Source organism: Rhopalosiphum padi, chromosome 3, assembly GCF_020882245.1.
Source record: "Rhopalosiphum padi isolate XX-2018 chromosome 3, ASM2088224v1, whole genome shotgun sequence".
In the NCBI taxonomy this organism is placed as follows: domain Eukaryota; kingdom Metazoa; phylum Arthropoda; class Insecta; order Hemiptera; family Aphididae; genus Rhopalosiphum; species Rhopalosiphum padi.
In genome coordinates, this window is record NC_083599.1 from 2,138,129 (window position 1) to 2,282,235 (window position 144,107).

Here is a 144,107-nt window from a genome sequence, read left to right on the forward strand (position 1 = left end):
TTACAGTGTTGCAGAATACTGCGCCCCAGTATGGGCTAGGAGTACGCATACTAAAAATGTTGACACACAACTAAATCGTACAATGAGAATTATATCAGGATGTGTCAAATCAACTAAGTTAAAATGGCTACCAGTACTCTCACATATAGCCCCCCCTGAAGTGCGTAGGCACTCAGCAGAGCAAAAGATGATTGATAAAATACAAAACTCTCCAAGCCTTCCAATATATGATGACTTGTATAACGCACCAAACAAAAGACTGAAATCTAGAAACCCTATATGGACGTTAAAAAATAGTACAATCACAGAAGGGGACTTACGGAATTTACATTGGAAGGACGGAGTAGCACCAAATAACCACCTCATAAGTGATACATTTTTCTTTCAGTTCTTGTATTTATGTCATCGAACCTGAGTGCACGAAGCAACAGATAAAATCGTTTTAGGGGCATGACAGCACGAAAATATTCGGGAGATAAAGGATCGTCTGACCAAAGATCTTTCAAATTCAGATGGTTGCTACGTAAAACACTTGCCAAGTACAGAAGCCCAAACAACGATTTTATTTCCTCTCTAGTCGTAACTAGACAATCTCTTTACCGTTGAAAATTTGTACGAATCTTAGTCAAATAAATATTACTACATTTTACTATTTCATCAATGACCATATCCGGAATAAATAGCTTCCAACAATCAATAATAGATTTTGTCTCGTGCCACTTTTTACGCCGGGTAAATGTAACACTATATTACGTCGAAGTGTACGACTATTACTTGGAGTACAACTTTCTTTATACCATTTTGTCACTTTATCCTTACCTAAATAGTAACTGGAATTGTCTCGTATGAGTGGACTTCTAGATCACGATCTTTATGCAACTGAGGCATTATTTATTCTAGATGTAGACGGATTTATGTGTACATCAACATCTGTATCCGACTCAGAATCAATTTCATTGTGGGTATTTGTACATACAAAATCCGGATCAGCGTCAGTGTCATCAGAATCATATAATAAATTATCTTCTTCAGTTTCATCTAACCAATTACACACATTTTGTATATTATCAGACATTATAATGCGAAATTATAAAAAAAAACTATACGAGAAAAATGCATACTCAAGACACTGCGAACATTGTTAAAGATGCATTAATAAAGCTGTTTGAAATTGGTACATATATCTATTTTAAAAATAACTTTAATTATTATTAACTTACATAACATTTTATTATTATAGGAGTACAAATTAGAGCTCTTATAACCCGTGTACACGGATTACACGTGTACACGTGAAATTAAAAATTTCGTGATGAAAACCGTGTAATCCGTAGTTCACGTAATTCACGTGAATTTCGAGTATTTAAAAATCATACACGTGAATTTCGTGTATTTATAAATCCTACACGTGAAATACACGTTTATATAAAAGAAATTTATAATTGCAGAAATAATGAAGACTAAATAATATAATTAATAACGTAATTTATTAAACGTTTAATATAAATTATCAACCTTATTCACAGGTGGATATAACCAATAATAATAATACTTAAACTAAACATAACAAGAACTATAGTCTATAATTCTAATTTCTAGAAATATAATTTTCTGTTTTGGTATAAGAATACCAACATATCCACATTTTCAGGAAGAAGGCAACTTCTTTTTGGATTCACAATGTTACCTGCCGTTGAGAAGCACCTCTCTGAACTTGCCGATGTTGATGGGATTGCTAAATATTTTTTGGCAATAGTTGCTATTGCTGGATATTTTTCTTCTCGTGTTCTCCACCACTCTAAGGGATTTAAGTCAAATCGAAGTTGAGGTTCTGAAAGATATCCCGTAAACTGTGTAGATGCATCATTTGTACTATTAGTATGGTCTTTGTAAATAAATGCTAACACATTACTCATTTTCAAATCGCTTTCTTCTGTATCATTAAGATTTGTAGTAGTTGGGGCAACTGATTCAATGAGCTGCAAGACATGTGATCGGATTATCTCTCTAGCTCTTACGGGTTCATGACCCATATCTTTATATCTTGGATCTAGAAAAGAAGCGACGTGTCTTGCAGTAACAATTTCATTCCATGTCAATTCAAAACGCGTGGTCAGTTGATATGAAATTTTGTTTTTAAATCGTTCCGTTATATTGTCATCATCGATACTATGTTCATAATGGGAAGTTACAATTTTGTGAATTAAAGGTCGTACCATTGAAACAGAAGATTCTAATTCTCCACAAAATAAAGTAGTGAGAGCTTGCAATGGTTTCAGAAGTACCAATAATTTTTCAATAATTAACCATTCAGACTCTGTAATTTCTAATTTTTGGGCAATATTAGATGCTGTTATATTACGATCTGCGAGAACATTTGTGATAGGTGCTCTATTAATATACAGTCTTTCTAGCATTAAAAAACTAGAGTTCCATCTCGTTTTACAATATTGTAAAAGAGTTAATTTTGGTAAATTAAGTTGTTGCTGTGTTTTCTCCAAACTCTTCATTGATATTGATGAATGTTTAAAATGGCACACAATTTTGCTTGATTTTGTTAAAACACTTTGAATTTCATCGTCCAAAAGAGTTTTATTAACAGCCAACTGCAAAGAATGTGCTGCACACGTTAATCCAGATTTTTCCATGTTATCGTTTAATTCTAACTGTGATACAGCGTTGATGACATTTGCTGCATTATCTGTTACAATTGAACTAATTTTTTTTTCGATTTCCCACTCTATAAGTGATTTTTTTAAATGGTGTGCTAAATTTACGGCTGTATGTCGCTCACTAACTTCATGAGTTGTCAATGTATATGATTTTGGTTTCCAATGTTGATCGATAGTATGACAGATAATTGTCATATATGACTCTTGAGATATTGAAGTCCAGCAATCTGTTGTACATGACACACTTGTTACTTCATTTAATTCATTTTTGATTAATTGTTTTATGTCACTTGTTAATAATTTTAAACGATTTTTTACACTTTCTGCAGAGCAGGGTTTATAATTAGGATCAACAACGTTCATGAAGTATTTAAAACCCGGACTTGAACAAAATGAAAGAGGCATCTGGTTCATAGCTATCATTTTTGAAAGTGCTTTATGAATTTCTTCAGTTCTTTCAGGGCTAAGCAATTTATCTGAGGTGGTATTTTGTTTATTAAGTTTTTGGCGCTTTCGCCTAATTCGAGAATTTGAAATAAAATTGATATTTGACGTTGAATCAGAATTAATATTTGAAGAACTAGTACTTGGTTGGTCAAAATCATTTAATGAGGTTGTAGACTGGCTATTCAAATTTTCTGTTATAGGTTGTAAGTCATTTATAGTCTCAAGCATCTCATTTTCTGAGTCAGATATGTGTCTGTTAAATAGATACAAAGTTTAATACAAAGTTTCTAATAAGTTGTTCTTAAAGCCATCATATTAATTAGTATTTACACTATTATTTTAGTTTATACCTATTAGATATAGGTATTGAATATCTTACAATTATTAAATATTTGATTATAATTGTTATTTTAGATTCTGAGCGGAGCGATGAATGTATTGATTTTACAATGATGTGTTTTTTTAGTTTTTTAGTTTTTTTTTTTTTTATTTAACGACAACATTTGGAGCAGTAATAATGTTTCGATTTTCAAAAGTAGTACCGTTTCTGAAAGGAAAGTGAATCTAGTTGGTACTTTGGGTGGTCAAAAGTGAAAAATTTCCAATACTTTTCAAAAGCGGTGGGAAAAACCTTAAAAAAGTAACGGAAAAACGGGAATTTTTACGCAAAAGCGATTTTCGACAAAAACGAAAATTTAATTTTACTGTAACTCAAAAATTAATTACTATGTAAACACTTAAAATTTTCACCAAATGTTTATATTAACGTTGTCTATAGTCTATACAGGGTTACATTTTAAAAGTGTTTTGACTTTTTTTGAACTGATGCCGGACATTTTAAGTTTTTAAATTTTATAAGTTTTTTTTTTAAATATCAATAACATTTTATTTGTTGCGTAAAAAATCTTGAAAATGTAATAGAAGGCTCCTAATGTATTGTTTCAACTGCAGATGAAAAATATTAAAAATCCTTAGTCGCTATTTTTTTTTATAAGCATTTAAAGTTCAAATATTGACAAAATACGTAAAAATCGCGAAAATTTGCAAATTATTATTAGTTAGAAATTCATAAAAAATTTTCTTTTTAAATCTAAGATTTTAAAATGTAAAACAAGATTCTTCATCAGTTTTTCTACCTTCATCAAAAAAAAAAATGTCTACAAAAAAGTCAAGTTATACTTTAACGATCGTTTGAATTTCATAATTTTACAATATTGGATATTCACTCGATTTCTCATGTCCTTATTTTGTTGGAATTAAAAAACAAATCGTGAAAATGTTCAGTTTAGTTTGATTAGATTTTTTTCTACAATTATTGTAAGCAAAACTATGGACTACCTTGTATTACATTTTAAATTCTTAGCTACACAATTTTTTTTTACGACAATATCGATTATAAATCGGAAATCGAAAATCAGTGAATCACAGTACTAGATTTGGTTAGGTATAATAATAATGTAAATTTACCTCCTTTTTTCTTTTACTCCATTACTCATGGAATGAATCGCCACCAGATGTCGCCCAATGGATCCTGTCGTACCTCCATTGCAAACAAACTCATTATTTTCATTCTCATCACACAAAAGACAGTATGCAATATTTCCTTTCTTTTTTGCATATTGCCAAACCCAACTTGATTTTTTATTGCCCATTACAAGAAGTTATTTTTTTGTCTCAATTTTCAATCAAGTTAAAAAATATATGAGACTCCGATTACGGTTGAATAGGATATAATAGAATAATACTGAATAAGAAATAGAAATAGAAAATGTAGAGCACATGCGACATGCATAAACGTTATGCGGTACAATGAGAGATAACTTATAAAATGTAGGGTTTTGGTACGTTTATAAATAAATGAGTACCTACTAACAGTATTATGTACTGGCTATCGAAAAAGATGGGATTATACGTAATATCTATCTAATCTAACTATAGTCATTATTGTTAAAACCGATAAAAACTTTAAAAATCAGACGAATCACGGATCACGTGAATATAAATCACGGAATTCCCGTATTTTGTAAATTCACGTGAATGTCATGACGGAATTCACGTGTCACGTGAAATACGTGTTTATTCGAAATATATATCCGTGAATCCGTGTCACGGATACACGGGTGCAAAAAAACACGTGTTCCATTAAGACCTCTAGTACAAATTCCTTCTCTTACATTTGATGGACCAACGACACATATTAATATGGCCTCAATACTTGGAGCAAAATTATCAGTTAAGGATATGAAAATTGATTTTCCTCATCCATCAGATGTCACAAAAACAATAAAATGTATTTTGGATCCGTGTCATGATTTAAAACTAATTAGAAATACATGGAGTTCAATGCGTGTTATTTACAACCCAGACGGTAAAAAAATTGATTGGAGCTTTATTGAAAAATTAGTTACCTTACAGGAAACGGAAGGTCTACACGCTGGCAATAAACTCAGAAAATCGCATCTGGAATGGCGAGAAAGACCAATGAAAGTGAATATTGCGGCGCAGACACTTAGTGCTAGTGTAGCTGATGCCATTGATTTTTGTCGTGGTTTAAATTTAAAAGGATTCGAAGACAGTTAAGCTACTACAGAATTTATTCGAATTGTTGACACTTGGTTCGATATTTTAAATTCTAGGAATCCACATGGTCGTGGAAATAAGGCACCAATGAAGACATCCAACAGGCATATTTGGGAACCTGTATTACAAAATACAATACAGTATATAAACAATTTGACATGGGGCTGTGATAAAAATTTTATGGTAGAGCATAAAAACAAACACAGGGTTTTTAGGAGTAATTATTTCGTCAATAAGTGTAGTTAAAATTTTTGATGAAATTAGAACAAAAAATGATTATTTTAAATATCTCCTTACATATAAAGTATCACGGGACCATATTGAGTTGTTTTTTAATGCAGTAAGAGCTAGAGGCGGCTGGTGTGTGAATCCAACTCCACGTCACTTTAGTGCAGCATATGAAAAACTATTAGCACACCACCAAATTAAGACATCGGTTGGCAATATAGTAGCCATGGATAATACTGAAATATTATTTGTTACTCGAACTAAGACACAGCGGTATTCAGATACGCTTGCTGATCTAGGTGATACATTGAACATAACATATCAAAGAAAGTTTGATACAGATTTTGAAGGCAATGATAGTCTAGTTATTGAAGAAGATATATGTACTAATTTAGCAGACTTTGATGATATAGAAGCAAATGAATTTATATCTCTTGAAATGCCACCAAATTACTTTGTTTTTAGTGAATACACGGATAATGCCATTGGGTTAATAGCCGGATATGTAGTTCGTGTGGTAGGTATTTAATTTTATTTATAATATGGTAGTAGTACTTATGTAAATAATATATTTTAGGTCATAAAACGGATTAAATGTACAGATTGTAATGCAGCATTGTATGGTGACAATCTGCATGACAATAGAATCAAGTTAATTCTACAAAAGACTCGAGGTGGACTTATCATTCCTGCACCAGATGTCATTACAGTTTGTCGTACAACAGAACTACTTTATAAAAGAGCCATACATGATATTGCTGAAATGAACAAATTTGATTTTGCTCAAAACCTGGCTGCATCTGTCTTTGGACGACTTGTGACCCATCGATTATTTTCATCATTGGATAATCATAATTTTGATAAAGAATTTAACCACACAACACAATTAATAAAATCGATTTCACTATGCTATATAAGAACATTTCACGAAACTAAAAAAATAAACAAAGATATGATAGGTAAAAATAAAAGGAAAGTATTGTCGAGGTTAGCAATTTTTCAAAATGTGTAAATAAATAAGTATGTACAGTAAAATTATAAATTAGGATTAAAAATTAAAACATGTTTAATGTGAACATATATAATAATTATTATTTCTTATTATTATTTTATACTAATATGTTACCTAGGAAAAAATTTAAACTGTTTTTATCACTAATTGAAGTTAGTTACAATCAATGTGATAAGTGAAAAATCAAAACCGAATGCATATGGCGGCTCGCGTATAGGACCATTTTACATATACGAGAATTATACATAATACGCGTTCCATGTATTTAGTTCAGTGCTAGTAACCCTGTGGCCACTGCACGAGAGTGTTCATGGGCCCCGCGGAGCCACATAGTAAAAAATTATATTCTATTATTTTATGCCATACGGGCGACTTTACTGTTCATCCGTCAAAACTTATTTTATATTACATTACAAAATTCACTATTCGGTGACGTAAAAAAAAAATATTATCTTCTCCCAATTTCCCATGTACCAAAAAATCTACTATTATATGACGTGAAAAAATGTTGCGATTAAATATTTTATACTTGTGCACCTGCCATGTGCCAAAATCGAATCACATTCTGTTAAAATTATATATTCTCTTAAATTGTTATTATTTGCAAATCTGCATCATGTAAAATAAATCTTGTGATTACCTTCAAATTATTGTTCTTATATATTTCAAATATTTTATTTTCCCTTTTCTATTATTAAATCTTTGGTCTTCATTGACCACTGCGTGTGTAAAACCTATAAGTTCCACCGACTTGACCTTAGGGTCAACACGCGGTGCGGCTTATAGGTCAAGAACCCTTGATTTGTGGGTAGTTTTTGGGAAACCACGACTAACGAGTGGCTGCGAGTGAAAATAATACCTTTAAGAACCCGTTTTGAATCAAATATACACAACGAATGTAAGAGCTTCTTAAATAAATAAATTCAAATAGGACAATTTTTAAATAATATAGCGAAGTATATTAAATAATTATTATTAATCATAAATATTTTATATTATATATATTGTACCTATATTTTATATTTATTTTACCTGCCTGCTACTTTGTATGTACTTATTTGTGTTTTTGGTTAATTTTGATTGCTAACATTATTTTTTTGTTTTAAGTATTATTTAAATTTAACTTGTTGACGATGGTGATTTATCGAAATTATATTATATTGTAAATATTTTAGGACCCCTGAAAATTAAATTTTGAATAGTACCAGTTTTCCGCGTTTTTTATTTCTTTTGTTATAAATGTAATGACTGTACCAATATTCCGAGCATCGATGTAGACACCTCACTCTCCCAAAATCTCCCCTTTCTATAGCGGTATTAGAACAGCGAATGACGGATATGGCTAACAGTTTTAATGCCCATTTAGATAACATAACGCGGAAGTTTGTTGAGTTAGATGCTCGAATCGATGAGTTATGTCTCTGAATCGATGACAACGATACTGATACCCGTAGTAAATTGGCCCAAATCCAAACGTCTTTCAACCAAGATCTTGTCCATACTCAAAACGATATCTCTAACCAACAACACCGCCTACAAGAATCCCAAAAAAGCAATTCACATACCCACTGTACCGTCACTGAGTCGTTAAAAGCCCTCGCTGACCGGGTCAGTATGGTCGAGGGACATGCTGCTCGGATTACCGCCCTTGAAAACTAAACACAAGAAATCCAACCCACTTTCCCCCACACTACCCCGACCATTCGTTTATTCCTCTGATCACCATACTCTCTCACTTGCTCGACTTAAATAATGAAATAATACCCCCTCCAAACTATCGTCCTGAAATTTCAATAAAACTTTTTAATAACTCACACACCGCTCTGTTGGACTCCGGTGCGTCAGTATCCGCCATCTCCGAAGACCTTTTCCAAATTTTAATTAATGCTTCCCCTCAAACCTTTTTCCTTTCACCACCGCTCTTAGTAATAAATCAGTCAAAATAAAATCACAAATATATTTAAATTTCTCCATCAACAATTATAAAACATATGGTATATTCTTAATAGTTTCTCAACTTTCCACGTCATTAATATTAGGGACCGATTGGTTGCTTGATAATAGTGTGACCATGGACTATAGTACCAAAGAGACTTCCCTCCCCACTCTCCAAAATAAAATACCATTTAAATTAATTGCGGACAACGATCCAGATAGTCTCACCAACTCATTAAATAATCTTAGTATGATACCAGAAGATATTCCAATAATGTATGAACAACCTTTCCCGTTTGAACCCGGAAAAAATATTGCTCTCCACGACATTCCCCTAAATAATTCACTACAAAATTTGATGTCCTCTCTCCTCCAAAAATACTAGAACATTTTTAAAGATAAATCCGGCTTCCATAGTTTTTTCTCCTATAAATTTAACGTAAGAATACATGAATTTTATAAAATAAAACCATACCCTGTGCCCTTCTCTCGCCGCCCTGCAGTGCAGAAGGAAATTGATAAAATGATTGAAAGGGGGGTAATCGAAAGATCCGATTCTCCATATAACAATCCACTTGTCACTGTAATAAAAGTCGACGGCTCTATCCGCCTTTGTCTCGATGCCCGTAAATTAAATACCATAATACTTCCCACTCGAGATGCGTCCTATTGATGATATCTTAGCAAAATTTAATAATAAATCTTTTTTTTCTTCCCTTGATTTTTCATCTGGTTATTGGCAAATTCCCCTAGACCCCTCTGTCCGACAATATACAAGTTTTTCATATGACCATATTAGCAGTGCCGTGGTGCGATGCATGGGGAATTACCTGGTTAAAAATTTAAAATATTATTGTTAATTTCGCAGACCACTGTATTCGTTATAGTCGGTGTCGGCCGTTGCTTTTCTTACTACAAAATAATTTTTCAAGTTTGAAAAAATATGTCAAAACGAACGTTTTTATTTTATAATCTCGATAATACGAGAAAACAAAATATACATAGCTTAATCAATTAATACACAATATGCAGATGATGCACCAGTATATATACACATTTGGTCGTCCTAGTAAATCAATAAACAATTGTTACAAACCTAATTTTTATAATAAGTTTAATTTTGCTTAATCATTTGTGCTAGATTTTGTTTCGTCATTACACTGATAATGATCAAAAACGGTTTGCGATTGATCACCCCCGGAATAATGAGTCTGCAAGCTATACGACAGACATGTAATTTACCTACTGTCGCGATTAATGGATTCGGTCGCATAGGAAAATGTGTGCTCCGGTTGGCTATCCAGAATAACGTAAACGTAAGTCTTGACCACAATGGCTTATTGTTTCCATAAATGGACCATCGCGCACACATAATTTATCTATTTTTTCGTTGGTGGTTTTACCATAATTGCTTCCCTTCGTTAGGTGGTCGCTGTGAACGAACCGCAAGCCGACGCAGCGGCGATTGCGCACTCGTTCAAATACGACACTGTACACGGGACGTTTCCCGGAACAGTCAGTGTACACGAGAATTATCTCGATATCAACGGTAAAAATTATAACATTATTTTAATATTGTAAAGATAATAAAAATTTGTTACGGAACTCTCTTATTATTGTTGTGTACACTTGTCTCTACAGGCAATATTTTGAAAGTTTACGGAGAAGAAAACCCGGAAAAGATCAAGTGGAATGAATTGCCGGTAGATTACGTGATAGATTCGACGGGTAGGTTCACCGAAATCAATACAGCCAAGGTATGTGTAAATGTGTAATTTAAAATGTAATATGTTTAGTTTATTATTTTTTTTATATTTATTATATATTTTTATTAATTTTACCTATATTAAACGCTATGATCTATATGACTAGTTCTGTTTTATACTTATATAACATACTCAGTGACACGGTAATGATAATTTTAGAAACACATGGCGTCGGGAGTAAAGAAAGTAATTATTAGCGCTCCAAGCAAGGATGCGCCGATGTTTGTGAAGGGCGTCAACTTCAGCGAGTATAAAAAGTGTATGACGGTGGTGTCGAATGCATCGTGCACAACTAACTGTGCGGCGCCATTGTTGAGCATAATAAACAAAAAATACGGTGTGGAAAACTGTCTGTTGACCACAGTTCATGCTATGACATCTACCCAGGCTGTCCTTGATAGAACAAAACACGTGAGGAGCCATTTTATATAAAGCGATAAATTAATACGAATTAATGTACCAATTTTGCGAGTTGTTTTTAGAGAGCAGGTTTATATGTACCTAAAATATCAAGATTAGATGTTGAATAAAATTATAAGTTAATGCGAATGTTTTTTAGTTCATGCTTTATACTTTGGATTCCATGACTAAAATAATTATAATTTGACATTTTAAAATTCCCGCTATAATATTAATTCGCATTAAAGCGTTTATATGCATTTCTTAATCCCCGAGTAAGAGTTAATTCGATTTGACGTATCGAATTAAATAATTAATGCGCATTAAAAATGCGTTTATATGCACCTAACACTCGAACTAACTCAATGCGCATTAACTGCTGCATATCAACGTAATAATTAGGTACCAGAAAATCATTAAAAAAAAACTGTACAATTTATGGATATTTTAATAGATTTGAGTTAAAATGGCTTGTCCTATTTTTTATATTTAAATATGATCAGTGATCAATCTCACCTAAAATCATGGTATTTTTAGTAAGTTTACAATTTATCATTCCAGAGGTCAGCCCCTGGAAATATTGTCCACAGCTCGACAGGCGCTGCGAAAGCTGTGGGAATCGTGATTCCTGAATTAAAGGAAAAAGTAACCGGAGACTCAATAAGAGTGCCTACACTGGACGTGTCTCTGCTAAAACTTTACATAAAGTAACGCATTATATTTTATTATTATTATATCGTATAGGCTATGAAATAGTCAAAGTATCTTCGAGGTATAGAATGCGAGAGAATGTGTGAGTAATACAATATAAAATGAAAAAAAGAGTAAAGCATTTTATACATATTTATGTAGTCACCTAAGTGTGTAGAATATTATGAATATTTTTCGTCTTATAAAAACTTAGGTATTTAGGTACTTATACAACGAATATTGCCAGATTGTTGTTTTAGACTGAACGGAGTGATGAATGTATTGATTTTACAATGATGAATGTATTTATTTTTTTTTTGTGTCCGTCATCACGTTTTTGAGTAGTAATAGGGCTTTGATTTTTTACTTCAGCCTCTCTTTGAAAAGGAAATTGAATCTAGTTTGTACTTTGGGGGGTCAAAATTAAAAAATGTCCAGAAGTTTTCAAAAGCGTCAGGAAAAATCCTGAAAAAAATAACGGAAAAAACGGGAATTTTTACTCACAACCCGTTTTTAACAAAATCGTTTTTTTTATTTTTCCGTTACCGTTATCTTATCCGATCGTTATCTATTTACAATTAAATTTTCAAATATATTGACTTTTTTTAAGCTGTTTATAAACAATTAAAATTTTTGATTTTTCTAAGTTTTTTTTTGAAATGCCTATAAAAAATTTAGCAATACAAAAAATCTTTAAAATTTAATCCAAAGTTTATTATAAGTTGTTATTATCGTAGAAAAAAAAATCAAAAATCGTTAGTCACAATTTTTTTTATGAGCATTTAAAGTTCATATGTTTACAAAATATTTAAATGTCAAAATCGCGAAAATTTGCAAGCAATTTTGAAGTTGAAAATTCATAAAATTTATGTAATTTATATCTTAAGTTAAAAAACTCAATACAAGGTTCTCCATAACTTTTTCTTCATATAACTGTAAAAAAAAATTCAAGCATCAATATAGAAAAACATTTATGAGCGTATAAAATTAAAATTTTTACGAAATAGCGTGAAATAGCGATATATTTCTATTCAAATATAGGTAATAATAATATATCCTATTAATTATCCTAGGACCTAGACAGACAAATCTTCTCCGTTCAGAATCGTTTTTCGTATACAACGATACCTGTCATTTCATTCAAATTTAACACATTCATTATAGTGATCTACTCCCTTCACTACTATACAGTAGATCGATATCCACTTGCCCACCTTTTTTTTTTTTTTTTTTTTAATTAATATTTATTTTTTTATATATATATATATATATATATATAAACAGTATTAAAACTCCAGCGAAACTAGAGGAAATCAAATGCATGATCTGGGAAACTGCTACATTGTGTAACAATGATGTGTTTTCCTATATTGAAGAAACGACCAAACTTGTAAGCTCCGATTTTATTGGTCATCAGTATTCGGCCATAGTTGATTTCAACCAACTGTCGGTAATTAACAACAAATTCGTAACAATTGGTGCGTGGTATGACAACGAGATGGGCTATTCGAAAAGACTTTTAGATCTTCTCGATCATATGGTGAAGGTGGACAAAGATATAGCCGATAGAAAATAATAACTATTGAAGACTTCCTGTGGCTTGATGATAGGTTTTTTTATTCATATCGCAGCCATGTGTTTGTTTAAATAAATATTACAGTATATTTTGTTGTACATATTATTGATGATTTGACAACTGTATTAAGTTGATTGGTTAATAGTTAGTAATAAACAGATGTCTACGAATGCGCTATTAAGCGCAGCACATCATAGTAGTAGTTCCATATAATATGGTCCTTGTCATTAGGCAAATTTACTAATTTCTAATACTATTTACTAATTTAAACATTAAATTGCAAATTATGAGCAATACCACGTAGATAGTCAAGAGTTGGTGTCTCTTCAAATTTAGAACAAATAGACTTTATTCTTGCATTTAAGAGTTGATAATGTTTCTTCTGAGACGCATTTTCCTTCCCCTGAATAAAACCTTCTATCTTCACCTTTGTCAGATTTTCGTCTTGTTTGAATGCATTACTTACTTTCCAAATAGAAGGATGTGCAGCATGTAGGAGTGAGTATAAAGTATTGTGCCATCCTTCGACTCCATTATTGGTTCGAGGGAGATCTGCAGATACATTAGTGAAACAATTCCACATAGAAAGAGGAAAAAGAGGACTGCGCCGCCTTCCACGTCTATCTAGTCGCCCCAGCCAAGTATCTTCGAAGTAATTGAGAAGAGGAGCAAGTTCTGGCTCATTATTTTCGTAAAATTCACTCTCAATCAATGTTTTGAACGCTTTCTCCACGGCCTCCTCTGGAATAAACGCAAGAGCCGCTATTTGACGAATTTCTAGAGCAAATTCTGCATCGTTCATATATCGCTGTTGTAAAGATGAAGACTGAATATGGCGCCATATTGATTGGAAAAATGAAAGTAACAGCCTCTCACCAGACATTCAGGAAAAACTTCATTGACGGATTTTTAATAATAATTAATAATAAAGTAATAATTTATGCAAGCCCTCCCACTTCTAATAATAGCAACGAGTTAAAACTAAAATAGGCAGTTTAGGCGTCAAAAATCTATAGGTACACGATGTCACGATCATCATAATAATATTACACACGTTTACTACAGTGAATGTACCTATGGTAAATTCGTAATATAATTTATTTAAGTGTTATTTTTTTTCTAAAAGATTAAACCAAACTGTGATATAATTATACGAACGGAATGGTTATGAAGTGCTCTTGTATACATAATATTAGTACATTCGAAAAAAAAAGTTCATTAGCAGTATTTTAATTTAAGCCAACAATGGACAAATATTGCCGTGTATTTATTATGTTATATAGCCGCCGCCGTGGCGAACGAATCCGTGATGTCAAAAATCACCGAAACTAGCGAACGAATAGTCCCAAACGAATTTTAGTTGTATCAATATCGCAGTTAGATTCTATTCTATTTATTATTGTAATAAAATAAATATTGATTTTTTTGAGTTGGGTGGTCCTTTAAGTTAAAAGTGAGACGACCGGCGCGTGACGTGGTGGTGGTGGTGGTGGTGGTGGATGCGCAGACGCGAGGGTCATCACAAAATAATCAATAGGTACTCAAATGCCCTTTAAAGCTACAACACAAAATAAATAGCTACAAAGTAAAAATTGTTACCAGCTTACCGTACTCAGTTCTATAATTCAAGAAATATTTAAAACAATAGAAAAACACTATCGTTATGGAGAATAAATGCAGTGTGATTGATTGTAAAAACTTAATGGATGAAAATGATGTTGCAAAATTATACAGGTAATTTACTAGAAACATACTCGAGACTGCAATGTACAAAAACCATACATTTTAGATAAAACACAATACTGTACAAAAGGAAACCGCACATTTATTTAAGGTTGTACTTTCAAAATTTTAAATATTCTGTTTATGTAAATAATAATAAAAACATTTTAAAATAATAATTGATATGATGCAGTTGTTAATATATTTAATTAGGTACCTATTAAAATTATGTCTCTTTTGTAGAATACATTACAATATTATATATATATATATATATTTTAAAAGGAAAATTAACAAATTGAATAATAATATTTAGGTAGGTACATCATTTTTTTAATTATAAATATGTCTGATAGGTTGTAAATTAATGTAATATTCATCACAAATAAATGTATATGTATTTATATAGCTAATATAGATTGTGAAGATCGATTTTATGTTTTTATTTTTTATCAAATATCATTGTCATTAGTATTAAAAATATTAAGGAATTGTTCTAAGTGAGGATCAATGTGTATATACATGTGACACAAGACGTATACTATGAAGTATAGAATTTAAATATCTTATCAATAATTTTATGAACACATTATGGCTAACTTTATTATGAAGCCTTTCATATTGTACCTTATACAACTATACTTAGAATAAAGTATTATTAAATGACTTATTTTCTGACTATAAGGCAAGTGTTCCAAGTGTTAGGAAATATATTGATTAAGTATGCTGTGTCTACTGGCAACTCACATTGTGAGCAGCTCGCTTTATAACAAAAGTTGTTTCTCTCTTAAAGTTTAGTATTATTTTATTTTGTTTTAAATATTATTAATGAAAAATTGTCTGCTTTTCATCATTTTTTAAACAAGTGAGTGAATAATTTTTTAGAAGTTTCTGATGAATTTGAGTAAATTTATTTCTTAAACAGTACAATTTAAATTTGATTGTAATATATTTTAAATAATGAGTATATTAATACATATTATGTAACCTTCTATTATGGAAAATAACAAATAACAAATTTATTAAGTTGGACTCTTTTTCTTAATATTTTCTTATTATTTTTCTATTTCTATCATATTTATATCTGTATCTAAAAAAATAATGAGTTTAATAAACTAAAAGTTAAATAATTGATTGTCAATTGTTTTTACTTTTATAGGACTAGTTTAATTATTTTGGGTTCTTGAATTTTATTTATTTTGACCTTTAGCCTAAATTGATGGTAATATTGTTTCATACAATTATGTTACTTGTATTTGATGTTATATTAATATTGTGATTATTAATTATCTAAAAATCATTGTTGTGGTTATTACATACTCAAGATTATTTTATTGATAAAATATCTGTTTATATAAATTTTGGTGTTTTTCTATTATTCAAATTTACTGATGTATATGAGTTTATGATTCACTTAATACATACATTAAATAATTCTTTTAATTAAGTTTTTTTAAATGTTACAAAGTTTTAATGTGTTTATATCTCACACATATTATATGTTGTTTATTTCTACTTGTGTGTTTTATTATGTGGATTACATATTATTTTATCTATAAAATGTTATGTAATTATAATTATAAACTATGACTATAAAATTAGAACTTAAATTTTGGGGGTGCTAAAATTGTACAAAGCTTGGGATACAAATTACTTTATTTCCTTATTCTCAGTATTTTTAATAATAATTAATTATTACTTAAATTAAATCTTAATAAAAAGTAATTTTAAAGCAATATTCCTATATATTTATTTATAATATTCCTATATAGTTTCAAATTTATTAATTATATCTTGGTTTATTAATTTATTTTTATTTTTAGCATTATAGAAATTAATACATTATTTAGAATACTTAAGAAGATTACTAATAAAGTGGAGCTGACAAGTCATTTAAGGAAGCTAAATTCCTTGGCACATACAAACATTATGTACAAAATCTAACTATATTATCTATGATTGTGTTAATATTCACAGAATCCTTTTATATTAAGTTGTGAAATAAACGTTATATTCATTTATGAATTAAATAATAAATCAAAAGCGTTTAAATATTTTTTTAAACAAGAACTTAAAAGTATTTTAAAGTAACTTTGACTAAGTATTTTAAGTACTGTAAAGTGAACTGTTGTTACTTACATATAAGTCTATTTAGTGATCCAACCCGACTACTGTCTATGTAAATTATTTTATGCTCAATGGTTGGTTAATACACTGATTGCGACATAAACAACAAGTCAATAATCAGTTAAAATTTGTGATTTTCGTCCATACGTTGTCTTAAAGAGTTAAAATAAAAAATATGCAAATTTTTATACAAACATAAAGTGATTTAGAATACATTAATTTTATTCATATATTTTTTATAAAGATCTTCTCCAACGAATTCAGAAACACTGCCTTTGTGGAAAACAACTACTAGTCAAACAATAGAATGGAAACCTAGTCAACACAGTGGGTTATGTGTCAACTCTTTTGAAAAAGCTGAATACATAGTTGGCAACAGGAAAAGGGCTTTAAAATCAACAAAAAACCCAACGGATGAATATTGTACAGATTTAATGGTAAATTAAACACTAATTAATGTAAAACAAAAATGTTTATAAAAATAATATATTTTTTAGGAATATAACAAAACGAAGTCACTAAATACATGTAGTGATGCAGGGCAAAAGGAAAAACTTATAAAAAACCAACCAGTGGTAATATTAATTAATTAAGTCTTAGTTTTATGTATTATTATTATTTCTTTATATACCGTATATATAAATATAAATATTTATAAATTTTATAAATGATACATTTCAGAACATTGAATACCAGTTATTGGCGGATTCATATTTCAAAAAAATTAAAGCTTTAAAAATGAAAAAACGAAGATACACTAAAGAAATTAATTTATTATACTCAGAGTTATTGAAAAAAAAAAATCTTCTCATCGATCAAGAAATTCATATAAACTCTTTGGACAATGATCCAAAACTATTTTCCATTTTCGTAGATACTGAAATGAAAAAATTAAAGCAAAATAAAAAAGTTTATTTAACTACAAAATTGAAAATCAAAAAAATACTAACCAAAGGACTGCTTAAGGCCTTAAAAACCGAAATTTAGTTTTTAAACAAATTTAAACAGTTAAAAAGTATAAAAAGTAGCTAAAAATATAAAATATTTTCTCTAATAGTTTTTAGATATTTATCATTCTTATCAAACATCAATCATTGTATATATGTTATATGCATTCTATTTATGAATACGATTATATTTTTATCAAGTGATTATCGGATGTGGTTCTTTGCCAGGCTTTGATCATATTAAAATCTAAGTTGCCAAGATTTAAAAAATAAAATAAATACTAATTAGTTAGTAGAAGATACATTGCAATCGACTTTATTTCTAGTATATACGGTTTATTTATTGTGCACGTGCCTATAAGTTTGACAATTTGTATTTTTGTTAATTTAGTTACGATAAAGTGTTAAAAATGCTGTAATTTAAATCATCGTTTTCCTATCGCTTATACAGTTACCTGACTATTAAAAAAGTTTAATTATTTTTTAAGGGCATAATTACATTAAAAAATTCACTTTTTAGGCCATTTATAATTATATTATTTATACATTTATAAAATATGTTTATTAAAATTACATTTATTGGTATAAAAATTATAAATGTATAATGTATATATGTTACATTTAAAGTGTGAATTAAGTTCTTGTATGAATTAATGCATTATTTTAGTGAAACTATTAAATGCATAGGTAATTAAAAGTCATATACTAAATAATTTAGCATTTTATAAAATAATTAGTTATTGTACACAATATTTACTAACAGACCAATAAAGTATATAATATTCTACTAAATAATAAAATCAATTGTTAAATTGTATAATCATTATGATACGAAGTCCTTCACTTAATTTGTACGTTCAAAACTGACTTGCGACTATCTGAACTTAAGACTCCATGAAAAATTGAAAGACCCAGACACATATCCTTTAAATATATTAAAATATTGTTACAAAATTCTCTTCCATCATCAGACTGGAGAAAAAATACATCCAAAAGAACATAAGCGGTTTATTCAGCACATTTTAAAATACAGAACTTTGTTAAGTAGTACCTATTGATAAACACAAATAAATTTAAAGTTTCGGTCTGGTTGTAATTGAAAATCAATAAGATCCATTTTCTGTATCAACATATTGCCTATAAAATTATCAATACCAATAAGTAATAATTGTAAAAAATTAAAAATACTATCATTTTTATAGATGGTACCTAAAAATATTTTAAATACTTGAACTAAGAAATTAAACATATTTTATTAAATTCCTGAGTAAAGTGTTCATACTATAACTTACTTCATACTTTAACTAGTTGTATAAGTTATTTTATGAAATATCTTAATTTAACACTTTAACACTTAAATATATTTATACTATACTAATAATTAGTATGTTAGTTTTATACTTAGTTTTACTAGTTTATGAAAATATATTTATAGCTTTAGAATATAGATGTGTATTTAATATTTTAAAACATTGTTATTACATTTACTATTAAGTGCAGTTATAGTATATCTATTAATTTTTTTAAATACTGTGTTTAATCATGCAATTATGTGTAAATTATAAATTTAAAATGTTCCAATGTTGTACTAAGCAACTACCAAGTATTGGCACTTATAGTAAAATAAAATAAAATTAATAAAGCTACATTTGAAAATAAAATACCAAGTCATGTTCAAAAAATAAATATTTAACATGTTTGTATTAATTTTAAATATTGTTATTTAATAATTAATTATTTAAATAAATGTAAATTTGTATACAACCTTCTAAGAGTGGAAAAACTACGCTCTGCAGTAGCAACGCTGACAGGAAGTGTACTTAAGACTAATAATAGTTTTCTTATACAAGGGAAAAATTGGTCAGAACATTCATCAAAAGCAGAAAACACTTCATTTGGAATATTTAATCCTATACAAACAAAATTGAATAAAAATGTTAATTGCTTATAAAACACAATATCATTATATTTAAATAAGGTACCTTCATTCTTTTGTGTGGTCCATTTAGTCTTCCATAGTTCTAATTCACCTCTGAACATGAATGTATTAAAATTTAGAAATGTATATTGGTCACCAACTGTTTTCATTAATTCATCATTGGTTTTTGAAGACATCTTAATTGTGTTATATGGAATGAGTTGCATAAGAAAAAAAATTGTTTTGTTTTTGTCATTCAGGAAACTGTGTCTGATGTCTTCAAACACATTGTCAATGATAGGTATGTATAATATTCTACGATAATATTCTTCAATGGAATTGGCTGGAGTATTACACCTTTGATTTTGTTTTTGTACAATTATTGGTTGCTTCATTTCTACATCCAACTCAATCATTACATTTTTGATTTCTTCAAATAATTTATTAAAATTCACATCACAATTAGTGCGTTTATCGTTTAGGGTACTTATAATGTCATTTATACAATTGGTGGCAGAAGCAACATCTTGTGTGACACTTTGTAATAGTTTACTAGCTGCTGAAGTAATCCTTAATATACTTGAAACAGTAAATAATGTCATTATAAACTCACAATTACATAGAAAAAATCAAATTTTTGGCTTTTGTTGATGAAACATGGTCGTCCCATTCCGAAATACTTACAAGACTATCAACTATTTCTTTGAGGTTTGTTTGAAATTCAAATATACTGTCGTGCCGCTCAATCCGTCTACATAAAGAAGTAATTGATCGTTTTTGACCTTTGAGATTATTTTTCAAAATAAAATTGCGTTTTGCAGATAAATTAAAAAATGATAAAACTTCTTTAATGATGCCCATGGTATTTCTTACTAGTTGTACATTGGAGGATTTTGAGATTGACAAATTTAAAGCATGGACTATAAACAGCGTTGACACAGCTCTTTTGAATGTGTTGAACAGCACCTCTTATTACAGATGTCATTACAGCACATTCATCAGTCGCGATTCCAATACAATCATCCAAATTCAGTGACATTTCTTTTAAAACATTAACAACTGTATTGCCCAACATCTCACCGGTTAGTTCTGGTTCTAAATTTATATTTGTACAAGGTTCTATGTTATCTAATTTATTACGGTTTGTATAGACATAGTTATGACAGTCAATAAATCCAATAAATCGTTCATGAACTTTATTAACTTTATCAATATTTCTTATACTTAAGCTCATTTGAGAAATGTGAGAGATATCAGTGGTTTCGTCAAATATTATTGAAAAATATTGGGTTTCTCTTAAATTTTCCAAAATTTGAAATAAAATTTCTTCCTAAGGTGTGTGTGAAATATATGTGGCTCTTAAACTTGTTGTTTCCAAATGATTTTTTAAAATTATATCTCCTGATAGTATTTGAAACCTTAATAGCTCACGGAAACTGCCTTCATTTACTACTGAAGAATTATTTTTTTTTTATGCTCATTACCTATCAAACTGCCTTGGTCGCGATGGCCACGTAATGGTATGTTTTGACGTCCAAGAAAATCATTGACTCAATTATAGGTTTTAATCTGGCTCGATTTTCAATAACTTATTTTAATCTACTACTATTAATAACATTTATAATTCCTTTGGCCGGATTTTTATAGCAAGTTAAAAATGCATTGGTTGCTTGTTTTGCATTTATATGGTATACGTTTTTACTGTGTTTGCTAAAAATCACCAGTTTCGCCCAATATTTTAGCATATTTATTTAGAGGTATAGAAACCAGACTTTTTAAAGTTACATTTTTATCTTTTCCTCCTTTATCTGCAAAAAAAAAACACAATAATTACAAAAAACGCCACCTTTTTTGAGGAATATACAAGCCATTTAAACTGTATAAAATTATCTCTTTTGAGGTATCTTTTTTCTTGTTTACCTTGTTTATTATGTATACTAAATGGGTATAGAAAATTATTATTAGGAACATTAGGTGATTCTAAAAACCTTGCTTTTACATGGTCTGTTTGACTACTCTTTTCTAAATAATCACCAATGTCATTGCTAAATTCAATAGTCGTTCATGTGGTTGTTCATTTTTATTAAAAAGATCTGGAAAAGAATTTTTATCTGAATGTACCTGTGTTACTGAAGATACAGCAATTGGAATTGGATCATTTATATTTGGTTTTAGTCGTTTTTCTAACCATGCTGTAATCGAACTGTTTTTACGTTTGTTATCGTTTATTATAAGAAAATATTACAAACTACTGTCTTGCTACTTCAACCAAAAATCAAAATAATATATAAATCCACTATAAATAAAATGAAACACAAGTGTCAAGTCACAACGGCACGTGTCTAAATGTCTGAAATAATAATACACAATTCTTGATTACCAATAAATACTACTCAAATGAGAATCTTATAATTACGTGCATTAAATAACAATTTAACTCATGGTTATTTTCACTATTAGTTTAAATTAATTAAAACATAGTGTTAAAAAATATTTTTGAATGTTACATAAGAATTTTATTATGTTATTGTCTGTTTTATTTTATGTTAATTTAATATTAGGTTTAATTTGTATGTATTTTGTATCCTATTATGTAATGTAATTCTCAGTGGCGGCGCCAAGGGTGTGCACGGGAGGGCCTTGCCCTCCCTGAAAAGTCCCTGGCCCGTCCTGAAATTTTATGAAATTTTTAAATTTTAAATATTAAAATTACCATCAGAACCTATATATTTATAAAATATTTTTCATTGTCTTTTATTAATCCCACTTAATATACGTAATCAATGATTATGACTTATGAGTGTTATAACTTATTATAACACTGTTATCGGGTCATTACATCACAACAACGTCCGACGGGAATATTACTGATATAATCCATTTTTATAATATGCTATCCAAACATAATATTTTATAGAAAAATATTACATTATTGGTATGTCATCTTAATCAAAATCAAGTGATTTTTGTTTTTACAAAAGTGTTATACCAAAATATAATTTATAATTTCTATATAATATACTATTTCAATATAATTTTGTTTTATTATGTAAATAGTTAAAAGTATACTTGGCAGCCGGCAGGAGCCAGGAAATGTGGAAATGTGGAGCAAAGATTTTACATATTATTATAGGCAGTGGCGTCATTAGAATTTGGTTTGGGAGGGGGGATAATAGGTTTTTAGCAATAAACATGAATTGTCATTATTAATACTTTTTTCAAAATGTTAGCAGTTTTTGGGGGTATCTATCCCCCTCATCCGCCCCTGATTATAGGTATTATATATTGGCCCTTCAGTAAAATTACGTGCCTCAAATTGGCCCTAACAGGCATAAAATTCTGTCGCCGCCACTGGTAACTCTCTACCACCACCACAAGCATTGCGCTTAAGAGGGGTAGATACTTTATTGTAAACATTTTAATAATATGTAAATCATCTTATTTATATTTTACAATAAAAAAAAAAAAAATTCAATAAAGCAACATTTTAACATACTGCCTTATTTTAAACAATTTTCAATTCAAAATTGCAATATGTGGTCATATCTTATTAACATAATTCATGTATTTATATAATATTAGTAACAATGGAGACATTAATTAAAGTCCTATGTGTGACTTACCGAAAATTGTATTCCTAGCTAATTTATTTAATGTTTTATATTTGACCAAATATTCATTGATTTTTTAAATCGCTCTCCTGAAAAAAGTTGTTTTTTGAGTTGTTGCAGTCTTGAACTAGATAGTTATTATTATTAATATTATGATGCATCATCAATACTTTAATACTTATTATATTATTAGTTATTACCTACTTTAATAGTTATTATTACAGACTACACACTACAGTAAGTTACTATTATTTTTATTTTTAGAAACATTTAAGTTATTATTCATTACTATAGGTTATAAAATACCAACACGCGACAGGCATAGTTATTAGTTAGTGAAATTGTTAAGCTATTAGCTTAGAACGTAGACTCTTATTGAAGAGATACCTTAACCCGTCATTGGGCGCGTGGTGCGAAATTCTCTCACCACAGTATTATTTTTGTAACCACTGTCTTTTATTACGATTTTTTGCCTAGTATTTATGCTATACCTTATCAGATACATTTAATCCAAAAAGAATCTCTCATAATGCGACCAAAGGAGCAAAAAAAAACCACGATCAACGACGATTTAAAACATTATAAAATTTCATGACCTTGATGCATTTTTTTTTTTTTGTTATGGGTTATGTTAGGGAAAATCCTAACCCACATTTACATAGTTTTAGTACCAATTTAGCTATTTATTATATTAAAATTTCAGTATTCACCTTATTGTCTCATAAAGGACAACAGTATTATTTACTGAATAATATCATATAATTCTAAACATTATTAGGATTAGTCAAAGAAATGATTATGTAATTACCTACCTACTTTAATTATAAATATATTTTTTACATTAGAAGAGAAATTCACATCAATATTTAGATCATGTAAATCAGAATGTAGAAGGAGAATCTTTACCTCAGACATCAACCTACAACAGTAATTATAATAGTTTTACTTATAATTGTAATAATTATGTAATATGTAATGCATATATTTATTAGCTTGTTCATATATTTTATAAATACCTAACTATTATGTTTTAGACTGATTTACATGAATTTCAAAATGTTTCTGAAGCCCAAGGATTATGTACAGGGTATTTAGAATCTATAGCTAGAGTAAATGTCAATAACATACAGTATGGTAACTCATCGGAATTTAATTTTACTTATTATAGGACTACCATACACAATAATTATAATTTTTGTCCTTTAAGAAAACTTGATTTCTTAAAACATTCTGTGTTAAACAATGGTATCATAAAGCCATTAAAAAAATATCAAAAAATGGTATTCATCCATCCAAGAAAGAAAGCATCACCTTGCTTCCCATGATGCCAAAAAAAAGAAGGCAATTTTGGTTGGATTTTCCAATTTCTGAGGATGCTATGGATTTGTATGAATATTCTGAAAACTAACACGATAATTTAATGAACAATTTTAATTAACAAGAAGTTAATGAGTATCTATTTGGTAGACCTACATAATATTATTATTTTTTAATAGCATGTTAATAATATGTTATTCTGTTTTAAATCGCGCCTCTGGATCTACACATAAACGATCATGCATGTTTCGCAAATAGTTACTATAAAGAAGCTTGGATTCAAATTTACATTGGGCGCGCAGTCTAGAGAAGATTGAATAACGATTATGACCACCTAACATTTAATATTGTTTATTATGCGATTATTCTCGATATTATCTCTCCTATGACCGGCCACATCATGTGTGGTCGCGTCAAGTCAATGCCTAAAGGAAATTACGGAAATATTGAGTGTCACAAAAATATATTAGAAAATATTCTATCTAATAACATAAGAATAAAATATTATCTAGATAATTATCTAAATAAAATTTTATTCGAATGATGCCCAACTCTGAGTATACAGAATCATACTATACATATACATCTTATGGTGTATATTATAATTTATAGTCACACTCACACAAATGGCTACATTGTAATAAAGACATCTGTGATTGGTATCGAAATAAAACTGCCATTAGTGAATAGCAAACCATGGTTCAGTTATTAAGTCAATAATAACTTTTTTATCTACTGAGCCTAACATAGACTTTTAATTCCAAACTTTTCCAGTTGGCTGCTTTATGATTTATCATACGATACATGTCAAGAATTACATTACTTAATTTATTTGAGAACATAGATAATTTACAATAAAAATCCTAATGTAAATCAAATCAATAATTGAAAATTAAATATTATTTTATAGGGTATTAGCAAAGTAAAATACATTATTATAAAAATATTAAATGCAATTACATAGATAATAATTATATATCATTATATTTGTAAAGTGGTGACCAGTAAATTTTAAACAAATTATACAACTATTTAAAAACCAAAGTAATAACCTTAACCCTACACTGCATGATATATTTTTTTTGCCAATAAAATTATAAGTTATATTATAAGTACCTATCACGGTCTTCATGATTTGGAGGGAGATCTAAATTATTATTATTGAAATGAAGAAATCTTTTTATTCTTTCGAAGTTATTCACGGACATGCAGTTTTTTATAGGAATATTTCCTAAATTATCTGACCAATATGACCTAGAGTTTGGAACATGGTCAACGGACATCATAATTAAAATTCCGAGAAATCTTTGTAGTTCAGTTTTGGAAAGAGTAATTGGCTTTGAAGGATCCACATGCGTGCTATACAGTTCAGTTTCCTCAATTATTATTGATAAAATACAGTCATCGAAAAAATAATTAAAAAAATCTTTTGGTGTTTCTAATTTTTTTAGTTCATTTGGCATTGGTAATTCATTGTTAAATTTTACAACAAACTCATTTTGTGTAAAATTACCTTTTATCCATGTTGGCCGAACATCTAAAATCGGTGTTTTTACCTGTTTTTTAGCAGCATTTTTATTACAGCGAGTAATCCGTGTACTTTGAACGCGCATTGTATTTGTGGTTATTTGTTCAAAATTTACATTTTGCAACGACGCTGGTGATGTTGAAGATTGAACTTGTACAGGAGAACAAGAAGATGATTGTTCGCGAACATCTTCATTTTCTACTAAAAAATATTCCGGAAGTGTAAAAACATCGTTATCTTCTTCTCTAACACGCACAACTACATGGTCTTCACGAGGAGTTTCGGTTTCCTAATAAAAATAATGATTGAAAAAATAATGCAGTTCAATATAAAATGTATATTTATTATTTACCTCGTTTATATCTTCGTCGTCACTTAGTTCAAAACCATCTGCATACTCATCATCACTATCTATTGGGATATTTAAAAACGTCTCGATCGTTAAGAGCCATGTTTAAAAAAAATATTAAAAAACCGCACAACAATATGATAACAGACAACAGACTGTCAACAGTAATATAAAATATTATGGTCACAAGGAATAAAAGTTGCTATTACTACTTGCGAGTAGGAACTGTACTCGGAGTAGTACTGCATAGTAGTGTATATATGCACGTCAAATATAACCAATTATAATAAATTGATAACATGAAATACATAGATTTTTTATGAAATTCAGGTACCACATTTTTTGGTTCTTCAAATCAAAATATATTGAAATATATAATAATACAACTGTACCATCAAACGTTATAATATCAACATAAGAAATGTAAACATGTGTTATTAAAAATAGCTAACCGTACTTACATTTTAAGAATTCATTTATGAATTACTGGTAACTAAAATGATAAGTTTAAATTTTAAGAATTATCAATTATATTGAAGTTAATTCAACCTGTTTCTTTCCTCTTATTTTTCTTTCTATTCTTCATATTTTAAAAATACAATAAATAACTATGAAGATTATAATCTTTATAGGTATTATGACTATAGTATAGCCTTGGCTTGAAAAATATAAATTTTAATAGAGAACTAGTAATATTTAACTTATTTATATGTGGATTTTATGAACCTCTCCAAAAGGTAGACCATTAGTAATAATATACTGTGTCAAGTTAATGTATATTATGACTCAAATTAAGTGATACAACTAAATTCTGTAATACTGCATTTCAAAATTTAGGCACAAGTATTATTTTTGTTTACATTATTTACATATATGTAATTAATATAGGATTTATTAAAATTTTGTACGCGAGTTGATTCATTGATAGCACGATCAAATTTAAAGTCAGCAAATACATAAGAATATTTAGAACTATTATCATTAGTATTAAATATACCAAAATTAATATCACCACAAATAAAAAAAGTATTATTGTTTTTATTACTGAATAAATAGTTCTCTAGTGATATAATCAATAAAATAAGTTGTATTTGTAAAAGAAGGAGATCTACATAAACCTAATATATTAAATGATTTATTATTTTTGGACATTATTATTTCCATAGAATTACATTCTTCCAAGAGCATAATCTTGCAGCTAGGTAACTATTTTACAGGAATTACTTACTAATAAATAATAATGTTATCTATCAGCTTTATTAACATGAGTATTGAGTATATGAATAAAAAACTTTATATCAATTTATTATTATGTTAAAATTTTTCTCAAGCTTAGTCTCGTTGAGTATAATAACATCAAACCTATCATAAATGGTCTATGGAACTTGACAAAACTAAAAATAATTTATGTTTATTTTAATACTGTGAATATTCAATGAAAAAACCAACAGAAACATTATTGAAATCAACTGCACTAATATCTTCAATTTTGTAATTTTTATAGTTTTAATAACTTTATGAAAAAAATAAAAATTATGATAAACATTAAATTATTTATAACATTGATCTATTTTATAAAAAAAATTATTCATACTTCCATAATTAATTGTTTAGTCTGTTTAGAGACTAAAATGAGAAAAATGTAAAATAGAAATACGAATATTTTATTCCATATTAATTTAGAAAGTTATTAAATAGGTACCAATAGTTAATAATATGAATTTGCATTAATTGCTAGTCAAATTGATCTGTCTAGTCATATAGTTCACTGTTACTTTTGATTACGTAAGTATACCAATTCTACTAATTGTCCCTGAAATAAAATTAAAATGTTTTACCCGTGGTTATAATTTATCAATAATTATGTATTATTAAATAAAAAAATTGCAAATTTATTAATAATAAATTAAACTTAACAATAAATTATGAAAATAAAGTTGTTGGTAATGTATGAAATCTAATTCTCATACATAATAATGCTGATTGGATAGAAGTACATGTTGTGTAATATGTATACCTATTTTTAATTAAATTGTTAACTCAAATACAACATTATCAAAAAATATGCATTGAAATAATTATATACTTATAACTTTATATTTTAAATAATATATATAATTTAGAATTTACCTTAAATGTATTCTGTGGTTAAAGTTTAAATGCTTGTTTCAATAATATGTATGAGGCCAATAAATATAAGTAATGATTTCAAACACAAATTTGCTGTAAAACTTTTAAACGTATTAATTAATTGCTATATTAAAAATCAAAAAGATAATTTAGTATTTACTATGCTATCGCCTATCAAGTTAAAAAAAAAAAAAAAAAAACGGGAAAAAATTGTACATAGTTAAAATAATAAAATTAATAAATGATCATAATCTATCAAATTTCTGGTATTTATTATGATTTTTGTATTTATCTCAAAATAACAGTCTTCTTCGCGATGTTCATTGATCAAATGCTACATTTTAAAGGATTTTGTATAGGCAGCCAATATTATGAAATTGATCGTTATGTCGCCAACCATTAAGGGGCCTAGCTACTGCCGTCAATTTTAGCTAAAAAAACCTTAAGTTTTGACAAAATTAGGTTTAAGATGTCCGATTTTGATACTGATAAAAAATTTGGACTCGGCAGAAAATTGTCTGAGGATCGTGCAGAATACTTTGTAAAAATTTAATCTTATATTATAATAAAGTGTAAATCATAACTCGAAAATCTGATTTTTTTCAAATCACAATAAAAATTAAAAACGGAAAGTATTTCGTACGATTTACAGGCATTTTTCTGCTGAATTTAAATATTTTTTTCAGAATCAAGATCAGACAACGTTAACCTATTTTAATTATGTCAAATTAATAAGTAACTTGTCGTAAAATTCATATAGTGCATTTTTATTGCTATCGAGATATTGATATGTGCATGTGCGTACGAAAATGCCATTCGTCGGCTCTTAACATAAAGCTTCCTGTATTATCGTATAAAGTATTTGTAGACACTTAAAATGTGTTGAGTTAATCTTTAACATACCGGAATTCAACATATTCCCATTGAACTATATAATGATATTAATTTCTTTATTACCTAATATTTCAATTTTTAGTTTAACTATTAACTTCGACTTCGAGTTAACCAAGTCCAACTGTATTTTTAAATAGTGTACTGGAAAATTGTTAAAAGACATATTATAATTTATAGACTCAAATGTGTTTCACCGAGATTATAAGCATAAATGGCGTAATTTAATTTTTAACCCATACATTTTTAATTTAGTTGCAATTAATTAGTATTAGTAACAAACACGTTTAAAAAAGATACAGTAATTTAATTTAGGACGGACTGGGAATTATCATTAATTATTTATTTTTTTTTTTATTTTACACAATAATATATACAATCTGTACAATTTTGCACAATTAGCATATTTGATAAGGGTTTCAATAATACATGAGTACGTGAGTAAGAAGCCACCCATTAGTGGCACTTGACTGTAAGTTTATGAAAACTAGCTATATTTTATATACTGATTTTTTTTATTTTTTTTTTTTTTGATATTTGATATTATTTTATGTTATTATTTCTAATATCAATTATCATTAATAAAATAATAAGTAATGCCCTAAAATGTTAATTGATGTATACAATTTTTAGTCAATACAAAAATAATTTACAATATTTTAGGTAGTTAGGTTTATAAAGCTGGCTAAGTCACTAAGTTCACTTAAATAATTAATTAATTCGTCAGGTGTTTTTTTTTATCCTTATAATCTTATATTATAAAACCGCAAGCGTTTCGCCCGAAACCCACTTGAGTGCGCTTGCTGTACTCCCCGCAGTTCTTAAAACGGAAAAAAGAATGCGCTCCGGTCGCCGTTATCGCGTCCGGTCGGTTATCAAAAATTTGTTGGACAACTATACTATTACTATTATTATTATTATATATTTCGCTTTTATACGGATTTTATTATAGCGATATCGATTACATTCAAAAGAAAATTAACGAGAATGTGTGTGTGTGTGTGTGTATGTGTAATGAAATACGAATTCAACGAGTAAAACGACGTATAACGCGAATTCGGTGACGGTATATAGACAGATTCCCATGATGTATCAGTGTACAATGTATCGTCTGCATATGTAAATATTGAACCATCTGTCTGCGAATCACGAATGCTGTTAAATGTTAATGTACATTATAAATAAAATTGGGCCTAAACACGTCCTTGAGGAACACCACAGTTAAATACAAGTTTTTTCCCTAAAACGCCATTTAACACACCCATATTTTATTCCAAAACTCGGTTATGTTAACCATATACTGATCTTTTCTTGTAGAGATGGAACAATGAGAAAACGTACACCGGTTCTTCGATATGGTTCAGCATTAAGGGGATGAATAGGCGACCACTAGTGAAATTATTCGGCATGTGTCTCCGATAAATTTGATGTGTTTCCTGTATTTTCGTTTAGAGTATTTGGCGGGAGAACTAGGCTGGGTATGCAAGGTGATGCTCAAAACCAGATTCATTGTGTGATCGGTATGTTGCGCGTTCTCTCTCAAGACAGTATATACGCGATAACAACTTTGTTAAATTGGCAAAACTGATTATTTATCTAGATGTGTTACGACCATTACTGCGGTCCTGTTGAATCACTGCGTCAGTACCAGATCAAATCAACCTCCACAATAACCACTGTTGTAAAACAAACGGGACGTCGCCGAGCCGTTCACCGCCATTCTTGTGTTTGTTATATTCCGTCTACTGGTCGACGTGCATCACGTTACTTCACCATCAGATACTAATTTTTAAAGGTAATATAATAATATTATAATAACTTATTTTTATATTTTCTATAGTATGATATTTACATTTTCGTGAGTGTTTTCATTATTAACATGTATAATTATAATTGCTCGATAATGTCTAGGGCAGTGTTTCCTAACCTTTTTGTAATTCCGACCCTCAAATTTACCCTTTGTTAGTTACGCGACCCGCCCCCGTTAAAAAAAATGTGATTGTATAGTATGATTATATATTTATTTATGGGTTAGTTAAGCCAGTCGCGACTCACAGGTTGGGAAATACTGATTTAGGGTACTGCTGGCCTGTTGGAATCATAGATAATATCACAGATATATAAAAAAAATACTAGATAGCTGACTTGGAAATGATTTTAAAGCCGACAAAATGGCCAAAATTCACATATCCAAGAGGTGAATGTTTACATTTTCACAACACTGATACAGATATCATTGTTATCAATTTATCATATGAATTATTAGTTCTTACTTTCTAAGTTCATGGTTTGTATAACTACTATAACTTACTTCAGTCTGAAATTCATATTATTAACTTAAGACTTATTCAACAATTATGTAAATTATTAAGTACTTTGGTACTTACTTTAAAAAGTACCAATTTGTCATGTAAATATTACATTTATAAAAATTTGTTTAATTAAATCTATTGGCTAATACATTTAAAAAAAAAATAATTTAAAAACCAGTTATTATTAGTATAATTAGTCAACAATTTTATATACATATTTTATTATTTTTGAAATACTATATTCCTAATTTGTTTACATTATCTAAAGTAAGGTATAATGAATCAAATATTTTTTAATATTTAAATATAAATATAATATAAAATAATTTTTAACAAATAAGACTATATATTGGTTCATAAAAATGATTAGCTTACTTAATTTTGATTTTTTACTGACAACATTTAATATTTCTACCTCGTGTTAGTGTAGTCGATAATGCTTTAGAAGGGCTATTACTGTATGAATGTACATACATTATTTGACTTTTTACTCTTTTAGATGTTATTGGATACTGATGACTGATCATAAGAATTAATCCAATAATTAGAGCAGTCGTTAATTAATTTAACCAATTTTGATTATTTCATCGAGTATAAAAAATACATTAATAATATTTTCTCTTATATTAAAATTAATTATTTTTCTTTTTTTCTTTTACTTTATTATGTTGTAATATGACGTTACATAAACATTTATTTTTATATTTAGTTCATTTTTAAAATTTTAATATAAACTCAGATCAACCGAATTCAAAAATGTGTTTATTGGACAAGCTTAAAACTTGTTTATTGAACATGTTTATCTACATTGTATTTCTGTTGTAATAAATTATATTATTATTATTAAATTAACTAAAATAATAATATAATTTATGATTATAATTATACTTACATTACTTAACATTACACAGACTTCTATATAATACTAGATAAGGTACTCCGTATATTAACCATTGCAAACTATAAAGCCAACATTGCTGCAGCTGATTAAACAGCTTGTTTTCAGTTGGCAAAACATTACATTCATAATTTGATTTTCTAATTATAGAAAAATAATTTGTATTTTAAATAATATTAACAATACAAATTACATTTTTTTGTTGATTTATAAGTTTTAATTTATAAATTATTAATTTTAAAAAATATGTACTATTTAAAGTGCATCAAATAAGTACATTGATATATATGTATATATTTTGTGGCTTAAATTAAAATAAAGATAAAGTTATTGATTATTAAATAAAATTAACTAAATTTTTTTTTGTCTACTAACAACTGTGGAATTTTTGTCTTTGTAACAAAATGCAAACTAATTTTTAAATATTCTTTATATATAATTGTCACCAAATCTAATATATGGCTATCTAATAAACTTTTTTCAGAACATCTAATATTTTTAAAAATATTATAATTAAAAACATAATTTTTTGTAAATGGTAAGTGTATGTGCATATAAACAAGTAATCATTCAAATCAGTTGTAAACACCAATAAAAACAATAAATAATAATCAAATTAAAAAAAAAATTGTGATAAAATATTTTTAGGAATTTAGCCCTTAACTTAAAGGACTAATTACACATATGGATATTTTAATTTTAATTATAATTTATATGTATAATAATTAGAAAATTCAAAATTTCAAATTAAAATGTTTTTAAATTTTAAAAGTGCATGAGTAAAGTACTTAATAGTAAGTATAATATGTAGTTAAGATAAACACTGATAAAACATAAATTAAAACAAGCTGTTTTTTATTTAATAAATAATAATAGTTTAATATTTAATAATATAAAGTTATAAGTTTATAACCAAGAATGACTTATAAACTATAACTTAATGTTAATCATACATTACTAAACATAACAATTTTTTTTTTTTTAATTATAATAGAAATATAATTCTTGTATAAATTTTTTCGTGGTATAGTTAATTTTTGTTTCCATTTTTGATTTTGTTATAACATTATTTTCATTTTTTCGGATTTTTCATTATGGTTTTAAAGTTGTTGTTTGTTTTCGTTTTTGATTATTTTTTTTTTTATGTTTAATAACGTTTTTTATAAACGTTTTCCATCTTTTCGATAAACACACACTCTTAATAAGCACAAAATCTTGATATTTTAAAAAGTTAATAAAATACTGACTTGAAAAAAGGTATTGATTGTTTCTTTTTTAAATCTATTAGAACAACCATAGGCCGAATAAGAGACAATTATAATGATGGAAAAATGATAAATAAATTTAAAAAAAAGTATATATAAAGAAATAAAAATTTAAAAAAAAGTATATTTTAAAACTTAGCTCTTTCCTTGTCGTAATTGCCCAATGCGTATACTAATCTACCTGTTTTACACATATTTCCATATCCTTCTATAAAAATTGAAAAAATTCATTTGAATCCTGTGATAGAAGTCTGTGTAACATTATCACGGTTTATCATTTCATCATAATATATATTTTGTAAACATTCATCTCTTAGATGAGAGAATTTCGCCAATTTTATCGGCTTCAAAATCATTTCCAAGTCGGCTATCTAGTATTTTTTTTTGTATCTGTGGATAATATATACATATCATCAGTTTTCAAGACAGAAATATAAGTTTAATATTTCTATTAAAATTCTATTTTTGAAACTAAAAGCATAAGTTTAAATGATATTTATTGTTGAATAGTAAAATACAGTCATCAATATCGTCCTTAAATTAGTTTAGATAAAAATGTACAAGAGAATTATTGTAATAATTCACATAGTATGAGATTAATATTGATTATATGTATATATAAAAAAAATATGTTATTTTAAAATGTTTGAAACTTATCAATGAGAATTAGTCTTACAGTTACAAAATATAAATAAAAAAATGTATGATTGACATTAAAAATATGCAAAAGTTTAATTGATATTATATTTTTCATTTAATATATGTTCTTACTTATTAGGTTGATACATAATGGCACAAGTATCTTCTCAAGATAACACCATGGATTATCAAGATAGTATTAAAGGTAAGAAAATTATAAAATACATGTTTTTCAAATTTTCTTTGAAGACAGTTTTATTTTACAATCATATGCAATTTAGGTAGATTTGGTTGGATAGCTATCAAAGAACACCACATTCCATTCATCATACGTAAATGTAACAATCAAAACTTGAAGTTTGTATCTGTGCGGATGGCTGAAACTCATCTGCTCCAGTCCTATTTACACTACTTCAATCCAGAAGTTTATAAATGTTTTTCAGTGAAAGGTTACTATATTACTAATTCTGAAGCAAAATTATTTAACGAAATCAACAAAAAATATTGTAATTATGCATATGGACCCCATGATTTCATCTCCAGCAAAGATTACATTGTCCGTTTAGAAGACGCCCTGGAGTTTTATAAGTTTTTAAACGTGTGTTATAAAAAAGTTAAGTCAAATATTCATGACCACGTAACACAATTTGGTTATATTAATATAAACTCAGATTTTATTCCATACTTTACTAAATATAATCAACAATATATTCCACTTTTATATTTTGAAGGTCAAACTAATGACCTATTATTACGATCTGTGGAACTTAAAAACTGGAATTTGGCTTATCTTAAGTTCTGTTTCAAAATTATGGGCATCTTTGAGCATTTATACAATAGTGACTCTTGTACTGTGGTCAGTCTCAATGACCTAAAGCGCTATTTATCACCTGATACAGTTTATACAGATTTTTGGCCATTTGACAAGATAAATGAATATTCACCTCTAATCAATCGAACTAAACGTTACAACCAACCAGGTGCCTGGATTACATACCACTCTGAAATTATTTCAGTTCCAGAAAATACTACTCCACACACTTTGACAGCCCCAGATATACCACAGAGTGTGGCAGTGTCGATGAACGCTCATCACAATGGTTTGACAAACCAATCGGTATGTGTTAAATACTTAAAACTTAGTTTATTTAATTAATTTTTTATTGTTGGTTCTCGTAGTATATTATAATTTATATTCTAATATACAAATAAAGTACTAACACATCAAATTTAAATAACATATAACATATATTGATTACTAGTACAATATAAATTGTTGATAAAATTAAGTTTTTATTTTAAATTTTAAATTAACTATAAACATTAAACTAATTTCATTATTATTTATAATTCTTAGAAGTTCAACTTATCATTTTAGTCACTATTAATTTTTAAAGAATTCTTGAAATTTAGGTACCGTTAACTATTTCGAATAACATGTTATTAAATTCAAATTCATGTTGTAATATTTCCATGCTCATATTATAACTTAGATGGTACAGTTTTATTATTCAATATATTTTGATTTTGAGAACCAAAAAATATGGCATATCTAAGTCCTTGGATAATTAAATACAACTAAAAAACATAATTCAATTTATTTTTTTAATTATTTATAGATGATACCTAATAAGATTTCTAATAAATATTCAAGTATGTACTTAATATTTTAAATAGCTTTAAAACTTACTTTAAATTTACTGGAAACCACTTCACACATACAATGGAATGCAATTATTATCTATAGAATTACATTTACTAATTTGTATAATAATGCATATCACTTTGCTATTGTCAGAAAAAAATATAATATCCAATAAAATAATATTTAATTTTCAATTATTCATTTGATTTACATTATGATAATGTCATTTGAAATATTAAACCTTTTTTACTTGTATCTTGTTACTTACTATGTCGACTTGAACTAATATATGATACTAAATTATAACACTTAATATAAATTATAAATGATCATTATGATCTATTTTCATAAAATTATATAAACTATAACAATCATTTTTTTGATTATTAAGCATCAAACTGGTTTATTTCTCATCAATACTCATCATAGTCAATATTCAGAAATACTTTTTTCTATATAGAAGCCAACCACAATGCTTCATTACTTTTTAGAATAATCAAATTCATCTGATTTTATTTTTTAATACAAATTAAATAAATTTTAATGAATATGTGTTTTAATCAATATGTTTTTATTTTTTTTTTCCATAAAATAAATAGACGCTTATACTACACATGTATTACAAACGTTTTATTTAATTTTTTTTGAAAAAAATCAAAATAATCAATTTATAAACATATTAAAAAAATAATTTGTTTCGTTATGACTATTGGTTTTTATTTTTGGTTTTGATAAATTATCAGTAGCAGAGTTCAACAAATATTTAATTGTTCATAAGTCACGAGCGAATTATTCAAATTAAATACTGTAAACGTTTAAACTATTTTTTACAATATAAATTAGCTATTTTGAATTTTTTCAAAACAATTTAAATCAAATTTAACATTTTTATTTTCTGTACAAATAAAAAATTAAATTAAAAAAGTTTGTATACACGTATAATACAAACGTCTATTCATTTTATGTAAAAAAAATTTAAAAATATTGATTAGAACACAAGTTACTTCATTTGTCAGAACTTCGTGAACTTCAGAACTACATACACCTTATATAAATTTTAAAATATATATTTTTTATTTCATGTTTTAGTCTTCATCAATTATGCCACAAGAAAGCAGTCTAATTAATCCGACTCCAGTGTTGAAAGACATTAACAGACCAAATGATGAGTAATTACAATCAAATTAAATTAATATCTACAACAGAAAAAAATTATTTTTGTTAATAGTAATAATGCTTTATATCCCAACAGTTTAACTAATGCTCAATGTATGCCGACTATGAACAATAATATGACCAATAGCAAAAAGATTTTGCATTTAAAAATAAGACAAACATCTGTTGGTAATAATCAAGTCCGGCAAAATCCATTGCAGCGTCAACAAGGACAAGAAATAAGTCGACGACAAACTATTATAAACCCTCAGCAAAAACAGCATAATAGCCAGTCTGCAAATAACAATGTTGGAAAACCCAATATATCATATACTCGACTATGTTTTCCCAGATCATTCATTGAGGTATTACTGCTTTTTTCAGCTTCACTGACTTGACTATTACTAAATGTTTTTCCTTACTAATCTCGTAGGTATATTGTATTACTAGACCCTTAAACAGGTTTTTAGGGAAACATAATTATGTTTAAAAAAAAATTACAAAACAGAAAATTCATAACGATTTTGGATTTATATTGTATGCATATTATATAATGTATCCAATTATTTTCTAAGAACGTAAATATTCAACTATGGTGAATTTCCACAGAATAATATGTCCTTATGTTTTAGGACTATATTCAATATATTCTTATACACTGTATCACTGTAGGTATATAATATATTATTATCTAAACTTATGTCTAAGAAATAGGCAATTATTATTATTTATGTTTAGTTGTCTATTCAAAATATACAGAAAGTACCACCTTGCTTGGTAATTAAAAATATTTATTATTATCGATTATTTATTCTTTCTTTTTTTTGATAGATTATTAACAACAAGCCGTGTAGCATATCATTTGAAATATTAAACCTTTTTTACTTGTATCTTGTTACTTACTATGTTGACTTGAACTACTATATGATACTAAATTATAACACTTAATATAAATTATATATGATCATTATGATCTATTTTCATAAAATTATATAAACTATAACAATCATTTTTTTGATTATTAAGCATCAAACTGGTTTATTTCTCATCAATACTCATCATAGTCAATATTCAGAAATACTTTTTTCTATATAGAAGCCAACCACAATGCTTCATTACTTTTTAGAATAATCAAATTCATCTGATTTTATTTTTTAATACAAATTAAATAAATTTTAATGAATATGTGTTTTAATCAATATGTTTTTATTTTTTTTTTCCATAAAATTAATAGACGCTTATACTACACATGTATTACAAAAGTTTTATTTAATTTTTTTTGAAAAAAATCAAAATAATCAATTTATAAACATATTGAAAAAATAATTTTTTTCGTTATGACTATTGGTTTTTATTTTTGGTTTTGTTAAATTATCAGTAGCAGAGTTCAACGAATATTTAAATGTTCATAAGTCACGAGCGAATTATTCAAATTAAATACTGTAAACGTTTAAACTATTTTTTACAATATAAAATAGCTATTTTGAATTTTTTCAAAACAATTTAAATCAAATTTAACATTTTTTATTTTCTGTACAAAAAAAAATTAAATTAAAAAAGTTTGTATACACGTATAATACAAACGTCTATTCATTTTATGTAAAAAAAAATTTAAAAATATTGATTAGAACACAAGTTACTTCATTTGTCAGAACTTCGTGACCTTCAGAACTACATACACCTTATATAAATTTTAAAATATATTTTTTTTATTTCATGTTCTAGTCTTCATCAATTATGCCACAAGAAAGCAGTCTAATTAATCCGACTCCAGTGTTGAAAGACATTAACAGACCAAATGATGAGTAATTACAATCAAATTAAATTAATATCTACAACAGAAAAAAATTATTTTTGTTAATAGTAATAATGCTTTATATCCCAACAGTTTAACTAATGTTCAATGTATGCCAACTATGAACAATAATATGACCAATAGCAAAAAGAATTTGCATTTAAAAATAAGACAAACATCTGTTGGTAATAATCAAGTCCGGCAAAATCCATTGCAGCGTCAACAAGGACAAGAAATAAGTCGACAACAAACTATTATAAACCCTCAGCAAACACAGCATAATAGCCAGTCTGCAAATAACAATGTTGGAAAACCTAATATATCATATACTCGACTATGTATTCCCAGATCATTCATTGAGGTATTAATGCTTTTTTCAGCTTAACTGACTTGACTATTACTAAATGTTTTTCCTTACTAATCTCGTAGGTATATTGTATTACTAGACCCTTAAACAGGTTTTTAGGGAAACATAATTATGTTTAAAAAAAAATTACAAAACAGAAAATTCATAATGATTTTGGATTTATATTGTATGCATATTATATAATGTATCCAATTATTTTCTAAGAACGTAAATATTCAACTATGGTGAATTTCCACAGAATAATATGTCCTTATGTCTTAGGACTATATTCAATATATTCTTATACATTGTATCACTGTAGGTATATAATATATTATTATCTAGACTTATGTCTAAGAAATAGGCAATTATTATTATTTATGTTTAGTTGTCTATTCAAAATATACAGAAAGTACCACCTTGCTTGGTAATTAAAAATATTTATTATTATCGATTATTTATTCTATCTTTTTTTTGATAGATTATTAACAACAAGCCGTGTAGCATATCATTTGAAATATTAAACCTTTTTTACTTGTTTATAGTTACGTACTATGTTGACTTAAACTGATATGTCATACCCAATTTCAACACTTAGTATAAATGTATAATGATGTATGATCTATTTTTATTATTAGCTTCATTTCGGCTATTGTGTCAGCTACTGTTTTCTATAATTCTTCTAGTGCTTCAATAATATTTAATAATTTGAATCGTAGAGCTTGAACACTGTTCACTCGGCTTTCTCAGCGTGTTTTTGACCAATTTTGGACTGTAAAAATCCTACAATAGTAGCTAATGGAAACTGAAAAAATAGTGTACATATATTGTGGTGTCCTGAAAAATTAAATAAATTTATAGCTGCATCTGGAACAATACACATTTAATATTATAATTTATAAGTCTATTGATTGATGTCGGCTATTGATTTCACCCATTGAGCTTCCACGGTCGACAGCTGTGATGCACATGACCAGTGTATTCTACTTAAGATACAGTATAAAAATAGACTAATTTTACTTGGTATATTAATAAATAATAATTAAAAAAAAAATTTTTGTTAATTAAATTGTGTTTAAATGGCTTTTGTCAATAGTTACCTTATATTTTTGGTCATTGTATAATTTTTTATAGCTTGATGATTCTCAGTAATATGAATTAAAATTTAACAAATGCATTAATTACAAATTTTGCTCCATCTATGATGAAAAATTAAAGTGTTTAGATTCAAATATAAGATTTATTTTTTAAACTATTTATATTACTATTTTGTTTTATTTTTAGAGTTCTTCAATTATGTCACAAGAAAACAGTTTAACTGGCCAAAATCTAGTTGTTCTTAATCCCAAACCAATTTTTGCGTAAGTAGAATAAAAATGGTAATCAAGTTAAATAAATCTCTAAAACGGAAAAAATTATTTTTGTTTACAGTAATTCTGCATTACATTCCTACAATGCTAATAATCATCAATTTGTTCCATCCACCAGTAGACAAACCCAACAACAGCAAGAACAACAAGTTGTTTTTTTTATTCCTCAGCACTCACACAGCAGTCAAACTAGTAGAGTTGAGAATAAACAGCCTATGTTAGGTCCAGCAGACGAAGAAATTATTATTATTGACTAAAAGACTGATTTGCGATTCACTAATGGCAGTTTTATTTTGATGTACACTTATTAATAAAAAAATATCTATGATTACTAATCACAGATGTCTATATTATAATGTAGGCATTTGTGTATCAAATTATAACATAATAGATGTATCTGTATAGTATGGTTCTGAAATAATGTCTGATTGGGCAATGATCCATCTCAGTCCTAAATTCTTCATTCGCCACAGACGCACAAAATAATAGAAAACTACTAACAGAACTAAATAAAATAACAATAATGCATAATAAAGTATTTGTGAAAACCACCACTGCCCTTAAAAATAGCATGGGCAATGGGCATACATAGATGTGTATGTTTATATGTGTGAAAAGTTCCTTAGTCGTAATTCCCCACCAACCACAAACATGTTATATTCTCATTAACATTATTCTTATACAATTTTGACATGTTAATATCTAAGTTTCTATCCATTTGATATTTGGTTTTGACTTGATTCAGAATGAGTTAATAATTTTGAATCAAAGTATTTTATAAGCTTTGGCATTTTGTATATATATAATATATATATATAAACATACTATGATCGTGTATAATTTTATTTATTATTACAATATTATTATATGGTAGATAATAATATTTTTTATTTATACATATATGTTTAAATTTTACATTGATTTTAGACCTTTTTCATTTAATCATAAAATTTATTTAAATTTAAGTTGTACATAAATTGAACTGTAAATTATTAATTTATAATTTTTGTATTAACCAATAAATAAAAACTAAAACCTTATAAATAATATTGTTGTTGTAGTTTAGATATGTTTAAAAAGAAAAAGTAGAAATCTTACGGCATAATAAATACAGATTTTATAGTACCTATTATATTATATTTTATATAAAGTTAAATGTAAGTTGTCCACCATCTGGGCAACAATATTTGGGACAATGTAAAAAATTGAAAATTGACTTAATATGGAGGCAACCTTCATTTCCTTTTAAACTACACAAATATCCTGCATTAATATTTTTAAGAACGGTTGGTATCGAATGCCCAAATTGTTAACATTCCATAAAGGTTAAACTTTTATTGGTATACATAGAATATAATAATATTTAAGTACTCAAGGTTAGGTTATGTTAAATCATGGGAATGTATTATTAAAAACCGCTTGGCATATATTTGTTCTACTGAGCCTTATTGAAGTAGATGTTCAATTAAAATATATCCTAGGTATTTGAATTATTGTAATGGTAGGTATCCAGAATATTCAAGTAATATGTATTGGAATATTGATTGTAGACCGTTTTTAATGCTACTAGACAACTAAAAGATATAACATCTGAATTTGGATTTAAAATTATTATATTTGTAAATTTATTATTTATGATTGATTTCATGTAGCTAAAATATTGATAATAACACAATTAAAAGAAATATTTTAAAAAAATTCACTATAATAATATAATCTAATTGGCAGTAATATAATTTGATGCATTTATTTGTTTTGTAGTTGATTAAAAGTAATTTTTCAAGCTCCTTGAATAGACCTTTTTGAACGGACCAACTATAAGACCCTTTAAAATTATGAAATATTATAGGGTGCACTTATTAATTTATTAAGAGGACGCTTCACCCGCATGATTTTTCACCACTCACTGTCTTACATACGTACAACAAAGTAAAAACACTAAAAACAGTCATGCAGGCACGGACCACTGAGGTTGTAGTCAAAGTTAAGCAACCAGATTTTTATATTAGAATAGGAGATTTAAAAAAGTGAAATATTGTTTTTATTTTTTCGATATCAAAACAACAAAAAAATTATCCAAGTTTGAAAAACACAAAAAAAATGAGTTTTGAAACGATAAGTACTTTTTTTGTATTAGTGACATCAAAAAATTAAATATGGTGTTGCACAGGCTATTATACAAAAATAAAACAATACAAATAAACAAATAATAAGGTGGTTGCGCATGTGTGTGTCTAAGTATCTGTGTGTCGGTCGGCGACAAGGCATATAACATCGTACGTTCGCTTGAACATATATGATGGTTTAACAATATATTCAGTGCCGGCTCGAAGGCTGTTCGAGCTCTGCAGTTGCACAGAGCCCCACAGGCCGCAGCCTGTTGCAAAATTAAATTTTTGGACATTTTTAATATGTTGCACGCAACAAACGGAAAAAATTAAATTAACGTTTGTATGAAAACAATAAATGGTCAGTTACAAAATTGTATTATGTTTATATACCAATCACTAAATAAAATGTTAACTGCAGAGGCAATTGACACCCTAATCTTAGGGTTTTCGGCTTAAACAAGATGGGCTCAAAGAGCATGTATTCAACTTATGATTCAGATTCAAATCCGAGATTCAATGAAAAAAATAATGACTAACAACCACTAAATAGGGGTGTATGTAATTTGCGCCAAAAACAACCCAAAAAAAAAAATTATGTAATTTGTGCCACGTCCAAAAATTAATTTTGGTAATTTGCGCCACTTTTAAATAACTAAATACATTTTTTTTTACAGATTAATAATATATTATATTTTTAATCATTGATCAATCAAGTTAATTTAAATGGTTACATTTCTAGAAAATGATTACATTTTCAATATATAAATAGTTGAAATAACAGTAATACTAACAATTTTTAGACTCATAAACTTTTCGATCTGTAAAGTTTGAAAATAATAACAAATCGTTGTCTTTGGTACTTTTAATAATTTATTCATCATTATTTTTATTCATTATTTAAACTTTTATATAATTTTTAAACGTGATACATGAAATGTGAACGCAGGCGCGATTAATATCGGACAAACTGTAAACATCTCGATACTACTGTTAATATGTTCGATATTTTTTTTTATTATTATTAGACGAGACTAAATTATTTGGTATTATCGTATACTGTCTATAGCTGATGCGATATCAGTTAATTTATCAGTTGGTAAATTCCAACAATTGAAGTTAAAAGTGTGGCGCAGATTACCAAAATTAATTATCTGTATTCTCTCGTCGGCTTTTTACGATATTTCAATTTTTAGGTGTGTTATATGGGTATGAAATTATTAAATATTTGATAATGCTCATAATTTACTCAAAAATTAAAATATTATAAAAAGCCAACGAGAGAACACAGATATTATTCATTATTGTTTATATGTATAGATCGTCGGGTCTGTCTCTGTCGTGTGCCAAGTGGCAACTTGTTAATTTAAATTGTTTCTTTTAATTATACTGAATTATGCACACGTACATGGAAAAGTAATAATAAAATCATACACTTGGTTGATTTTTTAGACTGTCTGCTCCGTAAATTATTAAAAGAGCCTCAATAAAAAAAAAAAAATGAATAAGTTATAATTTTTTTTTTATTATATGTGAATATTTAACAATACTTTTAGCATAATAATCCAGGCCTTAAATATTATTAATTTTACCTACAGTCTTTTTTTTGTCCAAAACTTCCATAAGAACTCCTTTTTCTTATTGTTTCTCGTCGTTTCTGTAAGCTATATTTTCACATTTTTTTTGTGCTTTTCTACTTGTGTTGTCAATATAGTATAAGCAATCTTTCAAATATTTTCTCCGTAATATATTCTTCTTAAATTATATTACAGTATTACAGTACCTAGTGCCTACCTATACATTTTTTGACGTTTTAAAATCAAAACACATGATGTCACACTACGTATTTTTAACTAACAAAGTGCGCTGTCTGCATGCACGCTGAAATACAATTGTTACAATAATTTTAGTCCAAAGATGTGATCAGCATATTAGCTTTTCATACAATTCTTTAATCTTTATTTAAAAAAAATAAATGAAAAATAAATCACTGATTACCGATCGCCGCTGTGTAGAGACTAGAAAATAGTAGAAACCATTGAAATATATTAAATTACTAAATACATAGAAAAAAAATTCCACATGTAAAATAATATTAATAAACGCGTATATACTAATAAAAAAAAATGCAATTGAAATAAATTCACGGATTCGCTGATTGGGCGAATGTAAGTACTAAGTTCCTACACAATAAAAAAAGGTACGTAATACGTATGTAAGTTCCTACACTGCGTATATCATTATTCATTATAATATATAATTTATAAGTTATCAATCTAATATCAATTGACAGTTATATCATATGATACCTATACCGTCATACATTTAAATATAATTGTTATGGTCCTAATCCCAAAATATTATCCGTTTGTTTGTGTCGTATCATTCGTATTATATTATTTATATATTATTATTGTTGTACGCACAGCGATAAGTTTATCGGTGACTTTTGTATTTTCCCACCTCAGTCGCGAATATAGTTATATAATTATATAATAATTATTTAATATAAAACATTTATTACATAAAAGTGCATGCATTAATTTATTACCATTTTTTTAAATACAGTCCACATCAATTCGAAATAATAATAATAATAAAAAAAAACACACATCATTGTAAAATCAATACATTCATCAGAACCTAATAATTCATAATTGTAAAAAATATATAAGTAATCACTGCATTCTATATAATAATATAATTTATAAGTTTTCAATATTAGTTATATCATATGATATTGGCATACATTCTAATATAATAATAATAATTCATAATTGTAAAAAATATATATTAAGTAGGTACTGGCCGTACTGCATAGTGAATTTTGTATATAATAATATAATTTATAATATAATAAATAAAATATTTAATATGATAAAAAAAAATTATATTTTTTGAGGTTTATTTCTGAAACTTAAATGTTGAACATAGTCGTATTGATTAATTTTTTTTGGTTTATACAATTTTTTTTTTTTTTTTTATGTGTTTGATTTTACTATTATAGAAGTTCATATTTTTATATAATTTATTAACTTGGAATAATTTGAAAATTTCAATGATTTAAAAAATGTGTGGATGTTGGTGATACAAATTAGAATTAAAATCCGAATGAAAACTTTCACATGCGTTTGTTGTATGTATTCTGTATTTCTGTTTGATGATTGTTTCGCCCATATTTTCGGTGGAAAAACATTATTATTATTTATTTGATATATAATTTTCAATTAAATATTCACAAAATTCTGCGATTGCTGGATATTTACTTTTAAGGTTTGTCTGTCATAAAATAATCTGTAAAACAAATACAATCCTCTACTTCCTAAAGATTGAAAAAAGAAACTCCAAAATTATGCATCAACCATTTTCCTGTATCGTCATCTGCTGAATTAAATTGTGACGCTTAACCTATGTTTTGTATTTTACGAAACCAAGCTTGGCCCAAATGAAATCGACAACCAAACACCTCGGTTTCTGGAAAATTTCATAAACAGCTTGATGCATCGCTATTTCAAAATCTAAAATAATTTTTTTAGCTACTACTCCAGATATTTTGATTTTTTTGTCAATAATGTAATATAGTATGTCTTTTTTTATCACAATAGTTAAAAGTAGGGGAGACCGGGTCTAGTTGTAACACTTTTAATTTTTGTGGCTGTATCTTAGAAAATAATATTCACTATCAGTTTTTTCTTATACCAATAGATAGAGAATGTTGTCTTGTTTCATATTATGCTTTGTAGGCGCTTAGTTATAAACACCTAAATTAATATAAAGTTGAATATCATAATTTTTTTTTTGTTACATTTTACCCCAGTAGTGGGGTAAATTGTAACAGGGTGTGGGGTAAGTTGTAACACACACAAATATATTGTTTAATTTCTATATTTATCAAAAAACAAATAAAACAATTCTGTTAGAATAATAATAATAGTCATATAAATTAGGTATTTAAAATAAAATAGTTCTGTCATGTGTAATAGTTTTTACACATAAGTAAGTTGTATTAATAAAATAATAACATTAATAAAAGTAGGTATACATATTAAAAAATAACGAACAAAATAATTTAAAATAAAATAGCTCTTTGTGTCATGTGTAAGTTTTTACACATGAGTATAATATTAATAACAGCATTAAAAATAAAAATAATAATAATAATAATAAACATATTAAAAAAATTAATTATAATAAAATCACTTTTCAGTATTAAGTTAGAGGAACCTTCATTACTTAAGAATAATAAAAAAACATAGCTAATTAGGTATTTAAATTGTTCAGTCTTTTAGTAGCAGTTATCACACCTATAAAACGGACTCTTACATTCCCTTGCACAGTCTACATGAGTCCAGAACTTACACTTACTACACTCAATCCACTGTTCATTTGGTTTACTTGAACTGAAAGTTTCCATGCACACTAAACAAAATGTCTCATCTTCATCTGAAGTATAATTGTTTTCCTTAGTCATTTTAGCTTTTTTGCGTTTTGTAGTTTTGACTTTCTGTTTTTGTTTTGATTCAAAAATGTTTCTTTTAACAGCTTTTGCTTTAAATTTTTTTTCTATTTCGTTCTTTTCTGGGGTATCAGTCAACACAGCACTTTTGCCTTTTTGTCTACCTTTTTTATTTAATTTTTGTTCTCTTACTGCCTTAGGATATGGGCGAATACTTTCTGGTGATATCATATCGGAACTTGTTGAAGGTATTGGATTATCAGCCAGTATTTGGTTTAGAATATTAGAATTTGAACAATTATCATTTGACGCTTGAATAGCAGCATTTGAACTCACATTAATTTGATCAGGACTGATGTGTAATTCTGGTTCAAGACTGCTGTGTTCAGGACTGTTCAGGACTTGTTCAGGATTGTTGACTAATTCTTGTTCAGGATGAGTATCTTGATTTATTTGATGTGTTTCCAGTTCGTCAACATCAGTAACTAAGGATGGTGCAAATTCGTCTTCTCGAAAAATATTTCTATCAAATGGCCAAATACCAGAAACTTTAAAACCACTCATTATATTTCGAGGTGATACTGCATCGGGCAATGCCCCAGCCACAATTTGAGGAATATCATATATTGTCATTCTAGACCCTGGGTGCATGGTCATCCACTGATCCATTTCCCTATTAACAAATTTTTTAAAAGGACCATATACACTACGGTCTAGTGGTTGGAGCTTATGTGAGCAGTGTGGTGGAAATGATAATAAAACAATGCCATTATCTTTACAAAAATCAATCACAGGCAAATATAAGTGTGACTCATGGTTGTCTAAAAGCACCAACACTTTTTTTTCAAGACTTGGTCGAACATGATTTACAAAATGTTCCATGAATGTTAAGAATTCTGGACCTTGCATCCACCCAGATTTGTTGGCTGTACCAACACATCCAGCAGGTCCTCCCCTTAAAAAATGTTGATGAAATTTGACCCTAGGAAAAACAAACATTGGTGGTATAGCACAACCGATTCCATTTACTGCTATACACATAGTAACTAAAACACCCCGTTCAGCTGATGTTATAGCACCTATCTGCTTTTTCCCCTTTGTAGCAACTATTTTGGATGGTGTTTGAACTGTTGTTACACCTGTTTCATCAATATTGTATATGTGTTGAGCTTCAAATTTATATTTTAATAACACTTGTTGAAACTTATCCATAAATAAATTTACATTAGCTTTATTGAAATTCATGGCCCTGGATAAACTGGTTGCTTCTGGTTGCCTGAGAGAAAGACTAGAATTTCTTTTTAAAAATTTTGTAAACCAATCAGGCCCAGCCATAAGGTTTTTTCCCCATACCTCAGGATACTTCAGGCCTAGTTTGTGTGCAAATTGGTATGCTAGTTGTTTAATGTCACGGGGGGTGAGTCCAAAATACATATCTGCCGAATTTTTTATGTATTGAGATAGTATTTGTTCTTGGTCTACACTGAATACTTGTTTAGGCCCCTTATATCCTACATTTAGTGTACTAACATCACCATTGTTCATACTAGCTTTAAATTTTGCTACATACCGCGACAGACTGACATGACACAAATCATATTTTTTTGCAGTACTTCTTACTGATTTATTTTCAATGATAACTTCATCTGCAGCAGCTTTAATCAACTCTGCTGTGAATCCTCTATTTGTTTTTCTTATATAGTGTCTAGGCATATTGAAAGTTCTATAAAAGTATAAATGTGTAATAATAAATTAATATGTTATTTAAATACTATTCATGTGTGACATAATTAAATGGTGAATTTGTTTAAAATAAACACTATGATAAAAAATGTGTTACAACTAGCCCCAAACAGTTTGTTACATTGTATCCCAACATGACTTTTTTAATATTTATTGTAAATAAAAAGGTAATATAATACTTACGCTAATGAGTGTTGTTGCAATTAAATCTGCACAACATTTGGATCGAAGTGTGACTGAAACTTGTGATTAAGTTTTAAAACTGTGATAACAAACTGAATAGTAAGATAACAAAATATTTTCACTATTTACTGATAAAATTAGTTTTATGATTGTTATCGCTTTAATAATTACAACATGATTCTGATAACAACAAAACATATAATAATCCTTATTTATGAATCTAACGCTATCTATTAGAATTCTATAGAAGCAATTTACAAATACTTAACGCCTATGTTACATCTTACCCCATGTTACAACTAGACCCGGTCTCCCCTACCATCCATGAATACAAAATCTAATTGTTTTAAAAATGCTACGTTTGTGTCACATGAAAAAATAATTATTTCATTTAGGGCATCATTGTTATAAAAAAGTAAAATTATTGTATATTTGCTTGATTATAAAATATTCAATTGAAATCATTCCTGGTCAGACTTGGTCGCGTTGTACTCGTGTCACTAAAGCCAATAACTTATAATTAGGAGCTTAGTGTATCAACAATAACTGTTCGAACGCGGATCTATATTATCGCGCCACATCACGATTATAATCTCCCTAGACAGTGCAACGGGTGTCGAATCTTCTAGAATCGGTTTTACCCCCTTTCCTAAGTTCGCCGCCATCCCGTCTGCCGCGAGTGCTGACTATAAGCTGTGCCGCCAGCCTTTTAAACTTATCTTTTACTTTTTTCCAGGCGGTCGAGCTCGACGCATCGTTGCGTTCGCTCGCCGCCTCGCGCTGTGTTGTGCAATCAAACCGCGTGGACAACTCGTTTATTTTGCTCCAAGTCGTTGTGCCGTTTTTGCCGGCTTACGTACGCGTTATACCAAGCCGTTGTCGCTGGCGGTACGTCGTGTACACCGACTATCGTTTTGTTTATAAATTATTATTATTCGCGAGCCGCCCAAAACCGCGTGTTCGGACGACGCGTTGTATATTAAGTCGTCGTGCCGCTCCATCGCGTACCCGCGCATTTTTAAGTCGTTCGCTCTGCAGAGGTCACACAACGTGGCAGTGCGTCGCGCGTACTTTTTGCCATTTATTTTGTGTGCCTTCATTGTTTAAGGCGATAGAACCCGACGTAACTGTTTGCGTCTGTTCTCGTTGCGCTGCCCGACGGGCTATCGACATATATATAATATAATATCAATACGTGTATACAACGTCATTGCAGTAAGTCCGCAGCAGTCACAGTCGTCGCCGCCGCCGCCGATATCATATCCGCTTAGCCCTTAGCTATAAGCACTCGTCGGTCTTGTTTGCCGTCATACGGTATCTATTATCATGTATGTATTATACTATTACAAAGTATCTAACACTAACACTGTTGATATTTATTTATATTAAGCTCGTACGCCATACCGGCATGTGTTGTCTCTGTCTTACTAACGTACATCATAACAAATTTTCGTTCAGCAGAATACATTTTATGATGTTAGCTTTACTATTAGAGTAAATTAACCTATTATCAAATCTAAAGGTAAGAATATTATCTAGACAATGAATTATGATTTTATTGATATTATTATTTATATAGCTATGTAAAATATTACAACTTTAAAATGTTCATAACTCACTTTAAAATAATAATATCAATAAAATCATATGTCATTGTCTAGATAATATTCTTACCTTTAGATTTGATAATAGGTTAATTTACTCTAACAGTAAAGCTAACATCATAAAATGTATTCTGCTGAACGAAAATTTGTTATGATGTACGTTAGTAAGACAGAGACAACACATGCGGGTATGGCGTCCTCTTTATTATTTATATTATTGTGGACTGTGGTATTGTCTTTTATTACATTTTGGGCTGCATACGAATTGCGTCCCAAAATACAAAAATAGACATCGCGATATCCGAGTTGCGTCCTGGTTAATAAGTAATTAATTAATTAATAATATACAAATTTTTCTTCCCACTTTTACAGACTGAGGACTGTCATTTGTATAAATGGTGTGGTTAAAAATTGTAATTATATATTATAAATTATTTATTATTCTAAAATATATTAATCAAATTAAAATTTATAAAATACAAAAAAATACTGCTCACTTTTAAATTTGCAATTGCACATGGTGTGTGGCGTGCGCTACTGCACATAATTTTAAGACCTGGTTGGTGTATAAAATGTTGAGTAATAGAGTATACCATTTTCATTATTGGCCTACATTGCTGACCATAATGTCATATACATAAAAAAACAAATTGTTGTAAAATGTGTTGTGATTGTATGTATAGGCCATAGGGGCGGTGGGATGCCCCCTATTGGATATTTTAAGTTCATAGTTTTGTGAGGGGGATGTAGTCTCCTCTGAATTTTAATCATAGTTGCGCCTATGCCGGGGACGCAACTCGGATATATCGTGACAAAACCGCGGACGCAACTCGGATGTGCTGACATTTTGCCATTTAATTTATGAAGACACCCGTACGTGTTGTCTCCGTGCTCCGTCTTACACACGTACGGCATAGTATATGTTCATTCACCAGTTTCAATAGTGTGCTTTAAGTTTTGATATTAGAGTGAATTTACCTATTATTAAACTTTAAACTTTTAGGTAAGAACATTGTCTGTTCTATCGTTGGGTTTTTACGATATTTTAATTTTTAAGTGAATTATGAGCATTTTCAATTATTTATATTTTTTATACGCATAACTCACTTAAAAATTAAAATATCGTAAAAAACTAACGATAGAACACAGATAAAGTTCTTGCCAAAAAGGTTGATAATAGGTAAATTCACTCTAATATCAAAACTAAAAGCACACTATTGAAATTGGCGAACAACAATTTATTATATCGTACGTGTGTAAGACGGAGACAACACGTGCGGGTGCGACGTCCTCTTAAGTACGAGTTTGTAGCAGTAGCGGATCTGAAGCTCATTTAAGGAGGGGGCGAATTTGTATCATAGATTGATATAGATACTATACACTATATTCAGCGAGGGAACGCTACGCCACGGCTCGACGAAAATCGGTTCGTTCTGCGCATCCATGAGTTTATGACTTATGAATTTCATATTCTATGAATAATCAATATAATATATAATTCAAGTAAAAAAAAAATCCCAAGGGGGAGGGGGGTAATCGCCACGTCTCCCCCCCCCCTCAAATCCGCCACTGGTTTGTAGTGTTTTTATCATTAATTCCTATATACATACACAATATACATATTATGCCGGGTAACCTTCTCCCGTCATCAACATCTCGCGAGTCGTGTCTGATAACAGCGAATTCTAAAAGTAGGACTGGACGTGGCGCCAACAGTAACAATGTTTTATTAATATTTTAATAGGTATTAATAGTATTATTGGGTATTTAAATACTACTTCTATAGAACATCTACAACATCTCAACAACAAGGCACAAAATATGTTTGTAATTGTGCATTATTTATTTACCTTTTCAGATTTAAGACCATACTAATCAGTAATCACTAATCAGTACCTACTTGAGCTAATTTGGCGTTTATTTCAATAAAATAAAAATAAATACATTTGGACTCAGAACCGCCTCGAGTATTGGCTGTACGGTGTCTATACCGATACATTATTATTATTATTATTATTATTATTATAAAGGAATAATTGTTGTGTAGCAGAAAAGTAAAGACCGTCAATTTAAGCGCCACCGGCTACCAGGGTCCCATAAAGACAGTACGACAAGTCGACAACCAGCCGCATACGTAATCTGACAAGATATCTGATATAGGTAGGTACCAGCTGCTATATTATATTAGTGATCGTAAAATGTAAAAATACGTAGTTATTGAGATCCGTTTCGCCAGCACTGTCGCTTTCAAATTTTAATACCTAACTTGACAGTATTATGTACAATTTTGTATAAATAAAAAAAAAATGTATTACACCCACCCAAACACGATTAAAACTATTTTTGATATGAGCGTGGAACTGGAGAAACATGAATAAATACGATACTTAGCACGACTGTAAACTGTTCGTCATGTCAAGTACCTACCAATGGTTACAACGACGACGAATATAACGAATGATATCACCTGTAGGTTGTAAGGCTGTAAATAATACCTGGTGTTGTGGCTACTGGCTAGTGACCCTTTACGCGTTCACGACTATGTCTATTATACCTATTACCTATTAGTCTTATAAAAAAAAAATGCTTTTTACTTATAATATTATAAAAAAACTTAAAAAGCATATTTTTACGAAAAAACAACCAACTATGCGTTTGACCAGTGTCGAATTGTCTACTGTGACAAGACTCAATACCATATATCCGGTATAACCAAAATAAAGTGATAAAAGGTAAATAAAAACCTAACAATATCGCTATTCATTATCAGTAAACTAAATGTATTGCTTCTGGTGACGATTAACATTACGTTTCTCCGTGCTATGCCTTTCCATATTATATGGTGGATGAATGCAAATATCAATAGAAAAAAATAGCAAAATCCTAGAAGCTTGTCCGAGCATGTCGGTGATGGTTTTTAATACTAGATTTATATGGATGGTAATTTCCAAGAATAAAAATTAATATTTTTGTTAACAGTCGAATCAATTTATTTAAACGGTGGAGATTGTTTAATATTATTCTTCCTACTGTCTTGATACTAAAACAATAATAATTGTGTTGTTTAAAATATATTGGATAAATAATAAGTTAAGAATTATAAATATTTTTACATTTTTATTTAACTTTTAAAGATATAATCATATTATTTTGCTGTAAAATGTATTTTATTAGCTCAAAATAATAAGTTGTATAAAAAATGGTGGAAAAAGTTAGAGGAAGAAAACCTAAAGCTATTAATGATGTTCTAGAGTTCCAGTCGGTGAAAAAATTAAATTTAAAAAGGAGTTAGTACTAGACAAAAATGCCAAGTAATTCAATTTTTACTCGTATCATTATTCAATTTAAATACATTACTTACCATAGGCGGAGCGCCGGAGCCAGATAAATTGAATTGGGGGGGGGGGGGGGGGCTAGAAAATACTGGGTTGGTCATATTTGGTGGAAAGAGGTGTATAAAACATTTTATCACTTGTACAAAATAGTAAAAAAAAAAAGTATAATACTGTATCATTTAAAACTGTATTTGGCTCAATGCTCGAAAATGGCAGTATGGGCATAAAATTGATTCAACTAAACACAAATGTGATACCTATGTTTTACCTTTTACGTACGTAAGACAGACAACACATGTGGGTATGACATCCTTTTAATAGGACGCTAAAATAGTTTAAAAAAAAGAAGAAACTACTTAATACTACTTCTTCAATAACAAAATACAATTGATTTATAGTTTATTTATTTATACAAACCCTGATATTTTCAATTCTGCTATTGGTAAGTTTGTTGTTAAAGATGTTAATGATTTCCCTATTGGCCTATTGATCACTTAATGGCTTATGACTTATCCATCTAAAAAACAACAATATCTATGTCACAGCTAGTCCTACTCCAGTCTTAACATTAAATATTAATGACAAATAATTTTAAAGAAACTTATTTATTTGACAACCATTAAATTTAACAAAAATAAATAATATATTTTTTATTATTTTTCAAAATAGATAATAGGTATTTTCATGTTTTAATCAGGTTAAAGGACCTATTTATTTTAAGCCCATTCTATTAACAACTATAATTTTATCTATTTTATTGGAGACAAATATTAAATTTTAAATTAATTTTGAGGTATAAACTAAACAACTCAATAAATTAAAAATAATATAATAAGTATTATATACTAATTAGGTAAATTATTAATCATACATTAACATCTATGAATAATAGTAAAATAGAAAAAAGAAATTATTGTTTAAATAGGTACAGATTTTAAAATGTGATAGATTGGCCTTATTTCAGTATAGAAGTTTTTAGTAGGCATTTTAACAATATCCATACTAAATTATTATTACAAAAATATAATTTTTTAATTTATTTATGATAATATAATGTATATTATTTATCTATGTTATATTTTAGATTTTTAAAACCTTGTCTTAATCTTATTAAATAAAATAATGTATGAGATATAAAATTTGAGCTAAGTTAGCTAAGTAATAAACATTCAAGTACTATTAACACATTTGATACATTTTTAAAGAATATTGGATAAACAATTGCTTTGCAATTTCCAATCAAAATTCTTCAACATTAGATGACATGTTTCCAATAAAAATTGAATGGAAACTAGAAATATTTGAAGAAAAAAATAAGGGTGATAGAAATACTGCAGTGATTTTACATTGATTAGGTATTTTTACTTACTATTTAATGAAAAATAACTTAATACATAATAATAATACTTAATAATAATTTTACAGGAATAAGATGAAAAAAAAACCTTTTACATTAAACAATTTATACAATTATACAAATTTTCTTATTTCATATTTGGTTTGGTTTTGGAGATAAGTGGTTCATTGGTTAATCAATAATTAATTGTGAAGATATTGTTTTAACTCCATTAGCACTTGTTGTAGATTTAATCTAAGTACAAAAAGTATAAATTATTTTGGAATTATTTAAGTTACATATAAAACTTATACTTACAATCATCTTAATTCTTTGACGAGGTGGTTCATTAGTTGGTTCCAATTTTAAGACATTGTACCTATGTACCTCATGTTTGCGTTTTCGAGACTTAACTTGTTTTACTTTATTTTGACAATATCTATCACTATGTTGTTTATCATTATTTTGTTGTTATTCAGAATATAAATTACATCATTCACATTCACCGCATTACATGTAACATGTTTGATATTTAATTTTAATTATCATAATGTAAAATATTAAAATTTAAAATGCTTATAATTTATTTTATAGAATTACCTGCAATTCTAAATTAAAACAATAGTATACATTTATTAAATGACCTATATTATTTTACTTAACTTGAAATCTTATAATAGTTCACTCTAAAATAAATGTGTAAATATCAAAATATAGAATAATTCTTAGTAGTTAGTGGATTGAACTTAAAGAATATAGACATAGGGTCTGTATATTCTGATGTAAGATATAAGAATATAACTTTTATTTTTAAATTATTATCCTAGAGAGTTCATAGAATTGTTCAACTGTCAAAATGTCTTTTAAAAAAATGGATAAAAAGGCACAAGAAAATAAAAAATTGTTATAACAAGTTTTTTTAAAAATAAATTTAAAACACTGGTATAAGAACGAGCATAGTATATAGCTAATAATAATAACATAATAAATAATAATCTATGTATAAATATCTAATTTTAGCTAAGTATAATAATATTGATATTAAACTTTGAATGGTGTTCATTTAATATTTGTATACACTATACTGTGTGTTCAATGGTAAAGGTACCTAAAACAAACCATTTCAGACACAGGATCCAGAATTTATATTAATGCAGTTAATTTTATTACTGCATAAAGGATTTGATCACTTATTTTTGAAAAATTAAAATTTCTAAAATAAAACTGACAGTTATTTTTTATCTTAAAAATTTACTTCCTAAGAATTAATTTAAGTTTTAATTATGAATATTGTTTTTATCATATTTTTTAACAGCCTATCTACAATTCTACAGTTTTATGTGATTTAGTATTAAGTATTTACAGTAATAACTACTAACAAGTAAGTATCAATAGTATTACGCATTCACGCATATATTTTCAAAAATAATGTATGATATTCTAATTAAATTTACTAAGAAATCTGAAACTCATCAATATTAGTTAAATTATAATTTTTTTTTACACAATGAAATTTCAAAATGTTTAAACTAATTTTTAGCTATTTGTTGCAAATTAAAATTTTCAAAATATTTAGGCTTGATCAAAAAGATAGAAAATCTAATAAAAAATTGTCATGATTATTAAATTTAAATATTATCAAAATTTGTTAAAATCATAAACATTTAAAAATAATAAACTAATATTAGTTCATTATTTTTATACCTACTTAAATGGTACAATATGTTTTGATTTAAAACTAATTACTCTAAATGAAATTGAACATGTAATATATATTCGAACCCAACCTTGATTCTTATATAATTTCATAATTGTGTATCTTTCACTTATCATTTAATATATTTATAAGAATTCTAGGAAAGAAAATAATACATTTTAAATCAAAATTTGTCATTTAAACAGTTTTCAAACTTACATTGTATTTTCGTCTTCCTCTTTTTTTTCAAGTTGTTTGGTCTGAAAATTTAATTTGAAACATTTTTAATTAATTATATTGTAGTCATAGTATAGATTAAAATTTTTTTAAATTAGTTTAATAGAGTAGTCAAATGGTATAAATATTTATTAAACATAATACATAAATATCTTCAAATATTATTCATAATTTAATATATTACATTTTTACTTTTTTTTAAGAAGACTAAATTAAACGTATCTGTTTTCCGTATTACAAAAAAAAAACATTACGTTCAGCAAAAATATTACTGATCATCGCTATAAAATAACCAAATACGAGTATCAGAGTCATATATCCAAATTTCAAGAAATGATTTAGTTTTAGTACATCAACAGTGGCGTAGGTACTATAACGGTGAGAGGAGGATAATCCCCCCCCTAAAACTTTCAGGAAGAATTAGTATTTGATAAGATGTATATTTTTGGTCATCCAAATTGAGGGTTATACCTTTTAACAATAAATAAATTCACTTTAATATTAAAAACATCAAAACTAAATAGGTTATTTATATTAATTTCATAATTTGCTATGTTAGGCTTATTTTGTAAGATTTTCTCTATCTTACAAAATAAATGTGATCATTCTAATATTAATAACTACTGTAACTTTTAGGTTTAAAACATATTTAAAATTTTATTCTTACTTGCAGGTATTCTTCATCTTCTGTTTCGTGTTTTAACGAAGGTAGCTTTGCTAATAAGTTTTCATGTGGCGAAGACATATTTGATTAATAAATTAATACGATTGTTGTTCAATGATATAGGTATCGGATCGCTGTCGTATGTTGAAGTTTTTGTCTCTGTGATTAATTAATTGAGTTAGGATTAATAAAAAAAAATATGTTTCATTTGATTAGATTATTTTGTTTGTATAAAATACAGTCGTAATACAATAAACTAAAAAATATTAAATATTACTCATAATACACTTGTATATCTTTACGCTATTTTACACACAAATACACAATACAATGAATATTGGTAAAAACTAGAGATATTGAAGAAAGAGAATGTACCAATGTATCTGTCCAACTAATGCTCAACATAATATATTTTAGTATTTTACGTTTAGAATAATTCATTTTACTCTGTTATAGAGATTAGAGAGTTACTCTGGGTATTAGAGGAATTTGGCCTGTTTTAATTCTTGAATGAAAAATTATTATACTTATAATTATTATAGGGCTTCACATAAGATTTGTTTGATATTCTAATTTTAAAACAATTTATGATTATTTTAAAATTTTAATGTTTTTTTTTGGTTTCATAACTTGTTTTAAAATAGAAATATAAAAAAAAACCTTTTAATATTTTTTACTTTCAAATTTTATAATAAATTCGCTATTATATTAAAAATATAATTTTAAAATGAACGATTCGTTAAAATTTTGATATTATATTCTTTAGTAAAACAGATACAACAACAACACGTTAACACATGCGTATACATACTATGCGTATAGCCTGAGATTGTGAATTATAAACTAATTTTTTAATATTTACTGCACGCAATAATGCAATATACATATACAATAAACATTTAAAAAATTACTGTTTTGAGTTTGTGTCTCCATTTTTATTGCTTAAATAAGCAAACTTGAACTGACCGTCTATTATAAATGGTATTGTATTATATCGATCCTGTAAAATCCATTAAAATCGAACATTTTGTGCGTCATCGTTTAATTATTGTTTGTTTGATAAAGACATTCTTGAATTCCGAAAATGTAATTTGTACCGTATAGATTGACATACAATGTAGACAAATATAAAATATACGCACACAGATATCTATAAAGTTATGTGTCCTAATTATATATTATTGTACGAATTTAACAACATATTATTATCGGCGAACAGTAATTACCGTTTATTCAACTCACTAAACCACCGTATTTGAGTCAAAAGGTCCAAGAATAAAAATATTATATTTGTATATTAATAAAAAAAATTAAATAATTCATTTGGCTATGTACTAATTATTATTTTGTTAATTATATTTATTGATGTATTTTAAATGTATGATATCATTCATAAATTATAAAATATAAAAATGTTTTCTTAAATGTTATTTCGTATAATATTTTCGATTTGATGATTCGAGGAAATAGTAAATAGTATTAACCGTTAAAATATAAGTAATAAAATCAGAAATTTTCGGAAATATGCCTTTACTCTTTAGAATTTACCTCATTAACCCGGTTTGGTGAATCCAATAGTTGAAGTTGGTATTATTTGTAATCGACATCAACCTATTTGAGCATATAGGTGCAGTATATTTTTGTTTGAGAGTTTTAAATGTTTTAATACAAATATAAATAATACACATTGCATGCTGGGAGGCATATTAAAAAAAAGGATTGGGCTCAGTAGCAGTACAAACATTTTGATTGTGTCAAAGAAGCCAAAAAAATAAGAATGAGATATTTACACGTATGTACATGAGTTGACCGTACAATGTACATATATAAATATAACCGTAATATATATAAACAATAAAACTTACATATAACGAAGCTTTCATTTTACAACACTTTCTGTTTAACGAACATATTTTTGAGAACAACCAAATTAAACCCTATTTATTTATGTAAATCTACTCAACGAATTTCTCTATAATACTAATTTTGTCGTTGTTCGTAACAATTAATTAAATTATAAATAATACACACCACACGCCGGGAGGCATATTAAAAAAAGGATTGTGCTCAGTAGTGGTACAGACATTTCGTTTGTAACGGAGAAGCAAAATAAAATAAAATACGTGTCATTTATACACGATTTGACTGTACGTAATAAATAATATAAATATACAAACAATGAAACTCGCTTTTAACAACATTTTCTGTTTAATGGAAATATTTTTGAAAAACACAATCAAACTAAACCGTATTTACGTAATCCTATTTAACAAATTTCTCTATAATACTATATTTGTTCTTGTTCGTTTAGACTTTATAATATGGAAAGTTTATATATATATAATATTGTTTTAATCTGGATACTGGTAGCATTTAAATGGAAGATACTAACAAATCTTAAGTTTTATTGTACTTTATTTTCACTTAATTCAAAATAGAAGCATTCAACTAAAACGCATAAAACTACAAAGATACTACATAAAAACTATTATTAAATTGAAGTTAAGTAAAAGAAATATACGAGTGTGGTATATATTCAACAATAATTATCATTATAAATTAATATAACTAACTAGCTATTTGAACTTCAAATTATCATGAACTTAATTCGTGAAAACTTGAAATTTTTCACCATTTATATCGTTATAAATGTTAAAATTAATATTATATAATTTTCAAAATATTTAGACATTAGACATGCTTTCCATATATACGACGCGCTCATGTTAGGTCCCTTCTACGGTAGATTAATAATGATTTATATTAGTTATCAAGTCAATAACAATAATATAATATGATTTACTATTACACTATTACAGTAATTAATAAGTAATAACTAATAACATAATATACTTATGCAATAATTTTACCAAAAATGTTTTCAACCTCGGTAGGTTTCATTAGAAAATAAAAAATAAAAATAAATTTTTATAGTACCAAATTTATTATAAAGTATCTTTTGTTATATAGACTGACACGCCAGAATCATCCCACTTAGAATTGTGTTTTGTAGGGAGATGGAAACTACAACAAAATTACACTTTTTCTTAAATTCGATATGTAAACTTCGCCAAAAAAAAAATTAACATTATAATATAATCTGCAACAAAACCGATAAGATACATTAAACAAACTGCGACAATTTATTTTATATATATATATACCGATACGATAACACATATACGTTTATCATTTAATTAGATATAATATAATATGTTATGGTATAGCACTATAGCTAAATATAGCCAATATAGGTACCTACGCATTTGATCGGTGACTTACCTTTACGATCGATAACGTTTGCACATCGTTTGTTATCTTGTAACATACGCATATTGTTTTTAATAGATTCAAAAAAAATAAAAATTGAAATAATAAAATTATAATATTATAATATTAATTTATTTAACATTTTGTAATATGCATTATGCATCTATTGTTTTTAATAGATCGTAGTGATCGTATAAACAAAAAAAAATAAATATTGAAATAATAAATTAATTATAGTATAATATAGGTAATACTCTAGTTTATTTAACATTAAGCCGATATTTAGTATATTGCGTTAAAACTTAAAAATAAATTTGGATTTCCCTTACGAATTTGTCTCTGACATAACATATTAATTAAATGATATATGTACATAATAACACATAGGTTATCGTATCGATGTGTACCTATATACATATAATTTATATATATTATAATTATACATGTTTATTTATTGTATATTTATTTAAATTTATTAAAGCATACTGAATAATATTAATGTACCTAAATAAATGAAAAAAATAATCTAAATTTATAAATACCAAAAGTAGGTATGATAAATAAATAAATAAATTTTATTTACACACATATTATTTTCTAATATAGTAATATTATAATATAGCAAGTTCTATCATACTTACTGGGTTGTAGTAGCGAAGATTGAAAGTATATAGTTCTGCTCTATAGATCTGTCCAGATATCCCTCTACACTGATCGATATCTGAAACCTGAATGCCAATACGCAAGGCGCTAGCCACACAGCACAGTAGGTACACACCGCCGCCGAAACCCCGGAGAAGCGTGATTGGTTTCTAAATTTCTACAGCCTATACACATACGCATGCGCAAGCGTTCAGACCCGATAATGTAGGGACACCCGGTTTCGTGATTTCGATATAACAATATTATTGTAATATCGTGTCATCGATATCTGTTGAAAATAATCATTTCCGAGTTCGTATTTCGGACGGCTAATAACTGTACAACTATCTCCAACAGAAACGTATTCAAAACGAATTTTGTACCTAGTATGTATAATAGCCTAAAGTTCCTACTGTAATGTGGTCGGGAAACCTCAATACGATTACTTCAATAAAAAGACACGTTTAGTTCATAAATCTAGAACATTAACATATTTTAATTCATACTAATTACTATAATATAGTATATCAAAAGATGGCTGTTAATAATTGTATATTAGAGATCACTCATATTTATGGTGAATTGGACGAATAGCTGTTTGGACGTTGAGACAATTAGACTTAAAAAAAAATATCTATATACGTATATAATAAATAAATAAAATGTATGATTAATAGGTAAATATTAAATATCAAATAAAGTTATTTATATTATATATTTATGTTATTATATTAAAAAATATGAAAACGATTTTAATAGATATATGCGTTTTAATACACTATAATAATGAAGTGATATATTTTGGACGATTTCGCGTAAAAATGATGTTTTAATTATGAAGTTTTATAACTTTAAACAATTCTTAATTGTTCATTTATCCACATCAATTATTTTAATTTTTTTTGGGAAGAAATTTCCCTATACATACCCTTATTTTTACCTATACGTCGAGTTGGTTGTAAAGTACCTACATACGATACAAACGCGGTTTATGCCGAAATGCTCTAGACCGAATACATTTATAATGTAATATATAAACACTAAACATTTCGCTCATTATACTATAGAATATGGATACCATAATAAGTAATAAGTTATTACTAATAACTATTGATATATTTTCGCTAATTTTACAATTATTAAAAACTTTACGGACTATACGCCTATATACAACGTTATTATATCTACACGCACAGATTTATTATATTAGTTAATTATTTAAGGGAAATAAGGATGTCACTTCCTCCCACACTATATTTTCAGACACAATAAGTAAACAATCTTTATTACAAATACCGCCCTACCCTATAAAAAAATTACACAACGTCAATGATAATAATCTCACACGTTTGATAGACAGTTAAAAAATAAACATTTATCAAACAGATCGTCGTACAAATAATTCAATATATTAGATCTTATAAATTTAATATTAATTTAAAACAATTTATTACACAAAAAGATGAAATAAATTATGTACATTGTACAGTATAATAATAAATAATACTTAGAATGGAATAAATGTATACATCCTATATAGCGTTTTAAAATATTGTATTAAATAAAATGAATCTCATTGCTAGTGATTTCATGATTTTAATGAAATATGATAACTGCGGTTCTAGATGATAATTTAATTTTGGATAAATGTGCACATGTGTATTACTACGAGTACTTATAAGTTATCAGTGTTGAAAGATTTGATTTTGGGAAAACTATGCGGAATTGATGCATTTCTATAATCCGCACACTTCTGTGTGCGGGGATTTGAATGATGATGACCTTTTTTTTAAAGTGCGTTAATTATTACTAGTGACAACTGCCGACCACCTAGGTACAAGTAGTGCTCAAATTCTAAATTCTAATTACGACCCATCGGTCCCTAAAAACTAGTAATTAAATAATTATTATTTACCTGTGCGCGCCGAACGCGTGACTCATCACTACGTCGTAACGAACACCGTATTGCGACGAGCGACCGACTTGAAACAATTATTATAAAATACTACAAATATATCTTTACCTACACATCCTATCTCTATGTCGTTCAAAAACAAAAATCTTAGAAAACTAAAAAAAGGAAAAACCACTGCAGATTATTAAACCATATAATTTATATGACCGCTGCGACCGCATAAACTTTAACACCGTGAAATCTGTGCGTGATTAAAAACCTTAAAACCACGGTACAGATGTTATTTATCGGTTGCGGCGCATCCCAAACTGCTCCCGTCCATTGTTTGCTTATTCTAAAAAAAATTGACAGGTAAATTCCCAAACTGTTAACGGTAATACACCGGTATACCAATTTACTAAAAAAATACTAAAAAACAGTATAACATTTTTTTAATTCATGAAATATTATTTCGGTATGAACTAGTAAAACATAAAACATATAATGTTCAGTATGAACTATGAACTGTACGAGTATATTATCCAGTAAAATCGTGTATAATCAAAGTACATTTCCGCTCAGAATTATTTTTTTATTCAACAGTAACAACGGTTTATCATTTAATTAAAATTTAACACAATATTATAAGCTATTAGTCAACAATCATTATCGTGACCTATTCAATGACAAGATATACCAAGCAAACACGGCCGATTAAAGACCATTGTCATTTTTAACTAAATATTTGATGACTAATTCAAACAAAAGTTGTAAGTGTAAACAACGAATTCTCAATATAGAACCATTATGCTATCTTAATCGTTATTTAAGTGTGTCTATATATCGTTAATCGAAATAATGTTATCCGTTGACATTTAAGACTGATGTACTATTTAAATATATCAATCTGATAAATTATTTAAATGGTTATTAAAATAATTGTTATGGATATTAGCGTTATTTATATTATGATATAATTACGATATATTAAAATTAAAAAAAAGTCTTAGGACTAGTATATTTTAAAGTTGAGATTTCGATATATTTTATTCAGTATTGATATTTGACCATCCGATACCCTCTTACACCACAGAACAGGCAAGAGTTTTAATACCTACATTTTTAAAATATGTTACATCTACAATTGAGATATTGTAGTGACGACTCAAACTCTTGGATAGTATAGCTAGGAGAGAGAGAGAGAGAGACATCAAGCGGTTCACTGTGAACGGTGAATATATGTATTTCATAAAATGATAGATTTAAAATAGAAACTTTCAATTGTATACACGGATTTTGTGCAAATAGCTTAGATAATCAATTTATAAGTAATTTAAAATTACTACTGAATTGCATTTGCTTGAATCCAAAAATGTTTAGCTCTACAAACTATAAATAAATAAATACCTGCAGATGAAGCATTGATATTAATTAATAATGAATGAAATTTTAAAATTTATTAAGAAACTGTAATTTATACTATCTGAAAAAGTTCTAATGGACTTACTAAACCTTTGTTTTAAAATTAAATTATGAAAAAAAGATTTTAACTATAATATTAGATATTTATTTAATTATTTAAAAATTATTTTTATTAACATATTTATTGTTCTAACCAGTTTTTATAACGAGTACGTATAAATACGACATAATTTCGGTAGTAAACGGTAAAAAAGTCTGAGGAAAAAAATTCGGAAAAACGGAAAAAAAGTAATTCAAAAATTATATTATTTATTAGGTATTAAAATATATAAAAAAAAATAATATTATATATTAAATTATTATGACTATATTATATACTGTTTACTGAATACTTACATATTATAAGTTAATTATGTCACATATAATTTACCATTATCGTTACTACTCCTTAATGACCCTACTCCTTTTTCGTAAACAATGTGATATATTTTGTAATATCAGTTATATTATAAATATAGCCATATAGGTATTTACGTCTTTTGGTAGTTAATATAACAGGACATTTTTTCGAAGACTTCTGGGAAAATTTCTATCTTAATGTTTTTATTAGTTTATGCTGGATTGTATATGCAAATTCACCAAAAATAATTTTTTTACCATCTTTTATTAATTTTACACTATCCGTTGTTATAAAAGTATATGTATTAAAGTATGTACACTATTTACTATTAACACTGCTATGGCACAAGGTTGATTACTAGCTAGTGCTATGTATCGTAGGTATACTAGATAAGTAGTAATGTTACTTGTTAGTTTTATATGGAAATAGTAAATACCCCTAGGCCCTAATTGAGAAATCATTGTGTATAACTTGTCTCAATAGTAACTAGTAAGTACATTTGACTATTTGAGTATATAGAGTGAAAAAAATAACTAAGCCCAATAAAAAATTTTTGTTTAATAATTTTTTTAAGAACTAATTTTATTTTAATTTAATAATTAATTTATATTTAAATAAATTTTTTTCGGACTTTTTTTCCTAATATCAATTTTGGTATAGAAATGGTTTGGTATTTTCGATGTTATCAATATATCTTATTTTTCGGTATTTAGTTTTATACATTTTAAATTTAAAAATACGATATACCGGTATACAGTGCTCGATAGTAATATATCTACGTCCTACATGTTACAGTAAAGAAATAATAACAATTAACCAGCATAATTTATTCAATATACTAAATAGATGACAACATTAATAATTATTGTTTTTAAAATAAAAATTGTAAAATTCGTTAGCAGTTTGGGAATTTACCTGTTTGTAAAACATTTTTCGACGGTAGCCGTTTTGGCCGTTTTGGAAAAAAGCTAACAATGGACGGGAGCCGTTTGGGATGCGCCGAAAAAAATATATGTGGTTTTTATAATATCATGTTATAAAAAAATAATAATGGTATAAATAATCAAAAAATTGTGTGCCGGTAAAAAATGTTTATATGGTATATCGACGATAAGAATAGCTGTCTATAAACACTAACATTATGCGTAGAAATGTAGAATTAATGGGTGTCCGGGCGGTGTACCATTATATGCAACTTTTGACGTATTAAAGTTTTAAGTTTTTAATATTTTAGATCTAGTTGCACCATCTGTTTTTAGTTGGGACCCAACTTACCTACTACCTTTTTATAACTGGGACTCAACTTAACGCTTTCAAAATGAACAAAAATTATTGCGGACCCAAATTTACCTAGCTCTGACAAAATAATACACTGTGATATATATATATATAATATAAATTTTATTTTTTGTTTCAAGTTCTTTTTGATATATGTGAAAATATAGAACGTTATAGTAATTTTCCGTTTATTCCGTTTTTTTTTTTAAATTGTTAGTATTGATTAATAATATAAGTACTGTACGATTAAAATTTTTGTTACTATTTAATAATTACATTTTTAAATCAACTATTTTTTACGTAATTTAGGTTACTTTTACGTGATAAAATTGATCGTTATTTCATTTTTAATACATTTTAAGAACCAATTTATAATATATATAAATGTTAGCAAATATACCATTCAATAGTTTTTTAACAGTTACATTTTTTAATATAAAAAATTAAATAATATAAAAGTCATGAAATTTACTGAAGTAGACATAATCCTCGGTAGTATAGTGGTAAGTATCCCCGCCTGTCACGCGGGAGACCGGGGTTCGATTCCCCGCCGGGGAGGAAAATTTTTTTCGTTTTATAAACACTTTTTATAGTAAAAAAAATGCTCTAATATTCAACTTCAATATCGTTTTTGGTAGAAAAGTAAATATTATTAACACTATTCGGGGCTTCAGAAAATGCTCCTAATTATTTTCTTAATAATTTTGAAAAAAAAAGGTGAGCAAGTTGGTGCCGCTTAACGTTAATAATGATGTCATATGTTAATATTATGATGTGAATAATATCTATTGTATTAATGGGTAATATCTTAAAATATTTAATATTTTATATACTATAAAATTATATAATATAAAATACTATGTATTTTTACCTGCTAGGTCTCGTGGAGGAATTTACATTCGCCCCCTTTTTCAGTTCTAGGTGACTTTGTACGGTCGATCATTAAAGTGCGAAACGCGGACACTTTGTACGGTCAGGTAAAACTAGATTGCAGAACGTGGACAACTTGTACTATAATATGCATAAATTATACATATATAATATACATAAGTCTGAAATCATGATTGATTTTATTAATAATGTTTTTAATTTTAAATATTATTTGGTTAATCTAAGTATATTCTTAATTTCTACAAATCATATAGAACCAGTAAATACATACTATACAAATATTGTATTGTTATTTCTTAATTGTTTATATGTTTAAATAACTAGGTATTGTATATTTATTATTGTTAAAAATATTATTAAATTTATTATATATTATACAAAATAAGTATTTTTGTGATCATTTTTGAAAGGTTCTTAAAATCTAATGACTAAAAAAAAACTGATTTTTTTGACTTGTAGTTAGTATACTATATTTTATAACGTTTGTAATGTACTTTTTATTTAATTTTCACATTATATATATTCTTATTATTTACTAATGAGTTATATAACTATAAATGGACAATAATATATATAGTTTATGACTTATGTATATAATAGTACAAAGTATCCGTATTCTTAATCTAAAACTGTTACCTTACCGTACAAAGTGTGCGTTATGCAGTTTTAACAATGGATCGTATAAAATGACCGCTTACCACCTATATTTCGTGCTGTTTGCGGTCAGTTTATTTCTATTTACCTAAATACAGGTATATTAATATATATGGGGTGTCCTACGAAGATCTGACAAATGAAATAACTTTTGTTTTAATCAATATTAAGAATAAAATATAATTCATAGACACTTGTGCTACATTTTTAGTTTACATTTTTTATTTATTATTCATTTAAAAAAAAATTTAGATGGTAAAAACTTTTATTTAAGTCGAGTGGTTGATATTTTACAATTTTTTTAAATATCAATATTCAGTAAATTATGATCTAGTTTATGTAAAAAAAATAAAAAAAATAGTTAGATTTTAACATGCACCTATTAAAAAATGTTCATATGAAATATTTTTAAAAACAATTATATTTTTAGAAATTATAATGTTTTTAACATAAACTAGATCGTAATTTACCTAACGAGAATATTGATATTTAAAAAAATTGTAAAAAATCAGCCACTTGACTTAAATAAATGTTTTTAACCATCTAAATTGTTTTTCAAATCAGATTTACAAATTGGCTATTTTGAATATTTTGTGAAACTTTTTATCAATTTTTTAGTTTTTATTTTCAGTATTAGAATACAAAAAATGTATACTAACAATGTAATGCAAGTGCCTATGAATTATATTTAAAAGAAATTTTATAAAAATATTGATTAGAACAAAAGTGATTTCGTTATTTAATTTGACAGATTTTCGTGGGACACTGTATATATTATATATTTTATTATGTACGAAATTGATTCTATACAGTATACAATATACTTATAATAAAAATATGTTGCCATATACTGGAGAGTTTAAAAGCGTATTATTATTGGATATATCGATTTGTTTGCTATTTCGTTGTTTATGGGTATCATTATAGATAAAGTTTAATATATATTTATTATACGTATATTTGTAGGCTGTGCGCAATTTATTTTCAAATCGATGCGATTTTAACTCGCGTGTACTTTTAGTGCATTGAAGCGGAGGAATTTAATACTTATTTAATTCACTTTTTCGCCGTCCTAACATTTTTGTCGAATAAACGATGTAAAATGTGTACAGTATGGTTGTATTTTTCACACGAAACAACCAGGATCCCATACGGCGGGCAGCTCGTGCGTCGTATTCCCATGTAGCCACGTCCGTCTGACGGCTGGCGATGGAGGCTGGCGCCACTGGGCCTTCCAAGTTATTTCCAGCTGTATCATTATATACATTAAAAAAATTATTGAATCTTTATTTTTGAATTTAAATTATAATTATGTACAAAATAATTTGATTTGAAATACGAAATGATATGTATATATGTACAGCGGTAGTGTTGACTATCGTATATAAATAATATTATCTAATTGTATACGTCATTGGTTTTGTACACAGTAATATTGCAGTACAGCTATTCTTTCGTGTAGGCTTCACGCTTCTATGATTTATTGATGAAAACATTGTGCGTTTATACTTTGTACGTCGTGTCGTAGTCGTTTCCTTATGGGTGCATACATACGTTATTCTAGAGCGCGGATTTGTATGCACTAAAAGATATCAAAATATATCATATATTAATATTATGCAGTCAAAATCGTAAAAATATGCAATAAAATCGTAATTATTTATATGGCAAATTTTTAAATTATTAATAGAAATATTAATATTTGTACTTAAATTTAAATATTGTAAAAAAGGTATTATAAATTTAAAAATTAATATATATTTTATATTTTATTTATTATTAAAATGAGTAATCGTACGCATTTCTAATTTTTCTTCAGTGAAGTTGTGACGTTTACTGTCAACATATTTTTAAATACAAATGAGAACAATCGTTCGACGTCAACCCAAGTGGTTGGAGGATATTTGAAGCAACTATAATATGTCTATATATATATATATGTAGTAAATAGTACTAACTTAAATTGTTTCTTTTATTTCATCAGTTTTTGAAATGCTTTCATGTAATGTCATATTTTAAGTTTCTATATAGGTAATTTATTTACTGCATGCTATCACTAAAAATTGCAAATTAGTGTATATAGGTACATAAAATGTTAATTCATTGACAACATTTCCATCTTCAAATTATATCTAGAACTTTTTAAAAATTTTTTACTTGATATAATTTTATTTTATATCTATTTTTTCAAATTTTTTATTTATTCAATACAATACATTTTGAATTTCGTATAAATATGAAATAACCATTAAATATGCAGAAATATGCAAAATTATATAGGAAGATTAGGAACATAGTAAAATTAATATTTTAAATAACTTAAAGCTGAGTGTTTAAGAAATCAATTTGTTAGAAAGAAGAACAGTATATCAAGCTTTAAAAACGACGATTGACATAGAGAACGAAAGTACCGCCTTACTGCTTCAAATTCCGGTAGAGTATGTAAATTAAGAAACAATAGTACAATACTCCAAGGATAAATACAAATATACAATGGTATTTACATTTTACACCAAACACAGCAGTAATGACGTAATAAGACTATACATAACGTCATAACTTAAATTAATATTCAAATAAAATTAATTAATTGTTAAAATTATGCCTAAATGTTTTTTATTAGTTATGGAATTCAATATGAACCAATGGCAAAAGACGAATTTGAAATTAAATATAATTTAAAAGTTTTACCAGCAGGTCTATTTGTAGATGCAGAATATAATTTTTGGCGGGTTCTTCTGTTAAATTTGTGGTAGATAATGAATAATGATATAGTGTTCTGCATACTATTTTAAAGACACGACCCCAAAAAAAGGGTTATTAGCTAATAAAATAAAATTTCTCATAAACGATCAATATGGAAACATAAAATTGAAATAAAATTATAATTATTACTATCAAGTCCAGTGTAGCTTTCCTAAGGTCAACTTAGGGTAGCCAATAAAAAGTTCGTGTTATTTTATAGTATGGACCCCGAAAGGTAAAATTATAATTATAGTTATAATTTGTATTCAATAATCAATAGTTAGTAGTTACGAATAAATAAAAAACATATTAATAATTGTTGTATAATAAGTCTAAATAATACACATTTTACAGACATTTTTGTTGAAAAAATAGAACGAGATACTGAGTTTTGAAAAAATAAAATGGAAACTTAACTTGTTGATTTTTATAAAAATAATTTGTTGAAAGAAATAGTGAATCAAGAAATACTACATTAAAAGCAGTCTATGTACCTACCATGAATTATTATTTGTTTTTTTAGCTAGGTATTCGATAAATATTTTTATTTTATAAATCATATAATATGTATATTGCATAGGTAACATCGAACTAAGTTTAATAATAATATAAATACATCATTAAATTCTATGTTATATTAATTTTATGTTTTTTTAATGTTTAACATTTTGTAAAAATATATGTAATTTTTATTTTTAAATTATAATTAAATGTTAAAACTTATATTATATAATTATACCTAAGTTATTTTTATACGCGGTAAATGTGCTAGTACATGTCATTAACTAACAAATAATAAAATATTTAGTTGTCCGTTTCGGGCGTTTCGGCGGACAATAATGCGACTTCGAGGGAATAACACTCGTTGACAACTGAATATTTTCAGATAATTTATTTTTTTAATTGATAAACTATAATATTCTACAGCCCACATCGAACTCAGATTTTTTAATAAATAATTGTATAAAATAATTAATAAAATAAAGCTAAAAATTGTTGTTGTTTTTTTAAAGACTTATTACCAAGTTTGAGATCAAAATATCGGAAAAAGAAGTTCGACGCGGGCTGTAGAATGTTTTCGTCTGTCGATTAAAAAAATAATAATCAAATTCGGTTAATTCTATAGGGCAGTATCGTCGTTCCCGTAAACCGTGTGTTTGAGGACAAAATCACATTGGCGCCGGGCACCTATTATAGTGTAGTTCACGAGTCAGTATAATAATCCGTACGCATTCTACGCCGTCGAAACAAACCGGCAGCTGATCGGACCGTCGCTGTCGGCTCGGCATTTAGGCAGACGTCGGTAGGCGTCGCGGCGTGCAACGTATACGTTCTCCTAATAATTTATAGGTGTTAATGGGCAACTCCAATATAGTACAGTTTACCAGTACAATTTTTTTTAAGCTGCAAAAATAAATCAATAGCAGTGATAATAATTAATTAAATATAATTCGATGTCATTTGGGGCCTAGGGGGGTGGCAGAAAAAAACGAAGATCGTCGATTTAAGCGCCCCGGACTACCAGGATCCCATGAAGACATTACGACGTCCAGCGTAGAAAGATAATATAGCAATATATATATTATATTATAGCATATTATACCATATATACGTGGGCAATTATTATTGTAAAAATACGTAGATATTGTTCAAATCGTTGTTGTTTTTATTTTAAATAAAATAAAAATCGTTTGTTCAAATTCACTCGAGACGGACTTGCGATATATTTTACATTCATACGATTTTATTAACTTAAAATTGTCTATTCGACAACCAACAAACACACCGTGGACAACGGCCAGTGTTGTGAAAATATGTGTGTAATAGCTAAATATTTAGTTACTAACCGTTGTATCTTTATTTCATTTAGAGGAATTTTAAAATTCGTATCTAACTGCCATTTAAGATAAAAATTATGGCCATCTAGATAAATTGTTATGTATTTTATGATTTTTCGTGAAATGTAAAGCTACGAAAAATAGTAAATACACATTTTTTTCAATCACGTATTATTTTTAGAGTTTTATGATATTAACATGTCTATATGGGTATTAAAATGAAAATAATCATATCTAATTCTTTTTATCTTTATGAAAAATTCTTGCTGTTAAATAGTGTCCAGAGCCGGATCAATGAAATAATTAGACTTGAGCTATACTGTCTATTGTACGTGTCCAACTCTAAGTGCCTTGGTTTTTACGTTACTGAAAAAAATAATGTGGAATATAAACAAAATATACAATAAAGATGAATTTAAATGTTTCAAATAATTAAAAATGAAACTAAAATTAATGTGCATTGTGCTGTATTGTAGTTATTGTAATTGACCATTACTAAATAATTTCTCAATTTGTGAGTAAAATAATGGTATAACTGCACGATTAAAATTGTTGTTACTTTTTAATAATTACATTTTTAAATCAACTATTGTTTACGTAATTTAGGTTACTTTTACGTGATAAAATTAATCGTTATTTCATTTTTAATACATTTTAAGAACCAATTTATAATATATATAAATGTTAGCAAATATACCATTCAATACTTTCCTTTTTTTTTTTTTGTTAATATTGCTTAGTAATTACTAATTACCTTATTGCACAGGCCCATACTGGGTCACTGGGACACCGAGAGTTTCCCCGTGTGTGCCCTATAAAAATCTTAATATTATTTCCGCCCCTCAAAAAAAATTGAAATTTAGAAATTAATTTTTACTAGGTATACGAGTATAGGTTATTTTTAAAATTAAAAATTTTATTATTTCAACATTGGAATACAAATATTTTTACCTGCTTAAATGTCTTAATTTATTTTTGGAAAATTTTTTTTTTTCATATACATCGTATATTATTATTCTACCTAATATCTATTATTGTCGTTGCCATTCATTTCCGCTGCCACATGGATTTATTGTCATTAGTTAATAGTAATTTAAATAGGTAGATATTTTAAATCGTGAAATGATTAAATTAAAATTTGCTTGACGAATAAATGTATAGAGTTATTGAAAATATTTTATGCGTGGTAAAGAAATTTGCTTTTTAATGTCATTAGGACGCATTAAAAATTAAAACGTATATGTATTATAATAAATGTTTTTAAGACGCTATAGAGCTACAGTGCTACAGAAGTATAGAGTTACATCATAAATGATTGTCTTGATGGAAGCGGTGGTCTAGGATAATTTATTGAATCAATATAGTGATATTATTATAAGAATGGAAAGATTATGAGGTACTCTTGAATATATTTGATTAGCTCATACGAAAAATAATAAGTTAATTAGCAGTTATTTAAGTTAAATCAAAAATTGATAAATATTACCGTGTATTATGTATTTATGTATGGCCGACGCCGCGCGGCGCGGCGAACGAATCCGTGACGTCACGCACAATGTCAAAATTCACCGTAACTAGCGAACGAAAGAATAAACGAATTTTAGTTGTCATCATTATCTTAATAAGATATTATTCTATTTGTTATGGTAATAAAATGATTATTGATTTTTGAGATGGATGGTCCTATAAAAATGTGTACAATATAAATATAAATAAAAAATAATATTGAAAAAAAATCTGTGTCAAAAATGAGAAATAATGTTAAAACCGACATGTATAATGCATAGAATTTAAAAATTCAAAATTATTTCTTTGTTTTGGTGCTGGTTACATAAGATTAATAGCTTGTTATTTTCACCAGAATCAGTTTTTTGCTTCTTATGTAGCATGTAGCCTATTGCCACATTCGTCCAATTGTATTGCCCGCAAAACTGTCAAAAAACTCGGAGAATGTATAACATACTTAGATTTATCAAATAATATTTAAACTTAATAACATTTTTAATAAAATTGTACATAATATATATATATGCATATACTTAATGTATATAATAGTACAAAGTGTCCGCATTCTGCAATGTATCTTTTTACCCGACTGTACCCGACTGTAAAACCGATGGGAAAAACAAAGAATTTACCGAAATTTCAAAAGAAATAGTTATTGGACATAATATAATAGAAAAATTAATTAATACAGTGTACAGTAACAAATTAAATTGTCATAAATATATAATAGTCAAATAGTTAATGAAGTAGTGAAGTGTTAATTGAAAGTTTTAAGCCTGAAGAGCTAAATAATGTAGCTTCGTAAGAAGTAATATTGTACAACAATTTGAAAAATATCTGAAAAAAATAAAAATTCTATAGATTTTAGCGCCCTCGAAATTTTTGATTTTTCTAAATTTTTTTTCTTGAAATGCCGATAAAAAAAAATTAGATTTCCAAAAAATCTTCTAAATCTAAAATTTAATACAAGATTTATTATAAGTTGTACTTATTGTAGTAAAAAAAAAACAAAAATCGTTCATCAAAATTTTTGTTTATAAGCATTTAAAGTTCAAATGTTTACAAAATATATCAAAATTGCAAAAATTTGCAAAGAATTTTAAAGTTGAAAATTCGTAAAATTTTTGTGGTTTATACCTAAGGTTAAAAAACCCAATACAAGGTTATCCATAAGTTTTTCTTAAAGTAACTATAAAAAAAAATTCTAGCGTCAATATTAAAAAAAATTTTATGAGCGTATGAAATTTAATTTTTTACGTAATCACGTAAAATAACGATATATTAAAATTTAAATATAGGTTAATGATATAAAATATCATACTAATTATCATTGACTGACAAAATCATCTCCGTTCAGAATCGTTTATCGTATACAATGATACCTTTCATTGCATTTAAATTTAACACATCCATTATAGTGACTAGTGATCTACTCTTCATTTATTTTATATAGCAGAGCGATAACCACTTTCCCACTTTTTTAGCAGTTACATTTTGTAATATAAAAAATTAAATAATATAAAAGTCATGAAATTCACTGTAGTAGACATAATCCTCGGTAGTATAGTGGTAAGTATCCCCGCCTGTCACGCGGGAGACCGGGGTTCGATTCCCCGCCGGGGAGGAAAATTTTTTTCGTTTTATAAACACTTTTTATAGTAAAAAAATGCTCTAATATTCAACTTCAATATCGTTTTTGGTAGAAAAGTAAATATTATTAACACTATTCGGGGCTTCAGAAAACGCTCCTAATTATTATCTTAATAATTTTGAAAAAAAAGGTGAGCAAATTGGTGCCGCTTAACGTTAATAATGATGTCATATGTTAATATTATGATGTGAATAATGTCTATTGTATTAATAGGTAATATCTTAAAATTAGTCTACATGTATATTAAAGATTTCATTGCGTTAAGAAAAATTCATTCATTCGTATTAATCCTCGCAAATAATATTTTTAAATTATAATAAAATATTGAACATTGTTATTCATCATTTAATTGTGTAAGTTTATCCAAATTAGCATTTCAAATGTTTAAAAAGATACTTATATTCATATATTTTTTTGAATATTAAGTTTCAATATAAATTACTTACGACTTTACGAGAAATGTTTTAATAGACGTTTAAATTTTACCTAAAAAATGTTGAAAGTTTTTATAAATTTTATACTTCATATAATTATCAAAAAATACAGGATAAGTAACAAAACTTATATATTATATATAGCTAGACCATATATTTATATAATCTATAATATAATTAAAATATTAAATAATATATATCATGATTAAATAAATAGTAACTATAGGTTGTTTTGTCCCATATTGTATAATATGTATAGTTTATATTATTATTTATTATACTAGGAGTCTAGGAACTAAGAAGTCTTGTTTTTTGTGAATTACTAAAATTACTTATATAAATTATTTTAGTTAGTCGCTCTAAGGTAAAAATTGTTAAGGACACATCTGATCTTTCTACTAAGAAATACTTTATATTACTAGAGGAAAAATTATGTTGTATTTTTATATATTTTTTGTTAAATGTTCTCTATAATATTATTAAAAATAAATATTTTTCTAGATGTTTTGTCTATACTCGGGAACACGAAAAATGAGTGCTGATTGCCATGTTTTTTGATAGTGGTTGTCAAAATCATAAAATAAATAGCTCAAGGTCAATTGGATTCGATAGTTAATGCATTAATTAGTTGCTGAGAACCAATTTTTACTATAGTGGGTGTGAACAACGAGCCACAGGGGCCAACTCTAATTTTTCGTGTTCCCCACTATAGTCCATGTTAAACTATCCAAAATCGGTAACGGTGTCATAAGCAATCTACATGTACACAGTATACTACATTGCAAGTATCGTAAGTTATCTGCCAAAATCAACACATAGTACCTATACACAAAAAATGTAATCAAATTTTTAAAGTAAACTTTATTAATTATTAATTTTAAAGCATGTTACATATACAATATTTATAAAAATGTATTTAAAAAGGTAGTTTTACAAAAAAAAAAAATTATTACTATTAAAAAAAATTCTCTTAAGTGCTCTTATAAGGCCATAAAAATCTTAAATCTGGCTCTGATCATGTTACGAATTGGCCACAATGTAAAAGACCAATAGGTAATACAATAAGCGTCAAATTATCATATTTTATTACTATTTATGAATACTTAAAAAATAGTATAAACAAAGTATGTAAAACAATATAATATTATATTAAACAAAATAGTTTAACAAAAAGACGATACATTATAGTGTACTATTAAGTAATTTTTATTCAATCAATTTATTTATAATTTAATATTACACTAATTTAATTTTATAAAAAATATAAACACACAAAAAATATTTTTCAAATCAATTACATTTTAATTTAAAGAAATTAAGATTAGTTTTTACTTTTTAGGTTTGTCAATCATACTAATATAATACTGTACAGCGAATATTAGAATTATCAATAATTATGTGTGGATATATAATGTCACCTCCACTAGCACTTGGTACAGATTCATTCTAAAAACAAAATTGGTTAATGATTTAGGAATTATTTAAATTATCAAAACTTACAAATAGCTTGATTCTATTTCAGAGTAATTCTTAATTAACTAAATAATCTTCTTTCTTATGTTTACGTTTGCAAGACAACTGTTTTGTTATAATTTATAAAGAATATCTATCCCTAATATGCTTTTCGTGATTTATTTTTTAAACATAATTGAAGTTTAAATAATAACAATTATGTTTTCATATACATTTATGTGTTACAAAATGATCACGAGTTTTTCCTGGAGTAAAATTAAAGTATTTATCACATCAATTTTGTAACACATTTGGATAAACTATCATAATTCAATCTTAACTCTTAGATATATCAAGGGCGGATCCAGCATGTATTTATGGTCGGGGCACTTTATAGGAAAAATTATATACTATAGATATAGACCGTCCACCAAAAAAAAATATGATAAAAATGTATGTTTTTTAATATTATTTTTTTTCGACGGGGGTGGCACTTGCCCCCAGGCCCCCTCCCTAGATCCGCCCCTGAAATATACTGAAAACTTACTTAATTCAACTTTATTTACTTTTATTAAGCTATTGGAATTTTTAACTAATATTTTTTACTAAGTTTTAATTGAATTAATAAAACTTTTAATTTTATTAAAAAAAACTTTATACTTACATCGTTACTTCTAGATGAAGATTCATTGTCTGATAAAGATTCTTCTATTTCATTATTCTCTTGGATAACTTCATGTTGTTCAGAATGGAGATTTTTACTTTCAAACTCACTGCATAGCATGTAACATGTTTGATATTTAATGTTAGTTATCACAGTTTATAATATTAATTGAAATTTAAAAATGCTTTCAACTCAATTCTAAATTAAAATAATAGTACACATTTATAAGATTATTATTCTTCGATAAAAATTGTTTACTCTCAAATCAAAGCTAGCAACAAACAATTAGTCCTACTGATGTAATTAATTATATTTAAACAATTTCATGACTGTGTTAGGAGGTCATGTAGGAATTTTAAGATTAAATATGACGTAGAGAATTATTATAACAGAATTATTCAAAAGTAAATCGTATAAATATTAAATATTAAAGTTTATTTTGCAATATACGTATACTTGTAATATAATACAAGGCTTTGCGGCGATCATCGTCCAATATTTTAGTTTTATTTTGGCGATTAAAAATGTACAAAAAAAATGTATTTTGTATTTTTAATATACCAAAACAATTATCCGTATTTATACAGTAGTTAGTTGTTACTATTGATATGAAAATAATCCTCCTAGTTTTTTGGAAAGCATGAAAGTAAGTAAATTAAATTAAGTATTTTAGTATTTATTTGTGGGTCTGCAGCCCCCCTAATATTTCAGACCTAGTTGCGCCAATGAGGGGCGATTAACTTTTTTAGGAATGGTCCAAATCCTCCAAAATACATTTGTGTCGGTGTATTCTTATATAAAAAAGGTTGCTCATTATAAATAATTAATAATTAATATTAATAATTAGGAATGAGAAGTTATAGGTCTTGCATATTTTTGTGTATGCCTTCTATTTGAAGCTATAGGTGAGCTATAAATCCGTTTCATAACCTAGCGAGTTCATTTTTGTTCTTTTGTGTGCATATTTTGACGATTTTTCCTCCTATAACTTCTCATTCCTACTTATAAGTTATAAGATATATACTAAGATAGATTATAATACGGGCTTGGGGGGGGGGCGATTTCCCCATTAAAATACGTGCCAGTATAGAGCACTTGTATTATAGTACCTATATAATATACTCGTACTATCACACTTCATTAGTAATTAGTACTAATTACCTATATTTAATTATATATATTTGAATAAAACATATTTTTTTTATATATAGAATCGCAATAAATAATATAGTAAAATTTTTAAAATAATACAATATGATTCATTTTTATTATTTTCCTGACTTGAAATAAGCATTTAACTAAATATCTAGGCGGATAGTAAAACTTCATAAAAATTAAATTATATTACTATTTGTTTAGGCATTTAGTAAAATGCCTGATAGACATATACTTCATATACTTCATAAAAAAATTTGAATTTAGACGAACATTATAATTTATAATTGTGATGTTATAATTTAAAATTTGAGTCTCTAAACATCACAGGAATTAAAATAATAATTGATTGAAAAAAAAAAATAAAACCATTTTTTATTATATAACTAAATATTCATTAGTATCGCATATTATTTCTAACAAAGTTTTTATTGCATTTAAATAATCTATATTAATCAAATGATATAAAAATTATAATATAATTTATAATTTACTTAAAATGCATACTTAATGTGTGGAAACGTATTTATTTATAAGTATTTTAGAAAAGAATATAATAAATTTAAAAATACAATTTGATACGTTTAAGAGATTTAAACTTACTCAATATTATTATCTGCTTTTTCTTCTTCAAGTTTCTTTGTCTGAAAATGTAATTTTAAATATTTAAAATTAGTATATTATAGTCATATTATAAATAATTAAAATTTATTGAAATTAATTAAATGTGATTATAAAATTAATATTATAAATTAATAGTTAAATATAATATATTAAACTTAATTATATTTAAACATTTCCCATGGAATAAATTTTAAAATTTCACTTTGATTAAAAACACTAACTCCCAACCCTATCTGATTTTTTTTCTTAAAAAAGTATAGTGGTAAAATTATTTTTATCAGAATCACTATTGAAAGTTCCATTGCAACAGCTAACTATTAAACAGATAATATTGCTAATTTTCAAAACTTCCTAGTAGCCTCATAAACTGATTTAGTACATGTACATATAGTTTTAGTTTAATTTTTTCAATTTATGATACATCGCAAAACATATTTTGAAAAGTAAATATATACACCATTTACTGAATAATTATGACAAATTTACATCCCGTGTACGAGTGAGGAATAGGGAGATCAATTCATTTAGGTTGATTTTGTTTTGTGTTAGGTTGTGATACATTTTTTTATGCGCCACTAATGTGGAATATTAAAAATACCTCTTGAAGCAGTTTAGAAATCAGATTTTAGATCCAAAATTAAAAACTTTTTTTTCTTTCATTTAACTCAAAGATTAATTTATTTACTAAGAAATTAAAATTAAACAATTTTTTTCGTGATCATAGAAGTTGTTCTAGTGTGGAAAATTTCGTTTATTACATTGTAAATCTCAATTTAAGATCAAATATAGACATATATATTAATATATTGATAGTATATACCTTTCATATGAGATTAAAATATCATTCATATACTTTTGAGATTTTTAACTCAAACTTAATTTTGAAATTTTACATTTTCATAATTATGACTAGCTTAAAATTAAGATATTAATAAAAAAATTTGAGATTCTCTTTTTAATAATATTAATTCACTTTAATATTAAAAACAACAAAACTAAATCGGTTGATTATATTCTATTATATTATGTACTTGTAAAATGGAGAAAATAAGTGTGGATTTTCATTCTTTTAAGAACTAATAATTACTGTCGCTTTTAGTTATATTAATATTTAACATGAAAACAATTATAGTACAAGTCAACAAGTCATTTGAATTTTTATTTCAGTCTATAATGTAAACAACTTTAAAAACATACCTGCTTGTCATCCTTTGTATTTATGGTATCAATAGAAGAACTTGAAGGAACATCAGTAGTCTTCTCGACAATCAACTTCATAGTGGTAATATATCGTTTAGTAGGATCTTTAATTGCTTCAGCACCTAATAATAATACATCTTTTTAAATAGTATTAAATTGTTGAGTTAAAATTTACATACTAAGATTGAATTCATCTTGACATTTTTCACAAATCGTAGTACATGATCGAAGTCTGCACTTAACACAAACTGCAGAATATTGCACGTAAGTCGGAAGGCGTACTCCTTTAAACAAATGTTCGTTTGATGCATTCCTTTCCGCAAATGCAGTTATAAAACAATGTTCTACCCAAACATTATCTTTTTGGTCAAAAGATGAAAAATATTCTTTTTTCTTGGGAGAAAAATTAAATAATGACTTTCTATTATGTAATGAACGTTTAGTAATGTCGCCGATATCAGATGATTCTTGTGGGTCCATTGTTTATCTTAGAGAATATTGATTGGAATTATTAAGTTGGAACTGATAAAATAATTAATTTACTATACAAATTCACTTTAAATATTCGATTATACTTATATCTAGAGACCAGAATTGTATGCATTTGTTTGTTCATATTGAGTGTATGCACTTATACGAGAGCTTGAAATGTGGGCGATTCAGACCCAACTGATTCCATAGACCAAATTAATCTTACATATAATGGCATATTTGGAGGGTTAGGGCATATTTTTCACAATGTATATATTTTTTACAATCTTAGTAAATAATCAATTTATTTTATGGTTTTATTTTGGAAATTGCTGTACTGGCTTTAATTACTGTCAACATGGTATACAATTTTATCTTTTCTATTTTGATATCGTGTTGATGAAAAAAAAAATTAGTTTTATTTATTGGTTTTTTTACTGCAAAATTGTTACATTTTATTTGTTTAAACGGTTTTAAAAACATATAATGATGTTTTATATATATAAATATATATTTAAATATTTTGTTGATTAACTTAGATGTTGAAAAGTCCAACACTCCTAATTTTGTTATATTTTATTTGTGATGCATATTTGAACATATTTTTCAATTATTTGTGCATATTAACTCATAATATTTTGACCTTTTTACTTTGCATATTTGCCACATTTTTAGTGCATATAATTCTGGTCTTTACTTATATCTATACACGTATATTGCAACTTACATATTATTGTGGCTAGCTGGGCTTTTATTAGAACCAATTGTAATGGAATTTATTGTTTCAGAACATCTAAAAAATAATAATTAATTATAAGTTACTGATAAAATTGGTAATATTTGATGATTACAAAAAAGTGTTATGGAACGTAAAAAATTGAATTTTAATTTTTTTTGGTAAATTTCAATAAAACAAATAAAAAACAAACGTTTAGCTTAAAAATATCATTCCCCCCCCAAAAAAAAAAAATGAAATATATGTTAATGTTCAATATTCATTAAGCCACTGAAGTGAAATTGATTTAAAAAATGTGATACTTATCCTTATTGTTTAAAAAATATATAATAATATTTAATACATTAAAATCAAAATTGAACAAAATTGATAATGTTTTGTTATGGCTAAATTTAAGTAAATATTATATTAAATAAAACTTTAACACTTACTTCAAAAAGAAGTATTAACTATGAAAGGATCATCAAGTAAAATAATCCATAATTGGGTACGTTGGTTAAGTGAAGGTGATCGTTCAACTATTTTTAATCAATTTTCAATTATTCTTAAATTAGTTTTAACTATGCCTGTAACAAGCTGTTCTTGTGAACGTTCCTTTTCAAAATTAAGTATAGTGAAGACAAAATTACGGTCTACGATGAATCAAGAACGACTAGATGCATTATTATACATGTTTGTTGAGCAAGAGGTAACTAATTCAATCAATTATGATGAAGTAATTGAAGATCAAAATTTTTATAGCCGGAGAACGAAGATTAATACTTTAAGTTTAAATAATAAATTGTTATATTAATTCATACAATGTTTGTACTAGTTGTAAGTACTGTACATCAGTTTTTATAATAAATTTTATTTCTACTTATCTATGTTTTGTATATCTATTTTTTTTTTTAATTCAAATTATAAAGTTAGTAATAATAATGTCTATAGTTGTCACCACATATAAGTGTTAAGTAGATTACAATTTAGTATTGCAATAAAAATAAATAAATATATGGTTATTACATTTTAATTTGTTATTGTCAGAAAAACTGAAAACATCAAGAATTATAATGACATGAATAGTAGTTTTCAATTGAAAAGTATCTGGAAACACGTGAAATAATTTAAATACTATTTGTTTAATAGCATATTTGCAATCCCCTTGAAATGAACAAATAATGTATGTTCATATGTTTAATTTATAATTTTTTATAAATTCTGTTACTAAACACTTTACTATTTCTTTTTTTTTAGCATTTCTAGACAAACATCTTTTAAGCATTATAACTAGTAAACATAAACTTTTTTCGTCTATTTGTCATTTGCAACTGCACACAGAAATAGGATTTGTTCAATTGTATTACGTATAGACGATAGTGTCTAAAGATCTCTGTTAGCTATCGCGACAACACTAACTCTTTTTATTACACTACTTAAGGAAAACATGTAAGCTAACAATACTTCACTGGATAATAACCAAAGATAAAAAAACTTAGCAATACTAAAAATTGATGGTACTTTAGTTGCTTTTACACAATGGATAATGAAACAAATTTGATTTACTTAAATAACAGTTGCTTAAAATATATATAAAATATTAATTATTAAGAGGACGCCATATCCGCATGTGTTTTCTCTGTCTTACTAACGTACATCATAACAAATTTTTGTTCAGCAGCATACATTTTGTGATGTTAGCTTTAATATTAGAGTAAATTTACCTAGTATCAAATTTAAAGGTAAAAATATTATGTAGACAATGACATATGATTTTATTGATATTATAATTTTAAAATGAGTTATGAACATTTTAAAGTTGTAATATTTTACATAGCTGTAACTCACTTTAAGATAATAATATCATTAAAAGCCTATGTCAATGTCTAGACTCTAGATAATATTCTTACCTTTAAATTTGATAATAGGTAAATTTACTGTAATATTAAACTTACATCATAAAATGTATTCTGCTTAACGAAAAATTGTTATGATGTACCTACGTTAGTAAAACAGAGACAACAACACATGCGGGTATGGCATCCTCATAAGAGGACGTGATACCACCAATTTTGAAGTGTAAAAACATTCTTACGGAGAATAGTGATTACTCGTTCTATAGTGGATTTAGAGCAAAATCACCTAAAACTAATTTTAAAGTAAACAATATTTTGGAGACAACGTCATATCCTTTTTTCTAAATACCGCATAGTAAAAAACTTACAGTTATTTAAAAAAGCAAAATAAGTGGAGTTTTGCACATTTAATTAATCGAGAAAAAATTTAAGCAATCAAAAACGGATATGAGGTTGTCTTCAAAATGTTGTTGGCTTCCTTTTTTTATATAGGTGTTTTTACTCTAAAATCACTCTGGGCAGAGTATTTGTAATTCTCCATAACACTATGTTATACGATTTTATATAATATGTCGTATACTCGTATGTCATAATTTACATAGCCGTCGCGTGCTGTTCCTAGTACCTAGTGGAAAAAAAGGTCAATTAGTTTATATATTAATAATATTTATACGATTTGGAATCGTGCTATATTAAGCCACCGGCACGCCGTAATAGCAACGCACCAAAAACCCTTCCACGAAATTACAAAACAAAACAAAAATAGTGTTTTTCTAATAATGAACGTTATCACAGCACAGTTGGTGTTTTCGAAGTCCGAAGTACGTAATATTATATTATTTAAATTCGAAAATGGTACGTTGTACCTATGTATAAATAAATAAATCTTCTTTATATACCTGTTATTTGTGAAATACCGACTGGCGTGGCTGTGTAGATTCTAGTGCAACAGAGCGACTCGTTCTTTCAGCGCAGCGTATTACGTAATGAATTGCACCGAAAAAAAAAGGGGGGAACGTGTATAGCTTCTGAATCCTACGGCCTACGCGCAGACGCAACGGTTGCATGCGTGTGAATACAACTACTGTGAACCGCGACAGAGGTACATTATCGATTCGTGTACATCGAAGCTCGTGCGTGTGTGCGTGCGCACGTGCGAAGACTAAACGAGATTTCTGTATAATAGAGGACTGTGATGTTACATAGTACAATACACTGATGTGCGTTTGTGCGTGCGTGCGTATGTGCGTTGTGCGAGTGCGTGCGTGCGAGCGGTGACAGATATTGATTACCGTGCACGTACGAATGCGCGTGCGTGTTCGTTTGTATTGCTCTATATGAAAGTTTGAACTCGAGATAACAAAGGAAAGCAACACCCGAATACCCGATTTCGTCCTTGAATTCTGTAACGCTGCAAACGTTTACTGTATCGTAGTACGACGTTCAAGTTCACAAAATTACACATAATAATATAATTCATATATTATGACCCTAGCAGGCCCGGCGCAAGGCTTAATGGCGCCATTTGAACATCATAATCGGGGCTTTTGCATTAAAGCATTTGCTTATTTTTATGAATTGATTTAAAATGGTTTTGCTTTTCTCAATGATTTCTTAAAAGGATGCTTATTTCCAGTTTCTCTGATTATTTTTGCTAATTTTGGCCAGGTTTTCTACTTTTTATAGTTTTTTCAGAAAATCGCTCGGAAAATGTCTCGAAAGTGAAGTTTGATTTTTTTTATAATATAAAGATTTATTTTTTTCGATTTTTTAGTTAGACAATTTTCCTAATCATTTTATTTCAATATTTTTTGAAATCTTTAATTATTATATTATTTTTAGCACTGTTACAAATTATGTCTAGTACCTAATATTAATCATGCAAAAAAAAAAATTTGAATAATTTTTTTGAATAAATATTTTTGCTCAATTTTAAGTTTTTTTAATGTTTATTTGAGTGCTTATAATGATGTTTTGAAGCGCTTTTTTATTGATCTTGAGTGCTATAAGTCTCGAGCCATGATAACAATACTCTGAAAAAAATGTTGTTCGTGGATAGAAATACAAAAAAATGATATATTATGCATTTATGCTTAACTTGTACATAATTTGTTATATCGTTTAATAAAAAAAAAATAACATATTATGACGAAATATAATGTTTGTATAATATTATATTATACAGTAAATTCCCGTTACAACGAATACCAATACAATGAAAAATCCTGTTATAACGAATGTCATATAGAAGTCCTCTGCCGAAAAGCAGGGCTCATAAAGAGCTTATTCGAATTTTCGTTATAACGAAATTTCGGTTATAACTAAAAAAAGTCGGTCCACTGGAGTTCGTTGTAACGGGATTTTACTATATTTATAGAGTAACATCATGTACAATAAATATTCTACATTATAGTATATTGTTTTAATTTATGGCTAAACAAAATAACCATAATAATAATTATCAATATTTCAGAACAAAGTTTTAGGTAGGTATTTTATATTTAAAAAAAAATATTATTGACAAAAGTCTGAAAATCGTAAAAAGCAATTTCGGGCGCCCCCCTGAAAATAGCGCCCTAGGCGATCGCCCGAGTCGTCTTATTACCCTCACGTCGGCCCTGGACCCAAGTCGAATATATCCCTCGGGATTGATGGGACCCTATTTTGATATTTTCTTTTGACTCGTAGCCTCGTAGGTATATCATCCGTATTCCGTGTCATTATATTTTGTACGGACCACACAACAGTAAAACTATAATATGCCATATACCTACAACTATTCTATTTCTTCAAAATCCCATACAATCCTTGGCGTTGCGTTCCTAAACGACTATTTGCAACACAATCTTAGATAATATCATCATAGTGCCTATGGATTTAGTCACAGCGCATATATCAAAACAAACAAAAAAATGTTGCAATGTCATCGTATTAGGCCGGGGCTATACACGGCGTATTTCGCCGCGTTTTCCGTCGAATTCAAAATGCATTGTCTTATATCGGAGTAACTATACACTACGAGCGTAATACGCCGCAGAGGAAAACTCGAGCCGGCTTATTACGCCCGTCGCGCGTCGTGTATAGCTACTCCGATATAAGACTATGCATTTTCGACGGAAAACGCGGCGGAATACGCCGTGTATAGCCCCAGCCTAGTACGATGACTCGTATGTATTGCGCATGTGCAACGCAACTTCTCGCATATTTATCCACAGATGATTTGATATACCTAAAGATTGTCCATTGTACGAGTGGATAATTATGCAAGGAGTTGCAACATGCATGCGCACATCGAAAACACAATTCGTCGCTATAGGCCTTATTCCTTATACTAAGGTTTTATGCTCATTGCTCGTCGCTAATATCGGCAACAAAATAATGACTAGTGACTAGTGTGACTACATTCGTGGTATATGATCTATGAATACAATAAGATGCCCATTTCGCTCAGTAAAACGTAGTGCCTATTATTTTTTATTTTATTTAAAGGTCCTCAAATACAATTTATTTTAAATTTAAATGTCTATTATATATTAAGAAAACTATTGATTAAATAAATCAGTAAAAAACAACATTAAAAAAAAGGGGGGCAAGTGGGTATCGCTCTACTGTATAGTAGAGATGAAGAGTAAGTCACTTTAATTGTTAAATTTGAATGCAATGATGACAGGTATCATTTTATACGAATAACGGTTCTGAACGGAGATGATTTGTCAGTCTAGGATAATCAGTAGGATATATTAATTATTAGTTATATTTAAATTGTAATATATCGTTATTTTAAAAACACTCCTATGATTTAAACTTACACATTTTCATTTTACTTACTTCTAATTTCATAAAATTTAACCTACCTACCGGTAGTCATAACTTGCTATTGACAATCATAAATCTGTATAAAATGGAAGGAAAATAATTTTTACGTTGTGACATAGTTATCGTGTATGGTTGGGACGTAATTCGTATTTCGTTAAATATTACAGAGACGCAATTCACATGAAAAGGGGATTTCGGGACGCAATTCGTATACAGAGATTAAATCGAAAGTATATAGGTATAGGTAGCCGGGATCCAACTTACTTATTACTTTTTTTATAAGACTCAACTTACCAATTTTAAAATGTACACTAATTATTTACCTACCTCATATTACATTACGCTTATATACCTATAATATTATCGTACAATTATTTATGCTTAAGATATACACTACACAGCCTAATTATATTTGCCATCCGAATGATCTCGTACGTGTAAGAATAACTACTAAATATAAGTTGGCCTTATTGAAATCACCGGAATATTAAAATTATAACAGATAAAACCATCAATGAATCGTGTCTAAAAAATAAAACGTAAGAATGTAAAATGTAAAAATGACCATGTTTAACAAACAATAATAAAGCCATGATCTGATCACCGAAATACTATATATTTAACTGCGTAAGCCCATTGCATATGTATTTTGTGTGTGTTGTGTGTAATGTGTATAGCCGTATAGGTTGCGTTAATCAATAATTGCGATTTATTGCAATCGATAATTAACAACTGTTTTAATATTATGATATACATATAATATGTTTCTAATATATTGTATTTGTATATACCTATGCTTATAATTTATAAAAAGGTTATAAACTTATAACTACATTCATAACAGAACATTGGGATTTACTAGATGTACCTATTAATGTATTATGATAATAATTTATAATAAAATATGTCATGATATTGACCCAATTAAGTCAAAAGCAATAAGTACCTATGATGTTTAAATGCCACTTGTATTGTAATTAACGTTGAGTATAAATCAAAATACCTACTTAATTAATGTATTATATTTTATCCTAATTCCTAGTATAAAAAATTTAGCTTCTCTGCTAACCGGTAATGCGTATTTATATTTAATTTTAATATTACATTATTTTATTCATAACGGAGTGTTAGAGAGGTGGAGACCTCTACGAGTCATTCAGCTTTAATAAATACATAGGTTCCTTCCCTCCCCCTTCCATTTCTTGAACACACCAATACGCTTACCTGAATATGTCGTGCTTACATAAATTTCATGTTCGTCAAGCAGCGACGGCCCGATTATAATTTTTAACCACGCCCTGTCTTTTTGATTAGTTGTATACTGGTTTTATTTTCAGGCATCAGGACAGTATTATAGTATTGTAATCTAACACATAACTTTTTGAGCCTGTTACATAAAAGCATCTGACAAGGAAGAAGGAACTGATTAATAATTAAAACTACTATTCACCTAAATTTAAGTACCAACTACCATTAATATTTGAAATAAAATTAATAAAATTATATTATATATATTATATATATATATATATATATATATAAATATATAATAAGTAAAACAAATCAATGTGATGATTCGAGCGAACACAAAATAGTCGCGAATATTACCTATATAATTTAACAAGTATTGGCGATTCACTTTCACGCCAATACAAAAATATAAAATAAAAATAATTAAAATAGTGGCGATTTGTACCTATGAATATGATAAAAAAAAAACCCTTAGGGCTCACAACTCACAATAATAAGGAAAAATAATAAATTTACTATTAGAGTAAATACCAAAACAAATTTTAAATTACATTATAGGACGTAGCCCATTCAGCTGCCGCTTTTCCTAAATGGCTCCCGTCTTACAAAAAAGTAAATTTTCAAACGGGTCTGGTATTTTGTAACACAAATTCCTCCTCACTTCATACAGACTGTTTCAGAAGAGGTATGGTTAAGAATGTGTTGGTTAGCATTAAGTAAATAATAAAAATTATATAAAAAGCATATACTATTGTATAATAGTGAATTAAATTTAAAAGTTAAAAAAAAAAATGTAAAACATATTATATATGTTTATACAAAAATATTTTAAAAAAATCAAAAATTTAAATTATAGACAAATTTTTTTGGCATAATATTACAATAATACCTTTCGTTTGATGATAAATCGTTATTTTACGCATGAATATTTCGTCAGTAAAAATTACGTATAGAACGCCGTTGAACGATGTAATATGTAAATACGGTCATTATTAAACAATAATGACCATTTATACAAAATATTTTAATGTACATAAAATCTTCAAATCCCTAATTCATTTTTGATATAGGTACAACGAAATAATTAAAATTTTTAGTTCTTCTTAAAATATCGAGTTTCGTTCAAATGTCCATAAAAAAAAAATAGTTAATATTTTATTGATTTTTGTAATTATATTCATCACATTATTACGCAACACAGCTTCATAATTTAATATCATCATAATACCATTAAAACTTAATTCATTTCATTAATATCGTAACTTACATCCGATAATTGCATTTTTATTTTATTTAATACCCTCAAAACGATAAGTTCTCGTTTTGGTTTCATGATCATTTATTTTAAAAGGACGCCATACTCGTATGTGTAGTCTCTGTCTTACTAACGTACATCATAACAAATTTTCGTTCAGTTGAATACATTTTGTGACGTTAGCTTTAATATTAGAGTAAATTTACCTATTAAAAAATTTAAAGGTAAGAACATTATCTAGACAGTGACATATGCTTTTAATGATATTATCTTTTTAAAGTGAGTTATGAACATTTTAAAGTTGTTATATTTTACATAGCTTTTACAGTCCTCTTAATCGTCAATGTTTACCAGGTAAGAAATTAAATTAAAATGTATTTGCATATTATAGCAAATAGCATTACCATCAAGAATAGTTAAATAAGCTACGCAGACTTATGTGTACTAAAAAGTAAAAATAAATAATAATATAACCAATATTTTAGATACCGATTAATCGTAAAAACATATTATAGGCTTTGATAATTAACAATAAACAAAAAGGTAAAGAACTTTGATACCCTTAGCCCCGTAATTTATATTTAAAGATACCTAACTATATAACACCTCTTAAATTATTAAAAGATAAAGTTTCATCAATAAGCAACATACAAGCTTATTTTTGATTCATTACATTTTTTCGATTCGAATATTAAGTATGATAAAACTTGTACTACATTTTCAAGATACATTTTATAAAAATTGAACTAACTATGACTAAATGACTATATTATTTTATGGACAATAAAATAAATGGTTGATTTTATCGTAGAATAAAAAAAAAATCTGTCAACAAATCCACACTTGACGTCGGACGTCCGAGTGAATAGGTGTCGAAAAAATGGATTAGAATGCACAAAAAAAAATGTGATTATACTATGACTAAACTACGATTTCTCTTTGGATCTCGAATAGAATAATGTGTGCTCAGCCAGGTACCCGTACCCGAATGGCCACACGCCCACACGTGCGTTTCGGTTAATTTTTCTTAATTTTTATGTATTCACAATAATAAATTATTGTGGACTGCGACCGATGAAAACGGTGTCACGTAAATACGTAATTAGGCGCTGCAAGTTGGGCGCCGGTGTAATATCGTCGCACGTAATTTCGGCGAGTGACGATACATGCCTTAGGTACAATATTTTATACTTTATTATAAATACCTAGTTTAAATACAATATGCATAACTTATTGGCAAGTATAAAATATAATTTAAATCAAATTAGTAATAAGTCAAAATAGTTTTAAATTTTAAAAATATAAATTAAATTGTTCCACAGATAGCTAATAATAATAATAATAAAAACAAAAATGTATACAAATAAAGTTCTAAATTATAATTGCAACTGGAAATTAACAGCTATCCCACGTAAATAATTTTGAATATTAGTAATATTTGGGTCAAATGTTGAGGTTAATTTTCGAATACGAATTGCAGAATCTTTATATTTTTTTTTTAGGTAATGCTATTCCAGAAAGTAACTGTTTGACTTTAAAAAGGTTTATATTATTTTCTTTTTTCAACGCATTAATAAAAATCCAAATAGATGGATGAACTGAATTTAACAACGAATTGAAACAATTGTGCCAGCCTTCTACTGCATTATTGGTGAGTGGAATATATTTTTTAATTAAAAAATAACAATTCCATATTGAAATAGGAAATAGTGGAGGTGTTTTTCGTCTTCTTCTATTAACGCGACCAATCCTCAAAGTTAAGTTCAAAAGTAAACATAACACATTATAGGATTTATAATCACAAATCATCGAATCACGAGCCTATACCGCAATATAGACAACGATAATTTAAAACGATCATAATTTATTTAGATATCCGACGATATCATTAAATTGACGCGATCTAATACAAAACGACTATATGACGCGCGATAATATTACACCGCGACCAATTTTCTGCGCCTAAATTCCCGCGCCCAATTTATCGCGCCCAACTTACTGCGACCAAATCACATGGAACCGATGAAAACATTTGGTTAGCGAGTACCGACGAACTACGTTTTTTCCGCACGCATTTGACCCTTTCCATAATATACGATTGTGTTCGTCTTAACCAGACAATAGAACATACATTAAGGGGTGTAACATGATTGCGAATGACCTATTATTTTCACATGCGAAAAACACAACACGATTGCGCTCGAGCCTATAGCCTAGTTATAATATAAACATTTTTATCATATTTTTTTCCCCAATATATAGGTATTTAAAAAAATATGTTTGACAAATATTTATGATTTCATAAATAAAGTATAAATTTCATAAAGTAGGTATACAGTCGAGCTTGGCTAACTTGAACTATTAACTTCGACTTCGAGTTAACAAAGTCCAACTGTATTTTTAAATAGTGTATTGGAAATTTGTTAGAAGGCATATTATAATTTATAGACTCAAATGTCTTTCACCGAGATTATAAGCATAAATGGCGTAATTTAATTTTTAACCCATAAATTTTTAATTTAGTTGCAATTAATTAGTATTAGTAAAAAACACATTTAAAAAAGATTACATTTAATTTACGACAGACTGGGAATTATCATTAATAAAATAATAAGTAATGCCCTAAAATGTTAATTGATGTATACAATTTTTAGTCAATACAAAAATAATTTATAATATTTTAGGTAGTTATAGGTTTATAAAGCTGGCTAAGTCACTAAGTTCACTTAAATAATTAATTAATTCGTCAGGTGTTTTTTTATCCTTATAATTGTTGTATAAACTGATAGGTATGAAATTACGGCAAAATATGAGATAATACGACATTAATTATTATCATTGTATTGTTAGTATTATTAAACTTGAATACATTGCATAATCGTATAATCGTATTTAACACGCGCTATCGTTAACCAAAAGAGTACGCGCGCAATAGTAATTCGTATTCAATAGTAGGTAATGCCTCCACCATAATACGTATTTTGATGGTTATCGTACTCCTTTTAGTTTTCTCTCTCGAGAAAAGAACATTTTCAGATCTATCTAAGTTGCTATCCAATTAATTGGATTTATTTTATAAAATATATTAGTACATTTAATAATATATAATAATTAATAACATATTATTACATACTAACATACTACAAGTACACACTTCGCTATCGGTTGCTGGTTGCTACCACATAATAATATGTTGTTTTATATTATATCGTTGTAGTTGCTACTTACTCGAACGATTAACGCGCGCTCGTCTGCATGGGACCCTGGTTGTTACGACTGTTGTTACGACACTTTGTACGGTCAACCAGAAAAAATGAAAACCGCGGACATGGCGGACAGTTTGTACTATTACAGGTAAAAAAAAAAAAATTGTTGAGACATGAGATGTTATTACAAAACACAGGTAGTTAACATACAGAAATAATAATAATAATAATAATGGTAATAAATTCGTGAATTTAAGTATCAAGTGATTCAGTAATAGAATAAAATAAATAAGAATGTTATTGTAATGTTAAGAAGGACCTATTTGAAAAGTATTAGGTATTATTTAATCAAAATCGGCCAACACTCAACACAGTGTGTGTATATCTAATATGTATAAAATACGTAATTAACTTAATTTTAAATCACTAGTTTCTAGTTTTTATTTTTTTTTTATTTAAATTAATATCAACAGATTAATGGGCCTCACTGAGAAAAAAACTCGTGTGGAGGCCCATGGGTTATCTTAGATTACAAATAATTATTAATGTTTTAAGGTACATGTTACATTTTTAAAATACAGATAATGAGTTTTTCATAAATAAATCACATTAAATCACTAAAATAAGTGGTGAATTAGAATGTTACATACAATTTTTAGTTTTACACACATATTCATATCGTAACCAGTGGTTAATTTTTTTTTTGAATATGGGTAACGGTAATATAACCATATCATTGGGCATCAAGTTAAGTATCTGTTTGCCCAAAAAATAATAAACTTTTCGGCAACTAGTTTTAGAGGGCCAATCTAAGGAAAAATTACTAGCTGCATACCTGGTGTTCACCCCATGGTTTATAGAATCCAACTGATTATGTTTTTTCAGATATATGGTGATTGTTTTTAGGTATAAGAGTTCTATATTGAGGACATTAAAGTCTTCGAATAGTTTTTCGGTTGGAAATCTCCAATTTTTTTTGTATGCGACCCTGAGTATAGTGTTTTGGCATTTCTGGAGCGTTAGAAGGGCGTTGTTGTAGGCACCACCCCATCCGATTATGCCATACGATATTATTGACTCGAATAGTGTTAGGTATATAGTTCTGATGTCTTTGAAAGGCAATATTTCACGTAATTCTTTCATTATGTATATCATTTTTTTTAGTTTATTTGTGACGGATGTAATCTGGTTTATCCATTTCATATCAGAGCACATTTCTATGCCTAAATACTTACAGTTTTTGACAATACTAACCGAGTTACAATCACAGCTATCTAATGTATTACAGTTCGATTCGTGGATTTTTATATTGTGTATGGGTGGTAAAGTTTGCTCAGACAGTGAGTGGAGTAAGATGGTTGATTTATTGAGATTTAGAAATAAACTGTTATCGCTCAACCAATTATGGATAGATTTAAGATCGACTTCAATGTTTTTTAATACTTCATTCCAAGAGCTACCAACACAGATCAGTACGGTGTCGTCTGCATAACACACTATTTTGCTATTTAACTTAAGTAATTTTATATCGTTTAAATGGATGTTAAAGAGAACCGGAGATAGTGTAGTACCTTGAGGTACTCCGCATTTTATAGTATTTTCATTAGAAATAGTACTGTTTATTTTTACCCTCTGTTTTCTGTTTTCTAGATAGGATTTAATGAGAGACAAGGCCGATCCAGTTATGCCTATGTTCTGAGTTTTATTTAGAAGTTTATAGTGATCCACTGTATCGAAGGCTTTAGCCAGATCTAAATAAATTGTAGCACATTTTTTTTTTTCATCGAGTGCAGTATAGATAAGTTTTGTGACATTAGCTATTGCTTGGTCCGTGCTTCTATGAGGTCTAAAACCGAATTGATATTCAAAAAGAAGGTTATTTGATTCTAAGTAGAATATAAGTTTTTTTTTTAGAATTTTTTCAAATGTTTTAGCTATGTTTGAGATAACTGATATCGGACGAAAGTTTTCGAGAGCTGAGATAGGACCTTTCTTATGTATGGGGGTTATTATAGCTACTTTAAAGGCATCTGGTACTTTATTTTGTGATATGCATAGATTAAAAATATGACTTAATGGTTTACAAAATGTTAAACTATGTTTTTTTAGTAAATCGGAGGATATCTTATCAAGACCGGGTGAAGATCCGTTTTTTAATTTAGAGATAGCTTCAAAAATTTCAGTATGAGTGATTGGGTCGAATTTATTAAAGCAAACTTTGTTTTGTGAATTGTTGTCGAAGTTTGTAGTGCAATTATAGGTATTTTTACGGTTTTTTAGTGACGTAATTAAATCGGTAGCTACATTTGTAAAATACTTATTAAATTTTTCAGCCAGAATATATTCGGGGTTTTCATCAGTATAATCATTTTTGTTTTTAGAGTTATTTAATAATTCTTTAAGGTTACTTGATTTCTTATTTTTTGCTAAGATATTGTTAATAGTCTGCCATTTAAGTTTTGTGTTATTTCCAGATTTTAATAATTCTGATTTATAGTAAAGGATCTTTGCATTTTTTATTATTTTTGTAATTTTGTTTCTAAATTTTACGTAGTAATCTTTTAATTTTAAATTAAGGGGGTGTTTCTTAACTTGTAAATGGAGACGGTCTCTTTGTCTTATTGAGTTAATAATCGCGGTAGTGGCCCATGGTTTCAGTTTTTTGGTTTTTGAGGGGATGGATATTTCAGCCGAGGCTTGGTTTTTTAGGTTATTTAAAGTGCTAGTGAAATATTCAGTGGCTTTATTTACATCAGTGAATTCAAGTAATTCTGACCAATTGTGATTTTCAATTGAGTTTGATAGTTTTTGATTATCAGTTTTTAATATTTTAAGTGGATTTGGCATATTATTTCTTTTATCTAATATATTGCCTAAGCTAAGTATTGTCGGGTAGTGGTCCGTAATGTTAGAGAGTACAATTATTGGTACTATGTTAGCATGGGACTTTGTTTTAATAAAAATATGATCTATACAGGTATTTGAAATTGGTCTAGTGGTGGTATCGATAAGCGATGCAAAACCGAACTGTGCCATTGCTAGTAGGTACTCTTCTCGCATTTTAGAATGCTTGATCAAATCAATATTTAAGTCACCTAATAACATTTTGTAACTAGCTGTTTTTAAAGTGGAATTTAAAAGTAGTATATCATTAAGCTCGAGTAGCGTTACGTCTGTATTACTATTGGGTGATCTATAAATCGCGTAAATCAGGAAATCAATATTTGACCTCTTAAAAGAAATCTCTAGTGCTGTTAATGCTTGTGTATTGGTTTCGGTAACAATGATATTACTTAATGTGTCCTTTAGGTAAACTACAACACCATCATTTTGATTTTTATTGTTTGTGGTGGAGTATGTTGTATAGCCGTTTATTGCGAAGTTATTAATTGATATGTTATCTAAACCTAGCCATGCTTCAGTTAAAACGATCACTTCAAATTTGGTTTCAATGTTATCAAGAATAATACATAGTTCATCGAAGTGTTTTTTAATACTACAGATATTTGTTGTCAATATATTGAGTGAGTTTTGTTTGTATACAAAGGTATCCAGACTATCAAAAGAGCAACTAACCGAGTTCACGTTATTTACTCTTTCGTGAACAAATGCGTAATTAGTGTTATCATTCATTATAATATGGTGTAGGGTATAATATACAATTTGTTATTTATAACGTAAAACTGATCGTAGAGCCAATTATTGTTATGGAAACGCAGATAGCGATATCGTTCAAATAATGATTTGAGAGAAAGTAATATAAGCTGGCTAAATGTAATTTGTAATTCTGGAATCGATATGAATATGGTGTTAACAGATAAATCCATTAAAGCTAATATTAAATAATAATAGTTGATAAATTGTTTAACATTAAAATAGCGATTATAAAAGGTTTGATACATGGTAATAATGATAGGTAATTTAGTGAGATAAGAGCAAATTATATGGTATGTTATGAGTATTAGAGTTACAATTTGAGGAGAAAGATATATATAGTAAGTCAGTAATAAATATGTAGGATTAGTATTTACGAATTTTTGTTGTAGGAGTTTAAATCTTCATATTGTCCTTTGATGTTTTGAATTGTGTCCTCGCTGTCGACACGTATTATCTTATCTGTTTCGTTTTTGCGTAAGAAGATTATGGCGTTTTTTGTCCACACAAATTGAAAGTTAAGCTGTTTTTTTAGGTCTCTGGCTTCTTTGAATAATTTATTTCCCTTGGTTGTTAAGTTTTCTCTAATATATATGGGTACATCCGGTTGGATGTCAATATATTTACTAGAGAAATTCCTAAATATTTGTCGAGCTTTGAGAAAATCAACTTTAAGTTGGTGGTTACTAAAGCTGACTAGGATTCTTCTAGGGCGCGTATTATTATGGTTAAAACCAATTCTATGACAATCATTAATCATAGAGTCATTTATGTTTACGCTTAGCTGTTTACCAATATTTTTAATAAGTATTGCGCAGTTTTCATTTTTATTTTCGGGGACACCATCAATGATAATGTCGTTGGCGATTTGGCGACGTTCTATGGATTCAATCTGTTTTTCCAATTGAGATATGTGTGTTTTCAGTGCTTGGTTTTCTGTGATAATTTTATCAATAGCGTTGAATTTAGTATTCAGAATTTCAAAATTTTTGGCTGTATCGTCCTTGTGATTTTGAAAGCAATCCCTGAGTTGTAAAATAATTTCTTTGATCTCATGTAGTTCGTTACTTTCTATGTTGGTTGGATTTTCGAGTCTAAAAGAGGCTCTTTTGGCGCTAGCGCATTTGCTGCATCGCCATATGTTATTGGCTTCTTTTAAGTAGTCGATATCCTCTTTAGTGAGTTGTTGGCATTTTGCGTGCCATGTTAAGTCACAATCATTGCATTGTATGGAGGATGCTTTAGTAATATTAACGGAACATTTATTGCATATGGGCATCTTAAATAGACGGAGAAAGAATAAAATAAATATAAAGTACGTAAAAACAAATGATATATCGATATACACTGGAGTATAGGTAATAAATATAGAAAAAGCGATAAGCGACCAACGAAAAATGCAACACGACCGTAGAGGCCAACGAACAGCAGATAACTAGTTATCGTCTTACAAAATGAGTTAAATAAAATGCGATATTTTATTATAAATTAAAAAACAAAAGTGGTTTCAATTAAAATTCTTGGTTATCATTAAAAGGGAACTTACATAATATGTACTTTATTATTCTCGGCGCATCCCAAACGGCTCCCGTCCATTGTTTGTTTATTCCAAAACGCGGCTGCCGTCGAAAAGGTGTTATAAACAGGTTAATTCCCAAACTGCTAATGAATTTAACGATTTTTATTTCAAAAACAATAATTAATAATTTTATCATCTATTTAGTATATTGAATAAATTATGCATGTTGTTTGTTATAATTATTATTTTTTTTTTACCATAACACGTAGGACGTAGATATTACTATATCGAGCACTGTATACCGGTATATCGTATTTATTTTTAATATGTATAAAACTGAATACTGAAAATATAAGATATACTCGTATTGATAATATCAAAAATACTGAAACATTGAACATTATTTCTGTACCGAAATTATACAAAATAATAAAATGTATGTAAGTACACGTATACAAAAATATTCGTATAGAGTTAGTACATAAAAAAAATGGGCCAAAAAAATTTACCTATAATATTTAAACTTGATTTTTTTAAATATTTTTATATATACATTCATGTTTTACAATTTTTAAACTTTTAAATTTAATTCACAATATACGATAAGATAACTCGACATTTTGGGAATGGGCCGACTTTTCGGCGCTGCCGTTTCGATGCTGCCGTATCGGCGATAGATATTTTCGACGCTGCCTTTTCGGCGACGCCGATTCGGTGATAATGACAAAATACATGTTATAATGAAAATAAAGTATAAGAATAAAAAAATTAAAAAATGCACTATAAAATTGCATTTAAATTATATTTATTATAATAACTAAAAAATTGGAAAAAAAATTTTATATTTTATATTTTATTTTTATAGTATTGTTATACTTTTGTATTTATTAGTTGTTTAGTTCTGGACGTACTAATTTGCTACTATTACTACTAGCTATAATAAAATTGTTATCGAAGATAACTTGTACCTATGTATGTATGTATGGTGTAATAATAATATAAATAATAATAAAGGATAGTAAATAGCGTATATAACGGCAATAATTTACTACTTCCACTACTCCAATCAAAAAGGCTAGTGTTTATGAAAAATTATTAAATATGTTAAAAACGCTTGAACCAGATTTAAATCCAGACTCAATTTCTTGTGATTTCGAACTTGCTGCTTTTACAGCTATAAAAGATGCATTCCCAAATGTGCAAATATTTGGATGTTATTTTCACTTATGTCAAAACTTTCGATCTAAATTAGGTGAGTTACATTTAATATCTCGTTATAAAAATGAACCAGAATTTTGCATACACGTAAAAAGTATTATCGCATTAGCTTTCGTTCCTATATCAGATCTTGATGATGCGCTTTTTTTTTACAAATGTATATAGTTTTTTAATCTATATTATTTTATATCTAAATAACTGACTATAAGTTATATGTGTATTATTTTGTACTAAAATTCCAATTCTAATTATTACTATATACTATTATTATACTATTTTTATAGTCATGAATGTCGTTGAACTTGAATTTTATAAATTTAGTACTTAATAAAAGTACTTATTAAAATAACTTAATATTTTTTTAATTACACATAATATTGTACTAAAAGAAATTTTCACTATAACATGTATTTTGTCATTTTCGCCGAAACGGTAGCGCCGAAAATATCTATCACCGATACGGCAGCGTCAAAACGGCAGCGCCGAAATGGCAGTAATCATCAGTTGATCAATAAATATAAATTTTAGTTTTCAAGCATTTTACTATTTTAGTATTTATGTGTTATACATGCGCAATTGGTATACTGATTCTAAACAAAAATGTCGGGGTCTAGGACTTTTCGGCGCTGCCGTATTGGCGATAGATATTTTCGGCGCTACCGTTTCGGCGAAAATGACAAAAATACTAAAAAATACTAAAATAGTAAAATGCTTGAAAACTAAAATTTATATTTATTGATCAACTGATGATTACTGGTTAAAGTGACTGATGGGTATAATACATTCCAATTAATAACAGTAATCAGTATCGGGAATTTTATGCAACGAATTACAATGAAATGTAACTGGTATTTAATCTTGCATAATTGACAATTAAAAGATAACTTTTAAAATGCGAAAAAAATTATTTATTTATTTCTATAATATTATATATTTATATGTATTAATAAAAAAATTGCAAGTTAGCGTTATATTGGTAATAATATTTCTTTATAATTACTCCACACTATCAATTATTATATTCTTCTAAATGATATTATTTTCACATCATCTGTTTATCAAACTTAAAGTAATAATATTATATAAAATGTAATATCATTGATTATAAATAGTATTTAATATTTATAATCAATGGTAATATAATATTATATATTATACATTTTCACTATTAAAATGTATAAAAATAAAATATATAACGATATTTTAATTTTTTTAAGACATTATCATCAGTTTGTTAACTATCATAATATTATATAAAATACAGTACATAATATTTACCTGTCTTACGCCGTGTTGGAACTAACGTGCGTACACCTGTCTTTGCCTGCAGCTACTCTCGTGTGTAGGAACTCACGATTCTCCGTAAATACCGCCTATTTACAGGTAGTCAATTAGGTAAGCGTAACTTAATAGGTTTGTTCGTTTGGAAAAAAAGTGTACACTAATTAGTGTAGTGTCTGGGTAAAGTGTAAGCTGACATTGAGATAATATCTGTGTTCAAAACAAACGTTTTTCGTGTAGATTAATCGGCTAATAATTTTTAACAATTTTAATAAATGATTTCTATCCACTGGTGTAAATAAATGATGATGATGTACAGTGTACACTGATGTAACACGTTTTTTAAACAAAACAGCGTGTTTATTAGTATAGCACACTTTAAAACAAATTAAAATACAATATTATCTAAATCCACGGCAATGACAAATTATTATTATTATTATTTTAATTCGATCCCGCTTGACCCGCTGAAAAACATGAAGATCGTCAATTTAAGCGCCACCGACTACCAGGATCCCATGAAGATATTACGACGCGCGACGGTCAGCCGCATACATATACGCCGCGTAGACAGACATAAATACATAATATTATATATATAGTGGCTATAGTCCATAAAATATGTTACAGGCGGTTGTAAAAATACGTAAATTTTGAGCAAATCGTTTGTTCGTGTTTACTCAAGATGAACTTTCAACGTATTTTATATTCACATGATATTTTTTTGATTTAAAAAAATATATATCAAGGTTATACGCAAAGGGGCCAAAATACAAAATATACAATGAATATGAATTTGAATGTTTTATTATAATTTAAAATAAAACTTATCTATTGTACTCGTATGTATAATATTATAAACTTAAATTAATAAATAAATTAAATAAGTAACCACAATAGTAAATTTCGTAGACAAATTAATAATTTATAAACAATTTGTCGACGTACATCTCACGCGCATGTGTTGTCTCCGTCTTACACACGTACGACATGGTAAATTTTCGTTTACCAGTTTCAATAGTGCAGTGCTTTTAGTTTTAATATTACAGTGAATTGACCTATTACATTATCTGTGTTCTCTTGTTGGTTTTTTACGATATTTTAATTTTTAGGTGAGTTATGATTATGTAATTATAAAATATTTTAAAATGCTCATAATTCACTTAAAAATTAAAATATCGTAAAACACCAACTAGAGAACACAGATAATGTTCTTGCCTTAAAGTTTGATAATAGGTCAAAACTAAAGATACACTATTGAATCTGATGAACGAAAATTGGCCATGTCGTACGTATCGTCCTCTTAAGGGGCCTCGCTACGGAGTACGGTTATTATAAAAGTTGTAACATTTAGTCAATTTTTAATCTCGTCTTAGGCACCCGGGATTTATGTGTTAGATTTAAATGATTATTAGTGTGAATTCAATTCAATGCATGTACAGGCTGGACTGCTGGAGGCAGCGACATAGGTATGTCAATAACTCGATACCAATATAAATTCACTAAACGAATTCGGAATTTTTCTATAATTTACATATTATTGATTTGACAAAATTAAAGTTAGCTAACGTTGATTGATCTTGATTCTGAAAAATACTTGAATTCAGCAGAAAAATGACTGGAGATCTCACGAAATACTGTTTTTAATTTAAATTATGATTTGAAAAAATTCATATTTTCAATTTTTTAATTACACATTATAATATAAAATTTAGTTTTTACAAAGTATTCCATACGATCTATACACTATTTTCTCTAGAGTTCAAATTTTTTTTTCAGAATTAAATACGGATATCATAAACTAACTTTAATTTTGTATTTTTATAAAAAACAAAACGAAAATTATCGATTTTTAATTTTTGTACATTGTTGTAATTGTGTATGTGTACCTATTTATTTAATTATGAAATACATTGTTATTTAATTATAATTTAACAAAATCGATGTAATTGTTTACAATCTAATCGAGATTTTTTCTCCAAATATTCCGTTATTTTTGTTTGCTTGGCAATTATTTGCGTTTTCGAAAATGTAAAATTTCTCATTCGTCGTAAGATCATTGCATTGGTATGATTTGCATCGTTTTGTCGTTCATTCAAACAATGATACATAAACCTATTTCAACCTAAATCAAACTGTTATCAACCGAATGACTTGTCACACGTTTATCGTTATCGAATGAGTGTACCAAATATTATAAAATTCTATTTTTAGCATAACAGACATTTTCAATAACGATAAGTATTTTTCATTTATTTACAATATTTATTTTTTAGTATAACATATAATCAATATAATGGTTAAACGAAGTTTCACTGTATATTTAAGTAGGTATTGAAATTTGTACCTGTCTTGTACGGATCTGTTTGAAAACAGTCATTAGACTAAATGGGAATGATAAATGATAATATGATAAAATTGATGAGGTTATTAAATATTTTATATTATTAAATATTAATAATGTACAGCAGTATTATCTGTTATTGCTCCGTGTCCATATGTAGGTATAACGGTAAATGGTAATATTAAAAAACTTATTGAATACCTAGCATATTATATTTATATTAGTATATATTACGTTATAGAAGGTAATCTGTAATTTTATATAAATATATCTAGCTAGTAGCTATGTCTTTTAAAAGTACCAATACATTTTTAATTGATTGACGTGTATAAACTTTTGATATATTCAAACCTTTTCATAAATTGAAATGATTTTTTTAAAGATGAAAAATACAAATTGTTTAAATAAAAATCAGTTAAATCTTAAAACAAGTTTATTAGGTTTAGAAAAATAAAAATATTAAATTTAAAAAAATCTAACTACAGTAACGAACAAATGACTTCTTTGGGTAATAATTCGTTTAACAAGCGTATCTGTTGATAGATTCTTTTTTGGCATTGGCGATGATAGTAATTATGGATAATATCAAAAAGAAATTAAAAATGTCATTGTGTAATAAAATTCATAACATAATATACCTACGTAAAAGTTTCAAGTTCCCACAGAAAATGTTTTTAAATTAAACAAAATAATTAATATCGTTATTTATTGTTCAAATAAGTTATTTTGTCCAAATTTGAACTTAAAATATAAAATATATAAAAAAAAATAACTACCTTTATATTTTTAAGATATAATGGTTTTAGTATGAACTACTTAATAGGAGAAATGTTGTATCAATTTACAAAATTTAGATACAAAAAAGAAAGTTTTTATAAATTACTTATTAAAAAATAGTTTGCACTTTTTGCAATTTTGACGAATTTTATTAAATGAAAAAAAAAAATACTATAAAAATAACAATATAATACCAAAACCTTATTTTTTAATATTTTTGTAATTATTGGCTACTGCATTTAACAGTAGCAGGTTAGTATAATATAATGAATTAAAATAATATAGGTATAGCTAATATCTATACAAAGAAAGGAATGTATAAGGAGGCGATTACCGCAATCACTCTCCTCAAATACACCTCTGATCTACGATCATATGTTATTGAATTATAACAAAAAACAAAAATATTGTTTGAGAAGAAATAGAAATAATATGTTATTTGAATAGGTTCATGTGAAAATCCGTTGTCGTAAATTTTTTTTTTATTAATTAATGTAGGTACTTATTTGTTTTCCGGAAGATATTTTTTTTTGAAAAACATAAAAAAAAACTTTGTATTAACTTTTTAAATCTTATAAGGTATAAATAGAAAAATTTGTATGAATTTGTAATTTTCAAAATGTTGACGAATTTTATCAATTTATCATTTAAAAAAAATATTGTGACTGTAAGTTTGGACTTTTATAAATTGTAAAATAAATACTTGTTCGCTTGTTGGGAAAATAGAAACCTTATATTAAAAAAATTACAAACTTAAATGTATATTGTATATAAATTGCTCATAAAGTTCAAAATATTATGAAAATCTTACCATATTATATAAAACAAAATAGACAATAGGCATAGTTATATAAATTACTTTAATATTATTTTAAAATTGGTAACGCGAAAAAATAACGCCGTGAAAAAATAACCCCATATGAGATTTTGTAAGATTTTGCAAATTAATCTAAGTATTATATTAGTATTATGTCATTGCGTAAAATACAATTTATAATATGCATACGTACAATTTTTATGTCTCCACAAATACTGTTAAATTTGGATTCAATGATAAATTGTTGTATAGGTATACGAAAAACGATTCGGGGCCCGGTGCCACGATCTGTCTGTCATATCGATCAGATATAAAATAATTATTATTTATTAACATTGTAATTTGTATTACACATTTATAATTGGGTAGAAACACAATCATTTTTATTATAGGGTTATTTTTCACGGGGTTATTTATTCGGCAAATCTTTAAAATTATATACAATGTATATTAATAATATTTCTTACGCAATGATTTAATAGTGAACATTTTTTAAATTTATATTTTGAAGTCAATTTGTATAAATTATTTATTTTTATATTTCAGTAAATTATGTTTATTAATTCTATTTAAAATATTTTATGGTGTTTACAAAAATCAGATTCTAATATAATTTGGACTCAAAATTAATACACAGAATTTTATTTTATAAAATCAAATTGGTGTATCGAAAAGATAAATAGCTGCTATCTGGTACCTATACATTATTCAGATTAATTAATTAATACAAAACTTTTGACAGCATTAATTATCTATAATAAGAAGAATAAATAAAAATATATTGAAAACAATATAAAAATGATGTTGTGTTCAACTCATACACAATAAGAAGTAAATAGTAAATAGTTTATAAAAATATATTATATTGCATCACAATAATTTAGACGATTTGTTTGATTTTCGAGTAATTTTTCGTAATATATAATATTTTTTCACCCAGCAACACGTATTTAGTCAGGTTTTATTGTAAAAAAGGTACTATGTACAAATGAAAAAAATTAATTAAGATTAATTTGAAAATTTCAAGTTGAAAAAATGCAAAAGAAGATCTGTTGTGTGGCAAACGCAATGACAGGTTACTTTTTGATTACATTTATACATTTTATTATTTATTATACATATATACATTTTATTTTTTATTATACATATATACATTTTATTTTTTATATACATTTTATTATTTATTTTACAAATATACATTTTTATTTTTATTTTTTTTTATTTTACAGGGTAAGCGCTACTCAGGACCGAAGACCCGATTGAAGGCTATTATATACAAACCAGTCATACACGTTTGTCACACGACAGATCCCCAAGATGACAATGAACGTCTGGTTGTATATATATGTGACATTCCGTCTCCAACGTTACAAGGTAGAATTATAGCCAGCTTACTTCTTAGTATAACGATCGTCGAACCTAGAGACGTATGCGGAACCATAGATGGCGTTATAATAACCAGTTCGTGAACTACTGGACTCACAGCCCACAGCTACCGCCAGATCGTGATTTGAGTAACTACCTGTTCGACGGATTTCGCGTGCCCTTGATTATGGCCGTATAGCATAGGCAAAAGCGTGTGTTTGAGTGTCTAGTTCAAGCCCATGCGCAAAATTCTATAAAAAGTGGGTGAGAGGAGGTTGAAAAATCAAAAAAGGTATGAAATAGATACACAATAATTAGTAAATACAAAATTGCATTATAAAATTATATTTATTATTAATATTGTAAGTATATTAAAAATGTTTTTTTATTAATACTATAAAATAGTATTGATTATATTATATTATATTGTGCATTTCTACAAATAAAATTATAAAATATTTAATATAATCATTCAAAAATGAAAAATATAATATTTATTTTTTCGATTATGGAAGGGGTGGGGAGGTCTTCTCCACGGAAAATCAAACACGGTTGTGTTTTTTTTTTTTAATGTCAAATAGTGTAAATCAGAAGCTGAGTTCGAGTGTCCAGTTATTCATTATTCATTACACAGTCTCAGAGTATATTCATAGGTTCATGGGAAAATCAAAAAATAATAAAATATTGCACAATATTTCACATGGGTGATATTTATGTACCAGTATATAAAAGCCTGCAGATACCACTCACTCACACCCACTGGTCGTCACTCTCAAAAAACATTCAATTTGCAATAATGGTTACTCTAATATTATAGATTTTCGTTAAGAAAGTCATTAGAAAAACACTTTAGGCAAAACTAAAACAATACAGTCCACGTAAAAATTCAATTTTGAATTATATGTAATAAACGTTTATGATTTACGTATTTTCGTCTTGTTAGGAAAAATAATGTACGTGTTCTAACTGTTTTTCATTTTAAAATCGTTAAAAATCAATTTTTTCACCAAACTGAAATTGTTTTTCACTTTTTAGCCCTATATATAAGTAGGTATGCCTATTGAATTATAGTTTATCACTTCTCATCGACCATCGTTTTAGTTCTAAAATAAATTAATATACATTTTACAATTTTATTATATAAAAACTTAAAAATTATTTATTTAACGGCGTATAATACATATAGCTTTTTATCGTTTTCGTTATAAAAGATTAACGTATAGCTCGATCATTTTAATTTTATTACAAATTTACAATATAAAATTCGTGTAAGCTTAAATGTTCGCATAACACATAACTCGGATATCCTGCTGATTAGGAATTACGTTTTACATTTTATAACTTTCTCTAATGAATAACCTTAAATTTCCTGAAAAATTAAAAAAATGTAGGGGGCTAAGCCCCCCTAAGTCCCCACAATTTACGCCTATGCCTCGAATTTTTTCTATATAATACATTAATTATTAATTTAATTAAAAAATGTTCCGTCTGAGAATGATAGTAAATCGTAATGATATTATACTAAACATAATAAGAATTTTATGCCTATTTAGGAAATCAACTGTAAATTATTTTTAATTTGTAAAGAAGAAATATTAATTTCGCCCCCCCCCCCCTCATGGTCACAACTCAAATACGCCCTTGACCTATTTCCTATACTTTTAATAAATTACTATATGACCAAACTAAAAGTATTATGTATATTACAATAACTACATAATCAATTTAATCAATAACCAATAATCATAGCTAAAGATTTTAAATACTGTTTTTTTAAAAATCAACATTTCTGTGCAGTCGGTATACTTTATAGTCACTTTTGAAATTATATCAATGATATTTCTTATTTTTATGTACACAAACAAATTAGTACAAAAACACATTAAATCAAATGACCGTGTCATTATTATACTATTATCTCGGTTTTTATTTAAAATCGTTATTTAATTTTCTTCGACCATATTCCATCAACGTATAATAATGAGTCATTAATATTATTATATGCGTGCTATACAAAATAATATAATATTATGTTTTAACGTTGGACTACTAATTATTAGCTTACCAATACAAATACAAATAAAACCGATAAAATAATATATTAAATATTTGTCTTTACATGTTTAACCAATAAACTTACATTCTCTTATTTTTATTTTAACCGGACTTAAATGTGGTGGGATTGATAACAATTTACGAGCGACATTTTATAGATTATATTATACATTTATACTATAACTATTGTATAAATTTATTTAGCATAATATGAAATATATATTATCATATTAAATAATTAGGAGGTATTTCTATCGTATACAAAACTGTGTAGCCGTTCAGATGTTCAAACATTATAATTTTAATATTATATTTTGCTTATTTATTTATTGTAACGTTGAAAACTCCAATTTACCAACTGATGCATTTGAAGGCTTTGAAGAAATGTATAGACAATTTGTAAAGGCTGAGGATTTGAGACGTGAATACAAACAGTTTGTAAATTCGTACTTAATGTTTGAAAAATTTATAAAATTACCAGTGAAGATACATAAGCCAATACCATGTGATGATAATAGCAATGATGACACCGAAGAAGAAAACACAGAAAATCTAATTATGTCAACAACCTGTGGAACAATAAACACAGTATACTAGGTATTTCAACAAAATGGACTGAAAGAAGTGTTTCCAGCAATTTATACAGCGCTAAGCATTGGACTAACGTTACCTGTTTCAAGTTCATCTCCAGAACGAGCCTTCTCAAAATTAAAACTTATTAAAAGTAAATTAAGAAGTACAATGGCAGAAGAACGATTAGATTCTCTGATGTTAATATCATGTGAGAATGATATTGACATTGACTCTGACTCAGTTATCAATATTTTTACATCATATAGTACAGTGCTTAAAAAAATATTATGTTAATCAAATGAGTAACAGAATGCAGTAAACAATATACCTAATATTATATTTATGTAAATAGTTGGTTAATATGTTGTTTATATTATTTATATAAATAGTTTATAATAGTACTGCATGTCTCCATAATATTAAGATCTATATAGAGAAAAATATAAAATCTAAATCAGTTTCTTTGTCTATATCCTTTTCTGATGTGTGATGATCATATTAATTTCTATGTTAATTAAAAATTATGGTACTTATCTGTATATTAAAATATTAAATAATGTAAAAATACAGTAAATAATATAATTTATTTATGAAAATTATATTTTCTAAGTTAAAAAATGTGTAGTGTCTTTGGGGGGGGGGGGCTTTGCCACCACGGCTTAGGTTTCATACCACATAGTGGTAGGTGGGTGGGTATAAATTAATGTCCATTGCCACACCTAAAAAAAATTAGTTCGGCGCCACTGATACCTATAAACCATATTACTAATAATAAAATACTATAATAGCAATATAAATTTATAATAAAATATACTTATTAATACACGATGACAGACAATTTTTACTTATATATATACAATATACTATGATTTATCATTGAATTAAAGTTTAACACAGCCATTTCTGTAACTTACCTACTCAATGATGAGATGCAATTGATACCTATTGAATACTATTTTTGCCGACTATGGCAGTCACCTACTTGTTTGCTCAAAAAAATTGACAGTATACTTCGATAAAAATATAAATGTAAATATTATAACATATTGTGTTAACTGCGATAAAATTGAATATAAGTAAGAAAATCTGTAATACAGAATACTAAATTTAAATATTATACTTTCCTAAAACATAATGTTATATATAAACTATCAATAAATATAATATATTATATTAGAACCATGAAAATCGTACATACAAACAATTTTTAAAAATTAATATTATAAAAAGTCAAGATGTATTTTATTTAATATTATTATTACTAATATGTATATTGTATACCGATATAACATTCGGTAATAATTAAACCTAAACGTAATAAATAAATATATGTTAAAATAATGCAAATTATAGAAAATTAACATAAAAAAATTATATTTATATCTATTAAATTTGATTTTTTTTGTATTGTTTGTTAATAATTTTTTGTCAATATTATAAGATAAAAATTTCTTAAAGTGAGTATCCATATAATTTATTATGTTACATTTTTATCGTAGTTCACATAATGTAGGTCACATTTTAGAAAAAAGTTCATTTTGTCGCAGTTTACTATCTCTCATAAATAAATAAAAAATGTTTAATAGTATTGATATATAATAATTATTATATTAGTATAATATTAAATATTAATAAATTATAGAAGTATAATTTATATTTTGAATAGATATAATATTTAAAACCAATTAGATTAAATTTTAATACTTAAAAAAAGTGTCTTTAAATGAATACATCGAAATACATTTATACAAGGCACACGATGATTTGCTTAATGATCTTAAAAAATACTTAACAAGTTTATAGTTTTATACCTATTAATACAAGAAATATCATTGGGCATTGATGATACTAAAAATCTATCTCTTACCTATAATTAATTGATCATTAAAATGTTTAAGAGATGAATCATTATTTATTATAAATTATAATACTTGATGCGGTGATAGTGACTTAAATGTGCGCGTATTACTATTATTACTTATTACTAAATTTAGGATATTGATGACTTTTGCATTTTTTTCATTTAATCATCCTATACAATGCTATCTTATCAAAAAATTGCTTCCTTGATACAGAATACCTATACTAATTTTATTTTACATTTTTTCATATTTTAGCTAATTTTTAGTAGAATTATTATGGGGTTTTTGTTGTGATTGAATTAATCGCGTACCGATATGATTTACCATTTGCGTGTTATACATTTATAAATATAATTGTTTTTTTCACACACGCACTTATTGAACGTAGTGACGCTTATCGAGTGTTATATTTATAAATTTAAACTTAAAATGTAAATATTTACTAGCTATTGTCTATTATAATTTTACAATTTATATTTTAAATTACTCTGACACTCAGCATTATCACTCATTATATTATGTATTAATAGTTAATAATTATTATTTTTAAACTAAATTATTTTCACTTATTTAAGTAATAGATTTGTTTTGTCATTTTTTAAGAGCATTTTTGTGTGTTTTTTAGGTCATCAACATCCTATCTCTACTAATTAATATGCACACATTTACAACTTTACAAGACCTACATCATACAACGTTAATGTGCCTACATACATAGTGCTAAAAAATCCATAATGGTTTTATCTACTTTATATGTTGCTTTTCGACGCGTAATCCATAATAATATAATTATAATAAAGGTATTAGGTACTTAAAAAAAATGTATTTATTATTTTAAAAACACAGTCTTGTAGGTTAGGTTCGACTATATACATCAACGACGTGTAATGCATAAAAAAAATCAGAAAGTTTTTACTAATCAAATATTGGATTGTTGAGTTATTGAAAATCCGTCGAGCCTACCCGAACTGATATTCTGAATCTTTGTTCTACCAACAATTTAAATACTCAGACATTTTATATAATATAGATAATATTTTGTATATTGTGTCCTAAATAAATGTTTACACGGGTATTATAGCAACGAGCGCAATAACAAAGTGTTTCATATTTTATTTATGTTTTTAATATCAGTCTCCATTCAGGAGCCCAAGAATTCCACAAGTACAATAATAACAGCAGAAACTGCAATCTTACTAGTGAGAAATAATGTTTAAGGCGAAATTAAAAGTGCCATTGTACACCGCGTTTTATAGCGTCGGCAGAAATCCGCTGGAGAATTGGGCGATTCAGGTGTGTAAATATAAATCCGTCCGATAAAACAGCACATTTCATAATATGCGCGTGGCTTAGTAAATAAAATGCAATAGCTAAAGTTAATGAAAGATATAGTATATCTTAAACGCATTACGAGTATTGTGAAAAAATGCATATTTCAGAAGAAAATCAATTTATTGCATATTTGAATTAACTAAACCGAAATATCAACTAAAAGGCCGGTGTGATATAAGATTCAATTGAAATTTAGTATAAACTATTTATACATTAATGTAATAACCTTAGGTAAGACATGAGGCAAATCAAAATACAATCTCGTGTACTGCCTCGTACTCTATTACCCTGCTGTATAATATGTATAAAAGGTACTGATGTATAGTACTGTTATTTTAAAGTAATGCGAATTATGTTTCCGTAGTTAAAAAAAAAATAAAATCATGTAAGTCAAATAAGTGAAATGCGTATAAATTATCTAACTTGGTATAATAATATATAATATACGCTCGTCGCATCTGGATATTTCAGTGCAAATATGGAGAAACGCAACAAGTCCAAGACGACATAATCAAGTCCAACGTTTTCCAGATCCAGTCACCAAACGTAAATGCTTGTTGTATAACTTGTCCGGTGAATCCTAAAGATTCACTTGGTATTACCTTGCCGTTCGTGACGTTGTTGGTGAAAAACCTCGGTCTATTATTCACATTCGAAATCACGGTACCTATACTACATAAATATTATATATTATATCAGGGATGGGCAATTGGCGGTCCGCGAACCATTTTTAACTGGCTCGTGGTACATTTCAAATTACTTTATAAAAATATTAAATGTTAACATTTTTCTGTATTTTATTTTATGATATTTATAAAATGTATATAATATTTATTGTAAGACATAGATATTAATTAATTCTTATCTAGTATTGAATTATAAATGTCAATTGTAAATTTTATTGGCTTTTTTTGCTTTCAATGCTCTCTGGCCCGCTAGATTTTCAGTTTCAAAAATTGGCCCTCTAATAGCATTGAGTTGCCCATCCCTGATATGCATATCATGAAAGCTTATTCTGTCCCGCACTTTTGATTAGAAAATATATAATAACTATTATTATTACTGTGTGTACCATACGAATCAATAATATTTATTACATCTGACTAGACTGACTACCTATATAAGGTTACCTTTCAAAAATTCTATAAAAGACAAAATGTTCACAATAATGTATAAAAATGAAAAATAATTGAAATTACATTTTTAAAACATTTTCAAGATTGGTTGATTATTAATCATCAAAATTTATATTGGAAAAGTATAATATTTCTACTGATGGAAATTTGCTTTGTTCTCTGCACAATCTAACGCCCTTCCTCGTTTCAATTGTTACGCATAACAGATTTTGGACAACGAAAATATTCGTCGGCGTTTGCGCGTGAGCAGCTACCATACGCACACAAAGGTGAGCACGTTCATGGTCGCGTTTCCAATTTGCATGCAGAAGGATTGGAACAATCTGAGTATAAATTTGGCCGATATTACAAGCAGATCGTTCAAGACAACTTATATGGAAACAGTACGTATCCAGGTTCACGCCAATTGCCGGCTGAGGAAGATATATTTTAGTGACAAGCTGTACCCAGACGATCAGCTTCCAAACGCGTACAGAATGCATGAAACCAAAAACGTGCGAGAGAAACCAAAGAGTATGCTGAAGAAGAAGGAGTTAGCCATTGAAAAAAAATCGAAAGTCGACAAAGTTGACAAAGTCGTAGAACAGTCGGATAAATTAATATTACCAGAATAAACGCCTGACTGATGGAAAATTTATTTTAACTGCAATATTTTCAATTGATGCAGTGTGTCAAAATTATTTAGTATCATGTTTTATAGTATACATTTCTTTTAATATAATACGTCAAACGTCATTTTACTATAATCATGATAATATAATGTATAGGTACCGGTATACTTCGTGAAATATATAATACAGTGTCTCGTGACGATTTACTCATTGCGATAGGTATCTCCTGAGTCCTGAAATAATGGAGATATCATAATTTTGTTGTTTTATTTGACTCGCACGAACGAGAAATACTAATATTTCAATTCGATTTATAATGTTTTGGTAAAAAAGTAAAAAAAAAAAATAGTTTTTACCTATGTATTTGTTTTTAATTGTCATTTTGTAGTTTATTCTTCTAGAAATTTCGACGTTTCAACATTTTATTTTCATTAATCTCATGATTTTTAATATTTGTTTTAGTTTCGAGAATTGAAAATTATTTAATACCATACAAGTGCCAGTGTTATCAAACATATGTGATCCACGGTTAACTTTTTTACCAAAATGTTCAATTACATTAAAATATGAAATATTTGTAGCCCCATAGGCGTGCGCAGACCTGAATTTCAGGGGTGCTTACAATTTTTTCGGGCCCTTTTCTTAATTTTTTTTAATTTCTTAACAAAACATGTACATATTTCAATAAATTATAGCACACGAATAAATATTACTTACATTATATCACATAATTAATCAGTGGTATTACTATAGTACCAAGTAATATAATATTTCATTATAGATATAGTTGGATCTAAAATCTATTTTCAAGATAATTGCAATATTTATTTATTATTTTTACTTTTGTAGTCAATAACATTTAGCTGTTATAATGATAATAAGTTTTATCATGCAAATTTAAAATATTTTACGTTGTGTTATTTTTTTTATTCCGAAACATAATTATTTTAAAAAAAATACCATTTTTATTCTAGTAACAACACCCGGACCCCCCTCTATGTGTAGCCCTTGTCCTTGTAAGTCAAAAATCATAAGACTACAAGACTTTATGCTCAATGCAAAAAAACGTCGATTTAATACATACATAGAAAAAAAAACAATTGGAAAAAATTATTTAGTAATGGACTTTTATTATGCTTATTTAGTTTACTGAAAAATAAATTTTGTGTTCAAATTTTAATAAAGCAATTTAATAATTACTGATCAATTCTGATTTCATATTAAACTCTGGCAGATATATAGTAAAAAAAAATAAAATTGAACAAAAATTATAGCATTTATAGTATATTGGTTTTAAACAATACTGGAACAATAAATTTTGAACCCAGACTAGCAGTAGCTAAATTTTTAACAATAAAGTAAAGAGTAAATAAATAAATAAATAAATAAAGAGTTTTTTGAAAAAATAGTATAATATTAAATTTAGTTTACCTGAACATAACTTTGCGATATATTTTCAGTTTTTTTAAGTTTATAGAATACAAATAGGAAGTAAAATAAGTTATACAAATATTAAAAAAGGTTAATAATTAAATAATAATATAATTTAATATTCTTTAGAATAAAGTATAATTATTTTCTATTTTTAATAACTTTGAGAAGCGAGCATGAAATAATTTTATAATACTATAATTGACTATTGATTTTGAGAATTAATAAATTTACTGAAAATAGCAATACTATAACTAGTTAGTAGAAAATTTAGAAAATTGCTTGTTGGTTGAATACTTATTACGTGCAAAAATACTCAAATAACAAAGAAAACAAAAATAAACAATTCGGATATAAAATTAGTAATTGTGAATAAATCGTAAATAAATACAAATTTGAAATTATCACAGTGGCGCAGTAAATATGGGCGATGCCCGTTTCCACCAAAAGTGTGACTTTCCCTTTTCCGCCGATATCCGTTTCCACCAAATAAGACATTGATTATGTTTTCACCAAAATAATTGTATACTATACGCTTATATTAAAAGCTATAACATGTTTTATTTTAGCATACACAGTTATAATGCACAATTTAAACTGTGTAACCTTTTCACTTGTTCATAAAATATTGTCCCGTTATATATTATCTTGATTCTTGGTTAATCGACATAAATAGTAAGTATACGATAATGGTATAAATATAATATAATCAAATACGATAAAAGTGCAATATGCATTGATTATATATACACATATACATAAACATTATATAATATATATACATTTTACATCAATCCGAAAAACTCAAGAAAAGTATATTCTAAGGTTATTAGGTTAGTATATTCTAAAGTAAGTACCTATACCATAATTTTCAAGCCAGCATTAGTATTTAGTATAATGTTAAATAGACTTAATATTAGATACTGTATTAAAGGTTTTAATAAAAGCGTATAGTATACAAATTGTTTTGGTAAAAACGTGATTACTGGTTAAGTTAGGTAGATCTTATTTGGTGAAAAAGGAAAGGTATACTTTTGGTGGAAACGTGTTACGCCCGTAAATTATGTTAGTATGCTAATATTTCATGATAATATGATTGGTAATAGGTACATATAAAAGCAACAATGAGTAATATTATTTGAAAAACGATATTGAGTATTTCTCAATGTATTTTAAATTTTGGGAGGAATGTATTGATATTACGATGATGTGTGTTTTTTGTGTCTGTAAACACTTTTTGCTTGATTTTCAAAAATTGAGATGGTTTCTGGTAGTATTTTGGGAGGTCAAAAGTAAAAAAATGCTTTAAAGTAAATTGTATAATAGGAAAAAAAAGTAAGAAAAAAACGGGGAATTTCACAATTTTTTGTCAAAATCGATTTTGTTTTTTGTGTAAAATCTAAAACTAATAATCACAGATACTTAATATGTTTAAATGTACAAGATCTGACGTAAGTATTGTTCTTATATCTGTATAAAAATATTAAAAATACACAAGCTCGATTTTTTTATAAGTGTTTTAAATTATAATTTTGACAAATTTCATAAAAATCGTTAAAACTAACATATTATTTTGTAATTTGAAATTCATAAGAATTATTATTTTTTATATCTAAGTTTTGAAAATTGAATATAACCTTTATCACAAGTAATTCATATTGAAACCATAACATCTAAATATTATAAAGAGACAATTAGTTAATATACACATTTTATATTTTAAGTCCAAAATTTGGACAAAATCACTTATAAATGATAAATAACGATGTAATTAATTTTTTATAATATTGAAATACATTTTTCGTGGGATCTTAAAATGTTAATGTATATACGTAAATATATTATATTATGAATTTTGTTTCCTTACACAATGACATTTTTTGTACTATTATCTATACAATTAATTAATAATGTTTACTGTTTAGTGGTATTTACAGAAATATTTTATTAAATTTTGAGTTATATAAATATATATAATAATATTATAGTACTCGTATTAAGAGGGCGTCACACCCTCATGTGTTGTCTCTGTCTTACAAGTACGTAACATAGCAAATTTACGCTCAGCAGATCATCTGTCAGTTAAAAATTAGAGCGAATCGACCTTTTATGAAACTTGATGGTAAGAAAATTATCTGTGTTTGTATGTTGGTTTTTTACGATAGTTCAATTTTTTAGTAAGTTATGCGTACATAACATAGCGTAAATTAAAAATGCTCATAACTCACTTAAAAACTTAATAATCGTAAAAAACCAACATACAAACACAGATAATTTTCTTACCATCATCAGGTCGATTCACTCTAATTTTTAAACTAACGGAGCTAAACGTGATCTGCTGAGTATAAATTTGCTATGTTACGTACTTGTAAGACGGAGGCAATACATGCGGATGTTACGGCCTGTTAAATATGTTATTATAATAATTAAATACTAATAATATCATAAATAAAATATTTTCGTAAAAAATGTTATAAATTGACTGTAATACTATATGTTAAATAAATTAATTTAATTGCAATATCAAAAAACATATCATGAAACTTAATGTACTTAGTAATATAGGCTAATAGACCGTCTTCGCACATAAATTATTTTTCGTATACAATATGATAGTGTATAGCTATCATAGGTTATTATTGATGAAATGATGACATTATTGGCAGTGGCTTGTAGAATGTATATGAGTCTTGGACTTTTTGGGTTGACTATTTGAACTTCGTTTGTCGGCTTATCTTTGACCCCGAGAATGTTGGTGCGGTTTTCGATGTTGCCATATTTACTGCTTATTTCGGTTGGTTTATTTTTATTATTATTATTATTATTTTAAATATCATTAAACCAGCATATATATCTTAATATTATATATGTATTAGCCTAGATAGATAGAATAAGTAGCTTTCCTCTCTCCCAATTCTTTAATTATCGTCATATTTGGTTTATTTGGTTTCCATAACTTAAAAAAAAATTGTTCGTGACCTAAATTGTTAACTAAAGTAAGTATACAATTATTATCATAGTTCATAAAAAAAAAAAAAAACTATTAGCTAAAAAGCTAAAAGCTACATCAGTTACATAAGAGAATACACTGTACTTAAAAGTACAAAACATTTTGTGCAATATAAATATATAATACACAGACACACCGTATATTGTATTCAATATGCCGAGTTACTTGAATTTTTAATTATTTATTTTCAATAACGATAAATAAAATATTGTTTAAAGAGGTATAAAAAGCTAGGTATAAATAATACAATTAACATATAAAATGGAACTGTATTTATTTTTTTATTATTATGTATTATGATATTTTATCAAACTAATAAATTAGGGTACCTATTCTTACACAATTATGTGACTCATAAACTAATATTTTAATGTTATTTATACATACAATTAGGTTATACCTTATTGCCCTAAAGTCGCATTAAGCAAGCCTTTAGCTTAGCAAACCTAGTTGTAACTTTGTAAGTTGTATAATATAAGTATTGATAACTAAATTGCGGCTCGTGAGCACCTGTACGGTCCAAAATTCTAACAGCCCAGAGGGCAATCGCCCACTCGCTTGTCGGCCCAGACCACTCCTGATGATAGGTACAAGCTACAAGGTACTGATTACTGATAGCCATCTGCCTCTGTTGTACATTACCGGATCGCTCTGATAGATCGTTTGATAATAATTGTTATCAAACGTAAGCCGTCGTTGTGGAAGTACAGATGGTGTAGTAGTGGTGAGGATGATTGGCGAATACTAGCACTGGTTAGGTTATATGACATAACCGCCAAAAGTGCAAAAATGACATACCATTTCCGCCAATCTAATAACTGTTATACCTAAAGGTGCAAAAATGACATATTATTTTTGACAAAATTAATAATAAATACATTTTGTAACTATTTATATAGATTTGAATTTATATTACCACGGTTCTATAAAGTTTATATTGTTGAAAAAAGTCATGAGCATAGGTTATAAAATAATTGATCACATGTTCAGTTTATTTCAAGTAAAATATTTATGGATATTTATGGGTACAATGTATAAATACAATTTAAAAGAAGAAATTGACATTTGATTTTTATAATTAAGATTAAAGATTTTTTTTTACCTAGTGGTTGGGCTAAACTTACAAGAAATCCAAAAAGGACTTTTGCCTTTTAAGTCTGTGTCAAATATGAAAAAAATTTGTATTAACAATAAATTGTGATCATTGTTTAATTTTGTATCAAACAGAACATGGTTTTTAGGAAGTATAGGTACACCAAACCTCAATTGATTATTGAATTATGTTTTCAAAATAAACTTTGTTATAATTATTTATACTAAAAAGTATTGTTATTTATGTAATTTATAATTTATTTACACTGTGTTTTTGTAAAAAATTAATTTAAGTTACTTGTGATTTTAATAATTAAAAATAATATCTAGCTAATTAACTAAAATAACTACTACAATGCTCATTGTGAGTTTTATTTGTGAACATTACTTTTCAATTATAGTTTATTTAAAATATAATGGTACTTACATACATCCAAATAATAACAATAAAATATTTAATATTATTAATGTAATAATGTGTAAGTTGTTCTAAATAATAATGTATTTTCTTATAATTAATTATTAAACAAGGATTATCAATAAAAAATATATTGTATTTATAAAAATCGTTGGTTGGTATATTTATTTAAAATATACTTAGTTCATCCTTATATTTAAAATATTATACCCAAATTAATAAATTAATATTGAGAATTCTTTTAATTTTGTATTTAATTTTATATTCAATTTTTTATGTTCTTCATTTTAACACAATTAAATAAATTAATAAAATTTATAGATATTTTAATCTTCTAGAGTGACATTTTTGAATAAATATGACATGGACTCTTTATTATGAATTCTACGAATAGCCTCTGATAGTAAAATACTTATGTCCACAGTTTTGATTTTGTGACATTGCATTTTTTGGACTTCATGAGGAATCGTATTTGTCACAATCACCTATAGTAATTAGTTAATAAACATAATGTATTTAATAATTTATTTAAACACGTGTTGTTATTAATTTACTTCATCAATTGGCGAATATTCAATAAGTCTTGGAGCATCAGAAGATAAAATACCATGAATAGCCAAAACATAAATTTTATAAGCACCATGTTTTTTCAACACTTCAGCGGCAATTACAAATGATGTAACATCATCTAACATATCATCCTGAAAAAATATTAACTTTTTAAGATACTTTCATTAATTCATATTTTTTTTTTACTGACCACTATAATAGCTATACGGTCATTAACATCACCCACTATATTCATGGGAGGTTTTTCTTTGACTGGATATTCTGGTATTCCTACTCCAACATCCATTGCTTTTGAGCATGACGTTGCCGGTGGCGGAGAATTTCTTCCATCAACCACATCGGAATCAGATTCTTTCTGTTCTCCGTGAATAACAGCAATTCTTAAACGTAAATGATCAGCATAAAATGTAGCTTGTTTTGTTGTTCCAGGATTTCTTGCAACTATCACAGCATTACAATAATCAGGGATCTATTTAAATTTAAATATTATTCATATTATTCAACACAAATTCAAAATTGTAATTTCAGTGAAAAAAAATATATAACAATAATTTTTAAATTTTTAATAAAACATAATTTTGTCCATGAACAAGGTTAACAATTAAAAATGCTGTTTCTTGATATATTTTGAAATGTATGCTTAAAACATTGAAGACCTACACATTCTTGAATATATTGTAAAAGTAATGGTGATGCTCTCAAATTGTCAACTGGACATTCAAAAAAACCTTGAATTTCTTTCTGGTAAAGATCCATTGTAATCACATGAGTTAAGCCTGACGAATACAACATCTCTGCCAAAAGTTTGCATACAATAGAACCTCGTTTTTGCATTTTACCTAAAACATAATTAATTATAAATCATTCATGAAGGTTTTAAGTGGAATTATTTTTAATACATTGTTTACTGTAGGGTAGATAAGGAATAACTCCAACAATGCTTTTGGCAGAATAAGTTTTACACGCATATGCCATGATCAAAAGTTCCATTATATTATTATTTACATCTCTAAAACAATTCCATAGAATTTAATATAACAAAATTTATAATAATAATTATCTTATAGCTAAACATATACTTATTAGTAATTACTAAATTAGGCATTTAATAAACACAAGGAATTTCTAAAGATTATGAGTCATGACTTATGATGTAATCATTTAAAAATATAAATAAATATTATGAGATATAATTAAAATGTTTTTAATTCATTGAACATTAAAATGTTATTTCATCATTATAAAATTTTAATTGTAATTATTACTATATTCTTTTTATCTATTTTTGATGATATAAAAATGATTATATTTAACATTATCAAGTAAAAGCTTACTTTAATAGTTTAAGTAAATAACATGGAAATGAATCAATATTAATTGCACTAAGAATCGATCGATAAAAGTGATGTCAAACATTTTTATAGTTATAAAATCTATGATTTAAGTACAATACATATATTTTTTAATTTACTCAGAATATTTTGTTGGTTTATAAGAGTAGTTTATATTTGACTATTTAATAAGTGACTAAAATAAAATTAAGAAAGTAGTATGACTGTATGGTTTAATTAACTAGGAGTTTTTTAAACAGTCAACAAAAAATTTAGAAGCTATCCACCTGAAAATTTGTTAATAGTTTTAATATATAAAATAATTAATTAGAAAACAAACAATAGGTAATTATAATTGTATAAAGAATTTTCATAGCGTTTAAATCAGAATTTTTTTTTTAATTTCATAAATAATTATAATATAATAATATTATGTTTTTAGCAGTTATTTAAAAAAAATGAGAATATTAATAAAGGTCGAATAATTATTTGTAAATATTAAACAAATTAAGTTCCGATTTATATGAAACCAATTGTGAGTTTTAACGAGTAAACGATTTGCTTGCTTAAACTGTTAAAGTGTCAACACAGAGTAAGTACATACATTTTATAAAGCAGCCAACTAATACAAATTATTTTTAGTAAATTTAAATAAAATTACCTAGAAAATAAAAGTTAATTAAACAATCAAAAAGAATAGACATCTTTGTTAAGTATTAGCAGATATTTATACCATAGAATCCATATCAATAGACCCTAATTTAACTCTTATAAGCTTATAAATATTTCAAATAGTTGTTCACAACCAATAAAATATAAGTTATAAAACATATATTTGTATTATAAGATTATGTTTGTTTTTATAATTGTTAATGGGAAATACATTTATGTCATAATGCCTGTTTAATAGTATAAATAATTGTAGGAAATTAATTATACATACTTTGAACCAGTTTGAATGATGTATATGTCTTTTCCACGTACAGATTCTTTTATTTGGACAAATGTTTCTCTGTTGGTGGTATAAGAAACAGGCAACCGAGCTGGTTTTACACCAAGTTGACTATAAATATAATAACGTTATGATCCGTGAAAATTAAAAACAGTATATCAATTACCAAGCGACTAAATTAGCTAATTTGACATGCGAATTTCCGCTAATTAACATGATGTCCGTTGATTTAGCTCTAGCCATGGTGATTAATATACGTTTGGCAGACGTCAAGAAGTGTTCTGTACTTCGATATTCTTTCAATAAATTAAAAACTTAACGAGAATTTCTATGTGCAGATGTATATTTAACATCTAGAACAATTTGAAAATAAATTTACTCGATAAGCCTGATTTTAAATTGTATTATCGACAGCGGGAATCAAATATGTTATGGTGATAGTAGAATTGGCGCACTTTTTAATTGTTGATTAGGTATTGTAAAATAAAAATTGTGTGCAATTGGATACAGTTCAGCAGCTCAACTGTAACTACAATGATTGTAAAACTGGGCGTAGTATTCAATAGGTCATTGTAATGGAAATGTTAAATTTGAATTCAATGATATTAATATAATATTGTATATGAAAAACGATTCTGAACGGATACAGTTTTTCAGCTAATATCACTAAGTATACATTTTCATATGTTTTTTTATTTGTATTATAATATTTATTACAATAATAATATAATTTTTTTCACTATTAGTATTACGGAAGGTTGATAACATCGTTGTTAAAAACATTACATTTATTATAATATATTATTATAAGAGGACGCTACACCCGCATGTGTTGTCTCCGTATTAGAAATGTAACACAAAGCAAAAACTGTTTTGCGCGGGAAAGAACAACCGAGAAGGCTAGTCATAACTGAGAAACGAAATTTTTATCACATAAAACGGAAAACTTTGATTGTGAATAATAATTATTATTTTTTCGAAATCAGAACTACATAAACATTTTTAAGTTAAAAAATAATGGATTTTGAAACAATAAGAATTTTTTATATATGTGATATCAAAAAAATTAAAACAAGATAATATTCTCATTTTTAGGTGGTGAAATATTCGTTTCTTAGGTATGATTGTAGCTTCTCGGTTCTTTCCCGCGAAAAACAGTTTTTGACTATATATGAAATGTTTTATTTAATATTTATAATACGGAGATAACACATGCGGATGTAGCGTTCTCTTAATATTTAATTATTATAATATTAATGAATATAGATCATGTATACCAATTTATATTATTGAAATACATTTTTGTGTCAATATACTACCTTATCGCAAAATAGTGTGAATAAGTTTATGCATATAAAATAAATAGGTATTATTTTAAAATTAATCTACAAGTTTTGATAATTTTATCACGTATTTTATTGTAGGTACACACCTGTTTTTTTAAAATTGTAATGTTTCTTTTTCTGTATTCTTTTTATAACGACGTGGATTCAACGTTGAGCTATAACAAACTGTATAAGAACACTAAATATACCGAGAATTGTTGAAATGATATTTATATTATATTTAGATTACATTTGATATTTAATACGACGTCGTATCAATATTTTTATGATAATTGTTTGAACGACTATTATTATAATTTTATAGCTGTGGTAATTAATATAATTATATTATAAAATGAATGCTTATTAATAATAACGACTATGTAAAATATTTAATACGCAAGCAGATAATAAATTTAATAATATAACTACGTTTCATTAGAAAATTTAAACATTTCTATACAATATTATGTATATATATTATAATCATACTATTACTATAAATTATTCATTTTTTAATCTCAACTTCATTTTGGTTTTGTTTTATGTTATTTAAAATCTATTATGTCGTTTATTAGAGTTCATTTTCCATATTGAGGAAGTTCGATAAAAATACAATTGTATTATTTAAATAATTATACTAATAAACAACTAAAAAGTATATATAAGTATATATTTTTATGTATCATAATGTATAAATAACCAACTAACATCAATTAGTAGAAAAAAATCTACACTCTTAATTCTAGAAGATTCCAGAATGTCCAATATAATCGGTAAACCTAAGCAAAAAGTTTCCAAATCCACTGATTCAATCAAAAGACTTTTATTAAAAAATCTACAAATATATGATACTCCACATAGTTTATGTTATTAACCTTCCATCACATTCATTTTTTACTATCATTAATAGAATGATGAACAAAATTATCAGTTTGTGTAGTATCAATAATTAAAATGGTTAGCTAAATCTCGAAAAGAATTTAGTAACCGTGAATACAAGCAACAATTGTAACAATTATTGGTTTTATAATTTAAAATGCTTTAATTGAACATAATGAACATTTTGGGTAGTATTGTACACTTTGAATAGCTTGGCGAATATAGTAATAATGTATTATATGTAAAACAATTCATTGATTTTAAATATGAGTATTATATACTTTTTAGTATAATATATTATTTTAATAAAATATGTAATATTAACAATTTTAACGATTTTATTTAGTTCTTTTAATAAGTATTGATTTAAAATTGATCAGATACCATTTAAAAGTTTTATGATTGAAAAAATACAATAGTATTAGATGAAAATAGCATTTGTAATATAAGATAGGAGGTTTATACCTACACCAAAATTCCTAGTACAAATTATTCTTGATGTGTTCTTCACTTTAAATATTTAATAAAGAGAAGACCATTGTAAAGTCTTGATCCAGAACTGCTAGACATATTTTGTTTGGTATACGACTTTCCAAATTATGCATATTAAATTGAATACTGAAATATAATTAAATATAATTAATCACTGAAATGAGCATAATGATCATAATGTGTTCTTATTTATTACTAAAATAGCTTATTGAATCAAGTGGTTGTGAAATCAAATCAATTAAACAAAACTTGAATTTTTTAATTTTAAAAGAAATTAGTAACCGCATAGCAGGAATAATTTGTAACTTTTAATGGTTTTATAATAAAAAAAATTAATTTAAACATAATGAACATTTTTGGTAGTATTGTACACTTTGAAAAGCTTGCTTAATATTGTGATATTTGTTTCAAACAGATCAAACAAAAATTGTAATGTATTATATGTAAAACAATTCATTGATTTTAAATATGAGTATTATATACTTTTTAGTATAATATATAATTTAAATAATTCTTAAATGGACATTTTACAATTTTTATTCAGTTTGTATTAAGTATTGTGAAAATTAATGGTATTGATTTAAAAGATTTAAGATTGAAAAAATACAATAGTATTAGATGAAAATAGCATTTGTAATTTAAGATATTAGGTTTATACCTACACCAAAATTCTTTGTAAACATCATTCATGATGTGTTCTTAGCTACAACTGCTCAAAAAAGAGACGACCATCGTACAGTCTTGATCCAAAACCGCTAGACATTTGTTTGGTATACGACCTCTCAAATTATGCATATTACATTGAATACTGAAATGAAAAACAATGGTGTAATTAAACAATTTATAGTTAATTAAGGGAATTATGCTTATTATTCTACAAAACTTAAATCAAACTGAATCTTGTTGGTAGTAGACTGTATAAACAATAGCATGGTGAGTCTAGAAGGTTTTGGATAAATCTTCGAATGAAAATCAGCGGATTATAAGTATAAGAATTTAGATATTTAGGATGTGAAGTTTATGTTTATTATCATTTAATTGATTAATTAATCACTGAAATGAGCATAATGATCATAATGTGTTCTTATTTATTACTAAAATAGCTTATTGAATCAAGTGGTTGTGAAATCAAATCAATTAAACAAAACTTGAATTTTTTAATTTTAAAAGAAATTAGTAACCGCATAGCAGGAATAATTTGTAACTTTTAATGGTTTTATAATAAAAAAAATTAATTTAAACATAATGAACATTTTTGGTAGTATTGTACACTTTGAAAAGCTTGCTTAATATTGTGATATTTGTTTCAAACAGATCAAATAAAAATTGTAATGTATTATATGTAAAACAATTCATTGATTTTAAATATGAGTATTATATACTTTTTAGTATAATATATAATTTAAATAACTCTTAAATGGACATTTTACAATTTTAATTCAGTTTGTATTAAGTATTGTGATAATTAATGGTATTGATTTAAAATTGATTTGATAACATTTAAAAGTTTTATGATTGAAAAAATACAATAGTATTAGATGAAAATAGCATTTGTAATTTAAGATATTAGGTTTATACCTACACAAAATTCCTAGTACAAATTATTCTTGATGTGTTCTTCACTTTAAATATTTCATAAAGAGACAACCATTTTAATGTCTTTATCCAGAACCGCTACATAATGCAATTAAAAAATGACATTCTTGATTTTAAATCGTTTGATATAAACCGAATTGTTTATAATTTAATAAATTCTGAGTAATTTTTAAAATTTTTGCACAATTACTCATAATCACAAAGTTTCTATGTAGAAAAATCACAAACCTTATATTTGTATGTATCTATTAGCTATTGCTTATTTCTAATTTATAAAGTATGTATAATATATTCTAATACGGTGTATTCATATTGCATATGGTATTTCTTAAATCTCCTAAGTATTTTATACATATCTCAGCATAACTAAGTATATTTTTAAACTATACGAATGTTTTACTATTTATGTATAAAGGTTATATATTTATAAGGCGTTATACCCGCATTGGTTTTTTCTGTCTTATTGACGTACATCATAGCAAATTTGCTTTCAGCAGAACTCATTTTGTGATGTTAGCTTAAATTTTAGAGTAAATTTACCTATTATCAAATTTAAAGCTAAGAATATTATCTAGAAATGTCATATGTTTTTATTGATATTATTATTGTAAAATGAGTTATGAACGTTATTAAGTTGTAATATTTTACATAGCTATTTTTTATTTTAAAATCATAATATCAACAAAATCATAAGACCTTTTCTAGATAATATTCTTAGCTTAAATTTGATGCTAGGTAAATTTACTCAAAAATTAAAGCTTACATCACAAAATGTGTTCTCTTGAACGCAAATTTGCTATGGTGTACGTTAGTAAAATAGAGACAACACATGCGGGTATAACATCCTCTTAATTTATATATATAGTTAATAAATCATTCATATAAAATTTGCTCCATGATATATATTGTACATCAATTAAATAGTATATTGTATTAGGTATATTCGGTTAATAAACTGTGTATATCGGATACAGAAATAATTGATTGGAAACAATGAAAACTGATTTTTAAGCAAGTATACTAATTCACCATATCGGTTGTTATAATATATATATTATAGAAAGTGCAAAAATGCTAATACACAGGTATAATAATATAATAATATAATGTAGGGTTTTATATTACCCTGTTTGCAATTAGTGATTCATATATTATATCAGTGGTATGGCAAGCATATTTCGATCCCTAAACAAATTATTTAAACAATAACCACCCACTATACCCTCTACAACATAATATATAATCTAAAACTGTATGGTAGTTTAGAATTTTCATTAAAAAACATATACGCCATTAACAATTTAATATAAAAAATTCTATGTTAGATAATTAATTATCATTCATCCACACAAATTTAAATTTTTAAGTTCAACATAAATTTCTAGGGCTAAGCAATTGCATAAGATAAATGTCATTCAACATGCCACAGTATTATAATATATGAAAAATAATAATGTAATATAATTTATTATAATATATATGTTTAATTTGTAAAACAAGGTTCTCAACTCATGCCAAACCCGAGATGAAAATTCAACTAATATCATCTAAGACTAATAGTAAATCAGTTGTAATAATAAAAAGCAATTTTAATCATCTTATTAAAATTTTAAGTCCAGTTTATATCTATTCTTATTTTAGATTAATTCTGAATTTTTTGAATTAAATAAATACTATTTTTGTTGTAAATAATCCTTAGATAATTTGTTACATTTAAACTATAGTGTAATTAAAACTACTCTTTATGCAAAAGGTAATAGTAAACTACTGCACAACTTTCTACTTAAAAAAAATAATATCTGAAAGGTGGACGGGAATTATGTGCTATGAAGCAATCTCGATATATTTTAAAAATCGAAAAATTCCCACATTATTTTGATTGTACACAATCATCGTGTACAAACTTAGAAACCAGTATACAATACAGCAAAACATTGTTTTTAGTTGTTCCTGTAAAATTTACGAATTGCTTCATAGCACGTTATTAACACTCACCTATCAACTGCTGATAGATACTAACATACAAAAAGTTAATAACTAAAAATAAAATAGAATTAAGACTTGTGTTAAAAAAAAACTTTAGTTTATTTTATACAATCATTTCAACCAACAACAGGTTCAATTGGAACAGCAGGTACTGCTACTTCAGGTTTAGATTTAACATCACTGGTTGGTGCTATAGGTAAAATTTCTTCATTTGGTTCTTCAATGATGACATTATCTGGCAAAGGCTTCTTTGGGCCAAGTTTACCTTTTCGGTCCCATGGCAACATAATTTTTATTTTGATACCCAAAACTCCTAAAAAAATACATATATTAAATTATTAATTATTAATAATTTTCATAAAAAGAATATTAACGTTTACAACAATTACCTTGTCTTAAACAAACGTGTCTAGTAGCCATATTAACATAATCATTGCATGGGTCACCACTGTGAATCATAAGTCCATCAACGAATTTCATTGCCTTAGCACGTTGACCTCTTAATTTACCAGCCACTACGACTTCACATCCCTTAGCTCCACTTTCCATGATGAATCTCAACACACCATAACATGCTCTCCTGATTTCTAAACCGCCAGTCAACTTGTAACGTAATGACTCAGCTTGGGCAACAGCACACAATCCACGATGTGCTATTTTCTCAGCGAAAAGTTCAACTTCTTTATCTTTGAAATTAAAACGTTTTTGGATGAGAGATGTAAGTTCACGAATACGGCGTCCGTTTTCACCCAATACGTCTTGAGTACGTGTTGCACAAATAACAATTTCTGTGCGCGATGGAGAAGCACGGACATCAACGCCAGAATAACCATCTTCAGCAAGTTCTCGTGTCAAAAACTCGTTGAGTTCTGCACAAAATATACCATCCGACACAAACTAAAAAAAAGAAAAAACTAATATTATGATAACTGATAAATTTTACATACAGGTATAGTACCAGTCTAGCGATAAGCATTTTGTCTATTCTATCAGACTATTTCTATTTTATTTTTTTGTAGGGGAAATTTATTACACTATACAATTGGTTTTTAAACAACCAATTGAACTCAAAAATTTGAAATTTACTCATTAGAAAAACATGGAGAATATATTAACTTTCAGAGCAAAAATTACCAATTTTTTTTTTTCATTAACCGCCTTTTAATTTATCTTTACAGTTTTATAGGTTACAATAGGAGTACTTACTTTGACAAATTACTTTTTTTTTAACTATTATATAATAATTAATAATGTATAAATGTTATATTATGTCTTATTTTAATGTACCTAACATCGTTCGTAAGTATCTCATAGTACTGTACTAATGTTTGTTTTTAATTTGTGGTACTAGATGAATATAATTATAAAAGATATACATAGTTTAAATTATATAAATACAATATACATTGAAGATTTGTCTAGCTTTAATTATGATAACGATAATATTATAAAATGTTCTTTCTCTTAATATTCATAGTATATTTGCGAATTTTGACGAACTAGTCTTAGTGTTAAATTTAAACAAATCCAATTTTGATATAGTTGTTCTTACTGAAACATGGCTCTTATACGACTTTAATTTTGAGCTGAGTGGATATCAAACTATTATCTCACTCAGTATAATAAATAAAAATGATGGTGTAACCGTATCTTTTAAAAATTCTCTTAAAATAATTAATATTTCACATATGATAATAACTGAGTGTAACTCTGTTGAAATCTCTCTTGATATAGATAATATACCTATTAATATATACAGATCCCAATAGTAATATGGATAACTTTTTGGATAGCTTAAATAATTATCTAGAGCACTTAGATAATTATAATAAACGGTATATCGTTAGTGATCTGAATATTAATGTAATGGACCCAAATTTGTCAAATGACTATCTTAATATAATGGCATGTAATTATTTTATCTTTTGCATAAATTAATAACTATACACGTGTAACAAATAGAACAAAAATCTTGTATTGATCACGTATCTATTAAGAACATTGCACAAACTCATTTATACTGGAATGTAACACATCATTATGGAACAATAATCCAATTTAATCATCAATTAAGTTCAATCAATACACATAATATTAAGAATATTAAAAAGAAAAAAATAATTGATGTAATAAAGCTCATAAATGAAAATATTGATAATGTTATGATAATTGGTTTGATTTTTTAAATACAGATAATATAGATAAAGGTATGAATATTTTTTTTACATAAAATAGATGAAATAATGCTTCTTCAAGTGATACAGAAATTAATACAAAAAATAAATTTAAAACTTGGACGACCAAGCGTTTAGTGATCTATATAAAAAAAATAAACACAAGACTACATGATATTAATTTAAAAATGAAACATAGAAAATATAGAAATTTATTTACTAGTTTCATAAAAAAAGCAAAGCAAATATATTATCAAACCTTTTTAAAAAAAATATGACAAATTACCAATGACATAGCAGGTAAGCCAATAAACAAAAATATAGTTATAAATGAAATTATGCATAATGATCATATACTAAAAGATAATATAGATATGTATTGCAAATAAATTTAATAAATATTTTATTAATGTAGGTAATTGTATTAAAAAAAATATACTAAAAACCAAATTTAAGAAAGAAAATTGGGATAATCTAAATTCTAATTGTCATGTTAAAGATTCTATTTTTCTAACTCCCATTACTCGTGACAAAATAATAATATATATAAAAAAGATTAAAGATCATTCTACATTCGTTGAATAATTAATAATTGTATACTTAAAAATACTACTGGTAGTTTATCCCTTCCACTAAATGGTATTATTTAATTTATCTATGTCTTCCGGTATATATCCAACTTGTTTAAAAAAATGTATTGTCACTCCTATACTTAAGCAAGGAGATAAACTATTGTGTAGTAACTATAGACCAATCTCCTTATCCTTAACTTTGTCAAAAATCTAAAAAAAATGTATTAAATATAGAATTATGTCATTTTTAGATATAAACTCATTCTTCTTTATTTAACAATTAGGATTTCTCTTACATGCGATGCCCACTTTTTCCTACATAAATATGTACATGGACATCTTGATCAGAATAATAAAGTATTAGATATATTCATGGATATTAAGAAGGCATTTGACTGTGTGAATCATCAATTGTTACTTACAAAATTAAATTATGCTGGAATCCGATGTATTGCAAATAATCTAATTAGTTCATATCCAAGTGATAGATCTCAAATAGTCAAAATTAATGATAAACTAAGTCAATCGTTATCAGTAAAGCATGGTGTTCCACAGGGAGCAGTCTTGGGTCCATTATTTTTTATCCTATATATTAATGGTTTACTTAATATTAAAACAGAAGCAGAAATAATGTGTTTTGCTGATAACACAATCATTCTTGTCCATGATAAAAATAATAATATACTAATAATAATTAATAGATAATAATTTACTTGAATTAAAATTGAGTAAAACAATACACATTGTTTTTATTAGACAAAATATTGATATTCAAAATAATTTAAAAATCTGTCAACACTCGACACAGTGCTTAATGAATAATAACCTAAGCTGTATGTGCATATGTAATGAAAATATTAGCCATATAAAATACCTAAGAATATATATTGACTCCTGTTTAAAATGGAAAAATCATATAGAATATTTAATCTCGTTAAGCCATAAATTCTTTTATGTTTTTTTGTAATTTTAGTCTTTAGATATATATACTGGATAAAACACAATTAGGAATAATATATATCTCACTAGTTCAGTTAACTATTTCTTATGGAATTGAGTTGGGGTTGTGCTTATGATATTCATCTAAAAAAACTAAAAAAAACTATAAATAAAATAATTAAATTTATATTAAAGTTACCGAATTACACATGTTCGGATATTATATACAAGGAGTTAAATGTATTTAATTTTGAAAAGTTATTAAAAAAAAATTTGTTATTAATTATGTATAAGGAAAGGAGTATTGTTCCAATATGTAACCATAATGTTAACACTAGATTTAAGAAAAATTAAATATAAATATACCTAGATGTTATAAAATATAAATCTTTTGGTCTTAAAATTTCATTTAATACCGCTATTATGCTTTGTCAAGATTTAAAAATCAATATCAATCTCTTCAAAAACTATTATTTTTTAAGTATAGTATATTAAAACTAATCTAATTTCTAAAGTATAATTTAATATAGGTATCTTAATCATAAACATTGTTGTTTTCATTTGTTATGTTATTATAATTTTCTTTTTTCTCTTCTATTATTATATTGTAAAAAATTATCATTTGCAAAATAAATAAACAATATATAAATAAGTTGTCAGCAACGTGTATAAAAATGAACATTTATACTATTCCAATAATAGGTATCATAGGCGTAGTTAAAGGGGATTTTGGATGTTCAAACACCCCCCCCCCCCCCAAATAAAGGATAAATAATTCATATTTAATTTCAATGTTTTATAATATTAATATAGACCTAGACCAAATCCCTTCAGAAGATATTTCCTACCTACGCCCATGGTAGGTTTATATATAAAAAATATATCCTGTCAAATGAAAATGTATTTTTAATTAATAAATAAAAGAAGTAACCTGGATGGCCACAGTGGAAAAAATTAAAATAGCATTGGGTTGTTTTAAAACTACTCATACCAGTAGGAATATTGGTCTCTGATAAGCAATAATATTTTAACCGTAAATATAGATAAGTGAAAAATAATTAATATTCTTAGTGTACAATTTCAAAATTCTTTATTAAGATCTATATTATCCTTTTAAATATAATATTATTGCTAAATGTTTTGTTAAAATTAACCCTAACATTGGCGCAATCAATAATTATCCTTGATTAGGTTAATATTAACCTAACAATATCATTTGATACAGTTGTTTCAAATCAACAAGCAAAAATTGATCATGAAAATCAAACACATTTTTATAATAAATATTAACAAATATATTATAATACATTTATTATGAAAAAAGATGCACTCTGTAAATGGCATACGATAACAAACACATGCAGTGATTAATTTGTCAAAAATATTTCAAGTAATGTATCGGTTATCTTTTTCAAACATTTTAATAAAAAGCGATGCGTTATAAGATATTATAGTAATAACTAAGTTATTCAAGTTTTTTTAATAGTGAAATAGAAAACATGCTAGGTGCATAATATACTCACCCTTTTCTTAACAGAAGTTGTTTTAGCAGGCATCTTTTCTAAAAACAATGTATTTACATAAAGTAATTGAAATGGAGTTTTTAATACAATATAAAATTTCTTAAATCTTACCTTGTTACTTATTTCCAAAAGTCGAACGCAAAATAAAACTTGACAACACGCTAACGTTTTCTAGACGTTGACACGTAGTCATTTGGCAATGAATATGTTAACCAAAAATTTCCTTGACAAATGCAATCGTAATACAGTGTGACCAACACAATTTTAGTGTGTTACAGAATGTGTACAATTCAATAAGACACATAAAGATAACGTGGCATATTCTTAAAAATTGTTTTTGTATTACAGAATCTGTAAATTTATTACAAGTTATTTTAAAACGATTACAAGCTACCAGTGTAATTTGGTTCTGGTGTGTAGCAGCCACCTTCGAGGTAATTGAGTGAAAATCGTTTCACCGGAAATTCGGTAAAAATAATAATCGGGTATATAAAATATGGTCACTATAACATATGATAATGTCGATAACCATGTATGTGAGTTATCACTTATCAATAGGTGTAAAGTCTGTTTTGACGCTTGCCCGGTGCTTTTTTATTATTCAAAAATAATAAATGTATGCCGAAATTGGTAATCGAGTATCAAGAAATCAGTCCTCAACAGGTAAGCCTCGATAACTAGCAGGACAATCTGATAACAGCGAATTGTCATAACTCCTAACGTCAAAAGTCTGATGATGAGTTGTAGAAAACAAGGGTTAAGTCGAAAGACGTGTAGAACAATAAATTAAGAAATCACTTGTCATCGGAGAAAATCGATTTGAACGCAACTAAACCTCCAAAGTAGACCATCAGACTACGTCGGAACGCAGACGATGTTAAACATATATTCATAATAAAAATAACAACAAAATATAATATAATAATAATAAAATATATATCCTACAGGTTGTCCAGACCTTTATATACGAAAATGTAAAAAACAAAAATAAATACAAACAATTGCAATTGAGTATCTATCCAACGGTCATCAACCAGTTTTATAATGTTATATAATTAAAAGAACCCTAAAAAAAGGGCTTTTTAAAGTTTTGATTTAAGTTATTTTAATAAGTATCGATTTAAAATTGATCTGATATCATTTAGAAGTTTTATGATTGAAAAAATACAATAGTTTTAGATGAAAATAGCATTTGTAATTTAAGATATGAGGTTTATACATACACCAAATTTCTTTGTAAACATCATTCATGATGCGTTCTTAGCTACAACTGCTCAATTAAGAGACGACCATTGTGAAGTCTTGATCCAGAACCGCTAGACATTTGTTCAGAATAGGACCTTCCAAATTATGCATATTATATTGAATACTGAAATGAAAAACAATGGTGTAATTAAACAATTTGTAGTTAATTAAGGGAATTATGCTTATTATTCTACAAAACTTAAATCAAACTGAATCTTGTTGGTAGTAGACTGTATAAACAATAGAATGGTGAGTCTAGAAGGTTTTGGATAAATCTTCGAATGAAAATCAGCGGATTATAAGTATAAGAATTTAGATATTTAGGATGTGAAGTTTATGTTTATTATCATTTAATTGATTAATTAATCACTGAAAAGAGCATAATGATCACAACGTGTTCTTATTTATTACTAAAATAGCTTATTGAATCAAGTGGTTGTGAAATCAAATCAATTAAACAAAACTTGAATTTTTTAATTTTAAAAGAAATTAGTAACCGCATAGCAGGAATAATTTGTAACTTTTAATGGTTTTATAATAAAAAAAATTAATTTAAACATAATGAACATTTTTGGTAGTATTGTACACTTTGAAAAGCTTGCTTAATATTGTGATATTTGTTTCAAACAGATCAAATAAAAATTGTAATGTATTATATGTAAAACAATTCATTGATTTTAAATATGAGTATTATATACTTTTTAGTATAATATATAATTTAAATAACTCTTAAATGGACATTTTACAATTTTTATTCAGTTTGTATTGAGTATTGTGATAATTAATGGTATTGATTTAAAAGATTTAAGATTGAAAAAATACAATAGTATTAGATGAAAATAGCATTTGTAATTTAAGATATTAGGTTTATACCTACACCAAAATTCTTTGTAAACATCATTCATGATGTGTTCTTAGCTACAACTGCTCAAAAAAGAGACAAACATCGTACAGTCTTGATCCAAAACCGCTAGACATTTGTTTGGTATACGACCTTCCAAATTATGCATATTAAATTGAATACTGAAATAAAAAACAATGGTGTAATTAAACAATTTGTAGTTAATTAAGGGAATTATGCTTATTATTCTACAAAACTTAAATCAAACTGAATCTTGTTGGTAGTAGACTGTATAAACAATAGCATGGTGAGTCTAGAAGGTTTTAGATAAATCTTCGAATGAAAATCAGCGGATTATAAGTATAAGAATTTAGATATTTAGGATGTGAAGTTTATGTTTATTATCATTTAATTGATTAATTAATCACTGAAATGAGCATAATGATCACAATGTGTTCTTATTTATTACTAAAATAGCTTATTGAATCAAGTGGTTGTGAAATCAAATCAATTAAACAAAACTTGAATTTTTTAATTTTAAAAGAAATTAGTAACCGCATAGCAGGAATAATTTGTAACTTTTAATGGTTTTATAATAAAAAAAATTAATTTAAACATAATGAACATTTTTGGTATTATTGTACACTTTGAAAAGCTTGCTTAATATTGTGATATTTGTTTCAAACAGATCAAATAAAAATTGTAATGTATTATATGTAAAACAATTCATTGATTTTAAATATGAGTATTATATACTTTTTAGTATAATATATAATTTAAATAACTCTTAAATGGACATTTTACAATTTTTATTCAGTTTGTATTGAGTATTGTGATAATTAATGGTATTGATTTAAAAGATTTAAGATTGAAAAAATACAATAGTATTAGATGAAAATAGCATTTGTAATTTAAGATATTAGGTTTATACCTACACCAAAATTCTTTGTAAACATCATTCATGATGTGTTCTTAGCTACAACTGCTCAAAAAAGAGACAAACATCGTACAGTCTTGATCCAAAACCGCTAGACATTTGTTTGGTATACGACCTTCCAAATTATGCATATTAAATTGAATACTGAAATAAAAAACAATGGTGTAATTAAACAATTTGTAGTTAATTAAGGGAATTATGCTTATTATTCTACAAAACTTAAATCAAACTGAATCTTGTTGGTAGTAGACTGTATAAACAATAGCATGGTGAGTCTAGAAGGTTTTAGATAAATCTTCGAATGAAAATCAGCGGATTATAAGTATAAGAATTTAGATATTTAGGATGTGAAGTTTATGTTTATTATCATTTAATTGATTAATTAATCACTGAAATGAGCATAATGATCACAATGTGTTCTTATTTATTACTAAAATAGCTTATTGAATCAAGTGGTTGTGAAATCAAATCAATTAAACAAAACTTGAATTTTTTAATTTTAAAAGAAATTAGTAACCGCATAGCAGGAATAATTTGTAACTTTTAATGGTTTTATAATAAAAAAAATTAATTTAAACATAATGAACATTTTTGGTAGTATTGTACACTTTGAAAAGCTTGCTTAATATTGTGATATTTGTTTCAAACAGATCAAATAAAAATTGTAATGTATTATATGTAAAACAATTCATTGATTTTAAATATGAGTATTATATACTTTTTAGTATAATATATAATTTAAATAACTCTTAAATGGACATTTTACAATTTTTATTCAGTTTGTATTGAGTATTGTGATAATTAATGGTATTGATTTAAAAGATTTAAGATTGAAAAAATACAATAGTATTAGATGAAAATAGCATTTGTAATTTAAGATATTAGGTTTATACCTACACCAAAATTCTTTGTAAACATCATTCATGATGTGTTCTTAGCTACAACTGCTCAAAAAAGAGACGACTATCGTACAGTCTTGATCCAAAACCGCTAGAAATTTGTTTGGTATACGACCTTCCAAATTATGCATATTAAATTGAATACTGAAATAAAAAACAATGGTGTAATTAAACAATTTATAGTTAATTAAGGGAATTATGCTTATTATTCTACAAAACTTAAATCAAACTGAATCATGTTGGTAGTAGACTGTATAAACAATAGCATGGTGAGTCTAGAAGGTTTTGGATAAATCTTCGAATGAAAATCAGCGGATTATAAGTATAAGAATTTAGATATTTAGGATGTGAAGTTTATGTTTATTATCATTTAATTGATTAATTAATCACTGAAATGAGCATAATGATCACAATGTGTTCTTATTTATTACTAAAATAGCTTATGGAATCAAGTGGTTGTGAAATCAAATCAATTAAACAAAACTTGAATTTTTTAATTTTAAAAGAAATTAGTAACCGCATAGCAGGAATAATTTGTAACTTTTAATGGTTTTATAATAAAAAAAATTAATTTAAACATAATGAACATTTTTGGTAGTATTGTACACTTTGAAAAGCTTGCTTAATATTGTGATATTTGTTTTAAACAGATCAAATAAAAATTGTAATGTATTATATGTAAAACAATTCATTGATTTTAAATATGAGTATTATATACTTTTTAGTATAATATATAATTTAAATAACTCTTAAATGGACATTTTACAATTTTTATTCAGTTTGTATTGAGTATTGTGATAATTAATGGTATTGATTTAAAAGATTTAAGATTGAAAAAATACAATAGTATTAGATGAAAATAGCATTTGTAATTTAAGATATTAGGTTTATACCTACACCAAAATTCTTTGTAAACATCATTCATGATGTGTTCTTAGCTACAACTGCTCAAAAAAGAGACAAACATCGTACAGTCTTGATCCAAAACCGCTAGACATTTGTTTGGTATACGACCTTCCAAATTATGCATATTAAATTGAATACTGAAATAAAAAACAATGGTGTAATTAAACAATTTGTAGTTAATTAAGGGAATTATGCTTATTATTCTACAAAACTTAAATCAAACTGAATCTTGTTGGTAGTAGACTGTATAAACAATAGCATGGTGAGTCTAGAAGGTTTTAGATAAATCTTCGAATGAAAATCAGCGGATTATAAGTATAAGAATTTAGATATTTAGGATGTGAAGTTTATGTTTATTATCATTTAATTGATTAATTAATCACTGAAATGAGCATAATGATCACAATGTGTTCTTATTTATTACTAAAATAGCTTATTGAATCAAGTGGTTGTGAAATCAAATCAATTAAACAAAACTTGAATTTTTTAATTTTAAAAGAAATTAGTAACCGCATAGCAGGAATAATTTGTAACTTTTAATGGTTTTATAATAAAAAAAATTAATTTAAACATAATGAACATTTTTGGTATTATTGTACACTTTGAAAAGCTTGCTTAATATTGTGATATTTGTTTCAAACAGATCAAATAAAAATTGTAATGTATTATATGTAAAACAATTCATTGATTTTAAATATGAGTATTATATACTTTTTAGTATAATATATAATTTAAATAACTCTTAAATGGACATTTTACAATTTTTATTCAGTTTGTATTGAGTATTGTGATAATTAATGGTATTGATTTAAAAGATTTAAGATTGAAAAAATACAATAGTATTAGATGAAAATAGCATTTGTAATTTAAGATATTAGGTTTATACCTACACCAAAATTCTTTGTAAACATCATTCATGATGTGTTCTTAGCTACAACTGCTCAAAAAAGAGACAAACATCGTACAGTCTTGATCCAAAACCGCTAGACATTTGTTTGGTATACGACCTTCCAAATTATGCATATTAAATTGAATACTGAAATAAAAAACAATGGTGTAATTAAACAATTTGTAGTTAATTAAGGGAATTATGCTTATTATTCTACAAAACTTAAATCAAACTGAATCTTGTTGGTAGTAGACTGTATAAACAATAGCATGGTGAGTCTAGAAGGTTTTAGATAAATCTTCGAATGAAAATCAGCGGATTATAAGTATAAGAATTTAGATATTTAGGATGTGAAGTTTATGTTTATTATCATTTAATTGATTAATTAATCACTGAAATGAGCATAATGATCACAATGTGTTCTTATTTATTACTAAAATAGCTTATTGAATCAAGTGGTTGTGAAATCAAATCAATTAAACAAAACTTGAATTTTTTAATTTTAAAAGAAATTAGTAACCGCATAGCAGGAATAATTTGTAACTTTTAATGGTTTTATAATAAAAAAAATTAATTTAAACATAATGAACATTTTTGGTAGTATTGTACACTTTGAAAAGCTTGCTTAATATTGTGATATTTGTTTCAAACAGATCAAATAAAAATTGTAATGTATTATATGTAAAACAATTCATTGATTTTAAATATGAGTATTATATACTTTTTAGTATAATATATAATTTAAATAACTCTTAAATGGACATTTTACAATTTTTATTCAGTTTGTATTGAGTATTGTGATAATTAATGGTATTGATTTAAAAGATTTAAGATTGAAAAAATACAATAGTATTAGATGAAAATAGCATTTGTAATTTAAGATATTAGGTTTATACCTACACCAAAATTCTTTGTAAACATCATTCATGATGTGTTCTTAGCTACAACTGCTCAAAAAAGAGACGACTATCGTACAGTCTTGATCCAAAACCGCTAGAAATTTGTTTGGTATACGACCTTCCAAATTATGCATATTAAATTGAATACTGAAATAAAAAACAATGGTGTAATTAAACAATTTATAGTTAATTAAGGGAATTATGCTTATTATTCTACAAAACTTAAATCAAACTGAATCATGTTGGTAGTAGACTGTATAAACAATAGCATGGTGAGTCTAGAAGGTTTTGGATAAATCTTCGAATGAAAATCAGCGGATTATAAGTATAAGAATTTAGATATTTAGGATGTGAAGTTTATGTTTATTATCATTTAATTGATTAATTAATCACTGAAATGAGCATAATGATCACAATGTGTTCTTATTTATTACTAAAATAGCTTATGGAATCAAGTGGTTGTGAAATCAAATCAATTAAACAAAACTTGAATTTTTTAATTTTAAAAGAAATTAGTAACCGCATAGCAGGAATAATTTGTAACTTTTAATGGTTTTATAATAAAAAAAATTAATTTAAACATAATGAACATTTTTGGTAGTATTGTACACTTTGAAAAGCTTGCTTAATATTGTGATATTTGTTTTAAACAGATCAAATAAAAATTGTAATGTATTATATGTAAAACAATTCATTGATTTTAAATATGAGTATTATATACTTTTTAGTATAATATATAATTTAAATAACTCTTAAATGGACATTTTACAATTTTTATTCAGTTTGTATTGAGTATTGTGATAATTAATGGTATTGATTTAAAAGATTTAAGATTGAAAAAATACAATAGTATTAGATGAAAATAGCATTTGTAATTTAAGATATTAGGTTTATACCTACACCAAAATTCTTTGTAAACATCATTCATGATGTGTTCTTAGCTACAACTGCTCAAAAAAGAGACGACTATCGTACAGTCTTGATCCAAAACCGCTAGACATTTGTTTGGTATACGACCTTTCAAATTAAGCATATTACATTGAATACTGAAATGAAAAACAATGGTGTAATTAAACAATTTGTAGTTAATTAAGGGAATTATGCTTATTATTCTACAAAACTTAAATCAAACTGAATCTTGTTGGTAGTAGACTGTATAAACAATAGCATGGTAAGCCTAGAAGGTTTTGGATAAATCTTCGAATGAAAATCAGCGGATTATAAGTATAAGAATTTAGATATTTAGGATGTGAAGTTTATGTTTATTATCATTTAATTGATTAATTAATCACTGAAATGAGCATAATGATCACAATGTGTTCTTATTTATTACTAAAATAGCTTATTGAATCAAGTGGTTGTGAAATCAAATCAATTAAACAAAACTTGAATTTTTTAATTTTAAAAGAAATTAGTAACCGCATAGCAGGAATAATTTGTAACTTTTAATGGTTTTATAATAAAAAAAATTAATTTAAACATAATGAACATTTTTGGTAGTATTGTACACTTTGAAAAGCTTGCTTAATATTGTGATATTTGTTTCAAACAGATCAAACAAAAATTGTAATGTATTATATGTAAAACAATTCATTGATTTTAAATATGAGAATTATATACTTTTTAGTATAATATATAATTTAAATAACTCTTAAATGGACATTTTACAATTTTTATTCAGTTTGTATTGAGTATTGTGATAATTAATGGTATTGATTTAAAAGATTTAAGA

The 144,107-nt window shown here is 26.8% G+C and overlaps 10 protein-coding genes and 2 non-coding genes across 16 annotated transcripts; 5 read left to right on the forward strand and 7 right to left on the reverse strand.

Moving 5' to 3' along the window:
• Positions 1–1,595: 1,595 nt before the first annotated feature.
• Positions 1,596–2,033, reverse strand: LOC132924170 (E3 SUMO-protein ligase ZBED1-like). Its single transcript, XM_060988311.1, has one exon. It carries the CDS (start codon positions 2,031–2,033, stop codon positions 1,596–1,598), a length of 438 nt encoding a protein of 145 aa, XP_060844294.1.
• An 8,007-nt stretch (positions 2,034–10,040) lies between these two features.
• On the forward strand, positions 10,041–13,305 carry LOC132924013 (uncharacterized). The gene is made up of 6 exons (XM_060988069.1): positions 10,041–10,190; positions 10,300–10,423; positions 10,516–10,631; positions 10,800–11,051; positions 11,601–11,746; positions 13,014–13,305. The coding sequence occupies exons 1-6, from the start codon at positions 10,041–10,043 to the stop codon at positions 13,303–13,305; spliced, it is 1,080 nt and encodes a 359-aa protein (XP_060844052.1).
• Positions 13,306–14,808: 1,503 nt separating this feature from the next.
• Positions 14,809–18,583, forward strand: LOC132926836 (uncharacterized). The gene is made up of 4 exons (XM_060991243.1): positions 14,809–15,039; positions 17,399–17,591; positions 17,652–17,729; positions 17,836–18,583. The coding sequence occupies exons 1-4, from the start codon at positions 14,969–14,971 to the stop codon at positions 18,139–18,141; spliced, it is 648 nt and encodes a 215-aa protein (XP_060847226.1). The 5' UTR covers positions 14,809–14,968; the 3' UTR covers positions 18,142–18,583.
• A 28,664-nt stretch (positions 18,584–47,247) lies between these two features.
• Positions 47,248–49,979, reverse strand: LOC132928006 (uncharacterized). Its single transcript, XM_060992567.1, has 2 exons — positions 49,761–49,979; positions 47,248–49,557 (listed from the first exon to the last, which is right to left on the reverse strand). Exon 2 carries the CDS (start codon positions 49,545–49,547, stop codon positions 47,664–47,666), a length of 1,884 nt encoding a protein of 627 aa, XP_060848550.1. The 5' UTR covers positions 49,548–49,557; positions 49,761–49,979; the 3' UTR covers positions 47,248–47,663.
• A 6,091-nt stretch (positions 49,980–56,070) lies between these two features.
• Positions 56,071–62,622, reverse strand: LOC132927974 (uncharacterized). The gene is made up of 5 exons (XM_060992529.1): positions 62,544–62,622; positions 58,636–58,791; positions 57,951–57,991; positions 56,354–56,480; positions 56,071–56,290 (listed from the first exon to the last, which is right to left on the reverse strand). Exons 2-5 carry the CDS (start codon positions 58,711–58,713, stop codon positions 56,228–56,230), a joined length of 309 nt encoding a protein of 102 aa, XP_060848512.1. The 5' UTR covers positions 58,714–58,791; positions 62,544–62,622; the 3' UTR covers positions 56,071–56,227.
• Positions 62,623–68,024: 5,402 nt separating this feature from the next.
• On the forward strand, positions 68,025–68,096 carry Trnad-guc (transfer RNA aspartic acid (anticodon GUC)). The gene has a single exon. It is a non-coding gene; the product is annotated as a tRNA-Asp (tRNA).
• Positions 68,097–76,724: 8,628 nt separating this feature from the next.
• On the forward strand, positions 76,725–76,796 carry Trnad-guc (transfer RNA aspartic acid (anticodon GUC)). Its single transcript has one exon. It is a non-coding gene; the product is annotated as a tRNA-Asp (tRNA).
• Positions 76,797–78,220: 1,424 nt separating this feature from the next.
• LOC132927155 (uncharacterized) lies at positions 78,221–86,537 on the reverse strand. Of its 2 annotated transcripts, none has more exons than XM_060991621.1 (7): positions 86,294–86,537; positions 83,551–83,616; positions 82,532–82,839; positions 82,350–82,474; positions 81,132–81,172; positions 79,374–79,482; positions 78,221–78,703 (listed from the first exon to the last, which is right to left on the reverse strand). In XM_060991621.1, the coding sequence occupies exons 3-7, from the start codon at positions 82,830–82,832 to the stop codon at positions 78,611–78,613; spliced, it is 669 nt and encodes a 222-aa protein (XP_060847604.1). In that variant the 5' UTR covers positions 82,833–82,839; positions 83,551–83,616; positions 86,294–86,537; the 3' UTR covers positions 78,221–78,610. The 2 variants fall into 2 exon arrangements, with proteins under 2 accessions (XP_060847604.1, XP_060847603.1); XM_060991620.1 differs by having other exon boundaries at positions 82,532–82,874.
• A 12,412-nt stretch (positions 86,538–98,949) lies between these two features.
• On the reverse strand, positions 98,950–99,855 carry LOC132924020 (uncharacterized). The gene is made up of 2 exons (XM_060988075.1): positions 99,420–99,855; positions 98,950–99,230 (listed from the first exon to the last, which is right to left on the reverse strand). The coding sequence occupies exons 1-2, from the start codon at positions 99,853–99,855 to the stop codon at positions 98,950–98,952; spliced, it is 717 nt and encodes a 238-aa protein (XP_060844058.1).
• A 13,741-nt stretch (positions 99,856–113,596) lies between these two features.
• LOC132924022 (uncharacterized) lies at positions 113,597–115,469 on the forward strand. Its single transcript, XM_060988078.1, has 3 exons — positions 113,597–113,680; positions 114,191–114,382; positions 115,062–115,469. Exons 1-3 carry the CDS (start codon positions 113,597–113,599, stop codon positions 115,467–115,469), a joined length of 684 nt encoding a protein of 227 aa, XP_060844061.1.
• Positions 115,470–121,632: 6,163 nt separating this feature from the next.
• Positions 121,633–127,707, reverse strand: LOC132927088 (phosphoribosyl pyrophosphate synthase-associated protein 2-like). Of its 3 annotated transcripts, none has more exons than XM_060991545.1 (8): positions 127,632–127,707; positions 124,437–124,623; positions 124,262–124,381; positions 122,887–122,996; positions 122,648–122,826; positions 122,178–122,456; positions 121,972–122,118; positions 121,633–121,902 (listed from the first exon to the last, which is right to left on the reverse strand). In XM_060991545.1, the coding sequence occupies exons 2-8, from the start codon at positions 124,511–124,513 to the stop codon at positions 121,744–121,746; spliced, it is 1,071 nt and encodes a 356-aa protein (XP_060847528.1). In that variant the 5' UTR covers positions 124,514–124,623; positions 127,632–127,707; the 3' UTR covers positions 121,633–121,743. The 3 variants fall into 3 exon arrangements, with proteins under 3 accessions (XP_060847528.1, XP_060847525.1, XP_060847526.1); XM_060991542.1 differs by lacking the exon at positions 127,632–127,707 and adding an exon at positions 126,943–127,040; XM_060991543.1 differs by lacking the exon at positions 127,632–127,707 and adding an exon at positions 126,947–127,021.
• On the reverse strand, positions 126,956–137,964 carry LOC132927089 (small ribosomal subunit protein uS3-like). Of its 2 annotated transcripts, none has more exons than XM_060991547.1 (7): positions 137,882–137,964; positions 136,983–137,128; positions 135,871–136,110; positions 135,760–135,797; positions 130,941–131,448; positions 130,677–130,864; positions 126,956–127,095 (listed from the first exon to the last, which is right to left on the reverse strand). In XM_060991547.1, exons 4-7 carry the CDS (start codon positions 135,790–135,792, stop codon positions 127,084–127,086), a joined length of 741 nt encoding a protein of 246 aa, XP_060847530.1. In that variant the 5' UTR covers positions 135,793–135,797; positions 135,871–136,110; positions 136,983–137,128; positions 137,882–137,964; the 3' UTR covers positions 126,956–127,083. The 2 variants fall into 2 exon arrangements, with proteins under 2 accessions (XP_060847530.1, XP_060847529.1); XM_060991546.1 differs by lacking the exon at positions 126,956–127,095 and adding an exon at positions 127,668–127,777.
• Positions 137,965–144,107: the final 6,143 nt, after the last annotated feature.

Excerpts from the sequence above, each read along its gene's own strand:
- LOC132924170 (XM_060988311.1), bottom strand. The coding sequence starts at position 2,033 with ATGGGTCATGAACCCGTAAGAGCTAGAGAGATAATCCGATCACATGTC.
- LOC132924013 (XM_060988069.1), top strand. The coding sequence starts at position 10,041 with ATGATCAAAAACGGTTTGCGATTGATCACCCCCGGAATAATGAGTCTG. Across the intron at positions 10,632-10,799 it reads CCGAAATCAATACAGCCAAG|AAACACATGGCGTCGGGAGT; the intron begins GTATGTGTAAAT and ends TGATAATTTTAG. Across the intron at positions 11,052-11,600 it reads TCCTTGATAGAACAAAACAC|AGGTCAGCCCCTGGAAATAT; the intron begins GTGAGGAGCCAT and ends TTATCATTCCAG.
- LOC132926836 (XM_060991243.1), top strand. The coding sequence starts at position 14,969 with ATGGAGAATAAATGCAGTGTGATTGATTGTAAAAACTTAATGGATGAA. Across the intron at positions 17,592-17,651 it reads AATATTGTACAGATTTAATG|GAATATAACAAAACGAAGTC; the intron begins GTAAATTAAACA and ends TATATTTTTTAG. Across the intron at positions 17,730-17,835 it reads TTATAAAAAACCAACCAGTG|AACATTGAATACCAGTTATT; the intron begins GTAATATTAATT and ends GATACATTTCAG.
- LOC132928006 (XM_060992567.1), bottom strand. The coding sequence starts at position 49,547 with ATGCCTAGACACTATATAAGAAAAACAAATAGAGGATTCACAGCAGAG.
- LOC132927974 (XM_060992529.1), bottom strand. The coding sequence starts at position 58,713 with ATGTCTTCGCCACATGAAAACTTATTAGCAAAGCTACCTTCGTTAAAA. Across the intron at positions 56,481-57,950 it reads GAGGAAGACGAAAATACAAT|TGATAGATATTGTCAAAATA; the intron begins GTAAGTTTGAAA and ends TAAACAACATAG. Across the intron at positions 56,291-56,353 it reads GTCAAAGAATTAAGATGATT|ATTAAATCTACAACAAGTGC; the intron begins GTAAGTATAAGT and ends TTTTGTACTTAG.
- LOC132927155 (XM_060991621.1), bottom strand. The coding sequence starts at position 82,832 with ATGGACCCACAAGAATCATCTGATATCGGCGACATTACTAAACGTTCA. Across the intron at positions 82,475-82,531 it reads TCAAGATGAATTCAATCTTA|GTGCTGAAGCAATTAAAGAT; the intron begins GTATGTAAATTT and ends TATTATTATTAG. Across the intron at positions 78,704-79,373 it reads CTTCATCTAGAAGTAACGAT|AATGAATCTGTACCAAGTGC; the intron begins GTAAGTATAAAG and ends TTTTGTTTTTAG.
- LOC132924020 (XM_060988075.1), bottom strand. The coding sequence starts at position 99,855 with ATGCCCATATGCAATAAATGTTCCGTTAATATTACTAAAGCATCCTCC. Across the intron at positions 99,231-99,419 it reads CAACGACATTATCATTGATG|CTCGACAAATATTTAGGAAT; the intron begins GTGTCCCCGAAA and ends ATTTTCTCAAAG.
- LOC132924022 (XM_060988078.1), top strand. The coding sequence starts at position 113,597 with ATGTTTAAGGCGAAATTAAAAGTGCCATTGTACACCGCGTTTTATAGC. Across the intron at positions 113,681-114,190 it reads TGGAGAATTGGGCGATTCAG|TGCAAATATGGAGAAACGCA; the intron begins GTGTGTAAATAT and ends TGGATATTTCAG. Across the intron at positions 114,383-115,061 it reads TATTCACATTCGAAATCACG|ATTTTGGACAACGAAAATAT; the intron begins GTACCTATACTA and ends TACGCATAACAG.
- LOC132927088 (XM_060991545.1), bottom strand. The coding sequence starts at position 124,513 with ATGGCTAGAGCTAAATCAACGGACATCATGTTAATTAGCGGAAATTCG. Across the intron at positions 124,382-124,436 it reads TTAGCTAATTTAGTCGCTTG|TCAACTTGGTGTAAAACCAG; the intron begins GTAATTGATATA and ends TTATATTTATAG. Across the intron at positions 122,997-124,261 it reads ATCATTCAAACTGGTTCAAA|AGATGTAAATAATAATATAA; the intron begins GTATGTATAATT and ends GAATTGTTTTAG.
- LOC132927089 (XM_060991547.1), bottom strand. The coding sequence starts at position 135,792 with ATGCCTGCTAAAACAACTTCTGTTAAGAAAAGG. Across the intron at positions 131,449-135,759 it reads CAACTTCTGTTAAGAAAAGG|TTTGTGTCGGATGGTATATT; the intron begins GTGAGTATATTA and ends TCTTTTTTTTAG. Across the intron at positions 130,865-130,940 it reads ACACGTTTGTTTAAGACAAG|GAGTTTTGGGTATCAAAATA; the intron begins GTAATTGTTGTA and ends GTATTTTTTTAG.